The sequence below is a fragment of the Dendropsophus ebraccatus genome, chromosome 4 (genome assembly GCF_027789765.1).
Source record: "Dendropsophus ebraccatus isolate aDenEbr1 chromosome 4, aDenEbr1.pat, whole genome shotgun sequence".
NCBI lineage: Eukaryota > Metazoa > Chordata > Amphibia > Anura > Hylidae > Dendropsophus > Dendropsophus ebraccatus.
Genome location: NC_091457.1, coordinates 154407081 through 154551259, shown reverse-complemented (window position 1 = coordinate 154551259; position 144179 = coordinate 154407081). Strand labels below are relative to the sequence as shown.

General features: G+C 44.3%; 2 protein-coding genes across 4 annotated transcripts; one reads left to right on the top strand and one right to left on the bottom strand.

Annotated features, from left to right (window-relative positions):
- Positions 1–71656: 71656 nt before the first annotated feature.
- SLC25A24 (solute carrier family 25 member 24) lies at positions 71657–108366 on the bottom strand. The gene is made up of 11 exons (XM_069967522.1): positions 108340–108366; positions 108033–108239; positions 85551–85677; positions 84002–84089; positions 83624–83735; positions 81276–81434; positions 79939–80088; positions 79041–79148; positions 77013–77180; positions 75717–75867; positions 71657–71955 (listed from the first exon to the last, which is right to left on the bottom strand). The coding sequence occupies exons 2-11, from the start codon at positions 108213–108215 to the stop codon at positions 71780–71782; spliced, it is 1422 nt and encodes a 473-aa protein (XP_069823623.1). The 5' UTR covers positions 108216–108239; positions 108340–108366; the 3' UTR covers positions 71657–71779.
- A 6149-nt stretch (positions 108367–114515) lies between these two features.
- EEIG2 (EEIG family member 2) lies at positions 114516–139386 on the top strand. Of its 3 annotated transcripts, none has more exons than XM_069967519.1 (12): positions 114516–114603; positions 116320–116836; positions 122138–122258; positions 122849–122878; positions 123623–123739; positions 126920–126966; positions 128012–128115; positions 128229–128324; positions 135616–135802; positions 135967–136094; positions 137058–137127; positions 137427–139386. In XM_069967519.1, exons 2-12 carry the CDS (start codon positions 116688–116690, stop codon positions 137467–137469), a joined length of 1092 nt encoding a protein of 363 aa, XP_069823620.1. In that variant the 5' UTR covers positions 114516–114603; positions 116320–116687; the 3' UTR covers positions 137470–139386. The 3 variants fall into 3 exon arrangements, with proteins under 3 accessions (XP_069823620.1, XP_069823621.1, XP_069823622.1); XM_069967520.1 differs by having other exon boundaries at positions 114552–114615; XM_069967521.1 differs by lacking the exons at positions 114516–114603; positions 116320–116836 and adding an exon at positions 120176–120264.
- The last annotated feature ends 4793 nt before the right edge of the window (positions 139387–144179 follow it).

Here is a 144179-nt window from a genome sequence, read left to right as displayed (position 1 = left end):
TAGATCTGATTTAATTTGTTTAGTTGCAATAATTAAAAATTAATTTTTTTTATTAATTAAAAAATAAATAAATAAATAATAATAAAAAAAATTAAAATATTGCTGTAATGGCGCCCCCTGGTGTTCTTTTGCTTTCTTTCTAGAACAAACAACTAATATGACCACCTTTGTTGGTCACACATGCTCAGTAGCATGCAGACATTTTCTTGTATTGGTCTAATGAAACTACCAAAAAGAGGCTGTATTTCACACTTCTATGTCCTTTCCTGCAAACAGTAAAATACAAAGGAGGCCCTGATTCTGACACAGTGCTCTCTGCTGCCACCTCTGTCCATGTCAGGAACTGTCCAGGGCAGAAGAGGTTTTCTATAGGGATTTGCTCCTGCTCTGTACAGTTCCTCACATGGACAGAGGTGGCAGCAGAGAGCACTGTGTCAGACTAAAGAGAATACACCACTTCTTGCAGGACATACAGCAGCTGATAAGTAGTGGAAGACTTGAGATTTTTTGTAATGTAATTTACAAATCTATATAACTTTCTAACACTATTTGCTTTAAAAAAAAGTCTTAACAGCCCCCCTTTAAGACATTTATATAGTCCCAATGATTTTGAGTACGTATAAAGCACTGACAATTTTTTATATAAAACACAAGCTACCTATAAATGAAATACACGTCTGATAATAAATGCATTGTTTTTGCTCCTATATTGCACATTTAGAACCACCTTGTGCATTTCACCACCAAATTGCAGCAATTTCATCAGACAAGCTGTGTCACTTCAGGAGTAGCTGTATAAAATGTCCATCTTATTCCGAACATTTGTCAGGCCCCAATGTCCTACCCTGACACAACCTATTCAGAAATACTGGAATTTATACACAATTTATAGCCTACATGATTTAACAATGCAATTTAGCATATTGTTGGAATGGCTTCAGGCAGGATTTCTTATGCTGATCAAAAAATCCTGCTGGTAACTGGTGTATACTTGTATTTGCCCCAACTCTTTAAAGGGATTATCCAATACTGCAAAACTTCTGGGGCCGCAGGGACGTTGCAGGCCTGCCCAGCCAATCAGTGACTGATGCGGGATACAACTGCAGCCAATGATTGGCTGGGCAACATCATGGCCCCAGGACCTGAAAGCAACCAAACAGCATAACAGAGTGGCAGGATTGTGCCAGGGAGGTAAATGTGATTCTTTTTTTTTTTTTTTTTTTTTAAACCTCCATTATGTTAAAAAAAGTCCCTTAAATGTGTCAGAGGAACTCTGACTCCAAGATATATAGCTTACTAATACAGTGATATCAATAGTACCAGCTTCAGCAGCTTTTCCCCCCAGACAGGAAATTGAAAATAGAAGAACTACATAACGTATTTTGGCTCCATCTCCCCGGCTTTTCCCTCTCTCATGAAACAACACTCATTTATACAATAGTCTGTCATAAAATGAGATGTTTTGCACCGCTTTGGGAGGGGAACTGGCAGGAGTGCTAGGGGAGGGGAGTAGGCAGGGTGGGAAGACTGTGATGAAGAGCGGAGGGAAAGGAAAGCATTCTGGGAATTGTAGTACTATGCAACTGCTCAACCAATAAGTACACGTTTTTTGTGGTTTCAGGAGCAGACAAGTAAGGGTACTATTACATGGAACGATAATCGGCCAATTCGGCCCTATTTGACCGATTATCGCTCTGTATAATAAATACAACGATCAGCCGATGACAATGATCATCGGTTGATCGTTGATATAGGTTTGAACCTAAAATTGTCGGGCGCCGACCGCGCATTGCTACGTGTAGTAGAGGTGCGCGGCCGGCGACTGACGATGTACATTACCTATTCACGCTGCAGGGCTCCTCTTGCGGTCTTTTTCTCCCCGGGTCCCGCGCGCTTTAGCTTCAGAGAGGCCTGTCTCAGCTGACAGGCCGCTCAGCCAATTACTGGCCGCGGTGGTCCCAGACTGTGATTGGCTGAGCTTCCTGTCAGCTCCGACAGGCCACTCTGAAGCTAAAGCTTGCGGGACCCGGGGAGAAGAAGACCGCAAGAGGAGCCCTGCAGCTCAGGTAATGTATAAAGAGCTAACGGTGTCCCTGCAGCCCTTGTTGAACGATAATCCGGCCGTGTAATAGGCCCAGTAAATGAGCGCAGATCTAGCAGATCGGCGCCCGTTTACTGTTATTATCGGGCCTTCATCGGCCCGTGTAATTCTACCCTAAGCAATGCTATATGCCAGGGGTAGGGAACCTTGGCTCTTTAGCTGTTGCAAAACTACAAATCCCATCATGCCTGGACAGCTAAAGCTTTGGCTGTCCAGGCTTCATGGGAGCTGTAGTTTTGCAACAGCTGGAGAGCCAAGGCTTCCTACCCCTGATAAATGTTAATGCACCATGTTTTTTTTACCTGAAGTTGAAGCACCCCTTTAAGGATTGCTTTTACTGCCGATATAGAAATATTCTTTAAGTTTACAATCACTATTCATATATTTTCCTGGAGAAAGTCTCGAAGAAGTGCACATTCTGCTGATCACATGGGCGATTCCCAATTATCACGGATATGTAAGGACTGTCGATTGCACTTTGACCGTTATAAGTTTTACATTAGTACTTGTCACCTTCAAAAAGTCATCGACTGTTACTGTAAGAAAACTAAAGTGTAAGTGATAAAAAATATAAGGAAAAAAAATCATTCTTTTTTTTTCAATGTTAGGGTTACAACTTGTTACAATGTGTATCACATCTTAGAATAAATCAACCCGTGGTGTTACCTATGCAAACTAATGACAAGGTGGTTATGGACTGTGAGGCTTCATTTATTCCGTCACATTTGTACATTTTTATTATCCTGTCATTTGTCTGCATGTAAATGTGATTTCCGACATAGATAATGACCGGCTGGAGAAAACGTCTCATTAAAATTATTGACTGATATGTGATCCCTGACACCTCCAAGGATGTGTAAAAATGACGTTTTTTTTTTCAAAGGTTGTAAATCCAACCTCTAAAATCTGGAAGCTGAGTTAATTGCCTTGTCCCTTTACATAACATCTTCTCCTGTCATTCCTAATCCATTTGTCCTTGTAGATAACGCTATATACTTTACCAAAAGTTTCGCTTCAACTAATACTTCAAGTCATCTAGTAGCACGATACATGGATAATGGATGGGCTTCAGGCTGCCATGTCTCACATTACAAATCATTAATAGACAAAGGGCTCTGGGGAGATATCACTATGGCATCTCAGAAATGGATTTTTTTACTATACTAAAAAATTCCTTGTTCTTCACTTGAAGTGTCATTGCCACTTAGCAAAACTTTTAACATGTCATAGAGACATGTGAAAAGTTGGATTGGGGCGAGATGTGTGTATTCAGACCCCCACCCATCATTAAAACGAGACGTGAGAAACTTGTTGCACTTCACTCCCCGACTCCTTCCTCTCTCTAACTAGTTGTACTAGATCAATGTCAATGCAGTAAATAAATGGAGATCACAGCTATTTGTTTTTCCCAACTCTGTACCGGTCACACACAGCCAAGGCGCCAAGCAGGTTATGTATGCTGGAGGCTGGGGCTGTGGGGGAGCAACCAGGGGGTTAAAGGGGCTGCGGGTGGCCGGGAGGTTAAAGGAGCCGGGGTTGCAGGCAGCCGGCGGCGGGGGGGTTAAAGGGGCCGGGTCCCATACACGCAGTGGATTCGCTGCGTGTATGGGACCTATTTTCCTTCACACTACAGAATCCGCAGTGGATCTCGCTGCGAATTTGCAGCAAGAAATCCACTACGGATCCGGTACGTGTGAAGGTGAATGGGTCCCAGTTATCAAAACTTTTTATGTCCCCCTGACATGTCAAACATTTTCTTTTTTAAATGACAGGGACTCTTAAAGGGTAACTCCAGAGAAAATAAAATGTTTAAAAATCATCTGGTGTCAGAAAGTATGTCCTGGGAAACCCCGCCCTTGGAACGCCCAGGAGGCCCTATACCCTGCCTGTCCTCATGTTTTAACTATAAGCACTCCTAATGAGGCCTTATAGTTAAATAGTGCACTGACAGACAGAGGAACCATTGGCTCCCCTCTCTGACAGTGCCTCCTGTGTCTGCAAGCAGCATTCTACCTACCACAAGAGGGTGCTCTCTCCCCCTGGCACATGAGTGATGTCACACATGCAGAGCAGGAAGTGGAGTCACTGAAGGAGTGCTGCAGGCAGGTGAGTATGGCATTGTTTTTTTAATTACATATAGGGGGAGTAGTGGTGGGGGGGGTAACTAAAAGGGGCAATGCCTAACATGATGGGAGGGGGCTTACAGGGGAATTTCAACAGTGGAGTCCCAACTACATTACATATTAGAGGAACTAAGTACGAGGAGGATTACCTTCAGGGAATGCCTACTGGTGAGGAGGGGCTATCTACCAGTGGGGATTGGCCTAAGACTAGCTACAGTGGAAAGAGGGACCTAATATACGGTAGGCACAGAGGGGGCCTAAGTACTATATTGGGGCACAGAGGGGTGCTATATTCCATATGGTGGAACATAGGGGCTTATCTACTGTATGAAAGTACCGATGGGGGCTTATTACTGATACTGGGGTCTGTAATATGCAGGGGACTTGATACTGGGGTGTGTAACATGCTGGGGGTCTAATTCTGGTATCTGGGATATATTGGGGGCCTAATACTGGGGTCTATAATGTGCTACGGACCTGATACTGGGGTGTGTAATATGATGGGGGCCTGATACTGGGGTGTGTAATATGCTGGGGGCCATCGGTGACCACCCACCCCACAAACCACACCCACAATAGACCACAACCCCACAAACCAGAAGAAGACACACCCTTCACTGTCAAAGTCAAAGTGTCCCTGGAAAAAAATCAAATGCGGACAACTATGCAGTGCACTTGGCTGTGTTTGGAGGTCCTATACACAACAGGTAGTGGTTGGGGTAACCTCCTTAACTAAAATCAAGGTAAACACCTGTGTGGTGCACACCTGCGTGGGCGGTCGAACGGTAACTTGCCATATGGTGATGTGTGACGCCACTACTGTGGTGGTTGGTTGAAGTATAACTGGCACTGTTGTGACGCCAGTGCCAGTCAGGCACACAGGTAAGGGGGCACACCTGCTTTTGTTTAGAGTGGCGAGCTATACCTTTTCCCCTGTGGTCGGTGACCTGACGGGCTGTAAGGGGGTCCCTTGGGTGACCCACCCGGACTATTGGTACCACCACCCACAGAAAGGGGAGATGACCCAAGGATGTGGTATCTACGATATCGGTGCCTGAGCAATAATCACTGAGTCCTGTTATCATAAATCTTCTTTACTGTGAGAATACTTTATACAATAGTTGACCATAGACTGTAGACGTGACTGAAAAGAATGTGTGCTGAGAGCCGTAGAATAAAATAGCTGAGCTGACTTGGTTGTACATTGAGAAGTAGAGTGAGCTGAGAACAGTAGAGAGAAGTTTGTACAGAGGGAGTCCAGGACAGTAGAGAGGAGCTTGTGCTTCAAGTTCGGAGTAGTGAGAGAAGGTTTGTCGTGAGAGTCCCAACCCAGGATAGAAGTGTGCTCTGCCAGAACTTTAGAAGAAGAAGAAGTAGAATACTGAAAACTTGAAAGTAGAAATATACTTGTGCCCGTGTTTCGACCTTTGTTGTTGTGTAGTACCTGTTGCCCTACAGTGTCGGGTGACCCATCCTATGAGGGTGACTCAAGCCCCAGACCTTGTTACCTGAGTTGAGCAGAGTGGTCATGATTTCCTGGTGACACCCGCGCTGCGAGATAGAGTACGTAGGCTTCTAGCAACTTTGCTCTCTCCGGATCCTCTTGCTATCAGGATACTGTCCTGCACTTTTAGACGTGTTCTCTGCATGGGTTGGGGTGTTCGCTGACTTGTCCTCTCTTGAGTAGCTTAACACTGCATAGTGTGTAGGAGTGCTGCTTTCAAGAAACTGGTGTCTGCGCCTCCCTTGTGCGTCTGTTCACTACCACGACTAGACTACACACTGAATAGGTGGGGACCTGGCAAAGCCAAGGCCCAGCTGGACTACAGCAGGGACCAACTTGTTCTGCGTCCTCTCTCCACCAAGACTTTGGTAAAACTCACTAAGTGTGGGTGTCTACTTCCTCTCCCTATGTGACAACTTAGGTACTACCTCATTACCACTTTCACTTGAAGTACAGACTTTTGCAAGGGGTGTAAGACACTAGAAACACCCATGGTGGTACACCACACCTGACATATACATTAGTGGCCTCCATCATACATACACTTTCATGCTAATAAACACATACTGTGCAATATACACATTTTTTTTACCATATACAGCTCAACTGAATAGCAAAGCAGCTTGTGCCATTCCATATAGCTAGTGACAGGCTTTCTTATTTACTGGGAGATTTCCCAGTGCATACATCAAAAAGGGCAATGCTAACATATCTGTCCGTACAAGTTCACATACAATAGCCCTTTCCCTTGGTGAATAGAAAGCTTCATGTTTGCAAGGTTGATGTCGCTTCCCTTTCACCTTTCACTCACAGTAGCGACAATGATCCCAAGAGTTGTCAGTATTGCTCTGAATTGTGAATGTAGAATCGGGATTCTTTCCTTTCTGTGTCAGGTTTACATAGTGCTGTGTTACAGGATACACACAAGACTGCAAAAAGACATCACGGTAACAGTGTAGGCGTGACCTCATAATGGTAATATGATAACTGTTATGTAAACGAATGAATGGACTGGTGCCAGTGTGGGGGGGGAGGGGGACGGATGCCGCTGCCGCGGTTCTTTTTTGAATCACTGCCCGGTTTCCTCGTTTGTTACCAAGCACCATTCGGGCATGAAGCACTGAGGGGTAGATCGGCCCGGCCACCAGTGTGGTGATCTTCCCTACCCTCTGTGACGTGGCTCCATTGATTCTAATGCAGCCATGTCACAGAGAGGAGTGGAGACTGTCACATGGGGGGCTGGCCAGCCCGCCCAACCCCTAATGCTTCATTCCCGGCCGGTGCTCAGGAACAGGCCATCGCCGTGTACTAGAAACCGGTGGCTGTTCGGAAAAAAGGAAAGCGCCATCGGCATCCATACGCCAACACCAATCCATTCATGTAAGAAACTCAAAGCAATGTACCTAAAGTAAGGCTATGTTCACACAACGTATGTTTTCGTAAAAGTAGGGCCGTTGTTGCCGATTGCAACAGCGGCCGAACTTTGTACAAAAACATACGTTGACTTGCCTTCTATGGGATCCCGACCAGAGCGTATACACATAGTATACGCTCCGGCCGGGATCCCTAGCAGCGCCGCAAACAACTGACATGTCAGTTTTCTGCAGCCGCTATTCATTGAATAGCGGCCGCAGAAACCCATGTCAGTGCTCGCTATGGAGCGAGCTTCACAGTGTGCTGTGGGGAGTTCTGATGCGGGCGCACACGGATGCACCCACATCAGGACTCTGTGACGTGAAAGATCATCCGGCCTGTACTGCAGTACCGGCCGGGATAATCTTTTCAGAGACCGGCCGCATCCGTGACCCGGCCGGGTTATGGAACGGCCAGTCTCTTACGCCATGTGAACATAGCCTAAAGGGGCATTTCAAGGTGAATTAATTCATCCCTGACTGCTGATTCCAGGTATCAGCAACTCGTGGATGAATGGCTGTTGAGCTATTCTGTGGGTAGCTTATCAGTCTATTGTGCCTGGAAACCCCCTTTAAAGAAAAAGTTTGGCCGGGAAGTAAAAAATCATAACGGACAGGGGGGAAACAAAACACAAGTTGTCTCAGCATAAAGGATTGGTTCTCAACAAAACAAATTGTGTTTCATGGCGTCCCTTAGGGTTCTCCAGCATTACGACTGCAAGAATAGCCCTGCATCCATTCAGCATGAGCAGGAGAGCTCAGTAATACTGATTGTAATGGAGCGTCTATGAAACAGCCCTCACCATGCTGGCCAGAAGTCAAGCCCTAAGCTGTACAGCATATGTAGCTCCATCCAAAAAATCACTTCCACGTTAGGTTAAACCTTTATAATCCTATTTGAAGTATAATGTGCATTGAAGAAAGAAGTATAATTTTTCCATCACATTCATGCTGTGTCTAGGATGCTCTTCTGGTTTTGAAATTGAAAAAACATCTGCAAGTAACTCAGCACATGTAAAAGTGGTCTCAGTCTTGTTAAGCTTCACTAAGAGATCATTTTACAGCTGGCAATAGAAGTCTATGGACAGGGGAGGAGGAAAAAAATTCTAGCTGCTGTGATGTCTCCTAAAATCAGTATATAGAGAAGAAAACATCATGTTCCCCTTTTCTCTCACATACATACACAGAAGCAGCAGCATGGAGGACATTAAAGGAGACGTCTGGCGGGGGTGGGGGAAAAATTTATTATGGGCAGGGGGTGGGGGGAAAATAAAAAAGCCAATATGCTTGCCACTCCTGGAGCCCGTGCTGCGCCACATCACGGAGTTCCCACATCACGGAGCTCGCTGGCGTCTGTCATGTCAAGTCACAACCAGGGTTCAACGTTACCAAAGCATGGGTTTTAGCACACTCAGCCAATCAGCGACCGCAGTGTCCTGCCCCAGTCACTTACTGGCTGAGCGGGGTATCCGTTAGCTGGGCCGTGACATAGCCGGAGGGGAGCTCAGAAGACAGCCGTCGGGGTGCAGCTCAGCGCGGGCATCGGGACAAGTATCTTATTTGTTATTTTTTGTTTCTCCCCCCACCCCGTCCGTAATTAATTTTTGCCACACCTTGTTCCCCCCTTCATCCAGAGATGAGACAGTAAAATACATGTTGGCATCTCTCTGCGGTAACTTTCTCTTCCTACTTTCTCCACCCTACTCCATAGACTTGTATAAGCAGCCTCAACCTCCTCTCTCATTGATCTGATAATCCATGTCCAAGGTCCATATAAGTCTATGGATCCAGTCTCCTACAATGAAGTGAATCTAGTGGTAAGCCCAGGAGTGAAGCCTGCTTCTCCCAGCCATATCTAGCTATTGAAGGGGAGTCTTTTAGAGATGTCTGTGTGATATGCCAAAAGTTTATTCAAATGACAGTAATGCCAGACATGGGTAAAGCTGGTGACTTGAATGTGACTGTGGGCAGATTGTTGGGACCTGGTGGTGCGGAATATTGTTTTTCCCTTGGTGGATGCCACAGTGAACCAGCTAAGTAAGAAAGGTTTCTACAATAACCAAGTGGCATACCTTGCATGAACTGTGGTTTAATAGCCGAAGACTGTTGAGGGTGCCGCTATAGACCCTGCATCATTTTAAACAACACCTTTCATGGGCCAAGGAAAGACATCAATGGACATATGGAAGAAGGTCATCTTTTCCTGCTCAACCATATGAATGGTCCTCAACAGCATAAACAGCACAAAACCGTGCCCCATAAGTGCACCATTGGGATTCAACAGGCTGGTTTCATGGTCTGGGATGCAGTTTTGTGGCATGCTCTAGGCATCTGCTCTTTGGTCATGATACCACAATCCTTGAAGAATAAATGGTATAGGGACATGTTAGCTGGCGCTTTGCTATATCTTCAGGAGGTCTTTTCCTACCAAAATGCAAATATTCAACAGGACAAGGCACCATGTCATTAGGCTCGGATCAGTAGGGTGTGCTTGAAGGAACACAACTATGAGTTCAATAAACTGTAATCCCCTTATACATGTTTGGAACATGCTGGAACGGGCTGTGAAAACTGCTCCCACCCTCCCAAAATGTGCACCAACTGATGGAGCTCCTGTAGTTGGTATGGGTCAAGTTGTATTGGTTGTAATGGTTTGTAGAATCTGTTTCTAAACATTTTCTAGAAATAGTCTGGACTGACTCCTAACTGCTCCTAATGCTGTGATTATTCAGTGTATATAACCTTTCATAGTGGAATCTTCTTAGAAATTGCATTGTGCCATTCCTTTTTTATGCCTCCTGGAAATATATGATCTTGACAAGTATATAATCTTACCAGCAGGGGGTGTATTCCTACACACTCTGACATTGTCCAATCAGCACTGGCAGTGCCAGTTGGCGGTGGCACAAGATGGCATCCAAATACTCACGACCCCTGGCGCCCTGGGTCCCACTTCTGCTTGCCACCTGCCACCTGCTTGTGCCTGTTATGCAGTTTACAATTCCTGCCTGACCCCTATCTGCAATGTTCTTCCTTCCCGCTGCTGACCTCCCCTTGAAGCTGCCTTGCCTGATCATACATCTATCTAACCACAATTCCTGTCGCATCCCTGGTACTACGCTGACTCTCTTGCTGAAGACCCGGCCTTCTGACTTTATATATTTGGCCTGTTCCCTGGTACCTTGCACCACCTCTTTCTGGTCCTTGGCCTGGCTATCTGCTGCCCACACCAGGACCACACTCGTGGAAGCGACCTGGTGTCCTCTAGCCAAAAAAGTCCAGCTCGGCTTCCATATCCTGAAGCGGGATTAAGGGTGAAGACTAGAGATTAGCGACCCGGGTTTGAGTCGATCCGAACCCGAATGTTCGATATTTGATTAGCGGGGGCTGCTGAACTTGGATAAAGCTCTAAGGTTGTCTGGAAAACATGGATACAGCCAATGACTATATCCATGTTTTCCACATAGCCTTAGGGCTTTATCCAACTTCAGGCCCAAAGGCAAACCAGTTGAGTAGCCCAGCTGTTTGTTACACCTGTCCATATAGACAGAGAGAATGGTAACACCCACTTTACCCAATTTATTCCTAATTTCCTAAATAGCCAAAGAATGGAGCTCTAAGAAACCGTGTTCCAGAACTGTTGCATTTACTAAAATAGACATGTTGGGAGAGTTGACGGGTCCCGTCTAATTTCTAGAATCCAAATAATACGCTAAATTCTCCACATATATATTTTCCAATCATTCTCTGAGCCCTTTCACACCGCGCCTCTATGATACTATTATCTGGTGAGCACATCTGTCGGATGGTCAGGGATATAGGTCATTGCCTCTTTGGAATCAATATATTCATATGTTCTGTCTCGTGTTATTTCACCTAATCTAATTTACTCCTGTCGCCATCTATTTTTCATTTTCACATTTTCTCTCCTTGCCGGCGTCTCCTACTCATTTTTCTATTATTTCTTTGATAATTCCTCCTCTCCTCAGACTGATACTTTCTTTCCCTCCTCCAGTTCTCTCTCCGTTTCGTTTTCCATCATTTTATTCCAGATCACACCATCTTCAATTTGGCAGTCCCCCGTTTCTTCTCTATCTGTGAATAGACGATGCAGTCGTAAAATGGAAGGATACATGACAGAAGAGCCGTACGGGAAGCGGGGAGAGCCATGTTATTAGAGGCTTCAAGCAAAAAAGCCATTAGGTTTCATCTGGTTTTGGTCCCTCGGGGAGCATTTTCTGCGAATGTCCGAATACTCCCCTAGATGTGGTCCAATATCTGTAGCCAAGGGGACAGACTATTGAATGGGAAGCAATTACGGGAATAAACTTCTACTGGACAAACTGGGAGAAGAGAGAAGTGGTTGTAGATAGAGATGAATGAGCATGAGAAGGAAAAGAGTAATTAATGAATGAAAAAAAAAATGTGTATAGAACAAATGGATACGATATATATATACTGCTAGGAAGGGTGATGACTAAATGTGGGAAGAGTAGTTATGAGAGGTGTCTCAGTGACGCACCTTCCCGACAACATTGTACACTATTCGTCTTATGTAATTAATGGGGGTAGTTATATGTGATTGGATTAAAGAGATACATGAACCATACAGACCATGTCTAGGAAGTTACTTTCTTTATTAGAGGATATTTATATTGCGTTAATAAAGAAAGTTATATCATTTTAAGGCTATGTTCACACTGCGTACGAATCCGTACGCAGTCCTTACTCCGCCGTACATGTGTGGCTGAACTTACGGGCCAATAACACTCACAGAACCTTTTGGATTGAAAAATCAAGTTCAATTTGGCTGAAATAAGTACTCCGTACGGGACCGCATGGAAATCCACGGCCGTGAGTTCGAACATTTCCGTCCTCAAACAATGGTCTTGTTCATTTTTCCCGGCGGCGTATACAATGCGATCGTAAGTTCATACGTAGTGTGAACTGTGCGGGCGTATATCGTATACTTTCAAGCGAACGCATCAACCTCAAAACTACTGTACGTACGTATATTCGCGGTTCGCACTACAGCCAGTAATATACGTAGTGTGAACATACCATAAATATGTTTAATATTTTAGGGGCAGTAAGGGGCAACACGGCCTCTCTGCTGCCACTAATGGTTGTGTGGGGAACTTCAGGGCTGCTTAAGCACAGTTACATATCATTAGCGCTGCTGCATGCAGACACTGAGCCTCCCTGATATCTATAGCATGTAGCATTATAATAGATATTACAACGCTACTGTCTGTGTCAGTAGAGTTTCATCCACAGCACAGTGTAACAGAGTGAGCGGGCATAACTGTCAATCACTTCTTGCTTTGCTACAGGATGCTGTCTACAGCACTAGTGACACAGACAGCTTTCCCAAGTGTAATGTCTATACTAATACTAAAATGTATTATTATATAGCGTAGCCCCTTACTGCCGCCACTTAAAGGAGTTATCCGGGTAACAAAAACAATATTTTAAACAATCCCCCTTCCCAATACCATCCTATGCCAAATATACATGTATAACCTATCTTGCACCCTTTTCCTGTTTTTTTTCCCTCATATTTAACTGCTCTGGACATCTAAAATCCTTTTCTCGATGTCCACTCCGACCACGCTGAGCTCCCTCTTCCCCCCTCCCTTTGTAGTCACAGGATATGAGATCTCCTCTCTGGGGGCGGGTTATAGATAGCTGTCTATTGACTTGGTAACCTGAGATGATCTGCATCATCTCCATGCACCTGTGCTGCTTTCATAGACTTATATGTGTTCCTGAGCCTAAGTTTCTGTAATATGAAAATTTATAGTTCTATCTCTGCTTGCTGTCAGTGAATGCAGGCATATGCATCTGTCATTGTGTCTCAGCTCTGTATGTTGTAAGTGTTATGGATGTTTTTAGAGTCTGGAGTCAGGGTGGTATTACACGGGCCGAGCAGGGCCCGATAATACCTGTAAACGAGCGCCGATCTGCTAGATCGGCGCTCGTTTAGTGGGCCTATTACACAGCCCGATAATCATTTAGCAAGAGCTGCAAGGACATCGTTACCGATGTCCTTGCAGCCCTTGCTGAACTGGCATACATTACCCATCCACGTTCCAGGGCTGCTCCTGCCGTCCGCTTCTCCCTGGGTCCCGCGCGCACTCTAGCTTCACATCGGCCTGTCAGCTGATAGGCCGCTCAGCCAATCACAGGCCGGGACCGCCGCAGCCTGTGATTGGCTGAGCGGCCTATCAGCTGATAGGCCGATGTGAAGTTAGAGCGCACGCGGGACCCCGGGAGAAGCGCACAGCAGGAGCAGCCCTGGAACGTAGATGGGTAATGTATATCGTTAGTCGCCGCCCGTGCACCGCTATTACACGCAGCAGTGCGCGGTTGGCGCCCGACAAAAATTGGTTCTAACCTATATCAACAATCAGCCGATGATCGTTGTCATCGGCTGATCGTTGCATTTATAACACGGAGCGATAATCGGCCGAATCGGGCCAATTCGACCGATTATCGTTCCGTGTAATAGGGCCCTCTGTCAACAAGCAGAGATCTAAGAGATCTACACTACACCCCCACCCCACCCCTGTAAACAGATACCCATTATGCAGCACATAGCCACACCATGCGCGTCAGCTCTGCTACATCATCAGGTAGAATGGAATACATATTGCAGTGATGCAAAATCAGTAAAAAAACAGTGCTGTGTTTACTGTGCAATAGTAATGACATCAGTGGGCAGGAATGGACAGCTTTTTTTTATTATTTTTAATTCAGCGGACTACCCCTTTTACTTTCTCTGCACTACAGAATAGATCATTTTTAGATACACAACCTCATTTATGTATTACTGTTACATCTGGTTATGAATTATAGATGATACCATTGTGTGTATTTATTGTGTGGGAACAGTAGGTTTCACTATTGAATACACTCTGTTTTTTTTTTCTTCTTTTTCTTTTTTTGTTCATTTTCTTTGTTTTTGTTTTGTTTTTTTCCTGTATATATTCTAAGTCACCTAACAAAAATGACAGAATTTTCACATTGTTGAAGAGTCATTGAGTTCAGATTGCAGGTTCTGCCAAATTCATTACTTTGCCACCTACACACACATTAGGGTGACGAGCGACTCAATTAGTTGTGGAAGAAGTGTTAAAAGCTATTATTTAGTCTATGAAATTACACATAATGAATGCGCCACCAAGCTGGATGGAAAATAACGTACAATGTATCACAGTAACGCAAAGATTACAATACAGTGATGTCACTGTAATGTCACCATACATACGAAAAAGTTCTCATAACTGCCGAATGATTCTCTTTTGTTCAGGATCTGCAGCTTTAGGCCATGTTCACACTTTGTAAAACACCGGCCGTTCTGTGACCTGGCCAGATAACAGAACGGCCGCTGTTACTGAAGATCATCGCAGCCGGTACTGCAGTACCAAATATGCAAAAAAAAAACACTGCAGAGACACCATCATGTGTCTTAGCATCAGTGAGCTAGCCAGACTTTCCTCCGGGAAGGAACAACCAAGCCAAGGAATGTCTCCAGTCAAGGAAAGCACCCAAGCAAGGTATCCATCCACAGACAGCTGTTTCAGGGTGTTTGCCCCTCATCAGTGTGGAGTAGGATTCTAGCTAGTGGGAGCAACGCCTAGTAAGTGCATGCAAAAGGATGCTGGTTGACCTCAGGGAGATAAACTAAAACACCGCAGAAACACCATCACATGTCTCTAGGACAGTGATGGTGTCCCTTCAGTGTTTTTTGCATATTTTATTTCCCAGGGAGCAATGTCCTAGAGATACTCTGACGTATAGACACGTGATGGTATGTCTGCAGTGTTTTGGTTGATCTCCCTGAGGTCAACCAATATCCTTTTGCATGCACTTACTAGGCGTTGCTCCCACTAGCCAGAATCCTACTCCACACTGATGAGGGGCAAACGGCCAAAAACAGCTGTCTGTGGATGAATACAAATGTAGCCTGTGTTAACTTGATCACAATGACGCATTTAACTCGACACTCTAATTGACTTAACACAGCCCCCTGACACAATTGTTGGGTAAGGGATCATGTTAACCCTGGCTACATCTGTACCTTGCTTGGGTGAGTTCCTTGACTGGAGACATTCCTTGACTTGGTTGTTCCTTTCCGGAGGAAGGTCTGGCTAGCTCACTGACGTCGAAACACGTGATGGCGTTTCTGCAGTGTTTTTTTGCATATTTGGTTTCCCAGGGGGCAATATCCTAGATACACTGACAGTGAGACACGTGATGGTGTCTCTGCAGTGTTTTGGTTGATCTCTGCAGCCGCGATTCAATGAATAGCGGCCGCAGAAAACTAACATGTCAGTTTATCTTGGGGCCGGATGGAATCCTGGCCAGAGCGTATACTATGTGTATACGCTCCGGCCGGGATTCCATTCATTACAATAGAACGTGTATTTTGTACAAATCATGGCCATTGTTGCAAATCACAACAAAGGCCATGATTTATACAAAACAAACGTTGTGTGAACATGGCCTCAGTAGGTATAACCCGTAGAATAGCTCTCTACAGGGTCGTGTTTCCAGCTCATGCTGTCCAGGCGCGGAGACTGAATACGCTCCTGTCTAGCCGCCGGAGGTCATGTATCAAGGCAATTACGTTCCTTTACTGCCTTTTTTGCAATTAAAGAAATGTTGTTTGGCACAATCGGCATATGTATGAAGGTCTCCTGACACTTTTCCCATCACAAGCAACATTTTGTGCTGGGAAAAGGACGATGGCCTCCAGCTGCATAGCGTTTTATTAAACATTGTCTGCAACGTTTCAAGGTGGAGGTGAACAGCAAGTAAGAAGCTAGAGCTGCTCAGAGGTGCGGCTCAGGTCGGATTATAACAATATTGTGGTAACCCTATACCCTATATGAAACCTTGGGTTATATGTAACTTGGTCTGAGAGCATTTTTTAAATGCAGATTTTAAAAAAAAAAAAGTTTTAAAAAGTGTAAGTCGGTAAACGAGCAGGATTTGGTAATAGGAGTATCTGTGTCCCCATCCTGATACTATACTGGGTAGAAAGCCCTTTCATGTTAACCCATTGTTACCTAGTCAATTCTACCGGTGATTGGACGCCTTCTGGCTCTCCTCCGGTGCACGTCTGCATCAGGGACCCTGTAGAACTGCAGAGATCCTTCTGTGGAAGCGAGCAGCTCAAGCTTATCTCATCTCCCTGCTGCTGGAGGACTGAGCGTGAGTGAGGCTGCGGCACCCTCCAGGCAGCCTAGATCCTGTGTGCACGTCTGTAACCCAATCGGTGAGTACTTCAGTTCCCCAGGGCCTTACTCAGGTATCTCTCGTCGCTGCCGCGCACGTGTTGCCAATATCTTGGTTACACGTGATGCTGGATGGTGTATGACTGCTGCTTCCCTCGGATTTCAGAAGTACCAGTAGGTTTGCAGGCACCTGGGTTGTTATGTGTGGAGGGAGAGTTAACTGATTAACCCCTTCTTTACTGATACAGTGTTCTTTATTGGTACAGAACACCATCCGAGATTTCACTGTCTGTTGAAATATATGGTCTAATTTCGAAAGATATGAAAAAAAATATAAAATACATGGTTATTCTTAAAAGGATCTGTCATGGGATCTGCAGACATTGTCAGATAGCTCATAGGAAGATCGAATGTTGTACTCGGCCAGTAGTTGAGCTAACCGTGATGACAATTCTGTGGTGTACGGCTAGTGATGTTAATGTCGTGACGCTAGTCCAGCACACAGGTGTGATGTTGGTACCTGTTTTGTAGATGGCCGGGTTGTGTCTCCAAGATGGTCGGTCGTAGTGGATCCCACAGAAAGGGGAAAAATAACCCAAGGTGTGCGATTTGTGTGTATGGGTGTCTCAGTGATGTAAAAATAAAACAGCTTTACTGTCAAGTTCTTTAACTATAAAATACACTTTTGCAGAATAGATAAATCATAGACACAGACTTTAGTGCTTGAACTTGTTGTGCTTGAGGAGGTGCTTGATAAGTAAAGTAGAAGAGAGATAATTGTTGCGGTGCTTGAAGAGTAGAGTAGAGTGGAGGAGTGAAGTTTGTCAGAGGAGCCCCAACCCAATGTACCTGTGTAGACCACCGGAAATTGAATATATACTTTATAGTGAATAGTTTACTTGTAGCTGTGTTTAGACCACCTCCTGCCCTACAGTGTCGTGCTACCTGTCCTGTCAGGGTACTACAAGCCCCAGCCATGGTTATCTGAGCGTAGCTAAGTGTCCAGGGGTATCCCAGTTACCTGCTCTGAGAGATAGGATACATAGACCTTCTTTATGGTAACTTTGTCCTATCCAGGCTAGCTCCTCTTGTACTCAGCATACTGCCCTGCTCTTTGTAGACGTGTTCTCAGCATGAGTTAGGGTGTTCCTTGATGACCTCTCTCTTTGAAGTGCTTAGCACTGCATAATAGATAAAACGGTAGTAGTCAAGGAACTAGTTGTCTCTTGCTGCACTTATACACTTGGGTGTCTAGATCAACTAACTTGCTCACTTCCTCCCACATGGAGCTAACTAACTCCTCCTACAGGGGTTGAGTGTGTGTAGAGAGCAGGGATAGATTGAGAGAGAGAGGAGAGAGCACCTCCTATTGGTTAGCACAAAACACATGGTACATCACTAATTACCCCAATATTGACTTCAGCTATGCAATACGTACAAATCACACCTAGTGGTGAAACTGTAGAATGCCTCATCACCACTTTAACCTGGCGTGAGAACTTTACAACAGGTGCACAAGGCATTCAATAGTGGGGCACCACACAAACATATCATATGTCACCTTGTGCTGAAGGTTTTAATCAAAGCATGTGGATGAAATTTGATGAACTTTCACCCACTACAATGCTACTGTAGATTACAACAGGGGAATCTAGTATACCAAGATCAGTATTACCAATAATGCCAGTATACAAGGGTCAAAAATACTGCCAAACCATGATCACCATACTTATAATTGATCGCTGCCATTATCACCATACATATAGTACTAGCCCCACTCTGTGCCCCAATATTGTAGTTATGCCCCCTGTAGCCCCAATATAGTAGTTAGAGTTCCTCTGTGCCTCCTTATAGTAGATAGGCCCCTCTGGGCATTTCTATAGTAGTAATGTTCCCTCTGTACCCCATACAGTAGTTACCCCCTGTGCCCCCTTACCGTAGTTAAGTCCCTCTATGCCCTCATATTTTAGTACAACTTCTTTTCTGCATTCATATAATAGTTAGATCTCTATGTGCCGGTGCCTTCTTATAGTAGTTAGTCCTCTCTGTACATTTATATAGTAGTAGGGTTCCCTCTGTGCGCCCATAGTTACCCCTTTTTATGCATCCACATAGTAGTTAGACCTCTCTGTGCAGGTAGGCCTCCCAGTAGGCAGTATCTCCCCTATAGGTATCCCTCTAAGGTAGTCCACCCTCTGGTAATTATCCCCTTCCATTACTCACGCTTAGAATTAAATAGCTAAGTGCAGCACCAAGCACACTTGGATGTAAACATGGGACAGCCTTTCTGGAGATTGCCTATTGTCCCTGCTTCACGCACACCAACCTGAAGAACTGACTAATCTCTTGTTGACTGACATACCCTAATCCTGACAGTCTGATAATCCATGTTAGTAACTTACTCTGTAATTGGTTGTATTGTTATGGCTATTTGGTACATAGCATTGTACTTAGCACCCCGCTACCGATTCAGATGAGCGTACCTTTACTTTTTATTTTTCTACACTTTTTCTACAGTGATCTCTCTCTGAGTCTTGACGAGTAGGTTTACAAAGTCATAAAAATGTGACTATATAAAGCAGAAAAGAAAGTTTTATGCTCTTGCTTCTTCTGTTTGGTAACAATTTATTTTACACCCAGCCCCTTCGATTCCGCCTGCATACGTATAATTATTTACTAATTGATTGTGCGCCTGTCACATTAACCTTTACTCTCTTTGAACGCCACGCACAGAATATATTTTGCGCCAGCTGTATAAAGCACATCATATTTCCGCATTGTTAATAAGCCTTGAATATCTAAAACCTCTAAATTTATTCCAAACAAGGATAAAGAGGATCTGTCATTAGTGCTGCCACTAGTGCCGGTGCCGGATGTCGCTGTGGTTGTGACAGCTAATTACTGGGAGTAGATATCAGTGTGAGCCGAGGACCATAAATCTACTGCTCTTTGATGTGGGTGGTAGAAGAAGAAAACTTCTTTACTAGTTCTGTTAGGAATCTGCACAGGATGACACAAGAACAGGTGAGCCCTGAAGCTGGCACCCGCCCCGCTGTCCCTGCCTACTTGCCTCAGAAGCCCTAAACGGCAACTGACAACTGGACGGCAAACCCTGTTCTCAACTTAAGTGCAACACAGAACGAAACATGACATTAGGCAATGTTAGGGGTCCGGGTCAATAACACAGGAGCAGTGCAGTACAATACAGAATCCAGGAGGGTAGTCAAAAAGTCAAGAGCCAGAAGTCAGATAACCAGAAAAGCAATGCAGGAAATAATGTTAGGTCAAGACAAACTAGTAAACACACTAGTAAACTAGGTACTATCGCAGGCAAGGCATGAACCCAAGTGCAGGATACTTATGGGACCAGAAGTCCCAGCCCAGATCTAGCCCAGCAGCTGACTGGCGGTAACATCCGTCAGTCAGCTTAATTAAAATCACAAGCGCCTAATGCCGATTGGCCAGGGTTGGTGAGGCCTGGCTGTGGCAACATCATAGAGAAGCGCCAAGACGCCCCCAGCAAACAGGCCGGCTACTAAGGACACCATCGGCGCGCCCCCTGCTAGAGAGCCGTACTCCGACCATGCGGGAAACCAAGCGCACATCCCGGCCTAGGGCCTATGGTTGTATCCATGTTTTCCAAGACTCCCTAGAGCTGGATCTAAATTCTCCAGTCACCGGGAGTCAAATGCCGAACGAACGCGAATGTTCAAGTTTGCTCATCACTAATCAAGAGTCAAAAACAATTCGAGTCGCCCAGTCGAAAACTATTTACAGCTAATAACTACTAAAAAAGTTATCCTTCACTTTGCTGCCTGAGTCATTTATAGCTGATCCTAATTTCATGTTTGTGTTTGTTTTTGTGAGAAATATTACTGATTTTTTATTTTATTTTTTTAATTGAGCTGAATTATTTGGAACACACAAAATTAGAAAACTATTATTGATCCTTAATATTTTCTGCTATTTTGAGCCCCAGAGTTTTGATCACAAACATTTGGGGGCTCGGTTCACACGTTGTAAGAGTGTGGCTGAATGTGCGGCTGTAATTGTGCGGCGGTATTTTTGATGGTTCGTGTGTATGCTGGGAAGTATAGGATATGCGGCTGCACAGTGCACACTATGTATGAATCTACGGCCCTATCGTAAACGGACCCGTAAAAAATTAACAAGACCATTGTTTGCGGCTGGACATGCGGCCGAGGATTGACAGGCGGTCCGTACGGAGTACTTCAAAAATAGCCGGCAATGATGCCGAATGCCGATGCCTCTAATAGTTAATATATTAAATTAATCAAAGACATTTTATTTGTAATCAAGACACTTTCGTTGATCAATAATTTATTTCTAACGAATCCATCATTTTGCAATTAAATATACTGTTAAAAAAAATAGATATATAAATAAATGTATATTTATCTATATATTTATTTTTTGACAGTATATTTAATTGCACAATGATGGATTCGTTAGAAATAAATTATTGATCAACGAAACCAACTGAATTTATTTCTAAGAAAATGTGTTTTATTCATTAAATATTAATTAGTACAGGAAGCTCTATAAGCCGTTAATTCATATTCCCGGCAATAGAGCATTCTGTACTAATCATCACTTTACTTTAATGAAAACATCAAATGTTTCTTCTAATTATGTTATGACAATAGCGTTATTAGAAGAAACATTTAGAATTATATGTGCGCTCAGCTGATTGGCTGTTCGGCTGAGCGCACATATAATAAGCCGGTCCGCAGTACAGTCACTTCATTGTGCTGCGGACCAGCGAAGAGGACACATCGGGGTGAGTATAGAGCTCTCCCCACCCCCTCCCCGGCACTGCACCCCTCCCAGCAAGGAAGGGGGGTCACTTAACCCCTTCCTTGCTGGGATGGGTGCAGTCTGACATCATTTATTTATTTTAAAAAAAAAAACGCATAGGGTCCCCCCTATTTTTATAACCAGCCGGGTTAAAAACCAAACGACAGCAGCCTGGTAACACCAGGGTGGGAAGAGCCATTGGTTTAGGCCCTCCCCAGCCTAAATCTTACCAGCCTGCTGCCGCCCGGTCCAGGAGCGCCAATTTTGACGCTCCGGGACCACTGGCACCCGGCTCTTCCCAGTACCCCTGGTGGCATTGGGTACTGGGGTAATAATAGAGGGTTAGTGTTAGCCATTTTATACCGGCTAACACTAGGCCCCAACTTAGTAATGGATTCCGTCTATTAGACGGCTTCCACTACTAAGTCTATAAAGTAAAGAAATAAAGACAAGACACAAGTTTAAAAAATTTTTTATTCAAATAAAAACACCCCCACACCCCTCATTGACCATTTTATTTAAAAAATTCAAAGAACAACCGCTGGTCATCGACGTAGTCTATGGAATCCGACGTAATCCCCAGGATACCGATATCTGAAAAACAAAAAGGGAGAAACACACAAAAAAAACACAAACAGGAGCACAACACCCATCATTGTGAGTGGTGTTGTGCACCTTACAGTATGCAGCATCTTTACAGATCGCTGCTTACAGTCTGACCCCCAAGGGGTTAAGGGAGGATGTATTGCATCCCCCTTAATCCCCGGGGGGCCAGACTGATGTCAGACTGCACCCATCCCAGCAAGGAAGGGGTTAACGGACCCCCCCTTCCTTGCTGGGAGGGGTGCAGTGCCGGGGAGGGGGTGGGGAGAGCTCTATACTCACCCCGATGTGTCCTCTTCGCTGGTCCGCAGCACAATGAAGTGACTGTACTGCGGACCGGCTCATTATATGTGCGCTCAGCCGAACAGCCAATCAGCTGAGCGCACATATAATTCTAAATGTTTCTTCTAATAATGCTATTGTCATAACATAATTAGAAGAAACATTTGATGTTTTCATTAAAGTAAAGTGATGATTAGGACAGAATGCTCTATTGCCGGCATATGAATTACCGGCTTATAGAGCTTCCTGTACTAATTAATATTTAATTAAGAAAACACATTTTCGTTTAAATAAATACAGTTTCTTTGTTCAATAATTTAATTCTAACGAATCCATCATTGTGCAATTCAATATACTGTCAAAAAATAAATATATATATAAATATACATTTATTTATATATATATTTATTTTAACTGTATATTTAATTGCAAAATGATGGAATCGTTTACATTTAATTATTGAACAATAAAAGGGACTTTATTAGACAGAAAATGTGTTTTATTAATTCAATATATTAACCATGAGAGACATCGGCTATAGTGCAGAGGATCGCAAACCCCGGTAATAGCGATTCATGTAAACTGCGTTCCCTGCTTTCCCAGATGCATCCAGAGGTGTTTCCATCACTTTCTTAACATTTTATTTGTTATTTTTAGTTGAACCAGATTTCCAAGTAAATGACCGTATGTTTTGAGCCGCATGTCTATTTTTTCCCACGGCCGGAGTTTCACCCGCACATTTACAGCCGCATAAAAAATACAGCCGCACAGTTACAGCGTGTGAACCCAGCCCAAATGTAATCTTATCAATCTCATATTTAATATTCACGCTAATGATGATCTAAAATCATTTACTTTCTCACCTTCAGTATTCAACGTCAGTTGTTGTTTATAAATAAATCTGCAATTCTCCAATCCCGACATAGGCGAACTTGGAATTTCCAGACTTTCCAGTTTATGCCCCATGGACAACTGACCTAAAACAAACACTAATTTTTTTAACGAACTTTGCATCATTTAATAGTACAAGTGAATATAAGAAACTTTGTAATATATCTGTCAGGACAGAGGAGGCAGGGACAAGACATGACAGTGAGCCCTGATGCTGAACCCACCAACTGTCCCTACCTACTTGCCTCAAACGGCCCTAGGCGACCACGGACAACCACAAAGACGGTCCCTGTACTGGATACGTGCACACAGAACAAGACAGACAAACAAACACAATAGCAGATAGTAAAACAAGCAAGGTCAGGACCAATTGGGCAGCGTAGTACAGAATCAAGTAATAATCGGATAGTTAAAAAAGTCAAGCAAGAGGTCAGGTATCAAAGTCGAGCAAACAGAGGGAGTTAGGACAGGGATCGTAGGAATAGACAGGGGGAGCTGGGACCAGGGTATGACAACCTAATAGCCAGTGCTGGGAGACTTCCTCAGCTTTCTTTTATGCTGACCAAGAGCCCGGTCCGGATCCTCATTGGACCGGCGCTCAGATCTTCCAGGTCCCAGATAGGCAGAGAAATCAGTCAGTCTAAAGACCTACTCAGCTGCATTAATCAAGTCTCAAAGTGATCAGTTTAACTACCGAATTGCCAGGAAGCTGAGAAGCAAGCGGGTGTGGCACATAAAAGTAAAAACAGGCCCAGTTCCCACCAGGTTACTACACAATCTTATTAGAGTAAAATGCATATTCCTTATCGGTGCCCCTTGACCAAATTGAAGAAGTCAAAGAAGTCTGTGGAAGGTGAAGGGTGACGGGAGGGGTGAGACACTGGCAGAGAGATACTTAAAGGTGGAAACACTGGTCTAAAAGCTGTAGTTAGAGTTATATCTTACCCTAGCACTAGATTGAACGCTTTTACTGTTTAGAACTGCTCTATAATGTCTTTCATGCTGCTGCGGCTTGTGTGTGCTATATAGATATATAGAAGAGAATTCCTAGGTTTTTCCAAAATGTACAGACTGTACTGGGAAGCCAACGTAGAAAGAGATTTTCCACAGCTCCTTAGGATAGTGCAAATTCTTTATTGGTACATATACGGTGAAATTAAAAACTGGTTAAAATCACGCCGACGCGTTGCGGAGGCAGCCCTCCTTAATCATGGCAATGTAACTACTATACAAATAAGCCTTATATAATGTGTAGGATGTACCAAGTACCACTGACTCCACCCCCACAAAGGTGGGAGGGAGAGGGAAAGGGAGGGGGAAGGGGAAAGGAAGGAGAAGAGGGGGGGGGGAGGGGGGGGGGGAAGGGGGTGGAAGGGGGAGGGGGAGGAGGGGGGGGAGGGAAGGGAGAGGGGAGGGAAGGGGAAGAAAGGAGTGGAAGGGGAGGGGGGGGTGGGGGGGGGGGGGGGGGGGGGGGGGGGGGGGAGGAACGTCCCACAGATCAACAACGGAAAAGTAGCTGCATAATAATTAATCAATAGTCAGTGATATATATATGGTATACTGTGTGATAACAAAAGCAGGTATATGGTAATCCGTTGTGATACATTGTTGGAGGATAACCGACATGACAGAGAATGAAAATGGCAAAAAAAAAAAAAAAAAACATATTCATTATTATTATCAAAAAGTATTGTCAAAAAATGTAGAAGAGATCGGATAGAAAAGATAACAAACACAAAATTGAACACACTACGAATGGCATAGTCCCACTCATTTTTTCCACCCCATTCAGTCCCCAGTTTAAGGACATACAGACTATCATAACTAAATATATTCCTATCTTGTATCAAGATACCCTGTGTGAACAAGCACTTACAGGGGGGGTCAAATGTGTGGCCAAGAAGGGTCAAACTCTGGGCAACATCCTGTCACCATCCACACTTAAAACTGAACATCTAGCAAGGACCAACAAGAACTGGCTCAACATGACTGGCTTTTTTAGATGTGCTGCCCCCAGATGTCCAATGTGCACATTTTCACTTAAAACCCATTCTTTCTTGTCACACATTACGGGAAACTCTTATACCATCAAGAGCTTCATCAATTGTTCGAGCACACATGTGATATACCTTGCGGAATGTTCATCTTGCCTCGTCCAATATGTAGGGTCCACTATCAGGAAACTGAAGGTCCGTTTCTCTGAGCACATGCGTGACATCCGTTCCTCAACGGCACCATGGGGGACAAAATCTATGTCTGGTTTGTCCAGACATTTTCATCAATGCCACATGGGTGACACTAGCACGCTCAAAATAATAGCTATAGAAAAAGTGAATAAACCCCCTAGAGGTGGAGACTGGGCCAAACTCCTCAGAAAACGGGAAGCATATTGGATCCTAAACTTGGCCACACGTTTTCCCCAGGGCATGAACCTAAAAACGGATCTCTTCTACATTTTTTGACAATACTTTTTGATAATAATAATGAATATGTTTTTTTTTGTTTTTTTTTTTTGTTTTTTTTTTTTGCCATTTTCATTCTCTGTCATTTCGGTTATCCTCCAACAATGTATCACAACGGATTACCATATACCTGCTTTTGTTATCACACAGTATACCATATATATATCACTGACTATTGATTAATTATTATGCAGCTACTTTTCCGTTGTTGATCTGTGGGACGTTCCTCCCCCCCCCCCCCCCCCCCCCCCTCCCCTTCCACTCCTTTCTTCCCCTTCCCTCCCCTCTCCCTTCCCTCCCCCTTCCCTCCCCCCCTCTCCCCCTCCCCCTTCCACCCCCCTTCCCCCCCCCCCTCTTCCACCCCCTTCCCCCCCCCCTCCCCCCCCCCCCTCTTCTCCTTCCTTTCCCCTTCCCCCTCCCTTTCCCTCTCCCTCCCACCTTTGTGGGGGTGGAGTCAGTGGTACTTGGTACATCCTACACATTATATAAGGCTTATTTGTACAGTAGTTACATTGCCATGATTAAGGAGGGCTGCCTCCGCAACGCGTCGGCGTGATTTTAACCAGTTTTTAATTTCACCGTATATGTACCAATAAAGAATTTGCACTATCCTAAGGAGCTGTGGAAAATCTCTTTCTACGTTGGATTTGCCGATACGGGACACGGCCCGCATATATTTCCACGTGCTCCACTCCAAACCCGGAGACTCGTGTACCTGCATGCGCCATTAATTATTTGGGGTGAGCTGATCTACATATATATGTTTTTCTGTACTGGGAAGCGCCAGGTCTGTACCCTCAACATAGTCTCTGTTTGCAACAGCTGACGATAGAGGGTTTTAAAGCAGAAGGCCGGGGTCAGGACAGGCAAAGTTTGCTCAAGAGAGGATGATAAACTGGAAGTAGGGGTTGGTGGCCTTAAAATGGTATATGGTCAAGAGTAGAGATGAGTGAAGCACACTTTGTTTAGCTTCGTACACAGCAAAACAATTAGTCAAGAGGTCATGACAGGTGATAGACTGGCAGATATAGTCGGGACTGTAGAACATCTCTCCAGAAAAACAACAGTGACCATAGCAAGTGAGCGGGAGCATGGCAGGTAGTCTGAGACACTGTCATAATAAAGGAATTGAAGAAACCGCAGCAGAGATATAAAAAAAGAGGACACCAGGTATTTTTTACTTTCTATTCAGCTTTTATGTGCAGTTTTTATGGAGATTCGGAGCTTTGCTTTAATCATCATCTGCACATCTGAAAGCTTGTGAAATCTTAAAAGAAGCAGAGAAGGAAAACATTTCAAAACATTACATCAAACCTATATCCAGCACAAACACAGAAGACGATTACCATTTTTAATTCTGTCTGTTATCTGGCCAGAAAATATCTCCCGTTCTCGGCTGTGGAAGTACAGATGTAGCCTGTGTTAGCTTGATCACTATGACAAATTTAACTCAACTTTCTAATTGACTTAACATAGTTCCCTGACACGTATTGTTTTAATTATAAGTAAAAAGTAGGAGCCATCTCAGGTATATATCCCTTTGCTTAGCAGGACGGTCCTTCAATATATGCCCCTATGCTTAGCAGGATGCAGTGTCGGACTGACCCACCGGAGGACCAGAGAATCCTCCGGTGGGCCCCCAGCTTTAGAACCTGCACTAAGACTGACTGACATGTCGTTTCTCACTGGTTCTTCATTGGTGGGCCCCCAGAATCATTTCCTCTAGTGGGCCCCAGATACCCCAATCCAACACTGGCAGGATGATCCTTAAATATATACCCATATGCTTAGCAGGATGGTCCTGGGGATCCAATGAGCATGATTGTGCTGATATAATTTCCAACTGCACCCTCTAGATGTTTATAGCAGCGGCTTCACATACCAGCCGCATCTGCTGGGTATCTGCCGTCTGCCGTCCCTTATACCCTTATATATATACAGCCCAGCATACCATTATATTTATACATACAGCCCAGCATACCATTATATATACAGCCCAGCACACCATTATATATATATATATATATATATATATATATATATATATATATACAGCCCAGCATATCATTATATGTACAGCTCAGCATACCATTAAATATACAGCCCAGCATACCATTATATATACAACCAAGCATATCTTTATGGCATACCATTATATATATACAGCCCAGCATACCATTATATATAGAGCCCAGCATACCATTACATATATACAGCCCAGCATATAATTATATATGTACAGCCCAGCATATCTATATATACAGCCCAGCATACGTTTTGCTTTACCTACCGCCTGGCTGCACTGGTGACTCATTTTAAGGCTGTCAAAAATCACTGCCCCTAAGTCTTTCTCTTCTGAAGTCTTTGCCAATACAGACCTGCCAATACGATACTCGGATAGAGGTTTCCTCCATTGCGCCATTATTTCTTTCTATAGCCCTGACTGGATGTATATGCTGCTATAATAACTGGCAGGCCTAGGCTCCAGTATATGCCAGTTTATAACAGAATATGAGGAATATCTGCATAATTACGCTGTTTATTTTCATGACCACACCCAAAAAATATGGCACAAACCACATAACTCCGCCCCCATAGCCACACACATTGTAGTCCTGGCACTTTTTTCCAGTATGACATCCCAGCAAAAGGAGACAGCTCGAAATAGCCAAGCTGTGCACTAAATGTCAAGGCACCAGTGTTTCCATGTTTTTTGGCAATCTACCTTTTCTAATGTTCCCTTTATTTTTGTTAAGGGAAAAAAAAACCATCTTGGAGGACTTTGGTGGCTAAGTACATCGGTCTAATGGAGACTTGCGTAAATACTTCCCCTATAGAAAACTATATCAAACGTGAAAATAGAATAGAACCTTAATCCATTAGAAAGGTTTCTTGGTTTTTTTTTTGTTTGTTTTTTTTAGAGCATTAATATAAAAATAATAGAACGAGTCCATTATCTACAGCGTCACGCCGAGTGGATTTTATATAAACAGTACACAGCACAATAGGCGAGCCGTAAAACATTTGGTGGAAATATTGAATCGTAACGGAACAGTCTCATTTACCTAAAAGGGAATATACTTAGAGAATCTAAATTAAAAGTAAGAATATAGAAAAAGGAGGAAAAAGGTAAAGACGAAAGGGAGGCGCTATGTGGGTGTAGTATAATAGCAGTAAGTGGTTGACTAGATAGAGATGTTACTTATTTCTGGTATTACTCTATATAGCATGCAGGGATGTTGAGCTTCCAGATCCCTTCTGACGGCCCCTATAATGGTGTATTAGAAGGACTGGCAACATCATCTATGCTGCTCCTATGATCTCTTTAAAAACATTATTACAAAAGCTGTACAATGCGTTTTGACCCATTTTCTGTAATTTCTATATATAGATTATGAAAAAAAGTAAACTTGTTTTAGCAAGTGTCGGGGAGATGGAAGATAAAAGAAATAACATACTTTTACCTCTCCCGCTCCAACACTGGTGGCTGCATCTCGCCACTCTGGTCCCCGGGTCCTTGGCCCCTTCCTGGTCTGAGTGGGGACCCAGGTTGTGTGATGTCCGCTCAGCCAGTCAGCGTCCGAGGCGGGACCCCACTATAGCCACCAACTGGCTGAGTGGACCTAACACATCACAACCCGAGTCCCCACTCAGCATCCAGGTACCTGGGGACCCGAGCGGCGGTATGCGACCACCAGCGCTGGGGCCGGGAAGGTAAGACCACATTATTTCTTTTATCCTTCCCAGCAATTGCTAAAAAAAAAATGGGTCTGGCTGGACTTCTTCTTTAACTACATATACATAATTACAATGACTAAATTTATATATCATATAGGATATGTGACTTCTTAAAGGGAACCTATCATCACTTTCCTGCTGCCTTAAATACAAGTCAGTGGGACGGTCTCTGGGAGCTTCTTCCTGCCCCATCAGCCCCACTTGATAAATTAGCCCTATACCCAAACAGGGAAAGATCTGTCAATAAAAGCTGGTGGGGCTGAGAAAGCAGCCAAGGACCTTCCTGACTTGAGCATAATAAGAACTTGAGTATGTTTCAAGGCTTACATAAATGCAGTGTCCCAGAGCGGGTGTCCACTGCTTTATAGAAACATGTGTAGGTCGGTACTATGTGTTTCTATGCTCTGGGGCTGAAGTATGCAGTTTGCACTCCCACCAACAGATGTCACTGTATCACTGTATCGTATAACTGTATTGTATACTTTATGTAGCAAGGCTGAAGGAAGCTAAACAAAAGGAGTTAACCGTGAACTTTATTGGCTTATGTAGTCCTCCTATGTCTATGCAACTGTCTGATGTTTTATTGCACACCAATCCATGAGTTGGGTACTCCTCAGTGTTTCTCAGTCTTCCCTGCGGGAGAGTTTCTTAGTCTTCCCTGCCTAATCAGGTTACCCCTGGGCGATATAAGTACTGAGGTAACAGTAGTTTGGAGTAGGATGGGGAATAGTTTGGGAGTGGTGTGTTCAGAGTGTTGCCTGAGAGAGAGAGCCTGCTGACGAGATTCACCCACTGTCTGGCCTTAAGGCCAGGAGCCATTTGTGGGACTCTATAAGAGACTTTGCTTTATTTCTTCCACAAGTATCTATCCTAGCTGTGTCTGGCTAGTGCACCTCACGGTGACGCTGCGGTAAAATAACATGGGACAACCGTTTGCATGCTGAGCGGCAATTCTCTCAAGTCCTAAAGATCACTCCAGGATATTCGAGACAGTGGATAGGTAAGTGCAGATAGCCGAAAACTCCACTGCTCCTACCCGGTTTCCATAGGGGTCATCCAGATGCCCACAAGACAGCATAAGGCGGACGTTCATTCCAGTGGGCATAGGTAATCTATTCTAAGCCCCCACAGCCTGTACCTGAAGATCTGGATCGGGCACCTAACCTCTCATCGGAAGTCCACTGTCACCACCACAGAGTAACTCAAGCCAAGTCAGTTTATTCAGGTTAAAGTGTTATTTACCGTCATCATCATCCTGCCCCTACATCATCATACTACTAATCCCCTTCATCCTTCCGCCCCTCCATCATCACACTAATAGCCCCTTCATCCTCCTGCCCCTCCATCATCTTACTACTACCCCATTCATCCTCCTCCTGCCGCTTCATCATCATGTTACTACCCCCTTTATCCTCCTGCCCCTTCATCATCATGCCACTAACTTCTTCATCTGTAATTTAAAAAAAAACCTCTAATTTACTCATCTGTATGGTTCCTCTAGTCCCCAGCAACTCCTCTTCCTGTTCTGCATGAGTGACGTCACTCACGCGGGTTGTTGGGAGGAGAGAGCATCCCCTTGTGGCCCCTCCATCATCATACTACTACCCCATTCATCATCCTCCTGCCCCTTCATCATCATGTTACTACCCCCTTTATCCTCCTGCTCCTCCAACATCACACTACTACCCCCTTCATCTCCCTGCTCCTCCATCATCACACTAATAGCCCCTTCATCCTCCTGCCCCTCCATCATCATACGACTACCCCCTTCATCTCCCCGCTCCTCCATCATCACACTAATAGCCCCTTCATCCTCCTGCCCCTCCATCATCATACTACTACCCCATTCATCATCCTCTTGCCCCTTCATCATCATGTTACTACCCCCTTTATCCTTCTGCCCCTTCATCATCATACCACTAGCCCCTTCATCTGTAATTAAAACAAAAAAAACCTCTTATTTACTCACCTGTATGGTTCCTCTAGTCCCCCAGCAACTCCTCTTCCTGTTCGTCACTCACGTAGGTTGTTGGGAGGAGAGAGTATCCCCTTCAGCCCTCAAAATTGGGACAGTCCTGGCAAAACCAGGACTGTTGACAACTATGCTATCTATGGGATTAATCAAGTAGATAATGGCCGATTTGTTACGCCTCCTGGCTACGGGGAATAAGGAGAAGGAGGCTATAAATAGGGAGTCTCCTGGATGTATGGCGCTATTTTTGCAAGCACTAAAGCATGTAATATGTCCCATATTTCATACATGAGATGATCACATAGACTGCAGAAGCTGTAATACCCCGTCTAATATTCATTCCTATGGGCATCTCACTCACCATAAATAAGGCATTCCCCCCCACCCCCCCTCCCGCGGGCAGGTAAGAATTAACATCACCTAATTGCTATGGAGCCCTGAGCATTAATAATGCGATAATAAGGCGGCGCAGCCTCGATAATGTGCAGGGGAGGAGGTAGCGGCCAGCGAGGAGTTAATGAAAACCAGTTTTATTTTCAAGGCTGCGAGGATTGGCATAAAAATGACATTTTACAGATAAGAGGGAGGAAAAAAAAACACAAGTGTAATTTGCATATGTATGACTGCGAATAGCGCCTCTCACTGCGAGGACTATGAGTCATGTGATATAGAGACAGGATTTACCCAGGGAAAATGAAAAAAAGGTTTTATTGAGAGCACAGAGGCGTCACCTTTTAAATCTGACTTGAAATTACAAGTTATTGGGCCGTGAAGTAATGGTTTTCATATGCTCAGATGCTTTCCTACAGCCGCCACATCTGTGTCATTTACTTCCAAAATCAGACGCGCTCATTCACTTTAGTTCTAGCGATTGAGATTATTACTAATACCAGCCGGCTAATTTGTCTGTTGTCTACTCTGTCACTGCCCCCTGCTGGTCGGCCAGGGATCACAGGGAGAATCAATTTTTTTTCTTTGCCAGGTAAAATTTCCCATTTCCTCAAGTATTATAGATTTATGATTTAATGGGCACAATATTGCCCCCACATTATGCCGGTGTAAAAGCCACCATAGAATAACATGGTCTTGGATAGTATATGGTGTAACCCCCAATTCTTCATCAGCAGATAATGTTGATGGATAGAGAAGGGACCAGCATGATGGATTTTTACTGCTCGACCCTTTTGTTCTTGGAGGGATAAGCTGACGCCAAAGCTGTCTGGATCTGGCTTATTCAAGTGTATGGGAAAGATAACAGGTGGCTGAACTGTTATTCGGATCATAGTTATTGAAGATGTAGTATAGGCAACTTTATACTGGAGGAGTCAAAAGTCTCAGGACCCCCTTTAAGTTCTGAAAATTACATATATGAATACCTGAGCAAATAATGGTCGAGGAGGCCTGGCTGTAGGCAAACATGGCGGTCATCTCGAAAGCTTCCATATTGGTTTCCAATAGTGGTCATGTAGCGAAGAATTGACCAGAAGTGTCTCCAAAATAGACTGGCACAGTCAGATTTTGCAAAATATCTCTTGTGGTTTAAAGGTTATCAACATAGAAAGATTCTCAAGCAGGTTTATAATGGTTGGACCTAGTGACTTCAGCTCTGTGTTCAGCACCATGGACAGCACGTCAAATAACAGGGAACGTTTCTGGCTGTTGTTGCAACTTTCTGATAACATATGAACCACAAGAGATATTCCGACTCTGATTGAGGGACAATTAAATATTCTAGTCTTGTCTAGTCTAGTCTGATTTTCTACGTGACCACCTTTACATCGGTCCAATATCCCTTGGATGGATGTTTCAAATGAAGGGGAAGTCATTGCCACCACTTATGGTGTCTTATATTGCAGTGGGTACAAGTGATAACCAGAGTCAAACATTTGTTTGCAGATCTTGATGCTGGACTGTGATCCTATTTGACTGCCCTTCTGCTAAGGCTAGGCCTACATGGCGACTGTCACTGCCACACAGGTTATGCAGCCATAGAGTGTCATGTCATGCTAACTGAGCCATACTGCATCGCAACTCATGAAGGTGGGTTGCATTGCCAACTGCAAGTGACTGCAATATGACAGCCATTAAAAAGCCATTCAAGATGGCTTTCATTACTGCAACCCTATGATGTTTGACCACACAACCTGTGCTGTACCCTATCTTAAGGAGTAGCCTATCTTAAAGGAGATGTTCAGCCTTCAGTTTTTTTAACTTACCTCACCCCGTGCCAACTCATTACCCCTCCGGGGGCCCCTGCCGGGCTCCAGGATCTCCAGCGCTGCAGATGTCACAAGCCAGCTGATAGACTGGCCTCTCAGCCAGTCGGTGACTGGGGCAGGAATCTGCTCTAGTCACAGATTGGCTGAGCAGGCTGTCCATCAGCCTGGACAGGCATTTTCCTTGTGACATCATCACAAGTCTGGGGAAAAATGCCTTCCGGCAGGGGTCCTGTGGCCGTTCAGATGCATCATGGGCACAGGGAGAGGTAAGCAATACGTCATTGTCACTCTCCCTCCTGCCCCTGCCGACTGTGAGAAGTTAGCTGAGGCTGGACTTCTCCTTTAAACTCAGAGCAGTTAGAAAGTCATCCAGTATGCACTTCTAGTAGTAGGCATGGTTAGTGCTGACCAGACTTGCCAAACTGTAGCACTCTCCAAACCTGAACGCTCAGCACTTGACTCCCAGGCAATGGAAAAGTTGGATGCTGCTCTAGGGAGTTCTGGAAAACATTGACACAGCCATAAGCTATAGGCTGTATCCATGTTTTCCTGGCAACTTTTGGGTGGCTGTAAGGGACCCCGGGACCTGAATAGAAGACAGGGGCAGAAACACAGTGTCAGTCCTAGTACTAAGCCCAACCCCCCCCCCCCCCCCAGTACTGTCCCTGCCTACTTGCTTGCTTACCATGACAAGCAAAGTCCCAGAGCACACATGGATTTCTTATGAGATGTCAGGGTCTCGGTCCAGATAGTGATTGGACCAGTCCTCTGGCATCCAGACCACACACAACACACACTGGCAGGTAGGGGAGGTGAATGTTGAAGGCAACTGTCCATTATTACTCTGTCTAAACCACAATTGTCAAACTCAGGCCCTCCAGGTGTTACAAAACTCACCACACAGAAGGTGCTGCAGTAGACAGAGTTCAGACTGGTGCAAATGGAACATACAAATAAGGCACAGAATCATGGCCAAAAGCACAGTCTCAGCTATATTTTACATGCGGATGACCATGCTGAGATCTAAACAGGCAAGGACATGACATCGGCATCCAACTTCTCCAGCCGTTGATAGTCAAATGTCAAGCATTCGGGTTTGGAGAACGTTGCTGAACCCGAACAGTTTGGTAAATCCACTCATCACTAATCATAGCTAATTTCAGGTAGCAACCAAACCCTGTGTTGAGGTCAAAGTCGCTAATGTAACCTAGCTTAAAGAGTCAAGACTTTCCCTGTTCACATGGGACACAGCTTGTAGGGAGGATTGTTCCTCACCCCTTATATTAGGCAAGTGGTGGCATCCAATGGATGGTTAGTAAATACTTAACATCTGCGGCATTCTTTACCTCAATATCTTTCAGGATTCTCCTCTCCCCTTTCCTTAGTAGCAACGTTTTTTTTTTTTTCAGAGAGTGGTTAACACCAGTGCATGGAAAAATCAGGGCTCTTGGATGAGGTTATGTTCTCATGCGTTGTAGATTCCAGTCCACCTCCATTGGGGTTTCTGAAATCCCAATTAATTTTCCATTAGGATTTCAACCTGCAACAACTATTTGTTTGACATGTCAATTATTAGTCCCATATTCGACACAAAAAGTTAGACACATTGATGTCATAGCAGAAATACCATGGTCAGCCATTGATTTTTTTGCCACAGAAATACCCAATGGATAGTGTTGAGTGATCTTGCCGGACTGTTCAGGTTCGGCAACGTTCTCCGAAACCAAACACTGGGCATTTGACTCTCGGCAGCTGAAGAAGTTGCATACCACCCTAGAGTTGCCAGGAAAACATGGATCCTGCCTATGGCTGTATGCATGTTCTCCAGGACTCCCTAGAGCTGCATCCGACTTCTCCAGCCGCCAGGAGTCAAATGCTGAGCGTTTGGTTTCGTAGAACGTTGCCAAACCTGAACAAGATTACTCAACACTAACAAAGGTTTTTTATCTAATGTGTTATCACACCCTGAAGAATCTGAGAAGCTTCACCACCCCTCGCAGCGAACGGACACCTGCCCCATTTATGACCCGCTCAATGTTTCAAATCACAGATAAGATTTTTATTACGGGCCGCGGTTATAATACACAAATTACATTTCATCTCCAGATTTCACTGTCTTTTAGAGCGCTCGGTATTTGTCTAAATTAAAGATATGGATCTGGTTCATCCCTTATTAACATACCACGTCTTACTGTGCAGCACTTATTTAATAAAAGTCCCAGAATACCCTTCCAGCCATTGGGAAGATTAAAAAGTAACTAGGGCCTACAGACACATTCATTCCTATTAACCCGTTCGGACAACGATGTGTTGGAGCTCCCGTGGTCTGGTCCCTGGCACCGTTATATTTGCTTGGAGTTGGCTTCCTGAAATTCAGACTCTCCTGCCAGTATTATCTGAACGAGTCACAATTTAATTGAATCAGTACATTTACACAAATTAACTCAATTGGTGATGCCACCCCGGGCTCGCTGCAGATCCAGAGGCTGCAATTTAATCAATGAATACATCTAACGAGACAAGTTCTAAACACGTTTGCATTCCCTGCACAAGATGCAGCCGAAGCATAAAAGCGTCTCACAACGGAGAACGGTTAGAAGCAGAAAAGTAAGAGTTTATATTTTAGGCAGGCCTTCACGAACAGCCGAGGAGAATCCGGTCACTATATACACAATTTCTGAATGGTGGGCTCTGCCATTTACCGCTAATGGGTCCATAACTAGAGTTGACCGAACCTCGGGAAATCCTAGGTTCGATCGAACTCGAACATTCACGAACTTTCCGTATTTGATTGCTGATGCCTTCCCGGTCTGTGGGGAAGGAGGAGAGTGCCCGAGTACCGCGTGGAATTCTGGGATTCAGCCTAGGTAATAGGCTGAATCCCGGAATTCCAGGCGGTACCCTGGCAGTCTCCTCCTTCCCTATGGACCGGGAAGGCATCAGCAATTAAATGCAGAAAGTTCGTGAATGTTCGAGTTCGATCGAACCTAGGATTTCCCGAGGTTCGATCAACTCTATCCATAACATCCATCATGCAGCCATCCAATATCGATAACCAAAAATCACCAATAAAACGAGTCTCACTAAAAGAGTCAAAGTTTTTACAACTTGTCACGCTCATAGGTTGCCATCTTTGACAGGTTACGGTGTTGCTAGAGCAGTTTGTTCAACTATAAGTGCTTATACGTTAAAATGTCTAAATATCAACCAAAGAGTAGGCCATATGAGATCACAGAGCATTACCGGCACCAGTTCTGGGCAATGGCTAGCAAGTAAATTTAGACAAGTCTAAAAGGTCCCCATACAGTTTCACTAACTGACGGGCGAGCAATTGTTTAGTCGTCAGTTATATCTCCAACCTGTGGCCCATTCTCTCTTTTCACAGGAACACATGGCCCGAACCGAGCATTTCTGTGTTCTCTATGGGAAGGGGAGGGATAAGCCTTCCCTCACTCCAGCTTGTCACTCATAGAACAACAGAACAAAAGGGTTGGACAATGATTTTTCATCAACACCGACCCGGACCCCCTTTACTACTGACGCCATCTGTTAGTGGTAACAAGAGCCCTATTCATTTTAGATTGACAGCCACACCTGCCATGAGCAGTGGCTTTGGCCAACAAAAGTATAAGGTGTATGGGGAGCTTCTGTATGATACATGACCAGCATTTCCCTCTGTACACTCCAGTATCTACTTAGTGGTCACCAAAGCAGAGAAAAACTGTCATCCAGGTCACAGATAGGAACTGGTGAGTATTTTCACTGCTCCCTAACCCTAGAGAACAGGGACACCTGTCATTTTGACAGAGATCATTGTTCCTGAGCACTAAGCATATTGTATATTCGGATAGGGTACATCAGTTATCAAGAAGAGGATTTATTTGTATTTGTAAGAATGTAAACCTAAAAAGACGTTGTGGGAGCCTAAGGGTTATGTTCACACTAAGTAAATCAGGCGGAATTGTGCGGCGTAACTCTCCACGGCGGAATCCCGCCTGCCTCAGTGTGTCAAAGCCTGTCTATGGGAGAGCTCTCACGCCTCCCTGAGTGTAGAGCGGCGGCTGCCGCGGAATTCTGCCTGATTTACTCAGTGTGAACATACCCTAAAAAGTGAACATAGACTTTATGGGGGACAGTTATCAAACTTTCAGCGGGGGCATATAAAGGAATCAAGGTTCAGATTCTCCCTGGCGTATGCCTGCCGTATTCCCCACTCGTCCAAAGGGTGGGGGGGGGTGCAGCAAGTCGGGGAGGAGGCGTGACCTCGTCCTGCGCCTCATTTATCATTATTTACACCATAATTATATACGCTGGGTGTGTGCCTCTTAGTAAATTCAGCCAAGGAAAAGGGTGCGGGGCCTAATTTTAGACTGGTGTACTTGTACGCCGGTCTTGATAAATCCCCCCTACATGTCTGATCATCCTAAATCCTCCAAACACATGTATACTTAAAGGGGTACTCCAGCGGGGGGGCACTTTTTTGCTGGGACCAGGGAGGAGGTGGCCGAGGGAAAAGACGTCCACTCACCTCCCCGGTTCCAGCGGCAGCGCTCCGGTGCCCGGTTCCCGGCCGCTTCCGGGTGTTTGACGCGGGCCCGAGACGTGACGTCTCAGGTCCGCTCAGCCACTCAGTGACGGAGGCGGGATCCGTTTCAAGTCCAATCAGATCCCGCCTCTGTCACTGAGTGGCTGAACGGACCTGAGACGTATCGTCTCCGGCCCGCGGCAGACACCCGGAAGCGTCCGGGAAGCGGGCACCGGACCGCCGCGATGCGGGACCCGCTGCTGGAACCGGGGAGGTGAGGGGACTTCTTTTCCCTCGGCCACCTCCTCTCGGTCCCAGCAAAAAAGTGCCCCCGCTGGAGTATCCCTTTAAGTTGGTTGGTGCTATAAAGGGGAAAATTCAACTTTCATAAATGCAATCAGGGAAGATTCCGGACTGCTCCATAAACATTACATGATTGGCCTCTTCTGCAGATATCTGCAGATTTAGCCAATATATATATATATATATATATATATATATATGTATATATATATATATATATATATACATATATATATATATATATATATATATCTGTACACCTTTAAGTTTGAAGTAAATGTACCATTGTGTTTTGTAATTATTCCATAAGCTGCTTTCCTGTTTTATCTTCCTTATGTAACACGCCTGGTGCTGTAGGGAGAAGATGTAGGAGAAGACTCTGACGATGAAAATTAACAACTCAATCAGACGATGTCGTCAAACAAGACAATTAACCTGGAGGAAAACAACACAGACTGCAAAACATATTAAAGTTATGTAATGAAAATGAATAAAACTTCTGAGCAAGGAATTAGATCTATAAAGAGGAGGATGGTTCCCTCAGGGATATAGAATCAGAAGGGACAAATAGAAAGAACAAACAGGAACAACATTGTAGCAAACATTAATTGGAACACGACAAATAATATGGAGGTATCTGATATCCCCATAATTGTAACAATCCATTTATAATGCTGTTCAAGGTCATAAAGGATGTAACGCCGCCAGACAATACTCATCTCAGGTCCCGCACCTGATCACTGCCGCTGCCCTGTACTCCATGCACGTCCTGGGGATGCTCGTGTCTTCCTGCATCTTCTTCCTCATTCTATTCTCTGCTGCAATGACACCTCCAGCCACTAGGGTGCGTATGCAGCCACCTTCCCTGGATTTATAGGAGCAGCTTGTCCCCTGCTACTGCCATCTGCCAATTCAGAGCCACCAGCCACTAATAAACTAGCTCCACCTACTCCATCATGCCTGAGCATTGTTGCATTGCTGCATTCTAAGCAAAGGTGTGTTTCTGTGATTGTGCTGACTCTCCATGTATTCTGACCCATACCTGTTCTTTGAAATAAACTGTGTTACCCCTGTCTGTAGCATTTGCCTCTCCTGTTGCCAACTCGGATTGTCTAACCGCCTGTCTCACTGACACCCAATGAGACCCAGGTGACTCCCCCACTGACAACCCAGAGGGCGATTACTGAAGACCTAGAGGGCACTTAGACTACGCTCCGTAGTGTGGCCCAAAGCCAAACCAGTTGAGCAGCACAACAGGTCCACATTTGCTGTCCATTACAAAGGGTCAAGATCATAGATAGTTTAACATTCTATAATGGTATGGGTACTTTCTTGTACAATAGGCTCAGTATAACAATGCAAAACCAGGCATCATTTTTAGCAGTTCCCTTTTCCTTTGTCCTAACTCCTAACAATGACTCACAGTGCTCAGATACCCCCAGGACTTATGGTAGGGCAGAATAGCAGGAACAATCAGACAAGGTCATACAACCTTGCATCAAATGTCAACAAATGACAACTCACCATGAGATGCCAGTGGTCAATGGGACTGATTGCACTGAACCAGACAACATAGACTAAAATATATATCATATCTGAGGAAAACGGAACAAGAAATATTGGTAGGCAGAATTCTGCAATACATCAGTAAAAACAATTTAGTAATAAAGCTCATATAGACAGACTGGATGGTCAGGACATAGTAGTAGAGCAATAAAACATCACTGTACTCAGCTCCTATAGCTCGTACCTTTAAAGAGGATGTACAATCAGGTACATCCTCTTTAATCGGACCCACAGATCGAACGGCGCCGTCACGGGGAAGCCGGTGTAGCGGTCTGTTATTGGAACCGCGGCCGAGTTCCCGTGTACGGCGCCATTCTATCCACGAGTCTCGGGCCAGTGCTGAAGCACAAAAGGCCCGCCTCCACTGGTAGGGAATTCCCTCCCCTATATGACGCGGCTTCTTTAGAATCAATGGAGCTGCGTCATAGAGGGGAGAGAATTCCCTCCCACTGGGGGCGGGCCGGCCCACTTCCTGTGCTTCAGCTCCGGCCCGGGACCCATGGATAGAACAGCGCCGTACACGGGAACCGGGCCGCGGTTCAGATTAACTGGGCCGCGGTTCAGATTAAAGAGGATTTACCTGATGGTACATCCTCTTTAAGGATCACTCAAAGGATTACCTGAAACCAGGCACAAAAAAAAAAACGGCATGGACCATCCTCCATTGAAAATCATCCATTCTGCCAGCAACTATCTAAACAGTTAAAGACAGCAGAAGATTCTGGGGCATGCTTTCAATTTCTGGAGCAGGATCGACCCTGTGAAGAATGAGGCCCTAAAAAAGTGTTGCTATTTTACAGAGTCTAAAAGTGTTGAGAGTTTGTCCTTGTGTACAAACTTTTTTCTTTGTTGGATTTCTGGGGACACTTTTCCTGTTTACAAGCATGTAATGATGACTGTGTAAAAAGAACACTTTAAGAGTTGCTGACAGCCTTTGTTAAATTCCCAGACTGCACATCTTGTAAAATGAAAGTCCTTCTGTTTCCCTGTAGACTCCAGGCATTAAAACTCATACTGCAGCTCAATTACATAAGGATACCTCATCCAAATCAATCTATGTAGTCTAAATAGTAATAATATAATAATAACAATAAGAACATAATAATGACTATTATTATTATTATTATTATTATTATTATTATTATTATTATTCAGGTCAATCAAGGTCAGCAAAATTAATCAGGGAATATTATAAACAGTAGCTATAGTATTATAATATTTATTCAATATAGTATAATCATAGTATTTGACGTATGGCACTCAACCAAAAGTAGTGGGGTCTTCTATTTATTTATGGACACGAAGTGCAGGCAAGGAAGGGGGAAGATGGCAAGCGGGCACGTCTAGAGAGGCAACAGTTTCGCGCTACAGGTGTGCGAGTGTAGGTATAGTGTAGCTTGCTGGGATATGCCATTTGCGCAACTTCTATTAAAGTCAATGGGAAAAATGCAAATTGTGTAACTCCTACACTTTGGCCTTTTCCACCTTTCTATTCACCTCTGGTGACCACAAACAGGTTTGAATGATGAGATGTTGGAATTATGAAATTGGACTACCCTTTAACATAGAAGTTTGCCTTAGAGAGGACACCATATGCTTCTGCAGCACCAATACCTGCACTATTACCTAAAAATATTTTGTGTACCCGTTATGTTTTTGTGGCTGACTGGTAACCCCTGAGGATTTTCCCAACGGGAAGGAAATGCGTTGGAAGTAAAACATAATCTTTTGGTGGCCACAATATTCTAGGCTCCAGAGGGTAACATTGGCGGAGTTGCCCTTCTTAAGGTGAGAGCTCTGTCTGGAGGGACAGTGGGGCAAAGGGTTAAAGTGTCACTGTTGTCTAATTTATTTTTTTATTTTTTCAGAAATTAATAGTACAGGAGATTTTAGGAAATGTTGTAATTGGGTTTGTTGGCCAAAAAATGCATTTTTATCATGAAAAAGCAGTTTGAAGCTCTCCCCCCTGTCTTCATGGTTCTCTTATGGAGAGGGGGAGGGTAAAGGGAGATGAGGCACCAAAACAGGACAATAAAGAGTTAATTTACAGCCACATCACCGCTATCTCCTCTGACAGTCAGCACTGACCTCTGAATACCGGCTTTCATAAAGGTCCCGCTGTGTAATCCCTTGTTCTCTGCTCTCTGCTGCCAACTAATCTCCCTCCTACCTCCTCCCCCCTCCCCTCTTCATAGAACAGACAGGGGCATGTCTACTGCAACAAGACACAATTTCCTGATAATTTGCAGTGAACTGAAAAGAGGAGGAAGGGGGGGGGGCTGGGAAAAGTCTTTTTGAATGCAAGTAACGCCATATTTGCCTAATAAACCCAATGACAAAGTTTCTTAAAATCGCTCGTACTATTGATTTCTTCCAAAAAAAAAAAAAAAAAAAAAATTATATATATATATATAAATATATATATGTGACAGTGCCTCTTTAACTAGGGAATGGAAGCCTTATCCCTCCGCTATACAGTGTATCCTTTTTGCAGCCGTATTGATGGGATTTCCATACGGAATATCGGCACTGTTCAGAATATTGTGAAGTATGGATAGATGGTGATGTACGCCTTAGTGTCGCCACTACAGCACTAGTGGTCCCTTAGTACCATTGTTCAGTATTGGTGCCCCTCTAAGGGCCTACTACTCACCTTGGGTACCCACAATTTTGCCCCCCCCCCTCCAATGTTCCCTAAGTCTTGTGACCTCTTTGTGTCGTCAGGCCTGCAGCCTATAAGTATAACAAGAAAAATCTGTAAATCTAAGAAAAAAGGTAGCATAACATAAAAATAAAGAGATTGTTGGAATCAGGTCACCCCAGGCTACAAAATGATAGGAAACGATAAACGACTACTATAGGGTATTTCAGCTAGTATAGTTATACTTGTAGGGCTCCTTAATATGTATTAGAGGGCTAAAAAAAAAACAGTAAAAGAAAAAGAGCAGCAAATACAATAACAAATTATAAAAATATATAACAAAAACAATGGTACTCTATTTATAGACAGTCGCTGACAGCATTTCTGCACTCTAAAGGGCGAGATGGGGCACGGTCACCTCCGCTAGGCAGCCAGAAAAAGTTGTTTGCAACAACCTATCAAACTCAGCGCCTGCAAGAATTATTCATAATAGGAACTGTAGAATCCATAATGAATAATTCTAATGGGAAAAATCTGCTTTCCTCCCCCCCAGCTCTTTCTTTTAAAACCTCTATGGCTGCAAACAGTGACTATGCAAAACAGAAACGCATTAAAATTTCATCCAAACATCATAACATTCACTCGAACATAAAACGTGGTTACGTTTAAAATATTAATAGTCATCTATCAGAATCTCCGAGTTTTCAAACTTCTCTATATTTTTAGTTCTGGGGGCTGAGGTCAATGTTTTTTGTTTTTTTTGCCCCTGGTACATATGTACATATCGTCTGAGATGAAGCCGGAGGCGTAATCCGTCTGGAGAACATCACAACATTTTGCTAAAGAACAACCTTTGACTTAATTATATGGAAATTTCACGTCTCTAAAACGTACGTGGGAGAGAAGAAATAACCGCTATGAAGACCGGAGGAAATCAATGCAATTCCTACATAATTTGCAGCAATTGAAGGGGCCGGCGAGGAAAAAGAAAGAGACCTGAGAGCACTTAAAGGAAGAACGAGGGAGAAGTAGATGGCCGGTGGAGTTTCAACGTCTTCTTCTGGTGGTGGATTTAGTTTAATGGAAACCCTGTATTTTGGGGGGGAACGGCATGTAATGTTATCAGTTCCTTTAAGGAAATTATTATCATCCTTAATGGGTCTCTAGGCTCCACCGAGAACGTTTTCTAGACCCGATGTCTCCGAGTCGCCATTAGACTCAACATGTAATTTCAGGAAAGTCAAGACTTCACATATTGTTATCCTTAGAGACATAGAAACATAGAAGATTGTCGGCATATACCTGGCAGGTTTACATTCAGTTACTGTACATTTACCTACCACATCTGCTGGAAGTTTGTTCCAAGCATCTACTACTCTTTCAGTAAAATAATATTTTCTCACGTTGCTTCTGATCTTTCCCCCAGTAACCTCCCACTGTGTCCTCTTGTTCTTGAGTTCAGTTACTTTTTTTTTTTTTTTTTTACTAAAAACACTTCCCTCCTGAACCTTATTTTATCCTGTAACATACAGTACTTAAAGTGACACTGTCACCCCCTTTGTGCATTCTGACATCTCTACACAGGTGTGAAGGGTAAATTTAGCGGTTTTCATACCTTATTTCATATCATACGTCATGGTGCTTGTTCAAGTAAAAAGTGTCCTTTTATCAACTGCAGATTGTATTAAGTGGGCGTGGGCTCGCGGCATTAGCACCACTTAGCCCCGCCCACAACTGCACCGTTGGCCCTGCCCCCTTGGCGGCCATTGGTGGGCCGACCTAGAGGGGGTGGGGCCTAGACCTTTAGGCCAGCCTGTTCCAATGGCCGGTGAGGGGGCGGGGCCAATGGTGGTGTTGTGGGCGAGGCTAAGTGGCGCTAATGACGCAAGGCCCCGCCCACTTAACATAATCTGCAGTTGATAAAAGATGACTTTTTACTTGAACAAGCACCATGACGTATGATATAAAATAATGTATGAAAACCGCTAAATTTACCCTTTACACCTGTGTAGAGATGTCAGAATGCACAAAAGGGGGTGACGGTGTCACTTTAAGTCTTTCATGATATATTTTATGCCTTATACCCTGTAGTGTCCAGAAGTTGTGTTTTCCCTAAGGTCGGGCAGAGAATGGACCCTATATTACATTGATTTATTAATATATTGGTTTTTCATTATTGTATTATAGAGAGGAGCCATGCTGGAGATGGGTCACCTTTATTATTCACACACACACCACATCCAGGAGTTGCCATAGCAACGACTACTGCCTCCTTAGGCCCCGTTCCCACTGAGGAAAGGTAGCGGAATTCCGCGACGGAATTGTCCGCCGCGGAATGCCGTTAGCCTCCCGCTCATAATGGGAGTCTATGGGAGGCACGCGCTCCTGCCCTGTCCGCGCTGAACCCATTCCGTAACAGTCATGAAGTAATAAGACAACAGGCTGCACCAGACCGTGATATCCATTTTGGTGATGTCCTGAAATTATAAAAATTGGGTCACTATCCAGACACTTCTGGACTTAAAGAGGGTGTCCAGGCTTAGAAAAACATGGCTGCTTTGTTCCAGAAACAGCACCACTCTTGTCTCCAGTTTGGGTGCAGGTTTTGCAACTCAGTTCCATTTGCAGTGGCGCCATGTAGTTTCACTGCCGGGTCAGCTGGTATGGTGATATAGTAACTGAGTGGGTCTAGGGTCATGTGGGCACTTGTCACCGTAGCCTGGTGTGGTATAGTACCCACCCTGGACAGTTTGGTGCCCCACCTGCACGAGCCAACCCACCCTTAGTGGGAAGAAGCTCCATCCCCTCCATGATGTGACTCCATTAGAATCAATGGAACCCTATCATAGAGGGGCTGGGGTTTCCTCCCACTAAGGGTGGGTTGGCCCACCTCCAGTGCTTCAGCCTGGGCCTGGTGGTACAGTCACTTTAACCCAGGTGTAGATGTTTATGGGTGCGGGTGCGCAAGTATAGGCCAGAGTCCAACACTTTAAAAAATGGAGCAAATTACTGGCAAAAACTTGTCCAATTAGTACAGTTTGACTGAAGAGGATATAGAGAGAATACTCGTACTCACTTTCAGACTGTGTTTGACTGTCTTCTGCCCAACTTCCAAGCCTTTCCGGTTGTCTTGCACTGCACAGTGGAATACCTAGATTTTCCGTAACTTTGTTTCACTGGGGACAGTTTCTGTGAGTGCTAAGGTAACTGCCCTGCACTTTTACAGAGGTTCCTGGCATGGACAAGGTGATCCTTCTGTTGCTGCTCTCCCCTTGGTACTTTCTAACACTGGTGGTGACTATCATAGAAAGAACTTGTAGTGCGCTTGCTTCCTCACACACTCCAGACAGACTGAATAACTCCTCCCACCAGGAACTAACTCCTTCCTACGGGGGTCTAACTGAACCTTCATGTGATTGGTGGGGGCTGTGTGTGCACAGAGAGAGAACAGATAGGACAGAAACTAGAGGGAAAGCACCTGCAGCTAGGAGTGGACAAAACAACACATGTGACTAAAAACAGTTAACCCTTTGTCTCCTTTAGCCATGCATAAGAAACAGCAAGTGCTTTAGTGATACCTAGTGGGAAAAACACTTACTGTAGTGGATACTTCATCAAAAAACGCCCAAACTGGAGCCAACAGTGGTGTTGTCTCTGCACAAAAGCGGCCATGTTTTTCTAAACCTGGACAACCCCTTTAACAATAACTGAAAAAAAAAACAGTTTAGTTTTTTTTAACAACTCACCAACCTCTAGTTGGTTGCCCTTCTTCTAGGGGGAGAGGCTCTTTTATGACTTTCTCTTAACCTCGATTTACTGTGATGTGAAACATCTCTATCGCAGTACCACAAAACACAATGACTTCATACTTACACGTTAGGCCGAGGGCAGCTACTCAATCTGACGTTCATTAAGATGGTCCTGTCAACAACGAAGACGAAAGGTCCAATTCTTCGGCCTCCCTATTACTTCACCTTCTCAATTTATCAAAATCATTGTGATTTGTTGGTGATATAGCCGACAATAAGCCGGCACCGTCATTATAACAGTGCCTTTGGCTTATAATAAAATCCCATAGGTCCTGTCCCCCCTACCCGTTCTCCACTGGGCGTCATTGACACTCCTTGTCTTCTTGTCTTGGAGGTGATGCTATGAGAACCTCCTGACATTTTACACTGTTTTTCCCTTGGATTTCTGGATAAAAGATCCTCTCGTGATGAGTGCTGGCAGGTTTTATTGTCTCTAGTGAATCATTCATAAAGTGCATGGTCTTTGGAACAAATCCTTTATTTTCCAGCTGCCAAACTGATCATTGCAAAAGAAACACGTCGATCTTAAGGGGCTTTAAATAATTCACAGCTTCGAGTGTCAAACCTCTTCACGCGGCGTCTCTGTGACTGTGTATACGCGGGGTGTTTTTGTTGTGTTTGTGTCAGGCTATAATTTTAGACGCCTTTGTTTGGATACATAGTAAAATAAAAGGAGTGATCTTTCATGATTAAAACAATTTAACCTTGTGTAATATCCCACTGCAAAAGGCAACAAAAAAAAAACACGGCGCTGTAAATGGCTATGTTTGTAAATTGCAGTCTTTGGCAATATTATAGGGGTTGGTAACTGAAATGTTATTTCTTTCAAATCAACTGGTGTCAGAAAAATATATAAATTTGTAATTTACTTCTATTAAAAAATCTCAAGTCTTCCAGTACTTATTAGCTGCTGTATGCCCTGCAGGAAGGGGTGTATTCTTTACTGTCTGACAGTGCTCTCTGCTGCCACCTCTGTCCGTGTCAGGAACTGTCCAAAGCAGTAGCAAATCCCCAAAGAAAACCTCTCCTGCTCTCCAGACTGTAAAGAATACACCACACTTCCTGCAGGACATACAGCAGCTGATATGTACTGGGAGATAAGAATTTTTTAATAGAAGTAAATTACAAATCTCTGGTACTTTTTGACACCTGTTAATTTTTTCTAAGGTTCCAGCAACAGTCTCAGTAATGATAAATGCAACAATATGAAGTCACAGTCTCTCTCAAATGAGGAAATGTATGGCAAACTTAGAAGAAGTCCCACAAAATTCAAAAAAAGAAGGAAAGCAGGGGGTGCAGGAAAATAATTAACAAAGTAAACTTACCCATCCTTCTGCCCGGTAGCATTGTTTCTCAGTCCAACTCTTCTAGCTGCAACATCTCATACCAGGCGGAGCAACTGCCTGCTCAGCCAATCAGTGGTTGGGGCGTACCCGGTTTCCTGCAACCTGGGAGCGGCACTACAGAGGCACGGGGATCGGGTAATTTTACTTAGTTTATTATTTTCTGCCCCCCTCCCCCCTTTGCCTTCCTCCTTTTTTAAAATTTTAAGGAACCCATGGTGGTGAAAGAGTTAATCAATGACATTCATTATAGGATAGCATTGATCAGCATAAGCAATATAATGATTGCTTATAAAAGTTAGGGGGGAAAATTATATAAAAAAAAAAACTGCTCCCCAATTTATTTTTCTTTTTTTTAAAATTTTTGGGTTGTCAAATAAAACAGCTAAGGAGGAAAAAATGAAAATGCAAAAAGGGAAAATTAATTCATTCATTTAAAAAGTTATATTTTGCTGGGTGATTTTTATTTTTTAATTTTTAATTTTACTTTCTACGTTATAAAATAATCTGAAAGTCAAGTCACTATAGTCACCCTGACAGAGTTCTGTACTCCCTAAACAGGTCCATTGGTAACCCCCCAGCCTCAAAACTACTTAAGAAACTTTGCCACTACAGTATCTTATCTAAAGTCTACGCTACCTACTTAAAGCGATCACCAGTACTTAAGGAAAAGCTGGCAATCCATCTTAAGTGTGAACTTGTACCTAAAACTGTACTGACGCTGTTCCATCTGTTTAAAAACCTGAACTGTGCTTACTCCAACGCCCCACACCACATGGGACACCAAGGACTACCCCTACACTTTTAATGGGTGTGTACCAGGTCGGTCATATACCATTGCGAAACCCATAACAAGCTCTTCAGCCATACCGCAACACCTGCCCTTGAAAGTTCAACCTATCACCCCTGGGTTACCACACCAGTATATAGATAACACACCATTCATACTAGCTAAAGCTCATAGATCAGACTCTCCCTCCCTGTTGAATCATCTTTGCACTGGTCACAAAGCATGCCTAGAAAACTGCCCCAAGTCAATAGGTTCTGCAGCATCATGGTCAGGCTGACCATTCAAGTGATCGGGAATGATACCTTAAAAGGGGTCCATTTCTGCACTATATGGACAATACTATTAGATCCCACCTCTAAATCAATCCAGGAAGTAGCCGAATGGGAGTTGCGGAGGACCAGCCGTGGATCGGAAGTAGGTTATTATAAAATATTTTTATACAGTTTATCAGAATACCCCTTTATGTGGCCTACACAAAGCCCTGACCTACACAGAAGCCAGGCCCTTGTATCCAACATCAGTGGGTGTAATGAGTGCCAATCCTTGTATCCATATAAAGTATCTGAAAGCCTTAGAATGTCACCACTGATAAACATGCAGAGATCCGGACAAAGAAAAGAGCAGGAAAACAATAAACTCCATCCACTCTTCTTGTCCACTTGATGTTTAATCATACTGACAGGCGAACATCCCCTATGCGGCTCTCGCAGGGAGCGCCGTGGTTTGCTGTATCCTCCAACAGAACGCTGCTTTGTACAAGAAATAAAAAGTTCCTTAAAATACTTTCTCGGCCTCACAGGAGCAAGTCTTTAATACAACAAAAACCAAGCTGTCTAGTGACTAAACAAGCTTAAAAAGCTCCAAAACAATCAGCATGAAGTAAAAAGGAAATCTAAAGAATTTGCAACGGAGACCGAGAAGGCTGCCAAGGTGCCGCATGCTGTGAAATCGAAGCACCTGGTTGTTAAAATCAATCATTGTGCAGGGATTTCACCCCTCGTACAGACGCGTATGTAAAGAGGAAGGCTTGTCTGCAGGAAATCTGCAGAATATAATAGTAACAGCAAAGTGTACTGTATACCTCTATATAATAGTCCCAGTCCTGACTGCCTTCTATTCTACATATGTGTCCAGACGTCATTTATAAGTCATGAGGACAATGGAGCTAACAGTAGAGAATGAGAGTGTGTAGCAGAAGATGCCACTTCAATCCTTCAGCAATCTGCCACCTGAGGCGAGATACTCATCTCTCCTCATAGCAGATATATAACCTTGCAGGCAGGACAGCTTGGCTACACTACAACCTTATCTGCCTCCTCTGTGCTAATATATAGGGCCATAGTTAATAGCAGCATGTAATATGTTTGACAGGGAGAGCACATCGGAACCCCATATCAATCACAGGGCACCAACAAGTTACTATGGCAACCTAGGCCCTTTAAGGGGTTGTTCACCAAATTATTTATTCTTTTAAATCAGCTGGTGCCAGAAAGTGCCAGAGATTTGTAATTTAATTTTATTAAAACATCTCAAGTATTCCAGTACTTATCAGCTTCTGTATGTCTTGCAAGAAGAGGTGTATTCTCTCCAGTCTGACACAGTGCTCTCTGCTGCCACCTCTGTCCATGACAGGAACTGTCCAGAGTAGTAGCAAATCCCCATAGAAAACCTCTCCTGCTCTGGACAGTTCCTGACATGGACAGAGGTGGCAGCAGAGAGCACTGTGTCAGACTGGAAAGATTACACCACTTTCTGCAGGACATACAGAAGCTGATAAGTGCTGGGAGATTTAAAATTTTATAATAGAAGTAAATTACGAATCTGCAAAACTTAATATAAGCCAGAGTTCCACTTTAATATGTGCAGATTTTACTTTTAAAGTTGTATGAAGGCGGGATAGTTGGAAGAAAGCAAAAGCTGTCCTAGTTCCTTATTCCCGAGATACAGACAGGACATATTTTCTAAGCTCCGGCACAATTTACTAGCGCCTTTCTCTTAAATCTTGGCGCAGTCCACAACATCTCTGCCGCCATGAGATATGCATTCAGCGTAAAATCTATTAGCTCCTATCACCGGTAGAAATACGGCGCTGGAATTCATTCTGTATCTGAAGTCTGGGAGATTTGGTGTTTTTCACCGGGTATCATTTTCCATCAGCCGTACGCACGCTACCGAATCAATTAATAAATGAGATGTTTCGCCGCGCTCCTTGTAAATACACTTCTTGCCTCAGTAAATTAACACAACATCGTTCTCCAAAATGAGATAATCACTCGTCTCCTGGGTGAGAGTTAACTCTTTCCGAGACTGAGCCGAAATTATATCCAGGGCTCATCCTATACGGCAACCAACATAAGATAGTCGCTGACTAAGGGGCTCGGTTTAACCCTAATAGGATGCCATATAATGAGGATAGGATTAGACAGCATGAAGAATTTCTTAAAACAAAGTTATATAACTATGTTATGTAACTTTTTTAAAGAAATTTTTATTTTTTTACATGTGACATGGCCTCTCTGCTGTCACCAATGGCTGTGTCGGTAACCGCAGGGCTGCTGAAGCTCTGGTTCCAGTACAGTTACCTATTACTAGTGCTGCTGGTGAATTTCCCCTTATAGCCACTGGTGGCAGCAGAGGGGCCATTTTAGCAGGACAGGAAACCTTCCCTGGTTAGCATCCAGTGGGTAGAATCATGTAGTAATGTAGTACTAAGGTTGAGCTGCAGTTTCCTATCATAAGATGCAGGTCTGTATGGAGATGTGACAGCCACAAAATACTGGCTGATTATCGCTCCGTGTAATAAACACACCGATCAGCCGATGACAACGATCATCGTCTGATCGTTGATATAGCTTTGGACCTATAATTGTCGGGCGCCGACCTCGCACCGCTACGCTGACGATTTCAGAACTGTATACATTACCTATCCAGGCTGCAGGGCTCTTCTTGAGCTCTGCTTCTCCCTGGGTCCCACGCACTCCAGCTTCAGAGCGGCCTGTCTGAGCTGACAGGCCGCTCAGCCGCGGCCAGTGAATGGCTGAGCGGCCTGTCAGCTAAGACAGGCCACTCTGAAGCTGCAGCGAGCCGGACTCGGGGAGAAGCGGACCGCAAGAGGAGCCCTGGACCATGGATAGGTTATGTACAGAGTTTAAGCAAGGGATGCAAGGACATCAGTAACGATGTCCATGCAGCCCTTGTTAAACAATTATCGGGCCATGGAATAGACCCAGTAAACGAGCGCCGATCTAGCAGATCGGCGCTCGTTTACAGTTATTCTCGGGCCCCCATCGGTCCGTGTAATAGGACCCTTAGAATAACAGGTTATCCCCTTGGTTAGGGCCTCTTTTCTTTGTGATCAATGAAACGATAGGTGTGATTTATCAGGTGCGATTTTTTTTTTTTCTTGGAAATTTTTGCACACCATTCCCCCGTTATGTAGAAATGATGCACATAATGCACAGGCACCTAATAATACATTTTGCACAAAGAAAACAAGATTGTGCACAGTGCATAACAAATAACAACTGTGCAAAAAAAGAAAAAAATGGAAAGATGATAAAATCCCACCTTGTATCGGCAAAGTAGGGAATTTTTAAAGTTTGTCGGATAATTGGTATACATTAAACAGACTATCACAGTGACAAAAGTGTAACCATACAACAACCAGTAACTTCTGGAGGCAGGATCTGCACTGGGACACTGCAGCAATGGGGGATGGGTCATCCAACAAGTCAGAAAGAGACTGCACTGAAAGGGGTTGTCCAGTGAAAATAAATTCTTTAAAATCAACTGGTGTCAGAAAGTTATATAGATTTGTAATTTACTTCAATTAAAAAATCTCCAGTCTTCCCATACTTATAAGCTGCTGGATGTCCTGCAGGAAGTGCTGTTTTATTTGCATTCAGAAACAGTGCTCTCTGCTGGCCGAGACAGGAACTCTCCTGAGCGGTAGCAAATCCCCATAGAAACATGTTAACTATACTGTTGGCACTAAAGTCAGTGCTTATAGACTTTCTCTTTTGTAATTTGTTCTTAAAAACCTAATAAAAACATTGAACCAGAAAACCTCTCCTGCTCAGGAGAGTTCCTGTCTCGGCCAGAGATGTCACTGTGTCTAATGGTAAATAAAACAACACTTCCTGCAGGACATACAGCTGCTTATAAGTATGGGAAGACTTGAGATTTTTAAATAGAAGTAAATTACAAATCTGTATAACTTTCTGACACCAGTTGATTTGAAAGGAAAAAATAAATAAATCGCTGGACAACCCCTTTAAGTCTCAGTCTCTGTCAGTTCTAACCTTCTTGAAAGATGGTGGCACTGGCCCAGCTGGCTCTCCTTCCTGCTCCTTGGTTCTCTAACAGCTTGTTCCCTGCTAGGTTAAACAGCCGCTTCTGTCTTGTTTGGCTCCCGGCCTCCTCTCAATAGGAGCCGCAATTTCTCTGATCACCTGACCCCTACCGCCCCAACCCCCCCACTCCCCGTTCTTGCTTGCGACTCCTGGAGATAGTCAACATACAAGAAACAAGATTCAGAGTATTTAGAAATGCGATCTATGAAATTAAAGTACAAACTTTACTTCTCCCGGCAGTTTTTATAGTAGTTCTCTAAAAACAAGCGGATACTGACCCCCGCGTCAGCCATAATAATGGTTTATGTATTTTACCTAATTGGATCTTACGCCGTTTTGCCGTATTTGCATAACCAGAAAGCGTCTTGATTTCATAGTAATAATCTGCGCTATTCATTGCTGACCTAAGAACGTTCTCATCCAGGCTCTTCTGCTTCGCGTTACACTTGACACGTGACCCGCTGCCTCTATTGACGTCATTCATCCATAGCTGGAACTTTTGATTAAGAACGCCTTATTGACAAGACTCTCAAAAAATTCACTGCGTATATATTATTAGTTTAACTGAGGCTTCATAGTTCTGTTCTTAAAGGTAAAATCTTAAATTTTTCATATCAGAAAGATATAGATTTGTTATTTGTTTCTATTTAAAAAATTTCAAGACTTCTAGTACTTATCAGCTGCTGCATGCCCTGCAGGAAGTGGTGTATTCTTTCCAGTCTGACACAGTGCTCTCTGCTGCCACCTCTGTCTGTGTCAGGAACTGTCCAGAGCAGTAGCAAATCGCCATAGAAAACCTCTCCTGCTCTGGACAGTTCCTGACATGGACACAGGTGGCAGCAGAGAGCACTGTGTCAGACTGGAAAGAATACACCACTTCCTGCAGAACATACAGTAGCTGATAAGTGCTGGAAGATTTGAGTTTGTTCAAATAGAAGTCATTTACATATCTGTATAACTTTCTGACACCAATTTATTTAAAAACATTTTCTTCTTCTCCAGGGTACCCCTTTAATGTCACATTCTGTATGTTAAAGGGGGACTCCAGCAAAAAAAAATCTTTCAAATCACCTGGTGCCAGAGATCTGTAATTTACTTCTATTAAAAATTATCAAGTCTTCCAGTACTTGTCAACTGCTGTATGTCCTGCAGGAAGTGATATATTTTTTTCCAGTCTGGAGAGCAGGAGAGGTTTTCTATGGGGATTTGTTCCTGACATGGACAGAGGTGGCAGCAGAGAGCACTGTGTCAGACTGGAAAGAATACACCACTTCCTGCAGGACATACAGCAGCTCATAAGTATGGGAAGACTTGAGATTTTTCAATAAAAACTATTCACAAATCTCCAACACCTGTTGATTTGAAAGTTTTTTTGTCACTAGAGTACCCCTTTAAATCCTTATCTTATGTGCAGAGCTCTGGAATCAGGAGTGTTATGATAATACTATTATTTTTTGTAGTATATAGTCCCGATTCCGCTTAGACCTGCACCGATATCATCCATGTGTACAGGCGGCTCTAGCATCCAGGGGCCTAAATTATCTTTCCGCGTGACAAGTTGTAAAGGCTGAGTGAGCGTGGCATATGGGGTGGCCTTCATCACCTTCCCAAACATTTTATTATCCCCCTCAGTAGAAGTGTACTTACAAATCTAATTTAAATGTTAATGAAGTTGACTGTAATATAAAAGGTCAAAAGCATACAAGAGGATACAGAGCCGTCCACTATGGCCGTAATGGGAGATTTTTTGGTTATTTGTTTAGCTTCTGCAGAGGAGCTCTGCTTCAGATGGAAGAGAACGGTCTCTCCCCTAGGTTAGGGCCACATGGCCACTTTGACTTCGACAGGCGACAGCATGACTGCCATGTGACAGTCACAGGTTACCAGTCATGTAGTCGTAGCCCAAAGTCTCCGTCCCATAGACTCTATACTATGGTCAGGCGGATTCCGCTGTCCGCCAAAAGGATTGATGACGGAATCCGTCCGAGTATAGAATGGTGCCTATGTGATGGAGGGGGTGGTGGCGCTGGCGTTGATCATAAACTGTAGACATACCAGAACAGAGATTTGTAAGTAGAAGAGCTGTAAACAGTAGATTGGAGTTTGTTCTGCAGGTTCAGAGTAATAGAGAGGAGTTTGTACTGAGAGTCCCAACCCAGGGTGGAAGTGTGTTCTGCCAGAACTTTAGAAGAAGAAGTAGAATACTGAAAACTTGAAAATAGAAGACTACTTGTGCCCCTGTTTCGACCTTTGTTGTCGTTGTACCACCTGTTGCCCTACAGTGTTGGGTGACCCGTCCTATCAGGGTGACACAAGCCCCAGGCCTTGTTACCTGAGTGAGCAGAGTGGCCAAGTTAACATGGTTACACCCGCGCTCCGAGATAGAGTACGTAGGCTTGTAGCAACTTTGCTCTATCCGGATCAGTTCCTCTTGCTATCAGGATACTGTCCTGCTCTTTTAGAAATGTTCACGGCGTGGGTTGGGGTGATCTCTCACTAGTACCCTCCTTTAGTGGTTTAACACTGCATAGTGAGTAGAAGTGCTGCTTTTAAGAAACTGGTGTCTGCGTCTCCCATGTGTATCCGTCCACTAAAACACTCCAGACTAGACTACACTGGATACTGACTAGGTGGGGACTGGGCAAAGCTAGGGCCCAGCTGGACTACAGCAGGGACAGTCTTATCTTGTGTTCTCTCTCCACCATGACGCTGTGACTGTAGTCTAAAATCTGCAGATGACCGACAAGTGTAGTGTCTTACAGGGGACACTGGCTACAGGAAGGGGGGAGGCAGCCTGCTATAAGAGTGTCTATGCACAGAGGTAGATGCTTTACTACACAAGCTGCTATGCATTTTTTATCAGGAGCCATGTAAAGGGCCTTTAAAGGGGCACCACTCTTGTCTCCAGTTTGGGTGCAGGTTTTCCATCTCAGATCTATTGAAGGGAATGGAGCTTTACAGGGATTAACCAGCAACATTTTTTTCTTTCAAATCAACTGGTTTCCAAAAGCTATACAGATTTGTAAATTACTTCTATTTAAAAATCTCCAGTCTTCCAGTACTTATCAGCTGCTGTATATCCTGCAGGAAGTGGTGTATTCTTTCCAGTCTGACACAGTGCTCTCTGCTGCCACCTCTGTCCATTTCAGGAACTGTCCAGAGCAGGAGAGGTTTTCTATGGGGATTTGCTACATTTAGGACACTTATCAGTGTGTGATGACTTGTGAAAACTTTTTTGAAAACTTTTTTATTGAGTAAAAAGAAAAACTTGTTCCTTGCTGATGTGGCTGTGTATTCTCCTGTGTAATGAGAAGCTGCTATCTGGGAGACTTTTTCAGTATTTAGTTAAGCAGTCCTATGCTGCAGTGTACAGTGTCCCCGTGTTCTGTATACCCCCCTGGCATCTGTAGTGATGGGCTGCCGGGCAGTCACCATTGCTGCCGCCAGCCACAGCTCCGCTCCCTCACTACTTTGTGTTCTTAATATATGGAATAAAGATTGAAGATTTTCCGCCTTGTGCCAGAAAGGGTTTTGTGTTTATTAATATTTATTGTGTCATTTTGAGACTTGCTGAAACCGATCTTTACATATTTTATAGGATCTCAGGACAATATTTGAAATTCTATACGACTGGTTTTTGCATTTTGATTTATTCTTACTTTTTATTTTAGAAACTTTAAGCGTACATTCACTCTTACCGGATCCGCAGCAGATTTGATTTAAATAACTGAACACAGCATCAAATCTGCACCATCAAATCTGCTGCGGATCCTGTAGGTGTGAACGCACGCTAAGGCAGCATTTGAAAATGTCATTTAATGGAATCAGCCTACACGGGTAAGGCATTGACTCCACTAGACTTCTAAAAGAACCCCCTTGTATCTGGCACTACGATGTTTTCAACATGCCTTAAAGGGGTATTCCGCTCAAACATAACTTTTGATATGTTGCTGCCCATTGGGAGACTAAGAATTCCTTCCATACTTGTTATTATCTATTCAGTCTCCTTCCCCCAGTTCCCAGCTGCTGCTTTCTGCTGAAGACACAAAATCTGAGATATAATGTGTGAGCCTTTCTCTCTGTCTCCCCCTCCTCCTTCCCCTTTCCTTCTGAGACGGTTGATATAAACAAGTCTCTAGCAGACTGTATCTGCAACATTGTAGCTTCTTTGTAATGGTGGAAGGAATAATCTGAGGTCAAATTACTAATGAAATCGCTGTGATTAACCCTCCCAGCATTACAAGTAAGTTACAATGTTGCAGATACAGCCTGCCAGGGACTTGTTTACATCAGCTGTCTCACAAGGGATGGGGGAGGAGGGGAAGACAGAGAGAACAGATCACACACAGATTTTTGTGTCTTCAGCAGAAAGCAGCAGCTCAGAACTGGGGGAAGAAGAATGAATAAATAATAACAGGTATGGAAGGAATTGTTAGTCTCGCCATGGGCAGCAACATATCAAAAGTTATGTTTGAGTGGAATACGCCTTTAACCCTCCCAGCATTACAAAAATAGCTATAAAGTTGCAGATACAGCTTGCCAGAGACTTGTTTACATCAGCTGTCTCAGAAGGGAAAGGGGAGGATGGAAAAAGTGCCAGATATTTGTGATTTACCTCTATTAAAAATCTCAAGTCTTCCAGTACTTATCAGCTGCTGTATGTCCTGCAGGAAGTCATACATTCTTTCCAGTCTGACACAGTGCTCTCTGCTGCCACCTCTGTCCATGTCAGGAACTGTCCAAAGCAGCAGCAAATCCCCATAGAAAACCTCTCTTGCTCTCCAGCCTGGAAAGAACACACCACTTCCCGCAGGATATACAGCAGCTGATAAGTACTGGAAGACAAGATTTTTTAATAGAAGTAAAATACAAATCTCTGGCATTTTCTGGTACCAGTTGATTTGAAAGATAAAAAAATTTTGGTGAACAACCCCTCTAAGTTATTTGGCTTTGGCTGTCTAAGCATGATGGGAGTTGTAGTTTTGCAACAGCTGCAGGGCCGAAGGGTTCCGCTCCACTGATTTAATTTTTAGTATATGCCCATTCATCCATGTAATATTAATCCATGGACGACAGCAAATAATATTCCATTCTGTCATTCCTCTATATGTCCTGACAAATAGATGACCTGTCCGCCAATATTCACTCATGTATAGACATGGAGAACACATTATTGGGGTGTACCAAACCCAGTCTTGTTACGTAAGGCGTTGGTTGTTCTTACGATAGTAATAAATCAGTGTGCTTCAAGGGATTGGAAACTCACTGCCCTTCTGTCTCATGCTGCATACTAAAGAACACAATGTAAAACCTTGTGCACCAGCACCCTCTAGTGACAGCAAGTGGTATTACAAGTCCAGATGTTACTGCAGCCCAGTCCGCGGCCTCAGGTTACCAATAGTGATGTCAGTACAAGTAAAACATTCTTGATTTGATTGTCACAATTTATTACCAGATGTGATTTCTTTTATAGCTTTGTTACAACATGCATGGCTGTTATTAACCTTCATATCAAAGGCAGATCCTGTGCGGTGTGAGGTGCGGCCGCCATGCATGGGACTTGTTCCTCCAGCACATCCCACAGATGATGGATGGGATTGAGATCTGGGAAATCTGGAGGACGAGTCGCCATCTTGGTCTCTTTGTCCTGTACAATGTCTGCAGTGCGGCCCCCGGGGCATTATCCATTACATACATTAGGGGGTCCCACTGCCATGAAGGGGGGGACTTGGTGTATACAATGGTTAGGTAGGTAGGCTGGATATTAAAAAAAACTGCAAAAGTGGCAGAAAGTTATATAGATTTTTACCTGTATTTAAAAAAATCTTAAGTCTTTCAGTAATTATCAGCTGCTGTATGTCCTGCTGGAAGTGGTGTATTCTTTCCAGTCTGACACAGTGCTCTCTGCTGCTACCTCTGTCCATGTCAGGAACTGTCTAGAGCAGGAGAGGTTTTCTATAGGGATTTGCTGCTGCTCTGGACAGAGGTGGCAACAGAGAGCACTGTGTCAGACTGGAAAGAATGCACCACATCCCGCAGGACATACAGCAGCTGATAAGTACTGGAAGACTAGAGATTTTTAAATAGAAATCATTTACAAATCTATATAACACTATTACAACAGTTGATTTAGAAAAGAATATGTTTTTTTATCAGAACACTCCTTTAAAAAAAAAAAAGAAGAAAAAACATCAAAGATTCTTCTGCTTCGGTCATCATCTGCAATCATTAGACTGTCTATATTTAGGAGACCACTAATCAATGAGAACAGCAGGAGACAGACTGGACAAGACATAGACAATGCATGTCAGTGAACATGGTTATATTTAGGGCCAGTTCACACAGAGTAAAACTGGCGGGGTTCACGCGCCTCCTCTCTACACGTGAAAAAATTGATATGTCAGTTCTTCTGAGCGGAGAGGCGCAGAGAGCAGAGGCGCACAAGCCCTACCATAGACTGCCTGTATGACACGGAGGCTGGCGGGATTCTGCCAGTTTTACTCAGTGTGAACTGGCCCGTACTCTAAAAGCAGTGGTTTAACTTGTGTGTGTGTGTGTGTGTATATATATATACATATATATATATATATATATATAATGCAGATGTATAAAGACATAGTATAAACTGTATATAAATATTTTGAGGGTAGAAAAAAAAAATCTCTCACCTCCGTATTATGCTGGGCACAGGACAGTCCACTCATTTCCAACATGCCTGATGGGTTTCAGCTCTGAAGGCTATACAAGATATATATATATATATATATATATATATATATATATATATCATTGTAAGGAATGCACCATCCTCTACCACATGGTACCGGTCCATAAAGTTGATTTTCCGTGAACCTGACTCTTTCCTTGCCGATCGCTCGTCCTCTGCTCCGGTACATGTAATTCAATGATCAGCGGCTGTGAAGAGTCAGATAATTGTCTATCTCCTCCCGTCTCTCTTCTTCTGATAGTTCTGCATTTAGAGAGGCAGCCATGCAGTCAGCCAAAAACGCTTTGTATGGAATGTAACAATTTAGACGTCTTATTACCTTGTATGTGACTATTCAGGCCGGTAGGGATGGAGAGAAGGCGTCCATGAGGCTACGGCACCGACATAGACCAGCAAGGTACAGCATACATCAGGGCTGGGGTGGACAGCCTTTTAGGCCACATTATCACATTGTACTGCTTGAAATGGGTATAATAAAATATAAAACGGCCAACAATGAAGAGCCTTAGTGCCCACATAGAAGAAAAATCCACATTGTATCCTATAGCTCTAAAAGTCATAGAGCGGTCCCCAATAATACAACACAAAACTAATCCTCCCATAGGTCCTTACCATAGCATCACCTCTCAAGACTTAATAAAAAATGCTGCTCTTCTTCACATACATGCATGCAATAGGTGGCGCTAGAGAGATGTTTTTTGTCCTTCTGGGGGTAGAGCTTATTTGCATAATCTTTACCCATAGAGTCTTGCATGTAAGTCTGGATGCATATAATGTTTGGCCTTACATTGCAGATAAAAATGTATGCTGACATAACACAGTGTACCTGTCACAGACCCATTCACATCTTGTAGAGGAAAGCTGGGGAATAATGTAACCAGTGTAAAATCTTGAACTGGACTAGTCGATGTTCCTCATTAATTGTACTAGTTTTAACATTTCCCATTATATTAACCCATTCATGGTCTGTAAGTGGACCCAAACTCCTTTCCCATCTGTGTTTAAAATTTTGGTGAATATTATAAGTGCCTATTTTCAAAATAACCCGATACATCATTCCCACCTCCCCACGTTTATCACCCTTCATTCCTTCCATATAATCAAAAAGAGCATGCTCCTGTATATCAAAAATTTCTTGATTCGGAATGGACCGAACCGCGTGAGTTAATTTCATATAGTGAAAAAACTGTCGCTCCTGTAAAAATAAAAGAGCTACAAATTGTGGAATTTACCTAGTATGAATATTTGTGTAATTTCCCTAATGTTATATCTAACCCAAAACTCCTAATCATCTAATTTGTGTAGTTCTCCCAGATTCCTATTAGCCCACAGTGGAGTGTATCTTGTGCTATTAACTATATTACAAAGTTTGTTTAATCTTCCAGACCCCATGGGCTATAAAAGGAAATGTTACCAGCTATTACCCTATCCGCCTCTAAAGTATTGATAAGGTTTCCATAAAAATTTCCCTCCTTGTCACCTCTAATTCTATCCCCAAGTCCAGTTTGTTGGTTCCTCTGTATATTCTGTAATTGCATAGGAAAAAAAAAAAAAACTTCTGGGAGAGAAAAGCCACCATGTCGATCCTGGACCGTAAGATGCTTGTATTTGATCCGGACACGGCCCCTGCCCCAAATCAATCTGTTTAGTTCAGACTGAATTGCTCTAAACCATTTCTCCGAGATCCAGACCGGGGTAACTCTGAGTATGTACAATACCTGCGGCTATATTATCATACGAATTAATGCCATCCTATCGGTTTGTGAGAGTGGCAGTCTCTGCCAAATATCTATCTTTTGTCAGATCTTATTTATAAGAGGTCTTAAGGCCCTATTACACCAACAGATCTGACGACAGATTATCTGCCAAAGATTTGAAGCCAAACCCAGGAACAGACTATAATCAGAGATCAGGTCATAAAGGGAAGGATGGATTTCTCCTCTTTTCAAATCCATTCCTGGCTTTGGCTTTAAATCTTTGGCAGATAATCTGTCGTCAGATCTGTTGGTGTAATAGGGCCTTAAGATTCAATTCTCCAAACCTATGTACATCTGCTGCTATATTCACTCCCAGATAAAAAAAAAACTCGGGTTTTTACAAACCATCTGTAATCCTAATTCCTGGATTTTGGTTCCCTGTCCAAGAGGAATACAGAACGATTTCTGGCAATTGATGCTGAGGCCGGATATATCTCCAAACTCACCAATCCTCCCCATCACTCGGGGAATCGTCATATCTGGATCCCGGATGAACAATAACATATCATCGGCATACAATGTAATTTTATCATTATCTCCTTTAATTCCGAATCCCTTAATCTCATTATCCTGAGCAATATACAAAGATAAAGGTTCTATGTATATGGCGTATAATAATGGCGACAGCGGGCACCCCTGCCTGGTCCCCCGAGTCAGAGGGAATCAGTCAGTGGCGCCCCCATTTATCGCCAGTTTTGCCACAGGAGAAGAATACAACAACCTAATCCGGTCAATCATAGCCTGACCAATCCCAAAAACTGCCAGGGTCTTCCAGAGATATCCCCACTCCACCCTATCAAAAGCCTTAACATAGTCTACAAATCTTAGAGGAGAGCTGCTTATTATTTTCAATGGAATCTTGCTGTAAACATACACAGCTGGATCTCCTCAATGAGAACCAGTACTGCCAGGATCTGATACATACATACATAGTCAGGGATCACCGTCCTGTGCTGCAATCCCTGCAACTGGGTTTAGGATGGCACCTGTTCCTGTGTAAACTGTTATATGTATTTCTCTGTACCAGTGTAACTGGCAGGCAGAGAATGGGTTACATGCCTTACAAAGCACACACTACACAAACTGTTAGGCAACAGTGACACCTACTGTCCTTAGTGGGAACTGCTCTAGCTAGTGAAAGAAGCCCCTAGAACTTGCTAGAAAGTTCCTCACAAAACCTAGCTGTAACAGGAAGTAGGGGTCAGTGTTGAACTCAGTGCTCAGTGTACACAGTCACTGTATAGTGCAGCTGGTGGCTGTTCTGTAAGCAGGCCAGGAAAGCCTGTCTGTTACTAAAGAAGGGAAAGGAGATAAAGGAGAAGGAGGAAAAACTGAACAAAAGGAGAAGTAAAGTTCTTCAGGAGTATAAAGGTACTTCTCTACTGTTTGTAGGAACCCTAAGCAAAAGGACTTGAGTATACTGGGTAGCAGAGTTAACATAGGCCTCTGCACCCCTCTTTCTGAGTTCGGGGGGTAAGATTTATTAGGACCCCCGGATACCTCTAGGACCTGAAAGTTGTGGCCTAGTAACTAAAGTAGAAAGCTCCCTAGCTGACAGGGAGGGAAACAGACTCAAGCACCATTGGGGAAGAGGTCCACAGGATCACAGTGCTCAGCAGCGTCCCACACGTAGTGACAGAGGCAGAACATCTCTCCACACACCACCAGCGTCCCACACGTAGTGACAGAGGCAGATCATCTCTCCACACACCACCAGCGTCCCACACGTAGTGACAGAGACAGATCATCTCTCCACACACCACCAGCGTCCCACACGTAGTGACAGAGGCAGATCATCTCTCCACACACCACCAGCGTCCCACACGTAGTGACAGAGGCAGATCATCTCTCCACACACCACCAGCGTCCCACACGTAGTGACAGAGGCAGAACATCTCTCCACACACCACCAGCGTCCCACACGTAGTGACAGAGGCAGATCATCTCTCCACACACCACCAGCGTCCCACACGTAGTGACAGAGGCAGATCATCTCTCCACACACCACCAGCGTCCCACACGTAGTGACAGAGGCAGATCATCTCTCCACACACCACCAGCGTCCCACACGTAGTGACAGAGGCAGATCATCTCTCCACACACCACCAGCGTCCCACACGTAGTGACAGAGGCAGAACATCTCTCCACACACCACCAGCGTCCCACACGTAGTGACAGAGGCAGAACATCTCTCCACACACCACCAGCGTCCCACACGTAGTGACAGAGGCAGATCATCTCTCCACACACCACCAGCGTCCCACACGTAGTGACAGAGGCAGAACATCTCTCCACACACCACCAGCGTCCCACACGTAGTGACAGAGGCAGATCATCTCTCCACACACCACCAGCGTCCCACACGTAGTGACAGAGGCAGATCATCTCTCCACACACCACCAGCGTCCCACACCAGGGGCGTAACTAGAAATGGCTGGGCCCCACAGCAAACTTTTGATTGGGGCCCCCCCCTCCTCGACCAACCACTATGCCATCAACACACCCAGCTCTACACAGGTTCTATACACCATATAAATTACACTGCAGTTATATTAAGTGACTCACAGGGGACGCCTTCTCTCATTAGAGTTGTTTCCTTTTCATTTTCTTCTCCATCTGTCCTGGGCCATTATAAGAACTCCGAGCCACGAATCCACAGAATCTGCCAGACAGACAAATTAGGCTCTGTGTAGACAGCTTATAGATTGCCCCTTGTTCAGTCCTCCATATAGATGGCCCCATGTGCATCTACTATAGTAGAGATCCCGCTCTGTGTAATCCATTTATAGTAGATGACACCCTCTGTGCATTCCCTATATCAGAGGTAGGGAATCTCTGCTCTCCAGCTTCTGCAAAACTACAACTCCCATCATGAATGGACAGTCAAAAATAAAGCTATAGTTTTGCAATAGCTGGAGAGCCAAGGTTCCCTATCCCTGCCCTACAGTATATGGTCCCCTCTGTGTAGTCCTCTTAGATGACCCCTCTGTGTCAACCCCCCCAGTGTAGTTCCCCTTATAGATGCCCCCTAGTCCCCTTCATAAATGGCCCCTCTGTGTAGTTCCCCTTTTAGATGGCCCACATTCCCCATAAAAGTAGCCCCCAGTGTTGTCCATCCCCGTCCCGCATATAGGTAGCCCCCAGTGTTGTCCATCCCCGTCCCGCATATAGGTAGCCCCCAGTGTTGTCCATCCCCCATATAGGTAGCCCCCAGTGTTGTGCATTCCCATCCCCCATATAGCCCCCAGTATTGTGCATCCCCCCCATATAGCCCCCAGTATTGTGCATCCCCCATATAGCCCCCAGTATTGTGCATCCCCCCATATAGCCCCCAGTATTGTGCATCCCCCATATAGCCCCCAGTATTGTGCATCCCCCATGTAGCCCCCAGTGTTGTCCATCCTTAGCCCCCAGTGTTGTCTATCCTTAGCCCCCAGTATTGTGCATCCCCTTCCCCACATAGCCCCCAGTATTGTGCATCCCCTTCCCCACATAGCCCTTAGTATTGTGCATCCCCTTCCCCACATAGCCCCCAGTATTGTGCATCCCCTTCCCCATATAGCCCCCAGTATTGTGCATCCCCTTCCCCATATAGCCCCCAGTATTGTGCATTCCCCCACATAGCCCCCAGTATTGTGCATCCCCCATATAGCCCCCAGTATTGTGCATCCCCCCACATAGCCCCCAGTATTGTGCATCCCCTTCCCCACATAGCCCCTAGTATTGTGCATCCCCCACATAGCCCCCAGTATTGTGCATCCCCTTCCCCACATAGCCCCCAGTATTGTGCATCCCCTTCCCCACATAGCCCCCAGTATTGTGCATCCCCTTTCCCACATAGCCCCCAGTATTGTGCATCCCCTTCCCCACATAGCCCCCAGCATTGTGCATCCCCTCCCCCACATAGCCCCCAGTGTTGTGCATCCCCTTCCCCACATAGCCCCCAGTATTGTGCATCCCCTTCCCCACATAGCCCCCAGTATTGTGCATCCCCTTCCCCACATAGCCCCCAGTATTGTGCATCCCCTTCCCCACATAGCCCCCAGTATTGTGCATCCCCCACATAGCCCCCAGTATTGTGCATCCCCTCCCCCACATAGCCCCCAGTATTGTGCATCCCCTTCCCCACATAGCCCCCAGTGTTGTGCATCCCCTTCCCCACATAGCCCCCAGTATTGTGCATCCCCTTCCCCACATAGCCCGCAGTGTTGCCCCTCTGATTAAAAAAACAAACACATAACTCACCTAACCCCACGCTCCCCCGTCGGTCGCCGGTCTCCTCTTCTCTCTGCCTCCGCCCGATGAGCAGCCCTCTGGTGAAGTCCCGGCAGCGTCATCGCTGAGCGCTCAGTGTGCGCCGCGGCGGCTGGGACTTCCGGTTTGTGTTCTTAGTACCGGAAGTCCCAGCCGCGGTGGCGCACACTGAGTGCTCAGAGATGACGCTGCCAGGACTTCACCAAAGAGCTGCTCATTGGGTGGGACACTCTTGTGATCGCAAGCAGAATGCTTGCTTGCGGTCACAAGAATGATTGACAGGGCGGGAAGCCTATGGCTTCTCGCGCTGTCAGTCAGAACACTGAACACCCGGGAGGCCCGCTCGGCCGCCGGGTGTTGCAAGCGGTCATCTTCGGGGGGCCAAGGCCACGGGCCCCCTGATGTTAGGGGCCCCGTAGCAGCCGCTACGGCTGCTACGGCGGTAGTTCCGCCCCTGTCCCACACGTAGTGTCAGAGGCAGATCATCTCTCCACACACCACCAGCGTCCCACACGTAGTGACAGAGGCAGATCATCTCTCCACACACCACCAGCGTCCCACACGTAGTGACAGAGGCAGATCATCTCTCCACACACCACCAGCGTCCCACACGTAGTGACAGAGGCAGATCATCTCTCCACACACCACTAGTCTCTCCTCAGGCACAGTAACCCATTCAAGGCCGTCAGTATTCACCACTGTATGCCACAGGACTGTAACAACACCTGCAAGTTCATCAGTAAAAAAGGTATTGTTACCCTGCCTCCCTCCTTGTCTCCCTGTTGTCTGGTCCACCTGCACCACAACATCGTACCGGACAGCAGTATTTGGGGTTGGCCCCGGGCGAACTACAGGTCCACACCACCAACCACCTTACACACAGGTGCAGCCCCCCTATAAAAACCTCTGCAGCAGCCCACAGAAGAGAGGGAGAATACAGGGAAGCGCCAGAGAGTCCCCTGTACCTGTGGAAGCCCTTGTGCCCACCTGAGACCGTGACAAGTTGGTCAGTAAGGCTGCTGTGCACCATAAGACCCAGCCATCCTGCAGGTACAGCACCCTCACTCTGCAGCCCTCAGTGTATCCCGTCACTCAGGAGGTCAGCGCTGCACACAGGAGAGGCATAAGCACCTACAAGCCAACAACTACTACCACCATCATCCTCCTCCTCATGCCCTCACTCTCTTACACACACTGGCACACTGCATCTTCAAACTGAACTGGCCCCTCCAATGTTAGAGGAATCACAGGCAACCACGTCACTTCTTAAAGGGATAAGTAGTCTGGTTCTCCGGGTCTTAATTGACAGGTGACTGTCCATGGGGTAAATCTGTGCACCCCGCCATTCTATTTCCAGAATTCACACCACTATTGAACCATGGCACCATTTCTATGAAATATTGGCATTCAAGATCTGGCAATGTGGCACTATGACCATTACATTGTGTGGTTCTTCTAAAAGGGACCAAAAGGAACTTTACCATTAATCCCATATAAATGAATAAACCAGGGGTAGGGGACCTTGGCCCTCCAGCTGTTCAAAAACTACAACTCCCATCATGCCTGGACAGCCAAAGCTAATCTTTCCAGGCATGATGGGAGTTGCAGTTTTGCAACAGCTGGAGGGCCAAGGTTCCCTACCTCTGGAATAGAACATCCAATACCAATGACATACAGTATATTGCCTTTTCTCTTTTAAAAATAATTTTAAGTGTTTCTGTAACATTTATACATGGATGGTTATACATATATCTCTATGCGGTATGGCATGCGACCTATTATTAAAGCTAGTTCTGAAATTGAACAAAAAATGTAGACGGGCTAACACAGTGGATCTATGGAGCACAATTACTTTACTTAAATAGACGCCTGACTGCTCACATGTGCGTAAGGCGTGAAATGAGGTTTGGAGTTAGTGACCAAAGTATATATGTATATCACTGACTGTGCCAGACAATCCCGAAACCATCCTTATAATGTACAGCCTATCAGGATTGTTTTATTATAGAGGTTGTAGTAGGGTTAGTGTAGTGTCCCACTATGGGTGTTTCTTCTTGTCCTAACTAAGGATGGTCCGAACCTGCCAAGGTATCAGATTCCCGCTGTCTGGCCGCTCCGTGCAGCAGGTGGATACAGCGGGAGGACCACCTGGAAAACCTATGGCTATGGCTGTATCCCAGTTTTCTAGGCGGGAAACATTGCCGAGAGTTCGGGTTCGTACAAGCCCGAACCTCGGCAGGTTCGTACCATCCCTAGTCTTTACACATCCAGGTAAAACTAGTTTGTTTAGGTGTCACACCAGGTGATTTTAGCTGCATTCTCTGCTGCAGCCAGTCCACTCCTCCTATGCACAGCTGCAGTATAGGAAAAAGGTTAAAGGGGTTGTCCAGGATTTTTCAATAAACTTCATCTGAGGACTCGCAGAGAGAAGGCAGTCATGTGATTGATGGACACATTGGGCAGTGAGTCTCCGTACTGGCTGGAATTCCTGTGTTTAGTCTGTTTTTTTCAACGAGCACAAATCAGAAAATCTGCCTTCTGGAGGTTGGACCTGGATACAGTAAGTATAGCTGTTATATAGCTGCCTTCAGGAGAATGGACCTGGATACAGTAAGTATAGCTGTTATATAGCTGCCTTCAGGAGACTGGACCTGGATACAGTAAGTATAGCTGTTATATAGCAGCCTTCAGAATGGACCTTGATACAGTAAGTATAACTGTGATATAGCAGCCTTCAGGAGAATGGACCTGGGTACAGTAAGTATAGCTGTTATATAGCAGCCTTCATGAGACTGGACCTGGATACAGTAAGTATAGCTGTTATATAGCAGCCTTTAGCAGACTGGACCTGGATACAGTAAGTATAGCTGTTATATAACTGCCTTCTAGAGACTGGACCTGGATACAGTAAGTATAGCTGTTATATAGCTGCCTTCAGGAGACTAGACCTGGATACAGTAAGTATAGCTATTATATAGCAGCCTTCAGGAGACTGGACCTGGAGACAGTAAGTATAGCTGTTATATAGCAGCCTTCAGGAGACTGGACCTGAAAACAGTAAGTATAGCTGTTATGTAACAGCCTTTAGGAGACTGGACCTGAATACAGTAACTATAGCTGCCTTCAGGAGACTGGACCTGGACATAGTAAGTATAGCTGTTTTATAGCAACCTTCAGGAGACTGGACCTGAATACAGTAAGTATAGCTGCTTTTAGAAGACTGGACCTGGATATAGTAAGTATAGCTATTATAAAGCAGCCTTCAGGAGACTGGACCTGGATACAGTAAGTATAGCTGTTATATAGCAGCCTTTAGCAGACTGGACCTGGATACAGTAAGTATAGCTGTTATATAGCTGCCTTCAGGAGACTGGACCTGGATACAGTAAGTATAGCTGGTATATAGCTGCCTTCAGGAGACTGGACCTGGATACAGTAAGTATAGCTGGTATATAGCTGCCTTCAGGAGACTGGACCTGGATACAGTGAGTATAGCTGTTATTTAGCTGCCTTCAGGAGACTGGACCTGGAAATGTGGTAAGTTAGTCTTTGTTTTACAGCATGTTTTATGTGCCCTAGGAGTTGAGGCAAGAAAAAGAATGGGGGGGGTCTTTCTCTTTTTATTTGTTAATACCCTAGATCAGTGGTAGGAAACCTTGGCTCTCCAGCTGTTGCAAAACTACAACTCCCATTATGCCAGGGCAACCATGTGTTGGGTGCATGGGGTACCCCACTATGCCCCTATGTATTGGTTTGTGTAGAGAACTGTATATTTCTCAAACATGTTTTCACTGGGGATCAAGCATATTGAAATAAAATACAACCTTACATTCTCCCCATCAACCGCTGCCACAGCACGAGATTAGGGGGGCTACCATATATTTTAGATGGTCTTCAGCTCCTTCTAAAACCAGCGGTTTAACGGTATATAGTCAGTGTAAAGGGGTACTCCGGAAAAAAACATTCAAATTAACTGGTTTCAGAAATTTTTAGACATTTGTAATTCAGTTCTATTTAAAAATCTCAAGTCTTCCAGTACTTATCAGCTGCTGTATGTCCTGCAGGAAGTGGCATATTCTTTCCAGTTTTACACAGTGCTCTCTGCTGCCACCTCTGTCCGTGTCAGGAACTGTCCAGAGCAGTAGCAAATCCTCATAGAAAACCTCTCCTGCTTTCAGACTGGAGAGAATACACCACTTCCTGTAGGACATACAGCAGCTGATAAGCACTGGAAGACTGGAGATTTTTTATTAAAAGCTTTTATAAAAAATCTGGCACTAGCACCAGTTTATTTGAAATGATTTTTTTTAAAACTATCCCTTTTATCATAAGTACAAACCATAAAATATGTAAAAAAAAATTTACACTGGAAACTTATCAATAAGAATATTTTATTCATAAATTCAGAATATTTTTCCTATGGCTATTTAGGAAAGTAATGCATTGTGTGTGTGTGTTTTTTTTACTGTAAACAAGAACTAGTAAGTCAGGCACATAACAATCTTCTTCCTGTTCCAACCAAAAATGAGGCCCCTCACCTTACCCACTGCCAATGTAAAAAAATGTATAAAAAAAACTTTGTATAGTAATGCTGCACAAGCCCCATAGCAGCTGCGTGGTCTGCTTCCATGGTAGCTAGGCCACTGCTCGAAAGAATAATACATAGCTTTGGGGAAAAAATGTAATTATAGGGTAATCTGTGTGTTTATCCAGTCTGGAGGGCGGACAGTGATTGATGGCTGTCTTTGACGTCTTAGGATCCTTTTACATGTGACAATTATCCAGTGGGAGGAACGTACACTGCCAACAATGGTCCCATGTAAAAAGGCCAGCGATAAGCAAGGAATCTCTCACTTGTCAGTTGATGGCATGTTTTGTGCGGTTATTTAATGTATCGGCAGTCGGCCGCACATCATGCTGTGTAAATGGGAATGTGTGGCCGACTATGATGAAGTGCAGTGATGGTTCGTGTGGTCAGGCCACATGATTAAGCCTTGTAAAAGTTCTGCAAGTGAGCATCCATTGTGTAAAAGGGTCCTTATTTTGTAAAAGTGCATAAATCCCTGAATAGTCGCACCCACTGGACTCCAACACGCATTAAATAAAGTAAAATTTTACAACTTGCACCAAATGTTTTCCTACAAAACTATACACCAACCCGATCACTTCTTCTTGCTGTATAAAATGCCGCCACCAGACAGGACTACACGTGCAACTTGACAAGTTTAATACGACATGTAGAAGAAATTGTGACAATTGTAAGAAGTGAAGAAAGCAGGGCTGGAGCCTTAACTCTTTGATTCCAATGTGGGATGTCGGCCATTCTCAAGGCTGTGAAAGCCAAACCCTCCCATATTGGGTTGAAGGAATCCCAGCGTTCGATCTACTTTCTTGTCCTGTTTCCAGTTCCTCTTGATGCATTATGTATTTTATTGCGACTATTAAAGGTGCAGAACTATTGAACAGTGTCATTAATGGGGGTTGTGCACTGATACAGATATTGTTTTTAAAGGGAGGTCAGACTGTCTTTAAAAAAAAGAAAGTGAAAAAGAGGGGGTTGCTCACCTTTCTGATTCCATGCCACTACTGGTAGCACTGGAGACCCCGATCATCACATCCTGATCTTGTCCTGTGTGCTCAGCCAATCACTGGCCACAATGATGACTCCTTTCAGGCAGTGATTGGTTGAGCGGGCACTTCCTGTATGTCAAGCCAGGACCAGGAAGTGAAGATCAGCAAGGCCACACATGAAGCAGGGAGCTACTTTCTGGCATGAAGTATTTACATTCTATATCCGGCTCCTGCTCATTAGAAATAAAATTTCATTAGGAACTGTAAACCTCACAGACACATAATGCACAGTCGTGATATTTACATGTGTGTACATAGAGCAGCATATATAGAAGGAAATATTCTATTTTGACAATCTCTTGGACGGTAATATTTCGACATTATACATTTTGAAAACTATGTCCCTCGGATAGTACCAAGTGTCTTTGGCAATATAAAAAAAAATGCATATATTCTTTACAACATAAAAATACCATAAACTAGAAAACAAAAAACTATAGAAAACCCATAAAACCAATTTAAAAAAAAGAAAAAAAAAACTTTGGTTTCAAAAATTTGCATAATCTTTAGAAAAAATTGTCTGGCACAAAAATAGCAAATGGCAGACTATAATAGAAGCTGCCATGAACATGATGACATTGACTGGCAATGGCTCAGAGGTTCTTCTTGCGGCAGCAGCCAAATTCATATTCTGTTGTTCACCAAGGAGATCACAGACACTCGTATTCACACACACTGGAGTTCCTGAGTGGCAATCTTGACAGTCTGATATTTCTAGATCCCGAGCTGCTCCTTCATCTTCTCATATACCACATAGCTGATACTGACAGCTGGAAGCACCTTCAAGAAGTTTGGAGCTATTCCTCTGTATAGACCTAGAAAGCCTTCTTTAGCTATAATCTTGCGGAAGAGGCCGCCCATGCTTAGCTGAGGAGCACCCTCTATAGAAGCTGTAAGACATAAGGAAGATATAACCAATCACTAGGTATTGGAATTGGGGACCTCCAATGACATCACTGTCCATGTATGCATATTATAACTGGAGCTTCCTTCCCTGAGCTCCCTGCACAGCAGTGATACCCAGATAACAGATCAATCACAGATATTTTGTGTTATAGTGTATGTGAGGTGGCTGTCATCAGTACTACCACTCTAGAGGGAGCTCAGGAGCAGGACAGAAAGACTGACTGGTTTCCGCAGGGATGCGTCAATGATGGCACTGCCTATATATGGACAGTTAACGGATTAAGACTTTCTATATATGGTAATTAACCATATATGGACATTTAGCTCATCAGAGCTTCCCCAGGGCCTCCTTTTGAGGTATATATCCAAACCAACATCTCACCCTATGCATCTAAACCAGGTTTTTATAGCTTGCATTATCTGAATACTCAATGGTATTTAAATGAACAGCATCTGAGGAGGATGTTCTTGTTTACCAGAATAGAAAAAAAAAAATGCATGAAAGCATAACAGTGATGAGCGAGGATCTGGGTGCTAAATTGAGTTTGGTGCTTGGGTGAAGGTGGCCATAGATCTACAATAACTACAGGCATACCGCCAGGATTCTAATGTGTCTGGCAGAAACCTATTACAATGTAATAGGTTAACCAGGCACCCTTCGCTCTGCTAAGGAGGGAGCACCTGGGTAAATGCTCGAGTCTCCTATTGATTTCATGACTTATTGATACAGGGATTATTCTGATTGCCATTGGAGTCGGGAAGGAATTTTCTCCCTGTGATGAGGCAATTAGCATCTGCCTTATAGGGGTTTTTGCCTTCTCGTGGATCAACACAGTAGGATTTCTCTAGGTTGAACTTGATGGACTCTTGTATTCTTTCAACCTTATTAACTATGTTACTCGAGTGGAGCACTTAAGCATTTAAGTGCTCGCTCAACGTCGATAATAATATATTGAAATTAAAGTCTGAAAGACTGGGACCTGGAAGATTATTCCATGTGTATAACTGGGGCAAAAAAGATAAAAATAAATTAGAAAAAAAAAAATTGGCAAATAAGGAAAGAAAAAGGGGCCCCCCCGCTCCAACATGACGGTAGACATAGTGACTGTAGACTGTCTGTGAGAAGTGGTCATTTATTCTTCTTTTGAGTGAACAGACAGGTTTTTCGTCACCATCGCAACCTTTAAGGCTTTGCCAGTCCCTTGAGGACGACACGCATGACAAGTAAAAATGGATTTTCTAGTTAAAGTTTCTCTGAACAGAATTTTATTATCACATTGCAGAATGAAGGGATCTATAAAAGTCCTATTAATTTGGGCAATAATCATTTTAAGACCTCTAATCCATCACGATATCCCCAGTAGTCACGATCATCAGCGCTCAAAGAATATCAGCGACTACTTGGAAAAGAACGATGAATGATAGAATGAGGTCGCTCATGGGTTTACCTCCAGATATAAAGAACTAATTAGCAGATAGGCAGTGAAATGTTTGAAGCCATGTTTTAAGGCTCTTTTATGGATCGAACATTGACTTACAAGGAAGCTACGTCCACTAGGTGGCATCTGGGTTTATGTCATTTATTGCCTATCCACAGTATAGGCCATGCATGTATGATCGGCAGGGTACCAATATGCGATGCCCTGGCCCCTGGGGGCCACTTCCACAGTGCTGGTGTTATGAGCGGGCAATGACCGGGGCAGCTGCAGGGGTTATACTTGTCACGGTATAGGCCTGAGGGCGGCACAGCAGTAGGGCCGGTCAGTGGAATCTGTGGGTGATGATGGGCATGCGATTCTTTGCTGCACTTAGTCAGGGCACCAGTTAGTGGACACCAATGCCAGGGTTCAGTAACAGCGGTTTTATTATAGGTGAGGTAACTAGTAGCAACAGTTCTGTCCGGATGCAACCGGGTATATAGCAGGCTTTGACAAATAAAGCAGGAGTGGTGCTGCATAGGCTGTGAGAATACGTGCCGGATGATGGGAGTAGGACTATGAGAGAAATCGTGTTGCTGGGTGGATTAGCTTGAGAATAATACTTGCTGTGAATCCTTGTAGCGATGATGAGAGATAACGGAATGACACCCAGATGAGAGAGAAGACTCCGGACACTTGAGCAGGCAGATACAGCCAAAGACTGGAACACAGCAGAGCACTCGATCCACACTTCTCGTGGTGAAGTGGGAGCTGCAAAGAAGAAGTCCAACTCCTCTGAGGCAGGAGAGGGACGACACACACCCTCCTTGCTTGAAAGCAGGGGGAAGACTCACTTGTTAGGAGGAAGTGGGAGGTCACATGGTTGCTCCTGGCCAGAGCTAGTCTGCCATTGGAGGAACCATGGTTACAGGTCACGTGATCAACAGCCTTGCATACCACTGTACAATGCAATAATACACAGGAATACATGAGAATACACATGAGAATGCACATTACCAGAGAATACTAGGGGGAAACCAGCAGCAGTTGCAGTGCAAACACTTACCAGAACAGGCATGGACACAGCAATAGAAATGGCCATAATAAGAGTAGTAGTCCTTGCGTGTTCTGGGACACTGCAAATACTCGCACCCCTACACAACAAAGGGTGCTGGGATCATTGCTGTGTAGTGGTTACTGCAGCTCAGCTCCCATTCACTTCCATAGAAGCTGAGCTGCAATACCATGCGCCGCCACTACACAGCAGACGCTCACTATGTATATGTCTAACTGCAGCGGCTTTACCAAACAGCTGATCACTGTGTGTTCTTATCGGCACTCCACCGATCAGACCATCATTAGGATAGGACATCAATAGGGCATATTTTTTTTCCCATGGGGCATTGCCTCATCTTCCAGAAACTGGTGGTCGCCACAAGGAGAAATAGGTGGAAAAACCTTCTAAATCGAGTGTCTTCCAGAATAAGACAGTAGCAAGAATGTGTTTTTTGTAGTTTTTTTTAGATGTAGGGATAAATAAAAGTTATCTTTAAGTTAAAGTGATACTCTCATGCCCTTAATGAAAGAATCTATGGCAAGTATAGATCACAGGTGTCAAACTCAGGCCCTCCAGCTATTGCAAAACTACAACTCCCATCATGCCTGGACAGCCAAAGCTAAAGCTTTGGCTGTCCAGGCATGATGGGAATTGTAGTTTTGCAACAGCTGGAGGGCCGAAGGTTCCCCATCCCTGGTGTAGATTCTTTATTATGTTTCCCCTTGCCTGCACTGGATTTCTCTATACTGATTGTAAGCTATGGGCTTTTTTAGATTTTACGTTTAGGTTTAGTTATAATTTGCTGTATATTTATTACTATCCCCTTACTTTAGCGTTATATGGTACAGCATATTATATATATATATATATATATATATATATATTTTTTTTTTTTTTTTTTTTTTTCTGCATTCTCCCTGTGTAATGTGGTTGTTCCACAGTGCTGTAAAATATTCATGTATGTACTGAGGAAGCAAGGTTATGTTTAAGAAGAACACAGAGTCCTAAATACAGAAGTGTGCGTCGCCTGGGACCAGTGTATAGCGGAATATACGGATATTGCACCAATAAATGGAAAGGTTTTATTTCAGCCTCTAACTTCATGTACTATTTGCTTACATAGTTTTAGAAACCAACCTGTGTTTGGTAACAAAGCTCAGGGATCCGGCACTGGCAGCAACTCCAATAAGAGAGGTAATTTAGGGAATGGCCATGGACTGTAGATGAAGGGGCGAGCAGATCATAGATAGATGCATGTGGGGTTGCTTACCTTGAGCCTGCATCCTAGTCCTGATAAGGGCTAATGGATAACTAGCCAGCTGGCCACAGGTACTGGAGACGGTGCCGCAGCCTAGAAGGACAAGCACCCCGGGATTGGCAGAGTCTGTCGCATATTTTTGAAGCCAGGCGTTCTTCAGGGTCTGTCAGAGAAGAGGGAGGTATATAAGCAGGATAGTAGGACTAACAAGTCTCCTGGCATCATGTGGATGTTTGGGTCCTATTACATGGCCCGATATTAAGGAGCAAGTGAGCGCTTACCTAACAGGTCGCTTGTTCCTCGCTCCCCTCTGGGCTATTATACGGGCCAACAGCGAGTGGGGAGGAACAGAGGGGGCACGTGGAGCTGTGGGAGGGGCTGCCCAAATGATCTTTAGAATGTCGGGTGGCCCATAAAAGATAGCAGCGGTCTGCTGCCACTGCTCCTGTCATACAGAGTAACAGCCAGCAGACCATCGCTATCGTTGTTTTAACTCAATAAGCTGAAAGACAACGATTATCCGACATTGTGCATGTTGGCTGATCGTTGTCTTTCACCATGAGGTATTACACCAAACAATCACAGCTGATAATCGTTCCGTGTAATAGGGCCTTTGCTGTGACACCAACCACCTACTCAAACCATTGTACACACCAAGCCCCCCCCCTTTCATGGCAGCAGAACCCCCTAATATATGTAATGGATAATGCCTGGGGGCTGCACTGCAGACATTGTACAGGACAAAGAGATCAAGGTGGTGACCCTGCCGCCAGATTCCCCAGATGCTGGAGGAACAAGTCCCATCCATGAAGGCCGCACCTCACACCGCACATGGGGGACATCACAGGGATATGGGGTCCGCACCCCGTACAACAATAAAAGGTTTAATGCAGGGGCGGATTAACTTTACCATAGGCCCCAGGCTGTTCACCAGGCCTGGGCCCCCCTCAACCCCATTGTAACTATGGTAGCACTAGTGTAGTGTCCATAGTACAGGATCGATAATGTCATGATGCCCTGAATTTTGCAAAATTGCTGTAAAAAAGCTGAGATTTTTTGCAAATCATGACAGAACTGTATCCAGGAGACAGAACAAAACTAAAATTATAAGGCTTTTTGGGTGGCCATGGGCCCCGGGCTACCGCCCAAAACGGACCTATTATAATCTGCTACTGGTTTAATGCTCATTTTATTCTCTACATTGGAGAAGAGCTGTGGAACTAGTTGCTGCTTGGCTAAAAGACAAATTACATAAACTTCTCCACAATTGGTAACAATGTGGTAGCATATACAAAGGATAAAGATTACCTCATAGATGGCAAGGTCTATGCCAGCGTAAGGAATAATTCCCAGTATGTTGGGTACATATCCTTTATAAAAGGCCTTCAAGCCTTCTTTTTTCAGAATCTGTTTAGCACAATCAAACATTCCATTGTATTGTCCGGTCTTTGCTACAGCCAACCGCGTCTTCATAACCTGGAAGACATGACAAGATAGAAAAAGGTTAAAAGACAACATAAAAAACATCTATAGAAAAATAGGGGTAAAAAATACTACATGAAGTCAATGCTGTAAAAGGGCTTATCCACCCTTCCAAAAAAATGTCAAGAGGCCTAAATGTCACAACAAAACATTACTGTCATTCAATGCAAAAACTTTGGTGGGTGCCCTGGTCTCTGATTATCTGCAGCCGACACATGACCGCAGAAGCCAATCGGTGGCCTCGGTAGTCACAGGTAGTATTACTGACATCATTACCTGCAGATGGGAGCCCTGAAGTGTCATGTTCTGTGGATCAGTCTTGGCGTGAATCCACATTAGATGGGAAATTCCAGATATCTCAGCAACTTGGAGTTGGAGGCCTACCTAACCATCAGTGCTAGACTAGCCAGGGCCAGGATTAGATAGACTTCCTACTGTTTGGGGTTTTTTTTGAGCAGCAGTGTGTGGAGTATATAGAGCATGGTGGAGTGACATCCAGGAAGGAGATTCTGTGAACGGTAACAACTCCGACAAGACGGAGCACAGTCAGCCGAATAGAACACTGGTGTCCAACTATCATATCTGAACTCACGTTTGAGAGCCGATGATCGGCAACGAGTGTTCCAAGAAACAACTGTTTGATCAATAATTGGCCCGTGTAATGGTGCGTTGACACGGAACGATTATCGTTCGAATTTTCGCAATAACGATCGCATTTGAGCAATAATCGACTCGTGTAAATACAGCGAACGATCAAGCGACGAGCGAGAAATCGTTCATTGTGATCTTTCAACATGTCCTCAAATCGTCGTTGGTCGTTCGCTAAAAATTCGCAGATTGCTGCATGTAAACAGTCTTTCAAGGATTTACCCTGTGTGTGAGATGGTCTTAAGTGATCTTAAAAACGATTGCAATAGCGATTTTTCTATTGATTTTTCTAATGATTTATTCATCTAATGCTACGTTTACACGGAGCAAAAATTCGCCCAATTGATCGTTTTTACGATTTTGAAGCAACAATTTGGTTTTTATAACGATCAGCGTTTAGGCAACTAAATTGTTCGAAAAATTGTTAGAATAATCGCTAGAAAAACCGTTATTGCAATGGTTTTTTACGATCGCTTAAGCCCAACTAACACATAGGGTGAATCTGTGAAAGACTGTTTATACGAAGCGATCTGCAAATTTTTAGCGAACGACCAATGACGATTTGAGAACATGTTGAAAGATCAAATTGAACGATTTCTCACTTGATTGTTTGCTGTGTTTACAGCAGCCGATTATCGCTCAAATGTGATAGTTATCGTGAAAATACGAACGATAATCGTTCTGTGTAACCGCACCATAAATGTTGATGGTTTGGCACTACAAAAAGAGGGAACTACAAAAGAGCACTATCTCACTAATCGGCCCTCATTTGCATCTGTACATGGCCCCATATCCCGCCATGTAAAAGGACCCTAAGTGGTTTCTTTACACAGATAGGCTATAACAACAACCAGCTTGTAAAGAAACATGGCTGGTCAGATGGATCCAGATCTCTTGGCACCATGCTGATGGGAGGGGCAGAGTTTGGCACATGGGAATGTTTTCTTGGTGCACCCTGGCTCCTCTGATACTCATAGTTATGTGGACGGCTTTATCCCCCTATGGCAGGAGAGCGGGATAATGCACTACACCACAAGGGTCATATAGTCATGGATTGGTTTCCTTTGCATTCAGTGTATATTATCTTAGCACATTCAGATGTTTTTAGTCATCTCTTTCACTCTCTTCTAGACCAATGCGAAGACATTGACACAGTCTCTGAATTATAATCAATAAATCCCCCGATATTATAAGAGACCCAGCTACCTCCATAGGATATATAGAAGTCTGCGCCGTCGCTCCAGCCATAGAGCCAGCAATAAATCGCTCTGCGGTGCCCAACTTGCCGCTCTCCGAGGTGAACATCTTCTTGTACTGAAAGAAAAATAGAACATGACATTGTGGTTTTCTCCACAGGTATCCGGCAGCCTTGGAATTACAAGTCATATATTGTAGAAAATTCATTGTAAACAGAAAGGGCACAGCCCGGAGAGAGGGAGCATATGGATGGGCAGCTGTTCAGGCAGCCGACAGCGCCAGCAGAAGCTGCGAGGGCAGAAAAATCGAGATCAGCTAAAATTCCCCAAATCCAGCATCCTGGGGACCGAACAGGTGCAGAGCCATCAAACATCTCCGACGGCTGGACAAACATGGAGGAGGAGGGGAAACAACTATAGGCTGGAAATGGGAAGTGTGATTCATAACTAGTCATCATTTCTCCTCTGCAGAACCACAGTCGCTCATTGTAAAGGTGATCGCCGTCTCTATCAGTCTCCAAAATGAGAAAAAGAACAGCTACTTTACATAACTACTTCACAAAAACATGCCATGTAAGGAGTAGCAGAAGTACTATAAATGGATAGGTAACCATTGGAGTTGAGAAAACTTCAAGCACGCTCAGGTTCATCCAAATCAGAGTTTGTAGCATTTAATTAGCGATACCTGCGGAAAATGTACTGGGAGTCCTCGAAAACATGAATACAGCCATAGGCCATAGGCTGAATCCATGTTTTCCAGGACTCATTAGGGCTGAAAGGCCAGGCTTAGGTTCGAATGATCCCGAGCCTGCTTGAAGTTTGCATGATATAGAATTGGCACTGTTTAATAGAAGTGGCCATCAATAACCTGACATTCACTGACACTTTATGATGAGATCATCCATTACCTGCTCGTATGCCCAGAATTTCATGGCGGTCTCAGGGGCGATTTTGATGACATTGACTCCGTTTCCTCTCCACAGGGACCGGATGCCTCCTTCCCTCACCATTTGCTTCAGACCACCCAACATATTTGAGCCTCCTTTGGATCCATGTACCTGGCAGATTAAGAAACGTGATCATCAGGACACAATACAGAACAATGGTCATAATATTCTCTAAGCTATACGTTGTGCCGATGTCAGGTAACATGGATGCTCTAGTTTTAGTCTCATCTGTCATTTTCTAACATTCATATCCATACAATATATCGTCATGCAAACTACTAATACCTGCAGGACATGTGTAGTGACCTGGGACGGGCCTCTGGGTTCTGTTGCACCCGAGTAAGGCAATTCTCTCGGGCTCACACAAGTGGGATGAGGTGTCTGATGTATTTAGTGTTTTTCCCACTAGGTGTCACTACTGTGTTTCTCTGTAACCTGTCTTTTGCAGAACTGAAGTCTTCTAGGGGTTAACTGCTATGTGTCATGTGTTGCCTTTCGGACCACTCACAGGAGCGGGTGCTCTCCCTCCTTTCTCTAATCTCTTTTACTCTCTTCTCTGCGCACACACCAATCACAGCCAGAGTTAGATAGATCCCTGAGGTTAGGACCTAGTTATTGGTGGGTGGAGTTAGTTCAGTCTAGTTGGAGTTTCAGTGTGAGAAAGAGCTAGACAGACAAGTCTGTTTTACTTGCTTTATTAGTATATAGAGCTTGGGAGATGGGTAAAAGGTAGCTCTAGCATTGCTTTCAGCTTTTAAATGGACTTTTACCACAGATAATGAGGCCCAGGCATCCTCTTTGTCAGTCTGGTGAGGCCCAGGCATTGCCTTGGTCTGTTGGGTGAGGCTCCAGTAAAAAAAGTTTGAGAAGCACTGCTCCACTCTATCTACTGCAGAGCACCTTCTCACTACAAGCACATTGTCTCTACTTCAACTACAAGCACCTGAGTTATCAACGGATTGTAACTACTGTATTGCACTGGACTGTATTGTTGCTGCCAGTATTTGTTTATATTGCACTACAGTTATCCCCAATAAACTGTTCTATTTTATTGAAGCACTGGACTCTGGGTTATCTCTTCTGCACCCGCATACACATCTCTACACTTGGGCTAAACTGTCTGGGTGGGTCCTATACCACTCCAGGCTACTGTAACAAGTGCCCAAGTGACCCTAGACCCACTCAGCTACCACACCACCGTACCAGCTGAACCGGTGGGAGATCACCCAAACAAACAACCTCCCTTGCACACCACACATGTGGACTCTTGGGCTGGACCCATTGCATTGTAATGGTACCTGCATCATGACTTTCAGACGATCGAGGGGAGCAGTTCCTGTACGGGACACAGCTCCGGCTGTCCCTCCAGCCAAAAGCTGTTTCCACCACTGGCCGGTCTTCTTCTCTTCCTCGGTGAACTCATCAGGGATAGTGAGGCTGTCACCGATATCCAGAACCTGAGGGTAGAGGTATACGGCAGATGTTATATAGAATTATCTTATCTCACCATGGTCCAATTCTGAACTCGGAAACATTCAGACCCTTAGAGAATGAATGGATGGAAGGGCTCGATGGCCACTGTAAGCGCTCCATTCATTGTGGACCATTGCTTCCCTGTTCTTGGAACTGCTGGAAGTCCTGGTGGTCAGAACCCCAGCAATCGGCTTGTTATCCCCTATCCTGATAAGGGATAAAAAGCTAAGATACCCCTTTAAGCAAATTCACCATCCAAGAAAATTTGATTCAATGGGTTTAATATCGGAAGTTGCAAATTTAGTTGCAGATCGAAATCCACAACAATCGGAAGTCATTTAGAATCCATTCACACACACAGGATCTGCAGCAGATTTGATGCTGGAGATATCAGTGAAGCTAAATAACTAAATGATTGAACACAGCAGAAAAATCTACCACAGATCTTGTACATGTGAACGTACACTTAAAGGAGAAGTCCGGAGAAAATATTTATTCAAGTATTGTGTTGCCCCCCAAAAGTTATACAACTACAGGAAATGCTTATAAAGTGCTTTATTCCCTGCACTTACTACTGCATCAAGGCTTCACTTCCTGGAAAACATGGTGATGTCACTTCCTGGATAACATGGTGATGTCACGACCCGACTCCCAGAGCTGTGCGGGCTGTGGCTGCTGGAGAGGATGATGGCAGAGGGATGCTCAGTGTCCCTCCAGTGCCCTGTGTCCCTCAGTGTTCCCCTGCCATCATCCTCCCCAGCAGCCACAGCCCGCACAGCTCTGGGAGTCGGGTCGTGACATCACCATTTTATCCAGGAAGTGACATCACCATGTTATCCAGGAAAAGAAGCCTTGATGTAGTAGTAAGTGCATTTAAAAGCATTTCCCGTAATAAGTGTATATTGGTGATTTGTATAACTTTTGGGGGGTAATACAATGCTTTAATAAAAATTTTCACTGGACTTCTCCTTTAATTATTTATTTATACCTTTATTGTATGTGTTATTACAAATCTAAAGTGCCATAAAGGCATGGCCAAGGCACTTCAGTATCCTGGCCCCACCTCTATGACACTTTAGAGCTGCAATAAAAAAAAACATTTTGTTAGGTCATTGCAGCCTCAGATAAGTAAAAGGTAAACCTTGCTTGCATGTGAGTGGATGGGACATCTTTTGTAGCTGACAGTGTCCCTTTAGAAAAGGGCTATTCTAGTTAAAAAAAAAAAAAAAAAAAAAAAAAGGAGGCGAATCTCAAGTCTTCCAGTACTTATTAGCTGCTGTATGTCCTGCAGGAAGTAGTGTGTTATTTCCAGTCTGACATAGTGCTCTCTGCTGCCACCTTTGTCCATGTCAGGAACTGTCCAGAGCAGGAGAGGTTTTCCATGGGGATTTGCTACTGATTTGGACAGTTCCTGACACAGACTGGTGGCAGCAGAAAGCACTGTGTCAGACTGGAAATAACACATCACTTCCTGCAAGACATACAGCAGCTAATAAGTACTGGAAGACTGGAGATTTTTAAACTGAAGTAATTTACAAATCTATATAGCTTTCTGACACCAGTTGATTTGAGTTCCCCTTCAACTACTATTCAGTAAAATTTAACATTACAGTCCAGTAAACTTATAGAAAAATGTTTTACAAAAATGCAGTTTATCTATATTTTGAGTTATAAATCAGGCTTTTTGGACTTAAAAACAAACCAAAATACTGTGTGCTAACATAACCTCCGGGCATGTTCATATGAGGCTAACAGAAAGTCTTTAAAGGGGTTGTCCAGTACTACAAAAACATGGCCACTTTCTTCCAGAGACAGCACTGCTCTTGTCTCCAGATTGGGTGCAGGTTTATTAACTCAGTTCTATTGAAGTGAATGGAACATAAAGGGGTTATCCAGCGCTACAAAAACATGGCCACTTTTCCCCCTCTCTTGTCTCCAGATTGGGTGGGGTTTCAAACTCAGTTCCATTGAAGTAAATGGAGCTTAATTGCAAACCACACCTGACCTGGAAACAAAAGAGGGGGAAAAGTGGCCATGTTTTTCTAGCGCTGGACAACCCGTTCAATTGCAAACCACACCTGACCTGGAGAAAAGAGCGGTGCTGTCTTTGGAAGAAATTGGGCATGATTTTGTAGCGCTGGATAATCCTTTTAACCCCTACTTTTCACCTTACCGTGGAATGTTTCCAGTATCGGATAATTTCTTGAATGTTATCAGCCGGGTTAAAAAGAAAATGGTCCCTCCACTCGTTCCAGTCCACAGTAAGGGTTCCGTCAGCGTCCATACTGCCACAACAGGAAAAAATTACTGCTACGTATGTTGTAATAAAATAATTAAAAAAAAAATTATAATAATAAAATAACACAATGCAGCCATAAGACAAAACAAGATAAACTAGACCAAACAGAAAGAAAGTGGACACACTTAGCAGAGTAGTGAACACACACGGCTAGATTTAACTCCTTAGTAATGTATGACGCTCATCTTCTTACATGGCTGCCGTGCAATGCTCCAATATTTTCCACCAAATTTTATTTGCCCCTTTTCTCACCTTTTAAGGATTCTCTCAGCATGGTCCATTGAAATTTTAATGCCCAAAGTCTTAAGTGAATTCAAGATCTCAGACGGTTCAATTTTTCCTAAAATTGAAGACAAAGATTGTAAATGAATAGAGGAAAGATAGTTTATTGTTATTGCACTTTGTAAATGACAAGCCTTATCTGGTAAGATATTCCAGCGATATAAAGCTGATCACAAACTCTCCCCCTGCTGAGCCTCTCGGTGATCAGCTGTAATCTGTGGGTGTTCAATTCCCCTGCAGCGCCCCTACAGGATAACTGAAGCATTACACTGTGCCCATTCAAATCTATAGGACAGTTGTGTAATGCTGGTCAGGACAGGTCCTCCGAGGCTAGAGACGCTCTTTGTAGCTTCTCTTTGCTTTGGCCAACAGAGTAAAATCCTGAACCCCCTCTACCAACTCAATTATCGAAGAGGTTTTATAAAAATGGTTTTTCTTAAGCCAAAAGTTGAGTGAAAATGACCTGGCTGTTACAATAGGATTGTAACTAGCAGGGACCCAGCATTAGTAATTAGTGGGGTAACTAGAAGGGACCCGGCATTACTGATCAGTGGGGTAACTAGAAGGGACCCAGCATTACTGATCAGTGGGGTAACTAGAAGGGACCCAGCATTAGCGATCAGTGGGGTAACTAGAAGGGACCCGGCATTACTGATCAGTGGGATAACTAGAAGGGACCCGGCATTACTGATCAGTGGGGTAACTAGAAGAGACCCAGCATTAGCGATCAGTGGGGTAACTAGAAGAGACCCAGCATTAGCGATCAGTGGGGTAACTAGAAGGGACCCGGCATTACTGATCAGTGGGGTAACTAGAAAAGACCCGGAATTACTGATCAGTGGAGTAACTAGAAGGGACCCGGCATTACTAATCAGTGGGGTAACTAGAAGGGACCCGGCATTACTAATCAGTGGGGTAACTAGAAAAGACCCGGCATTACTGATCAGTGGGGTACCTAGAAGGGACACGGAATTACTGATCAGGGGGTAACTAGCAGAGACCTGGCATTACTGATCAGTGGGGTAACTAGCAGAGACCTGGCATTACTGGTTAGTGAGGTAACTAGCAGAGACCTGGCATTACTGGTCAGTGGGGTAACTAGTAGAGAACAGGCATTACTGATCGGGGGGGGGGGGGGGGAACTAGCAAAGACCTGGCATTACTGATCAGGGGGGGTAACTAGCAAAGACCCCTGCTAGGTGACCTGATCTTAATAAATGCCCCCATTGTCGGGAGCATGCGGGACCCGGGGAGAAGCAGGAGAAGAGGAGCTCTGCACCCTGCATAGGTAATGTATATCACTAGGCGCCGGGCGCGCACCGCTATTCCACGTAGAGGTGAGCGGTCGGCGTCCGACAATTATAGGTCCTAACCTATATCAAAGATCAGCCGATGACAATTATCATTGGCTGATCGTTGTCTCTATTCCACAGAGCGATAATCGGCCGAATCGGGCCAATTTGGCCGATTATCGCTCTGTGGAATAGGGCCCTATCAGAAGATATTACCAGGGTCTCACCATCTTTATTCTTGTCCAGGCTGGTAAATGCAATTTTCATTTTTTTCTCATGTTCTTCCAAATATTTCATGAATTCACCAAAATCCAGCGTCCCGTCCTTGTTTGTATCACCCGCCGCAACAATTTTCTATGGGGAAAAAATGTAAAATAAGATGAAATAGTGCACAAAGGTAGTCGGGTACATTCATACTATACATGTATAACCCCTGGCGAGGATTTACAGAGAACAGCAGGAACACTTTCTGAGAGAGGCATCAAAACTACATCTCCCATCTCTCCCTGGGACAGTGAGCGGGAAGTGATGCTGCACTCTGGAGAAGAAGGAAGGGGGCACTGGGAGGAGGAGGAGGACAGTGTGAACCAGTGGGAGACAGTGCAAGGTGGTCAGCATTATCTAAGGGGAGGAGACCCCACCTGTGCTGGCCAAGGCTGTATTTGTATCAGAGGTTAAAGGAGGGACCTGACAGCTGAGAAAGGAAGGACTGAGTCCAAACATGACTACCCATCTCCTGTGTGTCCAGGGACAGAGTTCTGTATTGCCGCACTTATATTTATGCCATATAGAGTTTGCCATTACCTGCTTCTTCATAACACAACATAACACTTTTCACCCATACTGACCCATTGATTCTCCCCAAGTGTTAATTTGGTTCATGGTTCCATGTTACTTCTCTCTGTGAGTATATTACTTATTGTGTATTGAGTGTGTGCCAAGCTGGGACGGGGTTTCCTGAGTCAGCCCCTGGCAGAAGAGTGAAAACCTCCTGCATACCTCACAAGCTCTTGTCAAGACTCAGGTAGAGGCACTGTGCTGGGTGAGAAGGTGAAACAAACCAAAACCCCCTACCTTACACTGGAAGCTCCATTAGGGGGTGTTACACATGTTCTCAGTGATGAGTAAAATCTAGCGAGGAAGAAACTGGAAGAATTGTCCATAGCAACTGATGGCTGCTCTCATGATTAGATGATATAACATGCCTATATTTCACGGTCAGACAATATTTTGTGAAAAAGTAAAAGAAGAACTCAGGTCTCTATGGATAACACCTTCAGTTCTTGTTTGAGTCTGGGACATAGTTTACCTAGGACCAATGTTATATTCTTACTGCATAGAGTACAAATAATAATATCACTACTTCCATTATAGCAATATCACCTTCAGAAACCATATATTAAAAGGGAAAAGTATTGTGTCTGTCAGTCTCTATACGGCAGCATCCCGCCTGTCAGTCTCTATACGGCAGCACCCGCCTGTCAGTCTCTATACGGCAGCATCCTGTATATTGCTTGGTCTTAATATGCAATTTTTCCGCTTTAAAATATGGTGTAGTACAGCACCCCCTGTCTAGTGAGAGTGGTCTGTAACCTACAAAGGGTTGGGGCCCTCTGCTATAGAGAAAATAGTCTTATCCTTAGGGTGGTATTACACGGGCCGAGCAGGGCCGATAATACCTGTAAACGAGCGCCGATCTGCTAGATCGTTGCTCGTTTACTGGGCGTATTACACGGCCCGATAATCGTTTAACAAGAGCTGCAAGGACATTGTTACCGATGTCCTTGAAGCCCTTGCTAAACTGGCATACATTACCCATCCACGTTCCAGGGCTGCTCCTGCCGTCCGCTTCTCCCTGGGTCCTGCGCGCACTCCACAGCCTGTGATTGGCTGAGTGGCCTATCAGCTGACAGGCCACTGTGAAGCTAGACCCCAAGAGAAGCGGACGGCAGGAGCAGCCCTGAAACGTGGATGGGTAATGTATATCGTTAATCGACGCTCGTGCACGGCTATCACACGCAGAGGTGCGCGGTCGGCGTCCTACAAAAATAGGTTCTAACCTATATCAGCGATCAGCCGATGATCGTTGTCATCGGCTGATCGTTGCATTTATTACACGGAGCGATAATCGGCCGAATCGGGCCAATTCGGCCCATTATCGTTCCGTGCAATAGTACCCTTATTCTTTTCCCATGATCCGTCCTCTGACACGTGATATACAGTAATGTACCCTCGTGCGGGGCTCTTACTACAGCTTTGGTTCCAGCTCTCTGCAGTTTGTACAATTCATTGGCCGCCACTTGAATAAAAACATTATCCCACAGCGGGACGTCTGCCAGGATGGAAAGCCTTCAACTATTCTGGAGAGGAATGTTAGCAAGAACTACGGCAAGAGGTTACACCGGCACGTCTCCTGTCATGTGCCCCATACGGATGTTACACGTGTATCTGTGAGCTATGTATTCCTATACAGGGGTCAAATGTTGTTGCTAAAAAAACAAACTGCACATGACTGTGGTGCCAGGAATAAGCATTATAGTGTATGGGGCTTTGGTTTCTTTTTGTCTATTTCAAGCAATAGCCGATGCATTTCCAGACCACGGTAATTGCCGCTCGGCCGGAGTGAGATGTGAGATTTCTCGGCTCTTTTCTGGCACTGTGACAATGATAGGTTCACACTTCAGACATAAAGTATCCGTTCGTACACGTAAAATTGATGAATGGCTGTCATGTGTATTAACTAAGCTGCTGTGCGGAGTATAAGGTATCATTATGTGGAGCGCCTCATGAAGTAAACTGGAGATGGTGAGTGCCAAGAAAGTTTCTGCATCTCATCTGTCATGTGTGCGCAGTGTCCTGGTAACTGTATCACTGCCTTAGGTGGTCAGGTGCCTGAGGAATACCTTACTTAAAGGGGTTGTCTGGATTTTTCAATAAACTAGCATTGCATTGACCTCTGTGGGTGCTGTATATTCTACATACACTTTTATTTTTTATTTAAAGCCCTTATTGTGTTCTCAGACTCCGTCACATGACCACTCTGCCTGTGTTTTTGTTACTTCCTGTGATGTCACGTTCCCTTTCTGTTTCCTGTTCCTGCCAGTGAGGGAACAGTGAGTCATCAGGTGGGTGGGGTTATATATCCACAATTCTTTAGCCACACCCCTTTAGCTGATGTTGTGGGTGGCACAGTGGTTAGCCATGTTGTGGGGGGCACAGAGGTTAGCTATGTTGTGGGGGGCACAGAGGTTAGCCATGTTGTGGGTGGCACAGGGGTTAGTCATGTTGTGGGGGGCACAGAGGTTAGCTATGTTGTGGGTGGCACAGTGGTTAGCCATGTTGTGGGTGGCACAGTGGTTAGCCATGTTGTGGGTGGCACAGTGGTTAGCCATGTTGTGGGTGACACAGAGGTTAGCCATGTTGTGGGGGGCACAGAGGTTAGCCATGTTGTGGGGGGCACAGAGGTTAGCCATGTTGTGGGGGGCACAGAGGTTAGCTATGTTGTGGGGGGCACAGTGGTTAGCCATGTTGTGGGTGACACAGAGGTTAGCCATGTTGTGGGGGGCACAGAGGTTAGCTATGTTGTGGGTGGCACAGGGGTTAGTCATGTTGTGGGGGCACAGAGGTTAGCCATGTTGTGGGTGACACAGAGGTTAGCCATGTTGTGGGGGGCACAGAGGTTAGCCATGTTGTGGGGGGCACAGAGGTTAGCCATGTTGTGGGGGGCACAGAGGTTAGCCATGTTGTGGGTGGCACAGTGGTTAGCCACGTTGTGGGGGGCACAGAGGTTAGCCATGTTGTGGGGGGCACAGAGGTTAGCCATGTTGTGGGGGGCACAGAGGTTAGCCATGTTGTGGGGGGCACAGAGGTTAGCCATGTTGTGGGGGGCACAGAGGTTAGCCATGTTGTGGGGGGCACAGAGGTTAGCCATGTTGGGGGGGTAACAAAGGTAAGCTATTTAGTGGGGGGCACAGAGGTTAGCCATGTTGGGGGGGGTTAACAAAGGTTAGCTATGTTGTGGGGGGCACAGAGGTTAGCCATGTTGTGGGGGGCACAGAGGTTAGCCATGTTGGGGGGGGGGTAACAAAGGTTAGCTATGTTGTGGGGGGCACAGAGGTTAGCCATGTTACTTTGTAGTATTGGGGTCCTGGGATAACAGCTACATATATATATGCCCTCCATTCTCTGCATGAATTTTTATAACACTCTCCAAAACATTGTGAGCTCCATTGGCGACAAGGGACCAAGATGAGTAAGTACAATCTCTGTACAGAGCTGCAGAATAGGTTGATAAATAAAGAGACTATGGGGGGTAATTTATCAAAAATTGTGCAGAGGAACAGGGAAACAGTCGTCAATAGCAACCAGTCAGATTCTAGGTTTCAATTTTAGAGGCCTTTTTAAAAATGAAAGAAGCAATCTGATTGGTTGCTATAGGCAACTGCCCCCCTGCACAGGCTGTGATACATCTACCCCTATAGTGTTAGGCTGGGTTTACACTGTGTTTTTGCAATTCGGCGCTATATAAATAAAAATTATTATTAAATTATTAATTCGTTTTTTTCATCTGTTTTTTGAAAAAAACGGATGAAAAATGCATTGCAAAAACGGATGCAGTTGTGTGCATCCGTTTTGATCTGTTTTTCTATTGACTTCCATTATAAAAAAAACGGATCCGTTTTTTTTGACGGACACAAAAACGTTGCTGACACTTTTTTTTGTCCGTTAAAAAAAACAGATCCGTTAAACGAATTGCAAAAACGCAGTGTGAACCCAGCCTTATTATTGTACAGTGTTGGGGCAGCGCTGCTGCTGTGTGTAATACGGAGAGGAGACTAGATACTTCACCTCATGGCAGTCACCATTCTATTTCTCGCTGAAGTAACAGAATTCTGGCTCATTGAAACCCCCACACACCTGTAGTATGGCTACTGTAGTGTATATGAAATCCAGGACTACACATGTACATGTGTGCTGGGGTTTGTAGTCCTACAACAGACAAGAAGATTCAGAAAACGAGCGCTGTCAGCGCTCGCTTGGTCCTCGTTCCCTGCTCGCTGCCGCCGCTACTACTGCCGGCACTGAGTAGGTAAGAGCCGGGGGAGCTGCGGGTGATCGCTAGATCATCTAGGCAGCCCACAGAAGATAGCAGCGGTCTCCTGCCGCCACTCCTGTCCCATGGAGCAACGACAGCAGATCGCTACTAATCTAGTAGTTTGTCTTTCAACAGACAATGATCGTTGTCTTCTATTACACGAGACAATTGTCGGCCATAACAGCATATATCGGCCGATAATTGTTTTGTGTAATAGGGCCTTCATGAAAAGGGACAGATTACATATTACAATCCGAAAAAATGTTGGACAACCTCTTTAAGCTGTGTAGAGGTATCCGGTATTTGTATGCTGTTTTACTTATCACACTGCCAAACACTGGTATAACCCCAGTATTAGTGAAGTGCCTGCACTGGTTGGCTGTCTAGTAGTGATTCTCTGAGTATAGTGTGATACTACATGTCCTGTGCTGCTCTTTACCTGGGACAGCTTTCCATAGAATTTTAGTCTCACATACAATATTTTAAACATACAATGGTCGTCCTGGAAGCAGTTATCATATGTTAGCGATGTCCGTGCAGCCCTTTCCTTTAGAGTAAAATAATAAAGTATATACATACCTCTCCACGCTCCCCGGTGTCTTCCTTGCTTCTGTCTGCTGCCCAAAGCTGCCTCGAGAACTGTAGAGCCGGTCATCGAAGTGACAGTCCTTTCAGCCAATCACTGGCCTGGCGCAGTCCAGTCTCAGACAATGATTGGCTGAGCGGCCTGTTACTGAAGAGACCGGCTCAGAAGTTCCACTGGCGGCTGCAGGCAGAAGCAAGGAAGACACCAGGGAGCGGGCAGAAGCCGCGGGGAGCATGGAGAGGTATGTATAAATGTTATTATTCTTTACATAGTCGTCAGCCAGCAATGTACAGTCAGTGGGCGATGATTTAATGCCAGGACCAAAAGATATGATCAGCTGATGATCGCTGTCATCGGCTGATCGTTGTCTTTATTACATGGATCGATAATCGGCCTGATTCAGCAGATTATGGCTCTTTGTAAGAGGGCCCTTATTCACCATTCTCCATTCAGAGCACATGCAGCCTAGTCAGGAGAGATAGCAGTCTGTATAGGTCTACAATCCACAGCCAAAATAGCTACTTATACATAGTAGGAAGCATTCAGCCTATATATATATCTATATCATAAAAATCAAAGTCTGTCTGTCCTTCTGTCTGTCTGTCTGTCCTCTATAGACTTCCAAACGCCTGAACAGTTTGACCCCAAATTTGGCACACAGATACATTGGGTGCCCGGGAAGGTTATTGCGAAGGTCCCGTCCCCGCCAGATGTACAGGAGGGGAGGGGGAGGGGAAAGAGAGGCGCCCCATAGAGATGAATGGGAAAATCTCCTTACTGCAAACACAGGTGATATAATTAGCTGCAGCAGACACGGCAGTTGGAGCCTTAGCAACCAATAGGATTACTGCTTTCATTTTCACAGGGAGCAATGGTTGCTAGGGAAGCTGCCTCACAACATCCACAGTAATAACTGGTAGACCCCCTACTCCATCTATACAGTACATGTATATACAGGACCCCCTACTCCATCTATACATGTGTACAGGACCCCCTACTCCATCTATACAGTACATATATATACAGGACCCCCTACTCCATCTATACAGTACATGTATATACAGGACCCCCTACTCCATCTATACAGTACATGTATATACAGGACCCCCTACTCCATCCATACAGTACATGTATATACAGGACCCCCTACTCCATCTATACAGTACATGTATATACAGGACCCCCTACTCCATCTATACAGTACATGTATATACAGGACCCCCTACTCCATCTATACAGTACATGTATATACAGGGCCCCCTACTCCATCTATACAGTACATGTATATACAGGACCCCCTACTCCATCTATACAGTACATGTATATACAGGACCCCCTACTCCATCTATACAGTACATGTATATACAGGACCCCCTACTCCATCTATACAGTACATGTATATACAGGACCCCCTACTCCATCTATACAGTACATGTATATACAGGACCCCCTACTCCATCTATACAGTACATGTATATACAGGGCCCCCTACTCCATCTATACAGGACATGTATATACAGGACCCCTTACTCCATCTATACAGTACATGTATATACAGGGCCCCCTACTCCATCTATACAGTACATGTATATACAGGGCCCCCTACTCCATCTATACAGTACATGTATATACAGGACCCCCTACTCCATCTATACAGTACATGTATATACAGGACCCCCTACTCCATTTATACAGGATATGTATATACAGGGCCCCCTACTCCATCTATACAGTACATGTATATACAGGACCCCCTACTCCATCCATACAGTACATGTATATACAGGACCCCCTACTCCATCTATACAGTACATGTATATACAGGGCCCCCTACTCCATCTATACAGGACATGTATACAGGACCCCCTACTCCATTTATACAGTACATGTATATACAGGACCCCCTACTCCATCTATACAGTACATGTATATACAGGACCCCCTACTCCATCTATACAGTACATATATACACAGGACCCCCTACTCCATCTATACAGTACATGTATATACAGGACCCCCTACTCCATCTATACAGTACAGGTATACAGAACCCCCTACTCCATCTATACAGTACATGTATATACAGGGCCCCCTACTCCATCTATACAGTACATGTATATACAGGGCCCCCTACTCCATCTATACAGTACATGTATATACAGAACCCCCTACTCCATCCATACAGTACATGTATATACAGGGCACAACAGGTATACCAAACTGAGACTGGGTAACACTGCTACACCAGACCTGACCAATACCGCCATACTGTGCTGGATAACACTGTCATACCAGACCTGACCAATACCGCCATACTGTGACTGGATAACACTGTCATACCAGACCAATACTGCCATACAGTGACTGGATAACAACTCCATACCAGACCTGACCAATACCACCATACTGTGACTGGATAACACCTCCATACCAGACCTGACCAATACCGACATACTGTGACTGGGTAACACCGCCACTCCAGACCTGACCAATACCGCCACACTGTGACTGGATAACACTGTCATACCAGACCTGACCAATACCGCCATACTGTGACTGGAAAACAGTGCCACACCAGACCTGACCAATACCCCCATACTGTGACTGGATAACACTGCCACACCAGACCTGACCAATACCGCCATACTGTGACTGGATAACACTGTCATACCAGACCTGACCAATACCGCCATACTGTGACTGGATAACACTGTCATATAAGACCTGACCAATACCGCCATACTGTAAATGGATAACACCGCCACACCAGACCTGACCAATACCGCCATACTGTGACTGGATAACACCGCTATACCAGACCTGACCAATACCACCATACCGTGACTGGATAACACCGCCACACCAGACCTGACCAATACCGCCATACTGTGACTGGATAACACCCCCATACCAGACATGACCAATACCGACACACTGTGACTGAATAACACTGCCATACGGGTAAATACAACCCTGCAGATATACAGGACACTACAGGTATACAGAACCCCAAAACTATACACTACAAGTGCACGGGACCTCCACAAAACTATATACTACAGGTATACAGGACCCCAAACTTTACACTACAGGTATACAGGACCCCAAAACTATATACTACAGGTATACAGGACCTCCACCAACTATATACTTCAGGTATACAGGACCTCCACCAACTATATACTACAGGTATACAGGACCCCAAACTATACACTACAGGTATACAGGACCCCAAAACTATACACTACAGGTATACAGGTACTCCACCAACTATATACTACAGGTATATAGGACCCCAAACTATACACTACAGGTATACAGGACCTCAAAACCATATACTACAGGTATACAGGACCTACACCAACTCTATAATACAGGTATACAGCACCTTCACCAACTCTATACTACAAGTATACAGGACCCCAAATATACTACAGGTATACAGGAACTCCACCAGCTATATACTACAGGTATATAGGACCCCAAACTATACACTACAGGTATACAGAACCTCCACCAACTCTATACTATAGTTATACAGGACCCTCAAACTATTTACTACAGGTATACAGGACCCCCGAACTATATACTACAGGTATACAAGACCTCCACCAATTATACACTACAGGTATCCAGGACCCTCAAACTATAAACTACAGGTATACAAGACCTCCACCAACTATACATTACAGGTATACAGCACCAACTATATACTACAGGTATACAGGACCCCCGAATATCTATACAGTACAGGTATACAGGACCTTCACCAACTGTACACTGCAGGTATACAGGACCTCCCTCAACTATACACTATAGGCATACAGCCCCCCCAACTATGCACTATATGCGAGACCCCTAAAAACTATACATTGTGGGTATAAAGAACCCCTCCAATTATGCACTACAGGTATACACTATTTCCACTGATTAACTCAGATAAAACAAAACCTTTAGCTTGGCCTCCTGGGCACCTTAGAACAAATCTAATTAACACACTGACAATTTATACCCGGGCAGCGCCGGGTACATTTTCTAGTATGTATATATATATGTATAAGATATAGCACATCTGCTTGACCTGTCAACTTATATAACCTAAAGAGACACTAATCTACAATATAATGGCACAAGTAGCAGGAGGTGAACTTGTACACAATCATTTGTAAGTAGTGATGAGTGAACTTCAGAAAAGTGACTGGGTTCAGCCACGTGGCCAAAACTGAACACTTAGCATTCAGCTCCCGGCATCTGAAGAAGTTGGACGCCGCCCTAGGGTGTCCTGTAAAACATGGATACAGACATAGGCAATAGGCTGTATCTAGGTTTTCCTGGCAACACTAGGGCGGCATCTAGCTTCTCCAGATGCCGAGAGCTAAATGCTGAACGTTCAGGTTTGGTCACATGGTCAACTCTGGACACTTTTTTGAAGTTTACAATGGTTGCAAGTGACCAGAACAGCTATGCAGGATGCATTAAAGGGGTAATCCAGTGCAAGAAAAACATGGCCATCTTCGTCCAGAGACAGCGCAACTCTTGTCTCAAGTTTGGGTGCAGGTTTTGTAACTCAGTTCCATTGAAGTGAATGGAGCTTAATTGAAAACCACACCTGACCTGGAGAGAAGAGTGGTGCTTTCTCTGAAAGAAGGTGGCCATGTTTGTGTAGCACTGCATGTACTCAGTACAAACAATTTTAAAGAGCTTTTAGATCCTAGTACAGTCAAGGCAGAGGGAGAGGCTCCTGCTGCAGCCACATGCAGAATAGTAAGAAGGAAGGAACCCAGCAGATTCCCAGTGTCCCTTTAAGCCGTCTCATTGTGCACTGCATTGCTGTAGGGAAGGCTGGGTCAGCAGTCATTGATTTTATAGCGTTATATAAAGTCAGTTAGGATAAGAGTAGATGAGCCGGCAGTGTACTCGGTGATGTGTTTATTTAAAGGTGTGTGCGGCAGGTCGCTACATGCAGAAACAACGGCCTATCTCCTGAGGCGGGAGGCTGAACATGGAATACATGAAAATAAGGACAGTCTATTACTAACTGTTCACAGCGCCTATAGAGTAACCTCTGTACAGCATATGGCCTTTTATCCCCCAAGGTCAGAGGTCACAGGTTTTTTTTTTGTTTTTTTTTTTTGGTAGAATGTTTTATTGCTGGTATTATTGATGAGAGTCAATCTGCCGCAGTATTATGTGTATGAGGGCACTCCAGGGAGTCACTGTGACGTTGTTATTTATGGGCACAATGGCTGTTGTTATGGGGCCAACATTTATGGGTAAGATGTACACAAATTTTCTCAGGCTTCTATAATACATCTCATTCCTAAAGCAAATTTTTCCAAAGTAGCCATGTATACTGCCTCTTCCACACCAGTATATACTGTGGATGTTTCTGAAGTGGATAGATATATATATATATATATATATATATATATATATATATATATATATATATATATGTGTGATATAAACCGATCATGAGGACAATTGTTTCCAGACACTAATCTCATTGAAGAACACTATAGCCTGCGTATGTATGTAGGTGAGAACAGGAGACATAGCTGTGGGCTACGAGTGTTTGTCCAACAACTAAACTATGTGTATGACCTGCTTCAGGGCTCACGGACGCGGTAGAGCTCATGACCTGTACGACTGGCATACGTCCTCCATACATAGGTGCAAAATTCTGGGGGTACTGTAGATTAGAGGGCCTATTCACCTCTATGGCAACCCTATTATGACTCTATAGAAATAATAAGTAATGTGGCCGTGTGCATGAGCCCTTAAAGGAGTATTCCCATCTGGGGTAGTTATGCCCTATCCTATGTATAACAAATCACAGGAGGCCCTAGTGGTTAGGGTCCTTTAGGAATATAATCGTTAGCCTGAAATCAATCACTATATTACACAGAACGATAGTCGTTACTACGATCATTAATGGTGCTTTTACACGGAACGATTATCGTTCGAATTTTCCCAATAACAATCGCATTTGAGTGATAATCGGCTCGTGTAAACACAGCAGACGATGAAGCGACGAGCGAGAAATCATTTATTTTGATCTTTCAACGTGTTCTCAAATAATCTTTGGTCATTCGCTAAAAATTCGCAGATCACTTTGTGTAAACAGTCACTCCCCGATTCACCCTGTGTGTGGGATAGGCTTAAGCGATCTTAAAAACGATCGCAATAACGATTTTTCTCACGATTTATCTCTTCGTCTAAACGCTGATCGTTATAAAAACCAAATCGTTGCTTCAAACTGGTTAAACGATCGATTGGGCGAATTATCGCTCCGTGTAAAAGGACCATTACACTGAACAATTAGCGATGATTTTAGGGTCAGCGCTAAATCAACGACACACAAACAATTTGGCGATCGTTGCCTGCAATTCTACAGGACAATTATCGTTTAAATTCGAACAATTTAACGATTTTCCGCATGATTATGATCCCTAATGGTCCTTTTATAAGGAGCGATTATCGCTCAAATCTGCTCAATAACAATCGCATTTGATTGATTATCTGCTCGTGTAAATACAGCTAACCATCAAGCGACAGACGAGAAATCATTCGTCGTAATCTTTCAACATGTTATCAAATCATCACTCGCTGATAAAAGTGACCGTAAAAACGATTTATCTCTTCAACTAAACGCTGATCAGGATTAGAACCACATCGTTGCTGCAAATTTGTTAAGCGATCGATTGAGCAATTTATCACTCCATGTAAAAGAACCAATAATTGTACTTTGCAATGACAGACTGAATTTTTTCATAAAGTACACTGTGAAACCCTGCTAGCCCTGGGGTAAAACTGACTTGTTATATATGTTCCTCAAGTCGTTACGATTACAACGATATGTAACATGTATAACTTTTCTTGTATCTGATGGCCTGTAAAAAATTCAAACCATTGTTAACAAATATATGTTCCTTAAAATCGCTCCATTCCCAGGCTTATAGCGCTTTTATCCTTTGGTCTATGGGGCTGTGTGATTGTCATTTTTTGCGCCATGATGTGTTCTTTCTATCGGTACCTTGATTGCGCATATACGACTTTTTGATCGCTTTTTATTACAATTTTTCTGGATTTGATGCGACCAAAAATGCACAATTTTGCACTTTTAGATTTTTTTGCGCTTGCGCCGTTTACCGTGTGAGATCAGGAATGTGATTAATTAGGAGTTCGGGCAATTACACGCGCAGCGATGCAAAACATGTTTATTTATTTATTTTTATTTATAACATGGGAAAAGGGGGATGATTCAAACTTTTATTAGGGGAGGGGGCTTTTTATTAACAACAACACTTTTTTCTTTTTTTTACACTTATACTAAAAGCCCCTCTGGGGTAAGGGTTATTCCCCCCTGGGGTTAGGGTTATTTCCCCCTGGGGTTAGGGTTTTTCCCTCCGGGGGACTTCTAGTATATGCACACTGATCTCTCATTGAGATCTATGCTGTATAGTTATACAGCATAGATCAATGAAATAGGCACTCGATTGCTTGCGGCTGGTGCAGACCCCGGCCCGAGCCGGACGTGTGGATCGCTCCTCCGGGACAACGACCTTATTTTTGTGTCCGTTAAAAAAAAAGCGGATGCGTTTTGATCCATTTTTTTATAATGGAAGTCAATGGAAAAACGGATCAAAACGGATGCACACAATTTATTTATTTTTTTTAAACGGTTGAAGAAAAAAGATAAGAATGAAAAAAAAACGGATTGCAAAAACGACTCACGCAATCTCTTAGTTATGCCCTATCCTGTGCATACTCTGCATAAGGCATAACTATTCCAGATGCTAATACCCCTTTAACCCCTTAACGACCGCGGGCGTATATTTACGCCCTGCGGCCGGTAAGGACGTTCAGAGCAGGGCCGCGCGGCGGCCGCGCTCTGGACCGCGGCGGTCCCGGGTGCCGATTGTAGCCTGGGACTGCAGGTATTAGCGGGCACGGTCCGATCGCCGTGCCCGCTAATACAGTAATCGGATGCAGCTGTCAAAATACCGTTTGCAGCGTCATCCCTGGTGTCTAGTGGGGAGATCGCTCCTCCGGGACGTTGTCCCGGAGGAGCGATCTCCGTTTCTGAAGCCGGACGGGGACCGCTCCAAGATGGCGCCGTCCCCGACTCGCCACTCGTTTACTTCCGGCTGCAGCAGCCGAAAGCAAACGAGTGCTGATCTCATGGATCTCTGCAGCATATCTATGCTGCAGAGATCTCTATGAGAGATCAAAGCACTTATACTAGAAGTCCCCCAGGGGGGTAATAACCCTAACCCCAGGGGGAATAACCCTAACCCCAGGGGGGCTTCTAGTATAAGTGTAAAAGTTAAAAAAAAAGTGTTGCTATTAATAAAAAGCCCCCTCCCCTAATAAAAGTCTGAATCACCCCCCTTTTCCCAGGTTATTAATAAAAGTAAATCAATAAATAAATAAACAAACAAACATGTTTGGTATCGCCGCGTGCATAATCGCCCGAACTATTAATTAATCACATTCCTGATCTCGCACGGTAAACTGCGTAAGCGCAAAAAAATCCCAAAGTGCAAAATTGCGCATTTTTGGTCGCATCAAATCCAGAAAAATGTTAATAAAAAGCGATCAAAAAGTCATATATGCGCAATCAAGGTACCGATAGAAAGAACATGTCATGGCGCAAAAAATTACCCCTGACTCAGCCCCATAGAACGAAGGATAAAAGCGCTATAAGCCTGGGAATGGAGCGATTTTAAGGAACGTATATTTGTAAACAATGGTTTTAATTTTTTACAGGCCATCAGATACAAGAAAAGTTATACATGTTACATATCGTTTTAATCGTAACGACTTATGGAATATATATAACAAGTCAGTTTTACCCCAGGGCCAACGGCGTAAAAACACATATCCACTAAAAACACAAAATGTGGTTTTTTTTTTCAATTTCACTACACATTGAATTTTTTCCTGCTTTTGCAGTGTACTTCATGCAAAAATTCTGCCTGTCATTGCAAAGTACAATTAGTGGCACAAAAAATAAGGGCTCATGTGGGTTTCTAGGTGAAATAATGCAACTGCTATGGCCTTTTATGCACAAGGAGGAAAAAACGAAAACGCAAAAATCAAAATTGCCCCGGTCCTTAAGGGGTTAAGGAATTCTACTAGATCTGGTTGTCTCTCTGACTGAGTAGAATCACATAGTCCAGCCTAACTTTTTTTACATAGAGGACCAAACCCCTTACTGTATATAAAAGACTTATCCAGGGTAGAAACTTTGCTCCTGCAAATCTGCATGAGACAATGCAAAGCATGTTAGTCTGGTCTGTTATGTTAGTCATGTTAGTCTGGTTCCAATTACAAAGTGAGTCAGCTCTGCACAGTACAAAGAAGACGGAATCTGAATATACAGGCCGAGAAGTGAAGCATGTCTGTGCCGTGTCATTCATACATATGGAAGGGACTTTCAGCTGCAGAAATAGATGCAACAATTGGGATGTGTAACCAAAATGTGTGATGTGTGTGAATGCAATCCTACCGCCCCCACCCCCCTCACCACATCCACCACCATGACCGCCCCCACCCCCCTCACCACATCCACCACCATGACCGCCCCCACCCCCCTCACCACCACCATGACCGCCCCCACCCCCCTCACCACATCCACCACCATGACCGCCCCCACCCCCCTCACCACCACCATGACCGCCCCCACCCCCCTCACCACATCCACCACCATGACCGCCCCCACCCCCCTCACCACATCCACCACCATGACCGCCCCCACCCCCCTCACCACATCCACCACCATGACCGCCCCCACCCCCCTCACCACATCCACCACCATGACCGCCCCCACCCCCCTCGATACATCCACCACCATCACCGCCCCCACCCCCCTCATCACATCCACCACCCCGACCACCCTCTTCACCACCACCATGACTGCCCCCACCCCCCTCACCACCACCATGACTGCCCCCACCCCCCTCACCACCACCATGACTGCCCCCACCCCCCTCACCACCACCATGACTGCCCCCACCCCCCTCACCACCACCATGACCGCCCCCCACCCCCCTCACCACATCCACCACCATGACCGCCCCCACCCCCCTCACCACATCCACCACCATGACCGCCCCCACCCCCCTCACCACATCCACCACCATGACCGCCCCCACCCCCCTCACCACATCCACCACCATGACCGCCCCCACCCCCCTCGATACATCCACCACCATCACCGCCCCCACCCCCCTCATCACATCCACCACCCCGACCACCCTCTTCACCACCACCATGACTGCCCCCACCCCCCTCACCACCACCATGACTGCCCCCACCCCCCTCACCACCACCATGACTGCCCCCACCCCCCTCACCACCACCATGACTGCCCCCACCCCCCTCACCACCACCATGACTTTGCTTCTGTGACTGCTCTATTAGAGTAAAAAGGTCTGTTTCAGTCATTGCTAGACATGGGACCTGATGACTACCCCCTGTCCACGCTTCGGCACCACTGCCCATACGTTGTGGTTTTGAGTCATATCTTTTTGACAGCTCGCCAGCATACAGCACCAATAGACGGGCTGCACATTCTGTCTTATTAGTAAAAAAAAAAAAACGACTTCCTGTAAAAAGTGACAAAATAAGAAAACTTCCTATAGAATGTTTTAAAAAAACTTATACCAAGATGAGCTATTGGGGTGTATGGAGGCGGTCTGCTGTCTGTGCTCATGGTAGATGGATGCCCTGCTGCAGCGAGACCAAACATCTTTAGTGTATGTCTGTGACCACTAACAACAGTGACCGTGTTAAAGGGGTTCTCCAGGATATAAAGTAAAATGTAGCTGCCCCACCCCATCCTGCAGTATTACAGTTAAAGGCGAACATTTATCCATTTCAAATTAACTGGTGTCAGAAAGTTATACAGATTTGTAAATTACTTCTTAAAAATCTCTTAGTACTTATCAGCTGCTGTTTGACCTGCAGGAAGTGGTGTATTCTTTCCAGTCTGACACAGTGCTCTCTGATGCCACCTCTGTCCATGTCAGGAACTGTCCAGAGCAGGATAGGGTTTTCTATAGGGATTGGCTACTGATCTGGACAGTTCCTGACATGGACAGAGGTGGCAGCAGAGTGCAAAGAAAACACCACTTCCTGCAGGTCATACAACAGCTGATAAATACAGAGAGATTTTTAAAAAGTAATTTGCAAATCTGTATAACTTTCTGACACCAGTCCAATTTGCCAGTTTTATCCAGGCCACTTTCTTCCAGAATCAGCGCCTCTCCTGTCTTTAGTTTGGTTGCGATTATGAAGCTCAATTCCATGGAAGTAAATGGAGCTGAAGTGTAATACTACACACAACCTGAGAACAGGAGTGGCGCTGTTTTTGCAAGAAAGTTTATAATCCTGGATAACCCCTTTAACCCATTTCTTATGCCCCTATTCCACTGGTCGTTTAAAGGAGCAATATCGTTCGTATTCGGCCGCTACGAGCGATATTCGTCCCGTGGAATAGAGTGCAACGATCAGCCGACATCGTTCATGTCGGCTGATCGTTGCAGTCGCTTGTTTTTCAACATGTTGAAAAACAAGCGACTGATATAGCAGCGATCTGCTGCCGTCGCTCCGTTGAATAGGAGCGTCGGCAGCAGATGCTGCTATATCCTATGGGCTGCCCGGACGATCAGCGATCCTCCGAGCAGCCCCTCCCGCACTCACCCGCTCGCTGCAGCTGCGTTGAATAGCGGCGGCAGCGAGCGGGGAACGAGGAGCAAACGAGCGCTAATAGCGCTCGTTTGCTCCTCCAAACGACTCATGGAATAGGGGCATTAGGGCCCTATTCCACCGGACGATTATCGTTTGCATAATCGTTAACGATTAACAATCTCAAACGACCGCTATTGCGAAAGACCTGAAAACATTCGGTCATTTCTATGGAACGATAATCATTACTTATGATAGTAATTGCGATCGTTTTTCTTCGCTATTTATTCGCTATTGCGTTCGTATCTATTGCGAACGACCGAACGATGTCTTATTCAATGCGAACGATTTGCGAACGAGCAACGATAAAAATAGGTCCAGGTCTTATAAAGTGATCAACGATTTCTCGTTCGGTTGTTAATCGTTAACTGCATTTCAACTGAACGATTATCGTTTATATTCGAACGATTTAACGATAATCTGAACGATAATCGTCCGGTGGAATAGGGCCCTTAGTGTACGTCCCCGTAGTATACCGGCACCAGCCATGTAACTGATAATACACATTTATCAGTGTGACGTCTGGTCATTGGTTTATTCCAGACATGGTTTATTGTCTGGAAGGTTGAATACAGAGAGCAAAGTAACAGAAGCGTCATCCTCATGACCGGCCTCACCACTCCCTGCAGATATTGATCCAACAACCCGGCATAAATATGTCCCCGGGGACGCGGCACAAAGCGCACAGCCAATAAAAAATGCTGCATAGTACATAGTATATAGTATACATGGCAAACACAGGATCTAAGAACAATGATGAACCATGTCTGGAAAGTCTCAATATAGTCTATGGATAGTTTCTATACCAGAACCAGATGTTACTTTGTACTCTTGCTGCAAATATAGCCTAGGCCTTGTTCACACTAGCGTCATGGCTTCTATTCATATCAATGGGATTCAAGCTGTGGTGAAGGATCTGTTTTTGCAGCCAATCACCCCATTGTCCTAGCCACCCACACTGGTGTCAGGCTCTTCCTTGGCCCATGATGAAGTTGGCATCTTAGCTGAGAAACCCGCCATTCTATGGCCAATTACCCTGACATAGAGATAGGGAACCTGGGGCCCTCCAGCTGTTGCAAAACTACAATTCCCATCATGCCTTTGGCTGTCAAGGCATGATGGGAATTGTAGTTTTGCAACAGCTGGAGGGTCCAGGTTCACCATCCCTGACAGGACATAGCAAGTACCAGTAACCACCAGTGCCAGCACTACAAGTGACACACACAATGGGGGAGATTTATCAAACATGGTGTAAAGTGAAACCATGTTATCCAGGAAGTGACCTCCCCATGTTATCCAGGAAGTGACATCACCATGTTATCCAGGAAGTGACCTCCCCATGTTATCCAGGAAGTGACATCACCATGTTATCCAGGAAGTGAAGCCTTGATGCAGTAGTAAGTGCAGGGAAAAAAGCACTTTATTACGGGAAATGCTTATAAGTGTATATTGGTGATTTGTATAACTTTGGGGGGGCAATACAATACTTTAATAAAAATTTTCGCTGGACTTCTCCTTCAAGATGCCCATACAAATTCAAGAGCTGACTGCTCTCTTACCCGATTCCCACAGAAAGAAGGAATTTAAAAGGATTGTTCATTTTTAGAAAAAAACATGGCCACTTTCCTCCAGAAAGAGCATCTTTCCCATCCTCAGTTTGGGTGTGGGGGTTTTGCAGCTCAATTATACTGAAATATATAGAGCTGAATCGTAATACCACACACAGCCTGAGGCACAGGTATGGCGCTGTGCTTTTTCTAATCCTGGATAACGCCTTTAAGGCATATCTCCCTGAGAACAAAAGGGTCAGGCAACTGAAGTCCAGACCCTTTTCTCATCTAACATCATCTGTCGGGGAGAGTCAGGAGGCCTCCATTCACATTAGACAGCCGGCAACTCCTGTCATTCACTCTAAATAATCCTTGTCATCTGATTGAAGTAAATGGCATGATACTTATTTCTGTAGAAGAAAATCTGAGCGTAAATTTTCCATTGAGTGTGAATGTGGTTTAGTAAAACTGTGTTCACACGCATGGGATGAGGATATCTGCGCCCAAATATATTGGGGGTGATTTATCAAACATGGCGTAAAGTGAAACTGGCTCAGTTGCCCCTAGCAACCAATCAGATTCCACCTTTCATTTCTCACAGACTCTTTAGAAAATGAAAGTTGGAATCTGATTGGTGGCAGGGTGATGTCACTTCATGGATAACATGGTGATGTCACTTCATGGATAACATGGTGATGTCACTTCATGGATAACATGGTGATGTCACGACCCGACTCCCAGAGCTGTGTGGGCTGTGGCTGCTGGAGAGGATGATGGCAGGGGGATGCTCAGTGTCCCTCCAGTGCCCTGTGTCCCTCAGTGTCCCTCTGCCATCATCCTCTCCAGCAGCCACAGCCCGCACAGCTCTGGGAGTCGGGTCGTGACATCACCATGTTATCCAGGAAGTGACATCACCATGTTATCCAGAAAATGACATCACCATGTTATCCAGGAAGTGAAGCCTTGATGCAGTGGTAAGTGCAGGGAAAAAGCACTTTATAAGCATTTCCCGTAATAAGTGTATATTTGTGATTTGTATAACTTTTGGGGGGCAATACAATACTTTAATAACATTTTTCGCTGGACTTCTCCTTTAAGGTTAGGGCTACACAGCAGTTCTTGGTTGCACAACCAGGAACTGCAGATGAGCGCAACTTGAACATGCTCAGGTCCGTCCGAACCCAAGTGCACAGCATTTCATTACCGGTGGCTGAAGAAGTTGGATGCAGCCCTAAAGAGTCCTAGAAAACATGGGTAGAGCCATAGGCTGTATCCATATTTTTCAGGACCTAGGGCAGCATCCAACTTCTTCAGCCTACTTCTACTTCAGCCTTCCTCTACTAGGAACCACAACTCCATCGCTCATGGAGTCACCTCAGACCAGGGTGGATTTTTTGCTTCACTTGAGCGATGGATTCATGAGACACAATGACTCCTGGTAACAACAGGGAATCGCCATGTAGCCCCAGCTAAAAGAAGTTATCGAGCGCTCTTGTCTCCAGTTTGGGTGCAGGTTTTGTAAAATTGTGTTTACACAAAGATTTATCTGACAGATTTCTGCAGCCAAAGCCAGGAATGGATTTGAAAAGAGGAGAAATCTCAGTCTTTCCTTTTTGACTTGTTCTCTGTGTAAAGTCTGTTCCTGGCTTTGGCTCCAAAAATCTGTCAGATAAATCTCTGTGTAAACGCACCCTAAGGGTATGTGCACACTGAGGAGTCCGGGCGGATCACCCGCTGCTTGCCCCCCACGTGCTTCTCCACCCATGCCTTAGACTCCATTCTATGGCACGGGGGAAGATGCGCACGGGGCAAGCAGCAGAAACAGTGGCAAGTGATCCGGCCAGATTCCTCAGTGTGTACATAACCTGAGGGTATGTGCACACTACGGAATCCTAACGGAATACCCGCCATAGATTCCGCAGCTCGCATGTGCTCGTGGACGCTGGCGGAAGCGCGCATCTCCCCTGCTCCCATAGACTTCATTCTATGGTTTGACAGATTTCGCCGTCCGCACAAAGAAAAAGCGGGTTCATTCTTCAGGCGGACCGCAGACTCTGTCAAACCATAGAATGAAGCGGACGCGCACGGCTGCCGGCTGCGGAATCTGTGGCGGGTGTCAGGATTCCATAGTGTGCACATATCTTAATGCTGCGTTTACACGGAACGATTATCGTTCAAATTTTCGCATGGCACGATGGCATTTGAGCAATAATTGTTCCGTCCAAACACAGCAAACGATCAAGCGATGAGCGAAAAATCGTTCATTTTGATCTTCTAACACGTTCTCAAATTTTCGTTCATCGTTCGCTAAAAATTCGCAGATCGTTTCGTGTAAACAGTCTTTCAAAGATTCACCCTATGTGAAAGATGGGCTTAAGAGATCTTATAAACGATCGCGTTAATGATTTTTCTTACGAATTTTCTTACGATGTTTCTAACGATTTATGCGTCTAAACGCTGATCGTTATAAAAACCAAATCATTGCTTCAAAATCGTTAAACGATCGATTGGGCGAACTATTGCTCCGTGTAAACGTAGCATAAGGGTGCGTTTACACAGAGAGATTTATCTGACAGATTTTGGAAGCCAAAGCCAGGAATGGATTTGAAAAGAGGATAGATTCCAGTCTTTCCTTTATGACCTGATCCCTGTTCATAGTCTGTTCCTGGCTTTGGCTTCAAAGATCTGTCAGATAAATCTCTCTGTGTAAACGCACCAGAACTCTGTTCCATTGAAGTGAATGGAGCTTAATTGCAAACCACACCTGAACTGGAGACAAGAGTGGGGCTGTCTCTGAAAGAAAGTGGCCATGTTTCTGTAGTGCTGGATAACCCCTTTAATCCTCATGCGGATCTGCAGAAATCTATGCTGGATATGTGAACACAGCCTGAAGGTATACCAAGCCCCCCCACCCCATATACCTTCAATAAGTGTTCAGCCATCGGTTATCTCTCCCACCTGCCGCCCATCCTCCTCATCCATCCATCCTCCTGGAATATTTGCCACTGTCAAGCAATCCTGTGTTCATTTCGGGGAGGGGTAATTCGCAGTGAGAGAGCTTTTTCTGCGGCTTATCTCTCCCTAAACAAAGTGGTCGGGAACTTCCATCAAGACTGACCCCTATCCCCATCGACATAATCTGTCTATGGTTGTTCAGGAGAGCCCCATACACCTTAGAATTAGGCTTCGTTCCCACTGAGCAAAACATGTTCATTCTTCAGCACGGACAGAGCAGGAGCGCGCGCCTCCCATAGACTCCCATTATGAGCGGGAGGCTAACGGCATTCCACAGCGGACAATTCCGCTGCGGAATTCCGCTAGTTTTCCTCAGTGGGAACGAAGCCTAATGCTACGAGTGGCGGGCATGGCCGATTAAAGTCGCATGCTGCATTAAAACTGACAATAGCGAACGGATTGCCGCACGACCAAATTCACTACAATTAGTCGTGATTTCAACATTGCGATCTAAAGTCATACATTGGTGTTCCAATTCCAAGGCATATGATGTGTAGCCGCACTGGTCGGGCAACATTACACCGAGGTCTACGAGGAGAGTGGCCGCATAGTCCAGGTCTATTCACATAGCAGTATGAGTGCGGTGCAGACGTACGAGCCGTCCGTGACATTTACATGATCCGTACTAAAGACACGAAAAGCCTAGCGTCCAACATAAAACTCAAAGCCTAGCTTCCCCCCCAAATCTTGGACTCTACGATGCTCTTACCTCTTCGGCGCCGGCCGCCACGGCCATCCCCATAGCCTTGAGGCCCTGCTGCAGCTCCAAGATGTCCACCTTCCCATCCTTATTGACATCCAGTTTATTGAAGAGCTCGGCGTACTTCACCCTGGTGTCGGATCCCTCGCAGGCAGCCCTGCTCAGCACCAGCTTCTTGATGTGTTCGTACATGGCGGAGGCTGCAGACGTGACCGACTTGGAAAAAGAGAGAGAAGAAAAAATGTTAAGGGAAGAGCGATAGACCGGGATGTGGATACTGGAGGCCAAAATAAAAAAAATGTAGAAAAGCAAGTACTAGAGCTATGACAGGACACCGCCCAGGCTGAGGGAGGATGTAGCCGCCCCGGGGGAGGGCCAGGGAATTCCTTACACTGAGGGGAGGGGGGAATACACCACTCTTTGCTTGCCTCCTCCCTTAGCTCACTCTTCCTCCTCCACCCCTTGGCCTGTACTGTCTCTTAGCTTACTCATTAACCCCTCTATGCCTGGAGCCTATTGTTCAGTTCAGTTCGGCATAAAGGATGACGCACAAGTCATAGAAACATAGAAGATTGTCGGCATATAAAGCCCCCCTGCTCCATCTAGTCTGCCCTGTTAGTTTTTCCCTTCTTATTAACTTAGGATAGATATATGTATACACCAGGCAAGTTTACATTCAGTTATTGTAGATTTACCTACCACATCTGCTGGACGTTTGTTCCAAGCATCTACTACTCTATCAGTATAGTAATATTTTCTCACGTTGCTTCTGATCTTTCCCCCAGTAACCTCTCACTGTTTCCTCTTGTTCTTGTGTTCAGTTTTATTAAAAACCCTTCCCTCCTGAACCTTATTTAGTCCTGTAACATATATAAAGGTTTCCATCATGTCCCCCTTTCCCTTCTTCCTCCTGTAACATATATAAAGGTTTCCATCATGTCCTCCCTTTCCCTTCTTCCTCCTGTAACATATATAAAGGTTTCCATCATGTCCTCCTTTCCCTTCTTCCTCCTGTAACATATATAAAGGTTTTCATCATGTCCTCCCTTTCCCTTCTTCCCCCTGTAACATATTTAAAGGTTTCCATCATGTCCCCCCCTTTCCCTTCTTCCTCCTGTAACATATATAAAGGTTTCCATCATGTCCCTCTTTCCCTTCTTCCCCCTGTAACATATATAAAGGTTTCCATCATGTCCTCCTTTCCCTTCTTCCCCCTGTAACATATATAAAGGTTTCCATCATGTCCCCCCTTTCCCTTCTTCCTCCTGTAACATATATAAAGGTTTCCATCATGTCCCTCTTTCCCTTCTTCCTCCAGTAACATATATAAAGGTTTCCATCATGTCCCCCTTTCCCTTCTTCCTCCTGTAACATATATAAAGGTTTCCATCATGTCCCTCTTTCCCTTCTTCCTCCTGTAACATAAATAAAGGTTTCCATTATGTCCCCCTTTCCCTTCTTCCCCCTGTAACATATATAAAGGTTTCCATCATGTCCCCCTTTCCCTTCTTCCTCCTGTAACATATATAAAGGTTTCCATCATGTCCTCCCTTTCCCTTCTTCCTCCTGTAACATATATAAAGATTTCCATCATGTCCTCCTTTCCCTTCTTCCTCCTGTAACATATATAAAGGTTTCCATCGTTTCCCCCCTTTCCCTTCTTCCTCCTGTAACATATATAAAGGTTTCCATCGTTTCCCCCCTTTCCCTTCTTCCCCCTGTAACATATATAAAGGTTTCCATTGTTTCCCCCCTTTCCCTTCTTCCTCCTGTAACATATATAAAGGTTTCCATCGTTTCCCCCCTTTCCCTTCTTCCCCCTGTAACATATATAAAGGTTTCCATCATGTCCCCCTTTCCCTTCTTCCCCCTGTAACATATATAAAGGTTTCCATCAAGTCCTCCCTTTCCCTTCTTCCTCCTGTAACATATACAGTGGTGCCTTGGATTACGGGCATAATTCGTTCCGGGACCGTGCTTGTAATCCAAATCCACTCTTAAACCAAAGCAAATTTTCCCATAAGAAATTATTTAAATGCAGACAATTGGTTCCACACCCAAAAATAATGATTTATTATTCTGAATAACATGTGAAACAAATGAAACATTCAGAAACAGCAGAATCTGTGATATTATAAGTTACTGTACAGTAATGTAGAGGATGGGAAACACAAGGGCGGACAGAGACTGCAGGGAGCATGAAGGAATGAGCAGGGCAGATGTGGGCACATACATGCAGGACTCTCTGTCTGGGGAGAGAGGGGTTACAGCTATGGAGAGATTACCTCCACAGTCCTGTCCCCTAATGCAAGCCCCAGCCTGAAGTTGATCTGCTATGATTTGGAAGGTGAGGGAGACTTCCTAGGACAGAGTACAGGGCTGTAGACCCCGCTATACAGACCATGTCCCTCCCCCACTTGCGCTCCCACCCAGTACAGGGAGCTCTTAAACCAAAGCAATGCTCTTAAACCAAGTCACAATTTTGAAAAACTGTGAGCTCTTAAACCAAGTTACTCTTAAACCAAGGTACCACTGTATAAAGGTTTCCATTATGTCCCTCTTTTCCCTTCTTCCCCCTGTAACATATATAAAGGTTTCCATCGTGTCCCCCCTTTCCCTTCTTCCCCCTGTAACACATATAAAGGTTTTCATCGTATTCCCCCTTTCCCTTCTTCCCCCTGTAACATATATAAAGGTTTCCATCATGTCCCCCCTTTCCCTTCTTCCTCCTGTAACATATATAAATGTTTTCATCATGCCCCCCCCTCCCCCACACACACACACACACACCCTTTCCCTTCTTTTCTCCAGACTATACACATTCACATTCTTAAAGGGGTGCTTCAGCGGGAAAAAAAATATTTCATATCAACTGGTGTTAGAAAGTTATACAGATTTGTAATTTACTTCTGTTTAAAAATCTCAAGTCTTTCCATACTTATCAGCTGCTGTATGTCCTGCAGGAAGTGTTGTTTTATTTACATTCAGACACAGTGCTCTCTGCTGACATCTCTGGCCCAGACAGGAACTGTCCAGAGCAGCAGCAACTCCCCATAGAAATCCTCTCCCGCTCTGGACAGTTCCTGACTCGGCCAGAGAAGTCAGCAGAGAGCACTGTGTCTGAATGTAAATAAAACAACACTTCCTGTAGGACATACAGCAGCTCATAAGTATGGGAAGACTGGAGATTTTTAAATAGAAGTAAATTACAAATCTATATAACTTTCTGACACCAGTTGATCTGAAAGAAAAATGTTTTTAACTGGACAACCCCTTTAAGTCTTTACTGATGTGTTTTATGCCTCTCACCCTCCACCATTTTTGCAGCCGTCTTCGGACCTGTTCTATTTTAGGATGTGGATAAGATGTGAACAGTCCCTTAATTCCAGTGTAAACCAGTGCAAAACTACGACTCCTAACATGTCCAGACTGTCTGGCATGTCTAACATGCCTAACATGTCGGCTGTCTGGGCATGTTGGGAGTCGATGTTTTACAGTGGAGTTTGCAATAGAAAGCCAATGACCATCTCCATACACAATGACCGGGATCGCATGACAATGACTATAGTTAATAGAGAAAAAAAAGTTATTAATGTAACATCTACATGAAAAACAACTGGAAATCCCACCCTACTTATGTACCTGTTATTAAAAACAAAACTTTTTCTCATTGCCAAGACCCTCACAGATACATGAAAACTTAAAGGGATTGTTCACCCAAAAAAAAAAATTCAAATCAACTGGTGCCAGAAAGAGATTTGTAATTTATTTCTATTAGAAAATCTCAAGTCTTCCAGTACTTATCAGCTACCGTATGTCCTGCAGGAAGTGGTGTATTCTTTCCAGTCTGACACAGTGTTCTCTGCTGCCACCTCTGTCCATGTCAGGAACTATCCAGAGCAGTAGCAAATCCCCATAGAAAACCTCTCCTGCTCTAGACAGTTCCTGACATGGACAGAGGTGGCAACAGAGAGCACTGTGTCAGACTGAAAAGAATACACCACTCCCTGCAGGACATACAGCAGCTGATAAGTACTGGAAGACTTGAGATTTTTTTTTTTTTATATAGAAGTAGATTAGAAATCTTTGGCACTTTTTGGCATCAGTTGATTTGAAAGAAAAAAAAATGGTGAACAACCCCTTTAACATGAGTGAATTACAGTATTAATGAAGCAAAGCGCTTTGTTAGCTCGGCAGTCGGCTGATCAGCCTGCTGCCTTCTCCAGTTGCCGGGAAAAGTTGGATCCAGTCCTAGGCAACTGGGAGAAGTTTCCCAGGACTGGATCCAGTTTTCCAGGCACCGAAGAAGAGCGGCACTGAGTTATAAGGCAGCAGGCTGATCAGCGGACTGCCGAGCTAACAAACTCACTACTACTGTAAATTCACTCATCTCTACAGAGGAGGAGCAGGGAGATGTGCAGGGTAGCACTTCTCATCTTCCCGCTCGCTGTCAATCATCTCTGTCCAGCAGCCCCATAGATTTATAATGAAGCTGCTGGATGGAGATGGCTGTAAATGGTGCTGCCATGCGCTTTTCTGGCTCCTTCTTTTGGTCGGTGGGGGTCTCAGTTGTAAGGCCCCAACTAATGGAGTTATTCAGGCTTAGAAAAAGCACAGCTACTGTCTTGCAAACACAGCTCCACCCCTGTCTTCAGGTTGTGTGTGGTATTACACTTTAGCTCCATTCACTTCAAGGGAACTGAGCCGCAATACCACACACAACCTGAGGACAGGGGTGGTGCTGTTTCTTAAAGAAAGTGGCCATGTTTTTCTTTAACGCATCAGTATAGCATTGCTCTCATGCATTCTGCAAAGTTTGGCATGGAAACATACGGCACACGCTGGGCAGTCAGGTTGCCGAGCCAACAGTACCATGCCCATCGACTTCTGTGTACAAACCTTTTTCTCAAAACTCATGGAACTCGCTGGGTGCCATACGCAGGCCTCGTCAACACGACTGCCCGGTGTATGCAGCATTTGTCCGCATCAAATTTTACAGAACAGGTGGGAGAGCAACAAAATGGATTTATGCTTTCAAGCTGGGTTCACACTGTGCATTTTTCTTTAGTTTTTAGCTTTAGGCAAGTGATAAAGGGGTTCTCCAGCAAAATTCTTTTTCTTTCAAATTAACTGGATTCAGAAAGTTATATAGATTTGTAATTTATTTCTTTTTAAAAATATCCAATCTTCCCATACTTATCAGCTGCTGTATGTCCTGCCGGAAGTGGCATATTCTCTCCAGTCTGACACAGTGCTCTCTGCTGCCATCTCTGTCCATGACAGGAACTGTCCAGAGCAGCAGCAAATCCCCATAGAAAACTTCTCCTGCTCTGGACAGTTTATGCCAGGTTCACATTTTCTTACATTTTTTTTCTCCTTTTATGGTAGATTTTTATGCATTTTTGTGAGGTTTTTGGAGCTTTTTTTTTTTTTTACCGTATTTTATAGGTGTTTAATGCACATCTAATGTTTGGTTTGCATTTTTTCCATTTCTCTTTTACAGGTATCAGTGAGCATCTGGGAACTGAAACTGATATGTGCTGTGGTGGAGAGCAGCCGCCGCCATTCCTTTAAGTGACCTGTTGGGAATCTCTTAGTGGCTCAGCTCAGGCCGTATGCGCTATTTTACAAGGACTAAATAACACAGTAGACCACGCTGGTAAAATAACATATACGGCCTGAACTGAGTCACTAGGAGATTCCCATCAGGCCCTTGAAATGAATGGCAGCTGCTCCTCTTTGCCATATATCAGCATCCAGTTCTCAAGTGCCCATTGATACCTGTGACAGACACGTACCAGCATGAACTAATCCGTATTCGGGCCGTGCCACAAAAAACTCGCCACAATCAGCTCCACAAAAAACGGACAAGCTATTGTGCAGTCCATAATTGGGGCACAGGTTAACCCATAGGAATCAATGGAGAACCGTCTTACGGAAATTCCTTCGCATAACGCAGATCAGTCTTTTAGTGACTTAATTTTAGCTAATTGTGCGGATCCACAATACGGACACAATGCGGGTGTTTTTTGCGGGACATAAACAAAAAAAAGACACTTGACCAGTGATTATGCGGTCAGCAAAAAAATCAATGATGTGCGAATGGTGCCTGAACTATAGCGTTTTATGCAGTGTTTTATTAGATTTTTTGAGTCAAAGTTAGGAGTCAATTTAGAGGGAATTAGAAATACAAAGCAAGGACTTATACTTCGTCTTTATGCTGGAACTATTTCTGGATATGACTCAAAAAATGCATCAAAAAGTGAAAGAACGCTGTGTGTGAAAAAGTACTGGCGCGCGTCCACTTCTCTCCACTGGATGTCGCTGTGACCACACTGTCCGCTCTGTCTATGACTCCTCTTGCTCGGTTACCGCTTGCATTACACAACTGAGTCGCTAGATGTCACTGTATGCTAAAAGAAAATCGAAGCGTGCAATACCACGTCTATCCATCTGATGTCACTAGTGAGACAACGCCTTCTACATGACACACAGACAGGTACGGAAGCCGAGAAGGAGCAGAAAGAGAAAAGGGCGATCCGGGCGGGACACGGAGGAAACGACTTGTGCAACGACCGGGGTAAGGCACCGGGTAATAAATCAGGGCGAGATGTTGTATTATACGGGTGGAGGACCGGCTTCATGTATTGCAGAGATCGGGCAATGGCCACAGGGCTGTTCTGCATATGAATACAGCTGCAGATGGCTAAAAATACATGTTCCATGGCCCAGGCATAGAGCAATGCAAGAAGCAGGCAGGTCAGCATTGTGTATGCTTGCATTGGGATATACTGGAGCATGCATATGTCTGTCATGCCTAGTCTATGGGATTTGCAATTGGGTTTGTTTGTTGTTTTTTGCACAGTCACCTATAGAGGCTGCAGATGTGAGGAGCCCAGGCCATAGGGGAGGAGGATAGTGGCCCCCAACCTGTGCCTCTCCAGCAGAACTACAACTCCCAGCATGCACCAACAGGTTAGGGGATGATGATGGGAGTGGTAGTTTTACATAAGATGGACATCCACAGACTGGGAACACTCCCATGCTAGGAATTACAGGATCATTTCTGTCAGGAGGACAATGGGAGTTGTAGTTTTCTGACCGCTGGGCAGCCACAGGTTAGGAAACACTGCTGGGGCATGATGGGAGTTGTAGTCTTACAACCGCTGTTGAGCAATCCCATGGGAAGGTGCTAGGAAGGATAAAGGTGAGGCACAATGGGAGTTGTAGTCTTGCGACTGTTGGGAGAGCTAGAGACTAGGAGGATACAGGAGGAATCGGCATGATGGGAGTTGTAGTTTTCTGACCGCTGGGGAGCCACAGGTTAGGAAACACTGCTGGGATATGATGAGAGTTGTAGTTTTACAACCACTGGGGAGCAATTCCATGGAAAGATCCTAGGAAGTATCAATGTGAGGCACAATGGGAGTTGTATTTTGCAACCGCTGGTGAGCAATCCCATGGGAAGTTGCTAGGAAGGATAAAGGTGAGGCACAATGGGAGTTGTAGTCTTGTAGCTGTTGGGAGAGCTAGAGACTAGGAGGATACAGGAGGAATCTGCATGATGGGAGTTGTAGTTTTCTGACCGCTGGGGAGCAATTCCATGGGAAGATTCTAGGAAGAATAAAGGCGAGGCACAATGAGAGTTGTAATCTTGCGACTGTTGGGAGAGCTACCGACTAGGAGGATGCCATTAGGGCATGATGGGAGTTGTAGTTTTGCAACTGCTGATGAGCAATCCCATGGGAAGATGCTAGGAAGGATAAAGACGAGGCACAATGGGAGTTGTAGTCTTGCAACTGTTGGGAGAGCTACCGACTAGGAGGATTCCCTTAGGAGGATGCCAGGAGGCGTCAGGGCATGATGGGAGTTTTAGGTTGGTGACCTCTGGAGAACCACAGGTTAGGAAACACTGCCGGATCATATTGGGAGTTGTAGTTTTTTAACGGCTGAGGAGCCACAGGCTAGAAACACTCCCATGGGAGGATGCCAGGAAGCATCAAGGCTGTCAGGGAATGATGGGAGTTGTAGTTTGGCAAACAACTGGAGAGCCTTGTGTTATAAAACACTGCCGGGGCATGATGGGAGTTTTAGTTTTGTAACTGCCGAGGAGCCACAGACTAGGAGCACTCCCATAGGAGGATTTCAGGAAGCGTCAGGGAATGATGGGAGTTGTAGTTTGGTAACCTCTGGACAGCCACAGGTTGGAGAACCTTCTTAGTGGTCACTCTGTGATTCATTGTTGTTACATTGTTATTGCAGTTGTTACATTGTTGCATTGTTTCCTCCTGCACAGGACTGGACACCATCAGGAGACATAGGAGGGATTATGCCTTTAAATGCATCTGGAAAACCATAGAGACGATCACAATGACATCAGCTCCTGGCTGCTCGGGCGAGACAAGGGCGGATAAAGGAAAGTGGACAGAGGCAGCGGCTGTCATTGCCTCCCACTGCAGGATGGAGGCAGGAGGGCAGCACTGAGCTGGGGGAGGACGCTCACCGTTCCTGGGGAAGAAGTGGAATTTTCATGACTTTTTTGCACTGATCAATCCTGGGAATTTACTGCTCAGAGCCGGACTGAGCCCATCAGAAAGGGAGAAATCCTGAAAATCTTGTATCCCCCACCCATATCATCACCCTGTGGCCTCCCGAGTCTGGTTTATGGCTTTCATGATGATGAAAAAGAAGAAATTTAAGTTCCGGGTGGACTTTGAGTTGGATGAACTCTCCTCGGTTCCGTTTGTGAATGGGATATTGTTCTGTAAGATCCGTCTGCTGGACGGCGGCAGCTTCAGCGTGGAGTCCACCAGGTAAGAGATGCCATAGACTTCTATAGGGCAGGGGTCCACAACTAAGGGCTTGCTGGGAGTTGTAGTTTTGCGCCGGTTGGGAGATCACTACTGTAGTGGATTAGTGAGTAAAACAGTGTAGAAACTCTGGTGTCATTGATCGGGTCCATGATCCTGTCTATGGAGTGTATGTCCTATAATGGGTTATAGGATTATCCAATCTATCATTATGTCTGCATGAGTTATTAGGCATCGGAGTCTCGAGGTACAACTCCCATCAGAGCCTTGAACACACTAGGTCAGGGGTAGGGAACCTTGGCTCTGCAGCTGTTGCAAAACTACAACTCCCATCATGCCTGGACTGCCAAAGCTAAAGCTTTGGCTGTCCAGGCATGATGGGAGTTGTAGTTTTGCAACAGCTGGAGAGCCAAGGTTCCCTACACCTGCACTAGGTGCAGTTATTGGAGATAGACACCCCGCTGCAGGCTCACCCCAATACAACTCTATATAAAGATTGGGGTCTTCAAACAGAGAGACGGCCATGTGCTGCATACAAAGGTTCATTCTTTACATGGTGGAATCTAAAGATTCCAGCCTCCATATAGCAGATTGACAATCCCATACACCACCATTCTTTCTGTTGCAAAACTACAACTCCCATCATGCCCAGACAGAAAAGGCTGTCCATGTGCATGATGGGTGTTGAAGTTTTGCAACAGCTAGAGAGCTGCAGGTTGAGGAACACTGTAATAGACTATAGTACCTGTCACTGTGGGTATTAATTCAAGGGTCTCCTACGGCCAGGAGTGCCTCTTTGGGGTACAATCACACATCACATTTTCTGATAAATCAGCACTGACTTGTGCAGTTTTTAGGGCCCTAATCCACCGGACGATTATCGTCCAGATTATCGTTAAATCGTTCGAATCGAAACGATAATTGTTCGGTTGAAATGCAGTTAACGATTAACGACTGAACGAGAAATCATTGATCGTTTTATAAGACCGGGACCTATTTTTATCGTTGCTTGTTCGCAAATAGTTCGCATTGAATAAGACGTCGTTCGGACGTTTGCAGTAGATACGAACGCAATAGCGAAGAAAAAACAATCGCAAATACGATCATAAGTAACGATTATCGTTCCATGGAAATGAGAGAACGTTTTCAGGTCTTTCGCAATAGTGGTCGTTTGAGATCGTTAACCGTTAACGATTATGCGAATGATAATCGTTCGGTGGAATAGGGCCCTTAGTGAGGATGCAGATTCAGATGGTAGAGTATACAAGAGGGAATCCCGGCTGCTCCTGTGCTGACGCTTTTCTGGTCCCCTGCCGGTCTTTGCCCACCTGGCTACTGAAATAACATGTGGACACGTGTGACTGCAGCAGACAGTGGCTTTCTGAAACAATCACATGGGTCAACACGTTGTCACTGCATCTGCTTGTACAGAGACCGTCAGGAGACCAGGAAAGCGTCAGAGCGGGAGTGGTAGGGGGAAGGTGAGTATAGCTTTTCAGTTTTTTTTAATTCCCCATTAAAGTCAAATGATCTTGTATTCAGGCTGTGTTCACATGATGTGGTAATGTTGCTCTTTTTATTACAGAGAGGCAAAGGTTAGGAAACCATGTTAGGATATGATGGGAGTTGTAGTTTTGCGACTGCCAGAGATTGACAGTCTGGGGAGCACTACTATAAGAAGATGCTAGGAAGTATCAAGGCTGGGAGTTGTAGTTTCACAACTGCTGGAGAGCCATGGGTTATGAAACACTGTCAGGGCATGATGGGAGTTGTGATTTTGCTACTGTTGGAGAGCCATAGGCTGGGGAAGCTTTATGGCTGTCAGTGCATGATAGGAGTTGTAGTTTGAAAGCCGTTTTAGTTGTGGCAAAAAGTTTTGTTGCATTTTTGGACATTACACTAAAAAGTAAAATACAACGTGTGTGAACAGGCGTTGAATATTTGAACAATGCTGATATTATTGGGCACTCCCGAGTCCCACGCATCAGGGCTCTATGGCGTCTCCTACAACTTTTACTAGTAAATAATTCCAATTTGTAGCCGATGAAGAAGGAATGGTGCGGGTCGGGATTACACCGTGTTTATAAACGTCTGCTTCCTCGTTTTTATGACTCCCTCTGTCCCGTTAATGACGGCTGATTCTCTGCGCCGCTGTACGCAGCTAATGATGGAGTCATCCTGGAGGAGGAAGCTGACAGGGAAACACAGTCAAGAACCTACAGTAGACGGTTATGGGTGTGGGAGAATACACTGGGAAATTTACTTTAATGAAGGGGGTCACTTAAATTTAGGTTTAGTTATAAAGTCGGCGAGGAGTACAGAAACATGTTTCTTTTTGTTCTTTATTCCAAAATAAACTGAAGTATAGTGGTTGCTAGGGAGGCTGTGCCTAGCAACCGATTTAAAAACTGCAGTCGTTAACAACTAGTATGTGCCTTGTCACCCGCCTCATTTATCAAGACAGGAATAAGCAGTTTTTGTTGCCCATAGCAACCAGTCAGAGCTCAACTTTCATTTCTTAAAGTGTTATGATTGGTTGCCATGAGCAACACCTGTATCTTTTTGTCAGTCAGAGAACCTAACCTAACCTTTTAAAAGGGTTATCCAGCATTAGAAAAACATGGCCACTTTCTTCCAGAGACAGCACCACTCTTGTCTCAAGTTTGGGTGGGGTTTTGCAACTCTGTTCCATTGAAGTGAACCGAGCTTAAAGGGGTATTCCAGGAAAAATCAACTTTTCCCCTATCTACAGTATTGGGCCCGGCTTCTATATTATGAATAGAGCGGGTATGGCATGTGACCCGCGGCTCTATTCATTCCTATGGAGTGACGGAAAGAGACGCGTATGCCGGAAGAGCGCTGTACTCTGTTCTTTCTGTCGGCTCCACAGAAACAAATAGAGCCACGGGTCGCTTGCCGCACCTGCGGCTCTATTCATAATACAGAACCCGGGGGCCTGATATGGAGATCAGTGAGGGGTACAGAGGTTGGACCCCCGCAATCTCCTACTTTTCCCCTATCCTTTGGATAAGGGCAAAGTAAATTTTTCCTGGAATACCCCTTTAATTGCAAACCACACCTGAACTGGAAACAAGAGTAGTGCTGTCTCTTTAAGAAATTGACCATATTTTTCTAATGCTGGATAACCCCTTCAAAATTTTCTCTGACTGACAAAAAGATACAGGTGCCCATTAACCGGAAAAGACCCCCTTAATTTTGCAAGCTGACATGGCAAATGGCTAGGCTTGACCGGTGCCACACACACTGTTTCCCCCACTCTTGGCTTCGCTCCTGTCAAACTATGGGGCAAATTTATCTAACCTGTCCGAAAAACAGGCCTTTGTTGCCCATGGCAACAACCACAGCACAAATCTAAGCCGAATCTAACCTGCTTATATGTGCCTATTGCACACGGGGCGCTGAGGATGAAGGTATGTCTCTTAGAGTGGTATTACACGGGCCGATGGGGGCCCAATAATACCTGTAAACGAGCAGCGATCTGCTAGATCGTCGCTTGTTTACTGGGCCTATTACACGGCCCGATAATCGTTTAACAAGGGCTGCAGGGACATCGTTACCGATCTCCTTGCAGCCCTTGTTTAAACTACATACGTGTAATATCGGTGCGCGGCCATCGACTGACGATATACATTACCTATCCACGTTCCAGGGCTGCTCCTGCGGTCTTCTCCCCGGGTCCTGCGCACTCTAGTTTCAAAGTGGCTTGTAAGCTGACAGGCCGCTCAGCCAATCACAGGCCGGGACTGCCGCGGGCAGTGATTGGCTGAGCAGCCTGTCAGCTGACAAGCCACTCTGAAGCTAGAGTGCGCGGGACCCGGGGAGAAGACCGCAGGGGCAGCCCTGGAACGTGGATAGGTAATGTATATCGTCAGTTGCCAGCCACACACTGATATTACACGTAGCGGTGTGCGGTCGGCGCCCGACGAAAATAGGTCAGAACCTATATCAACGATCAGCCGATGATCATTTGTCATCGGCTGATCGTTGTATTTATTACATGGAGCGATAATCGGCCGAATCGGGCTGATTATCGTTCCGTGTAATAGTACCCTTATGGTGCGTTTACACAGACAGATTCTTGAAGCCAAAGCCAGGAATGTATCTGAAAAGAGGAGAAATCAGTCTTTCCTTTATGACCTGTTCTCTGTTTATAATCTGTTCCTGGTTTTGGCTTCAGAAATCTGTCAGATAAATCTGTCTGTGTAAACGCACTATTGCGCTGTTTCATCTCTAGATTAGTAAGGTGGTGGCAGGTGGGGTTGTCAATGGTTGGACCCCCACCAGTCAGCTGTTTATCCCCTATTGGGTAACAAACAACTCGGAATACAACAATAATTTTAATTTTTGTCTAAAGAAATTGATGACAGATGCATCTGGTGTTACTGGGCAGCAGCAGTAATATTGTGGGTATGGGGACAGGATCTAGTGTGTTTTTAGGGTGGTTAGTAAGCTACAATGGCTCATGACCAGCAATTTCAATTGATTTGATCCCTGGAAAAAGGAACAAAATCTGCTCTCATATTTGACTCGCTTGAGGAAGCGATGAGTCAGAACCTCAGGAAGCAATGTCCTACATCAGCCGCGCTGTGAGCAATTTTGTTTAGTTGCCACGAGCGACCAAACGTGCCGAAACCACATCTGCAAGAGGGGACTGGCGTACACCATTCATTCTCATCTGGGCCATACAATATATTTACCACTGAATGTGCCAGCGGGAAGTTTAAAAAAAAAACAACTTGTAATTTCCCAATTTTTGCCATTGGGAAAAAAACAAAAAAAAACAAAACTGTCTGTTACGAGGACTATGAAATAAGATTAAAGAAGCACTCCCAGATTTTTATTTTTTTTTAAGCCGCCAATAAATATAATTCAGCTGGTATTACCTCATGAGTTCTTTCTATCTATCTATCTTTTCAAAAACTTCCTGGAATGGTTTCCTTCAGTTGTGTCACGTGATCTTATGCTGACCCACTGGAAATGACGTGTGTTTCTGTGCTCTCAATTGGGTTACTATCTCAGCCAGCAGAACCTCCTGTATAATAAAGCTGCATGGACTGTTCTATACAAGGGGAGACAGATTTTCTGTAGCATGTGAACAGAATTGTGGAAATAATGTGTACATACAGATTTGATGTTGTTTTGGTGCAAAATCTGCTGAAACTATTTTTTTTTTTTTTACGCCACCACTCATGGGTATAGTCTAGCATTGCAGCTTATTCATCCTATATGTCAATTTTTTTTCTTCTTCTTGCTCTTCTGTAATATAATTTATTTTTCTTGCAGAGAGGTTGTCCAAGCAAACTGTGTCCACTGGAAGAAATGTTTTTCGTTCATGTGTAAGATGAGTGCAAGTGCGGCGTCCGGTATCCTGGACCCCTGTATCTGCAGAGTATCCGTCCGCAAGGTAGGACTGCTAAAGCAGGAGAGGAAGCATAGGCTCTATTCATACTGGCATCATGGTTTCTGTGGTCACATGACCAGCTGACCTTACACACCCAATAGCGGATTATAACAGGTCCGTTTCGGGCGGTAGCCCGGGGCCCATGGTCATGATTTGCAAAAAAATTGCTGCTTTTTAGTGCAATTTTGCACAAATCTGGGCCAGGAGACAATGCAGTAACATTAGAGAATATATTGAAGGACCTTATCATGTGACAATGATGTCACCACAGGTCCTTTACAGGTTGCATTATGGACTGACGTTAGTGCCGCTATAGTTACAGTGGGTTGAGGGGGCCCAGGCTTGGTGAACAGCCCTGGGCCCATAGTAAATCTGCCCCTGTACACACCTATATTGGGGCCCGTGTTCCACTATGATTTCTATCATTCTAATGACAGTGTGCTATTCTGCTCATCAAAAGTGACGTATACCCCGACCGACACAATGTCCTGGTGCCTGTGTGAGCAAAGCCTTGGTGTATCCAGTGTATTCTGATATTTCTGACTACATGTAAAAAGTTGAAATCCCTGATCTCATTCTCTTATTTATTTTAGGAGCTGAAAGGCGGGAAAGCGTATGCCAAGGTAAAAGCACCAGTATTCACAAATCCTTTATAATATAAACTGCAATGGCAAATGTTTTATTAGAAGTGTTTAAAGCATCATAAAAATCTGTCAGAGTCTGGGTGGTCAGGTCCCCACCAATAGCTAGAAGGAGTTGGGAGAAGCGCAAGGCTAAGCGCTTCTTTCTGTGAGATGGATTCTATAGTAAGTCTATGGAGCTGGAGAGAGAAGGCTCAGCCCTGGCTCATTTTAGGCCCTGACCTATGAAAAGTTTTAAGTGCAAAAACTTTGTGCGGACAGTACAGTACATGTCATAGTTGGGGAACCCTGAGCAATATGTGCGTTTTAGGTTTCATCTCCGTATAGAAAGGTCGCTGGTGCACCTAGCATTTTAGGGCTTAGGGTACCAATCGATTTTTTTTTTTTGACAATTAACGATAAACTATCTCAAACGACCCAAAATTGTTTGCCCAATTAAACGGAACGATGATCGTTACTTATGATCGTTCTTGCGGTCGTTTTGTCGTCGCTATTGTGTATGTTTCAGCTATGGCTTCTTATTACACCGAACGATGTGTGAACGATCAAACGAATACTCATTGGTCGTTTAATTGTTGTCTGCTATTACACGAAACAATTATCGATTAAATCCGAACAATCTAACAATTTTTCGAACGATAATCGTCCCGTGTAATACGGCCCTTACTCTGTTGCTGATGTGATGTTTAACATTGTGTCGCTGTTTTTGCTTGTTTGCTATTCCAGCTCGGCTTCGCAGACTTGAACCTTGCAGAGTTTGCCGGATCTGGCAACACCGTTCGGAGATGCCTCCTAGAAGGGTATGACACCAAAAACACAAGACAAGATAACTCTATCTTAAAGGTTAGTAAAGTCACCGGTACAGCATCAGTACATGTTCTGTGTTATAATAAAGGACCGGACAAGCTACAGGAGACAGGAGGCCACCTTGAGATTTGCTGCTGCTATCCAAGTTTTTGGTTGATCGCTTGCAGAAATTTTTTTTTGAGATATATTGACTGTTTTAGCTGATCTCATGAACCATCACTTTTTAAAGATACCGTGTTTTTTTTTTTTTCTTTTATAATTTATATTAGTGCGATGTGATGTTCATTCTGTTTCCATAAGTAATGGGTTAAAGGTGTATTCCTATACTTATCACGGAGCCACCAGGACAAAGATCAGTGTGAACTGAGGTGTGACATGTGCTACCGCTTGCTTTTTCTTATCGGTGAGCCCCCAACTGATCAAAACCCTTGTCATGTCAAAAAATGACATTAAAGGGGTACTCCAGAGAAAAAAAATTCTGCATCAACTGGAAGTCTTCAAGTACTTATCAGCTGCTGTATGTCCTGCAGGAAGTGGTGTATTCTTTCCAGTCTGACACAGTGCTCTCTGCTCACACCTCTGTCCACATCAGGAAACTGTCCAGAGCAGCAGCAAATCCTCATAGATAACTTCTCCTGCTCTGGACAGTTCCTGACATGGACAGAGATGGCAGCAGAGAGCACTGTGTCAGACTGGAAAGAATACACCACTTCCTGCAGGACATACAGCAGCTGATAAGTACTTGAAGACTTGTTTTTTTTCTTTCAATACTTGTAGAAGTAAATTGCATTTCTGTATAACTTCCTGACACCGGTTGATTTTTAATTTTTTTTTAATCCTGCCGGAGTATCCCTTTAAGGATATTTCAACAATCAATAGACCAGGCCGAGTGTTATGATGATTGATGCCTTAGAAGCATTACGATCCACCTTCTCATCAGCTAATGAATACAAGTGTTGGAATAGACTTGATTGCAGTAAAAGCCGTAAATCTAAAAGCCGTGTAGTGTGTACTGCAGAGAGGACTCATCTGGAAGATCTCCCGTCATTCCTGGAATAGTAATCACAGTCGGAGGACATCATTGTGAATTATTAAATCTGAGTCTTCCTGGCTAATGCACTCACAGCTCTGGGATATAAACACGTTCTCTCATCCTCTTCCTCATCACCATTATAGATTTCCAGCACGGCCAGGAGGGATTGGATGGAAACGTATTATTCCAGGCAGATCCTACACGGAGAGACAGAATACAGCCGCTTTCCATTGTTTCTTCAGCTTGCTTTCATACATCTAGGAGGGAAATAACAGGATGTGAGCCCGGGTTTTTCAGGCGATAACTGCAGCAAGTTTATTTAGCCCCTTTTTTATTGTAGGAAATTTCAACACTGCAGATAGTACGGTATTTTATAGAGAACATTGACCCTTAAATGGTCACTCACCTTTCAGCAACCTCTTCAGGATAAGCTGCTGTGTGTACATGGGTATCAGCACTATTTCTGCCCATTATATAACTATAAATCACCAATGCCCCCCTCTGCAGGCTCCAGCTTTTTATTGGTGTAGACTATATCTCTATAGATCACCCTTAGAAGCTGCAGCAGCATGGAGGACATTATAGAGCAGTACAAAGCAGTTTAAGCTGGAAACCCAACACTGGGGTGAGATATTACATGTAATAGAGCTCTCAGCACCTCTCTGCTGGTATCTTACTGTAAAGGTCTCCCCTCTATAGACTTCTATGGGCAGCTGTAACCTAATCCCTCAGTGGGTGGGATTTTTAGCAGTTTTTCAAAGTGAACGATGAGTTTAGGAAAGAGGAGAACATTTTTATTTCTAATAAGATACATTACAAAGTTTGGTAATTCCTAAAAAATTTTCAAGTTTCTTTATTGTTTTGTACTATTGAGTTATGCAAAGCTGGTTGAAAGTTTACTGACTGTTTAAGTGCCAGTTTGCTTTTAATGAACCTGAGACACTATGCAGTCCTTCTTTGCAAATACCTTTTCCTAATAGTTCAAGCAAATGGAAAAGAAAGCATAACAGAACATAGTTTTGTTTAAAAAAAAAAAAAAAAAAGTAGTGTATGCAGCTCCTGTGCAAACCTGTTTTCAATGTAATAAACCACGGACTGTACAGTACTCAGTACTTGTATTGAGTATTTGACTGGAGCATCAGACTACATAGAGTTTGTTTGTAGTCTGTTACCATGGAGACAGCACACTCTATATAGGAGCTGTAGGATTAAAGATTTTTACAAAAACATATTTTTTATTTTTAGATGTGTTAAAACCCATATAAGAAGTTGGGTTATATAAGGTGAACCCTCCCTTTAAAGTGACACTGTAAAGGGTAAATTTTGCAGTCTTCATACCTTTTATATCATACGTCATGGTGCTTGTTCCAGCAAAAAGTGATCTTTTATCATCTGGGGAATGTGCTACCTTGGCAGGGCTTCACGGCCGCCTCGCCCACATTGCCAACGTAGGCCCCGCCCTCTGTGACGTCACTGCCTCATAGGGTCCGCCCCCTCAACAACCATTGGAATGGGCTGGCCTAAAGGTCTATGCGCCACCCCCTCTAGGTCGGCTTGAACAATGGCCATGGAGGGGGTGGGGCCTATGCTGCAATTGTGTCATGGAGGGTGGGGCGATGAGGGATGGGCTAAGTGGCGCTGGGGCCGTGAAGCCCCGCCCAGGTAGCACAATCCCCAGATGATAAAAGATCACTTTTTACTTGAACAAGCACCATGGTGTATGATATAAAATAAGGTATGAAAACTGCAAAATTTACCCTTTACACCTGTGGAGAGAAGTCAGACTGCAAAAAGGGGGTGACAGTATCACTTTAAACTAATCCTTTTAAAAAGACTGCTGGGGTAATTTGAGTTAACTGGGGTAAGGGTGGGGGGGGGGGGGGCGGTCTCTTGCATGTATCCCCCTGCATTAGGGTACAGAGCTGTATGTTATTCCTTTATACATATTGTGAAGACGCTCGTCACATATCTCTATGGTTAAATCACACAGACAAACGCCCATGTGGAGCTTATTTGGGGTAATAAGAAAGCACACAAGTATAATTGGAAACACAATGGACCATCTGGACCTGCGTCTTGTAAAATGTTTGATCCTTTCCCAGCTCTGATGATACATGATTGTAGGCTGAGAGCGGTTTTGTTATTTCTGATAGTAACCTCTGCTTTCTTACATGTATTTCTAGGTCGGGATCAGCATGCAGCTCATGTCCGGAGACCCCTGCTTTAAAACGTGAGTAATTCCTGTACAACAAAAGTACATTGCATTGTATTGTGATGGTGATTGTACTGATAGAAATGCCCATCACATACATGGATGTAAATACAAATCATAGATTGTACATATAAAAGGTTATCAAAGCCATGCACTCCCCCAGGCTGTAGTTAGCAATCCTTAAAGGGGTACTCCAGCATAAACCCTTTTCTTTCAATTCAACGTGTCAGACAGTTATATAGATTTGTAATTTGTTTCTGTTTAAAAATCTCCCGTCTTCCTGTACTTATCAGCTGCTGTATGTCCTGCAGGAAGTGCTGTATTCTTTACAGTCTGAGACAGTGCTCTCTGCTGCCACTTCTGTCTATGTCAGGAACTGTCCAGTGCAGTAGCAAATCCCCATAGAAAATCTTTACTTCTCTGGACAGTTCCTGACATGGACGGAGGTAGCAGCAGAGAGCACTGTCAGAATAAAAAGAATACACCACTTCCTGCAGGACATACTGCAGCTGATAAGTACTCCGGTGCTGATAAAAAAAAAAAAAAAAATCAATCAAACATAGTTTTTACACTTATCATCCCTCCGCAGTCTGTCTCCGTTTAAATTTCCCGCTGTTTGCAGGTCCCTGAAGCTCCAGTTGGTGTCTTCATTTTTTCTTCACTTCCTGGTTTGGGGTTTCCCATAATGCACTTTGTCACCTGTGATGTCTAACTGACTCTATAAACTGTTAGATGGCTTACATCTTGTTCAGCCAATCAGAGCTGAGCAACCTGTGTCATCTGACAAAGGGAGGCTGGCTTAACAGGGCTTAGATCCGCCTCCCTCTTGATGATGTCATTGTCACAAAATGGCTGCCACAGAGCAGCCTGGGGTCAACAGTCATTAGGTAAGAATGACTTTACTTCACTTCCTGGTGAGGGATTTAGGGGGAAAAGATAGGGAAGGGGCACAGATAGGTGATTGAAGCATATTACAAAGTTATATAACTTTTATAATGTGTTTCAATTACTGGGAAAAAGCTTTTCTGGAGTACCCCTTTAACACGTCCTCTTTGTCTTCCAGGGCTCCTTCCACCGCCACCTCAATCGCAATCTCTGGAGATTCTGACTCTTTGCACGAAGACCGGAAAGGCCGCGAGACTGTGAAGCTGCACTTGGGAGTGGCCGGTATGTGCAGAATCTCTCTCCCTAATATAATCTAATATTCTGGCAGATCACATGACACTTGTCTGCGTGTTCTTTTCTCCCTTTAATGTAACCCATATCTATATTATTTTGAGACCTTTCATCGAAGAGCGCCTCCGTCCCTGACGAACTCGGAGCGTGCGGACATTCCAGGACGTCGAGTTACGCCAGTCAGCAATCTAAAGCATCAGGTACAATGGAGGCTTTGTCTTTTTGCTGAAGGATAAGATAATCTTGCTCAACCTGCCGGTTCTGTGGCTTTTGTTATTTTAAGCAGTTTCCTAATCTGGAATAGCAGGATAGATATGAAGTGAGTACTAGTACAATAGGCGGTTTGTCTTAAAGGGGTCGTCCAGTTTACAAAACTCATTCCCATGTATCCTGAGTTATAGAGGTTGTCCAAACATGGTTTCTTTCTTCCAGAACCAGCGCCTCTCCTGTCCTCCGTTTGAGTGTGGTATTGCAGCTCAGTTCCATTTACGTGAATGGAGCTGAGTTGTAATACTACACAGAACCTGGGGACAGGGGTGGCGCTGTTTTTGCAAATAAATCAGCTGGGTTTTTTCTAATCCTGGATAAGACCTTTAATATAAAGGAGTCAGCAGTTCAGGTTTTAACTGTTGGCCACTGTAGAGAGTGATTATAAAGAGGGTCTCTCACTCTGGAGGACCTGACTTGTCCAGTATTGCATAGAAAACACATTGTGCATTATTTTCCCTGTGGAGGCGCTGCAGCAAATTTAAATAGTTACTGTTAGGTTTCCTTAACAGCCGTCGGCTGGTAGTTATCCATAGTCACATAAAACTTTTAAAGTCCCCCTTGCTTGGGTACTAGGGATCGTGAGAATATTACACAATAAATCATCTTCTTCAGGGTAAAGCAAGTGACACTAGGGTAGGCAAATGTGGCAGAAATAAACGTAAGTTATATATGTCCTAAACTAAGATAAGTTATATATAAGCTATAAGGGATGATACATTATATATAAGTTTTATAAACTAAGATATGTTATATATGTTTTATAAACTAAGATACATTATATATACACAATAAATCCTCTTCTTCAATGTTAAGCAAGTGACACCAGGGGAGGGTGATACGGCAGAAACATAAATTGTAAACGAAGATAAGTTTTATATAAGTTTTCAGGGATGGTAAATTTATAAATAAGTTTTACAAATATAATTTATCTTAGTTTACAACATATGTTTCTGCCGTATCACCTTCTCCTGGTGTCACTTGCTTAACCGTGAAGAGGATGATTTATTGTGTATATATAATGTATTGCGTATATAAAATGTATCTTAGTTTACAAAACATACATAACGTATCTTACATTATATATTAGTTTTATAAACTAAGATACGTTATGTATGTTTTGTAAACTAAGATACATTTTATATGCACAATACATTATATATACACAATAAATCATCCTCTTCACGGTTAAGCAAGTGACACCAGGAAAGGGTGATACGGCAGAAACATATATTGTAAACTAAGATAAATTATATATATGTTTCTGCCGTATCATCCTCCCCTGGTGTCACTTGCTTAACCTTGAAGAGGATGGTTTATTGTGTGTATATATAATGTATCTTAGTTTATAAAACATATATAACATATCTTAGTTTATAAAACTTATATATAATGTATCATCCCTTATAACTTATGTTGTAAACTAAGATAAGTTATATATAAGGGATGATACATTATATATAAGTTTTATAAACTATCATCCCTTATATATAAATTATCTTAGTTTACAACATAAGTTATAAGGGATGATACATTATACGTAAGTTTTATAAACTAAGATATGTTATATATGTTTTATAAACTAAGATACATTATATATGTTATAAGGGAAGATACATTATATGCCCTTTGAATATGTAGGAGGCTCGAGAAGACACCATGGAGCAAACAGATGGAATTGAACAAAAAGTAAAAAAAAATTAGAGAATAAAGTAAAATAAAGAAATAAGAGGCAGAGATGACAATATCCTGGAGATCTCCCTCCTCGTACAGATTGTGCTGATTTTTGTTTATTTCCAGCTCTTATGTAGAAGTGACGGAGAACACTGCATCATACGTTCTTACTACACCTCTGCAGCATTCCAGTGACTCACCGCCCATCACCGCTGTTACTCAGCTAAATATTGTGTCAGGTTGCTATTGCTCAGTAATCCCCGATAGACAGAGGCGACTCTCATATAGAAGCTTTCTCTTTCTTGTTTACTATATAACACAATTGCCTCAAGCTTTATACTTAATGTAAATTCTATGTAACATATGTGGACATGCCGAGGCTGAGGGCGACTGGTAACCACCGCTGTGCTGCCTTATTGCCTCTAGCATTGTTAAGCATCATATTCCTTGCACAGATTATTTAAAAAAATTGCAATATTACCCATTTACATGCTGGTAAAACATAATCTAGTGAAGGGGTATGCCATTTACTTACATAGTATGCTGCCACCTGGTGTTCAGAGTGTATAGCAATGTGCACGTCCACCTATTGCATTGATTTCAGGAGGACACACATGCTCAGTCACTCTCCCCATAACCAGGTTTCTGCATAGTGATTTTCTTTTCCGCTTTTTGCCGTGTGGAGCAGTGGTGGGGAAAGCTTTAGCTGTCCAGGCATGATGGGAGTTGTAGTTGACTGTGATCTAGTGTATGGCCAGCCTTATACCGCAAGCTCAAGACAATCTGTCATCTGTACCCCAAGGCAAACCCGAGTAGCACAGTTTATGCCTGAACTATATAAATCATATTTCAGATACTTTTGTTGACAGAACTGATACGCCGGTTGACGCCCTGTCAGATGTTTTGTTAAGGGGTGCGACATATTACAGTATTACTGCCAAGACGTAAAGTGGTAACGTAAAGCAGGTTTATGCTATTCTATCTAAGGGTAGCATAAACTAGTGACAGAGAAGCTGAACAGGATGATGTATCACTTACATTGTTCTGTGCAGCTGATCCGGAGATATTCTCCTGAGTAACATGGGCAATAAGTAGTCATCTCCATTATGTGCATGAGCTCAGTAGTCCTGGATATTCATGAGAAGGAGGAAACTCTGCCCACTGGATGCTGATTGGCAGTTATCTATCCATTCTGTGTATAGGCAGTCAACTGTCAATCAGCAGCTTGAGGCGGTGGGGAGGGGTGTGGCAAGAATCCTGTTCTCCTGCACATTAGAAGAACAGTATGTAATACACCGATCTACTCAGCATTTCTGCTGCTTTCAATTAGGGCAACATAAACCTAGTGACAGATTCCCTTTAAGATGGGAGTCATCATGTTCACACTGGCGTCATGAGTTCTGTTTTAAAGGATCTGTTTTGTAATGGATTCTTCTATATCCCATTGATTTATAACATGACCATTAGGTTAAGGTTTTGTGTTTTTCCTGGACAATTGATACCAGTGACTTCTCTAACAATGTGAATTGAACCTTGTTCTTACTTTTTGCAAGGTTCTTTGCATATTTGAGAAACCTTGTCTTTCTCCTTTGTCCTCATAGATAGTATTCCCCCCCCTCCCGTCAGGTCCTGTCCATAGACGTCTATGCCCACAGCTATGGCCCCCCTCCCCCCCATGATACTTGTTGGGTGAGAAGGTTGAGGAATGAGCGCGGTCCGGTCCTCCTCGGCCATGGGCGGGTCTCAGTAATTTCTGGAATGTCTCTTGGTTTACACTTTATTGGTTCTTTCTCCTTTTCCCATCGTCTCGTACCTTGTTACAGCTCTTCTTTTTCATTGTACTATTTGTATATGGCGGAAAGCAAATATTTGCCTTGTACTTTTGTGGCGGCCAGGAAGATGGCTGATTCCTGTGTAAATGTTTTCCGAATCGCAGACAATAAGTCAGGTATTAATACTGATACCGGCTAAACAATAACTCCCAGGCTGATGTGTATGTGTCCCTGAGGCTCACACTGTCCGGTTATGGCAGCGCGTCGGGTTCTTGGCTTTTATATTGCTGATATTACATTTATATATTTTGCAGCCCATACAATCTATATCTCCCAGTACAGATAAACACATGACTTGGCCTTTGTGAATTAAGAATAGAATTCAGGGAGGTAAAGTGCTGCCAGACACCTCAGATGGCGGCTTATCTCCACTGAGAACAAAAGGATCAGGAGTAATGAAATCTAAAATGACAAAATGAGTTATTGTGTTGCTAAAATCACCAGCTTCAGCTGAAACGTATCTATTCTGTGTGTGGGGCTTCAAGGCTACCCGTATAGCTTATATACTTGTCTCCCAACCCCCTCTATACTCATGCTTATATCTATTGCATCCGACTCATGTTCTTAATAGAAAGAGGGAAATAAGGCGCTATTTTCTTTTTTTTTTTTTTTACTTAACATCCATCCATCTTAAAGGGGTACTCTGGTGGGAAAAAAATATTTTCAAACCTACTGGTGTCAGTTGCAGATTGCTTGTCTTAAAAATAAAATCTCCAGTCTTCCAGTACTTATCAGCTGCTGTATGTCCCGCTGGAAGTGGTGTGTCCTTTCCAGTATGACACAATGCTCTCTGCTGCCACCTCTGTCCATGTCAGGAACTGTCCAGAGCAGTAGCAAATCCCCATAGAAAACCTCTCCTGACATGGACAGTTCCTGACATGGACAGAGGTGGCAGCAGAGAGCACTGTGTCCGACTGGAGAAAATACACCACCTTCTGCAGGACATACAGCAGCTGATAAGTACTGAAAGACTAGTAATTTAGAAATTTGTATAACTTTCTGAACACAGCTGATTTGAAAATCATAGAATATTACAGTGGAAGCCATATAGATGAGGATGTTATAGCGTGGCTGGCATTTAAAAAAAAAAAAAGTGACATCAAACGTTTTGATCGGATTGGGTCTTACTGCTAGAAGCCTCCATTTTCCAATTATAAAGTCTATGGACAGTGATGAGTAACAGTATGGAAGAGCTTTGTTTTTCTATAACCGCCAGGCCTCCTGCTTCTCCTAATGTACAGCCTTGTCCTGTGTAATAGCAGCGTCACCAATCTGCAGTAATGTGATGAAGCTCATCTCCACATAACAGTAAATCTCTCTGACTACTCGGGGATATCGGTCAGCTCTGATGCAGTTACGTCCCCTGACGTCGCTCATCACTTTCTCTCTTACACGGAGCACTCACCATCATCATTACATCCGCTCATTACTGATCACATCAGGATTAATCCATGGAAATGGGTCGGTCATCTGTTCTAATTGGTCAGAATATTTAAGGATTTAATGACTTTGGGCCTAAAACCACAGCTGGGCCGGATGCCGCTATTATATACCAGTAATAATTACTATTGAATGTACCACATTACCAGCCGTGATACAATGGCCGATTAGGATGTAGCCCCCAGAGAGGGAGAGACTGATCAGTCAGGACCGGATAGGCAGGGAGAAGCCACCCTGCTCTAATAATGCCAGTGGAGGACGATTACCCTAATTATGCCACTGGAGCGGGGGGGGGGGGGGGGTTACCCTAATGACAGCAGTGAGGTTGGGGGGTATCACTCTAATGACGCTGGTGGGGGGTAACCCTGGTGACACTGTTGGGGTCACCCTAATTACGCCGGGGAAATATTATAATATATTATTTATTATTTTAGTTGTTTTTTTTTACTTTATGGTGCGTTCACACATGCAGGATCTGCCGCAGATCCTATACGTGTGAACGCACCCTTAAAGGGCTATTCTTGTCTCATGTTGTTTTGTTTTTTTTGTTGTTTTTTATTCGTTTTGTTAAGAGAACAATAAACATCTTGGGGGAGATTTATCAAACATGGTGTAAAGTGAAACTGGCTCAGTTGCCCCTAGCAACCACCTTCAAACATGGTGTAAAGTGAAACTGGCTCAGTTGCCCCTAGCAACCAATCAGATTCCACCTTTCATTTCTCCGATTTTTTGGAAAATGAAAGGTGGAATCTGATTGGTTGCTAGGGGCAACTGAGCCAGTTTCACTTTACACCATGCTTGATAACTCTTCCCCCCCCCCCGCCCCTTGTCTTATTATTTTATATCAAACTGATCACTGAGGGTTTGACCACAAATGGAAAGAATGATTGATTAGAGAAATGAGAACAGAGAATACGTTAACAATACAGTGTGGAAGGCTCCATTCATTCCTTATATTGACTCGTGCCGTAACCATTGCACTTTTTTGGACCTTACTTTTCTGTGGATGTACGAAGCATAGCACCTTAGTCATTGCTCGCCTCATACTTTACATGGGGTCCATGAGATTCCTATGCGGCCTGTGCTATCACATCCATTATTCATGACTGTTGACGGCCGCCGAGAACACGGAGCTGAATACCAGTGATTGTGTGAAGGACATGGCAGATAGACGCTTGTCACACTCTTCTAGTAAGAGCGGAGGCCACTTCTGCCATACTTGTCATCGGGTGGAGATGTTTCCGATGTGCAGTCGTGTAGGGAGATGAATGTAAATCGTCCAGACTGGTTCACCTCCCCGTTCATCCTGCTTTACATATCACTTTGACTAGAACCAGATCGGCAAAACAAACAGGTCACTTGGGATTTCTCTATAGATAGAGCAGAATTAAAAGGACAGAACACCATAATATTTTTTTTCTTTTAGAAAAACATTATTGGTACAACAGTCCTTTCAGGGAATACTAAAGCAACTGCATTGTCAGCATTATAGTAATCTCCATCCATTACCAAAACCTCTATACCAGAAGCACTCTCCAAAATGGAGAGTCAGAATCCAAGAGGAATATGTGAATCCAAGAGGAATATGTGCAGCTTTACGGGCAATGTATTTTGTGGAAAGAGGCTGCAGCTGATGGTGGTTTAGTTTCCTAAACGTAACTCTGTCATATCCCATACACAGGACAATCCGACAGTATCCAGTCTACTAAGTGGGGATGTAATATAAGATAAGGTGATGATAAAATCATAGATGGTCATATTAATCCTTAGACCCTGGTTAGTCTTGTTAACATTTTTCAAAACTCATCCAGACCCAACCCGAAACTCATTCAGACTCCAGACTAGACCCCTAAACTCCCCGAGACTCCAGACCAGACCCCTAAACGCATTCAGTCTCCAAACCAGACCCCTAAACTCATTCAGACTTTAGACCAGACCCCTAAACTCTCCAAGACTCCAGGCCAGACCCCTAAACCCATTCAGACTCTAGACCAGACCCCTAAACTCATTAAGACACCAGACTAGACCCCTAAACTCCCCGAGACTCTAGGCCAGTCCCCAAAACTCATTCAAACTGTAGACCAGACCCTTAAACTCATTCAGACTCCAAAACTCATTCAGACTCCAGACCAGTTACATAAACTCGCCAAGACTCTAGACCACACTTCTAAACTCACTAAAAACTCACTAAAAATTGTGTGAAGCCAAATAAATGAATATGGTGCAAACTGATAGCAATACAAACAGTAATTTTTTATTCCATGTTTTCTTGGTTCAGGATACAGTACGGGCCACTCGCGGTCTTCCAGTTTGTCCGAGTTGAGCCATCGGAGAAACACATCGGAGGGCAGCGCCTCCACCGGTATCGGGAGTATTCCAGAACCGAGTGAAGACGACGGCAACAAAGCTCTGACGTTCAACCAGGAGATCAAAGAAGAGGGGTCGTCCTCTGAAAAACTTAGCAGGTACAGTATGAGATGTCAGGATCGTGTTTGAGTCTGGAAATCTTGGCTTGTATAAGTGGCGTAGATGGTGGAGGAGTTTGCCAGTGCCATTGTGGAGGATGAGGAGATGGTTACTGCATGGCAGATAGCAGTGCTAAATATTACTCTGTCCTCTTCACCTATAGGCTTCCAGTGAAACAGGACTCTGTGGAGTCTCAGTTGAAAAGAGTGGACGCTACCAGAGTGGATGCAGATGACGTAATAGAAACCATTCTCCAAAGCCAGGATTTTACCCTCGACTCAAGTGCAGAAGGTGAGTAAGACATTTTCTGGCTATCCTCTAACTCCTGTCACTTTGACATGACGTGAGTGTTCAGACCCCAACCCGTTGCTGGGACAAGCAGGGAGAGAAGCGCACAGCTGAGCGCTCTTTGGGGGCCCAATTGAGACAACTCCATAGACTAATGGTGTGTTTACACAGGCAGATTTATCTGACAGATTTTGGAAGCCAAAACCAGCAATAGATTTGAAAAGAGGAGAAATCCCAGTCTTTCCTTTATGACCCGTTCCCTGTTTATGGTCTGTTCCGGGCTTTGGCTTCAAAAATCTGTCAGATAAATCTGCCTGTGTAAACGCACCATTAGGGCCCAATGCTGTCTGTAAGCGAGGGCTGATTTCGGTAATTGGCGCACGTTTACAGACCCTTCACAAGGTATGATCAGTCATACTGCCTTTTCCAGCAATCAGCCGTCTGTCACACATCCCCCCCCCCCTGTTCCATGGCTGACAGTCCATAATTTATGATCAGAATGGCGCAATCAGCCAATGACTAAGGATTTAACTCTTTCATCAGCTGATCGGAAGGGAGAGGTAGGCCGCAGCCAGACAGCTCTGACTGCAGCTTCTCTCTCTGAGAACAGACTGTTCAGGCAGTTATATTCCATCACACCCGACCCCTATCTCCATTGAAATCACCTGTTGTGACTGTCTGGAGGCCCCTATACACTCTTTACTAAAGGGCGAATGGTATAGCTGACAAAAGTATAACGTGTATGGGTTCTTTTGTTGCGCCGGTTACAGTATTAATGGGAAACTGCGTGCCGTACCCAAGACTCTATTCATAACACAGAATTTGGGCGCCCAATATGGAGATCGGGAGGGAACAGAGGTTGGAATACCCCTTTAATCTTCTCCAATGAAATGAGTGAGAGAGCTGTTTCTTCATATGTAGTGAAATGTGTAAGTATTGGTCACTCTTTTTCTTTGCTTCTTGTAGAGGAAGGCCTAAGGTTATTCGTAGGTCCTGGCGGGAGCACAGCTCTTGGGGGTCATCACTTACCAAACAGGTAAATGCTGCACAAAAGGCATTAAAATGAACATCACTGGGGAGATTTATCAAACATGGTGTAAAGTAAAACTGGCTCAGTTGCCCCTAGCAACCAATCAGATTCCTCCTTTCATTCCTTACAGACTCTTTGGAAAATGAAAGGTGGAATCTGATTGGTTGCTAGGGGCAACTGAGCCAGTTCTACTTTACACCATGTTTGATAAATCTCCCCCCATGTTGTAATGATTGGGATCACCCAGTCCTGGACACCGTGTAAGTTCTTCTCTCTCACTTCCTCCTCTTCTCCGTTCTTCTCAGGGTTGGAGCCGGAGCCTATGAACAGGTTGTCATCAAGCGCTGAGACGCCCGCCGGCTACGTGGGGAGTATTATTATTATACAGCCTATGTGGTTTAATACTTTGCAGACTTTTTATGGGGGACAAAAAAAAAAAAATAAACAGGTTTTTAGTTTTCCAAATGACGATGCATGCTGTGCTGCGGCCATAGGTCATGGATGGTTGTCTTATTGTCCCTCGTGAATATGAACAGTCATTGTTTTCTTGGTAGAGGTCAACTCTGCGCGACGTCCGGAGATCAGATCGACCACAAACAAACCTCCCCTGAGTCCTGGATTGTAAGTGCCCTTGAGTCAGTGTGAATCTGACATCCTCTTACGGACCAGACTGTCGCTGGCGCACGAGTCGCCTATCCAGTGCATTGTGTATACACGCTGATGAGAGATGACGTGCTGTAGGCAGAAGGAATCACATACTAATAACACTGTAACAGGTAGAGACCATATTCCAGCACAATTTAGAGACTAAATCCACAGCCGTGAGATATAATAAACCTAATAGAACCAACCAGATGCTGAGATGCAATGATACGCACATATAAGCTCCGTATTATGAGCTAGAGTGATATTGAAATTCCCCTCAAGCCTGAATTCTTTACCGATGTGTCCTTCCTTAGATTTTCTCTTGGCTTATCATATTCCAAAATAATTGGCATAAAGCAAAAAAAAAAAAAACCCTGATTTGATGAGTTAATTATGCTATTGTTAATTATATGCCACCACCTAGTGGTTGTGACGTGCATTACAGCCTGTATGACTATATACCACCACCCAGTGGTTGTGATGTGCATTGCACCCTGTATAACTATATGCTGCCATCCAGTGGTTGTGATGTGCGTTACAGCCTGTAGAGGGTTTCGAGAGAATGCATTGAACTTCTAATGGAAGAAATGTAAGGGTGGACACATCTATACATGGCTTCCTCAAAAGACTTATATGTAGTCGTAGTCAGCCATATGCACACATCACCTTGGAAGTCTGCAGATTGCACAGACTTCGCTGGCCATACTCTAACGTTAAGGCACTTCTTGCCAAATTTTGTCAGCAAATGGATCTTACCAAAGAGTTAGGTGCTTTATTTTACAGGGCTCATGCACATGGAATAAAGCCCCTAGGGCAGTGTATGGAAGCAGTATACCCCTGGTGTGGAGCTATATACAGAGGTGCATTAGTGACCCTGTGCACCTCTATATAAATCATGTGCATGAGGCCTAAGTTATTGCGTGTGCAAGTGAGTGGAAAACCTTCCCATATCCGGTCCTCCTCTTTTACTAGGGTTTTGTACTAGTCCAAGAAGAAATAATCTATGTGCCAATGACTGATAGAAGGGTTGATGCCCTGTACAGAATAATAATGCTGTTATTGAAGCCTTTGCAGCACTGCGACTTATGGCAGAAACGAGAAATCCCAGTAGTAACAGCATGGAGTCATGAGAAAATCCATATATCCTATACTATATTGAGCTTGTATAGTAAGAATCTGGATCACAACTATGCACTTTGTCTCAGCCGGACGATAGCAGCAGAGCTATATGATGTATTGGACAAACCTCAACTTAAACTATATATTAAAGGGATTTTCTGGGCTCAAAAAATATTTTAAAAAACATGACACTATACAAAAGATGTAAATGTTACATTTATTCAGAATTCTACTTTTATAGCCTTATCCCAGCTTCAAGTTACTTTGTATATTTAGTCATAGCTTAAAACTACATATCCCATGGTGCCCTACATTGCATCACAGCTTCAGCTGCATAAGCCAAGCTAGATGTATGATATCCATGTAAAGGATGTACATGACGTTACCATAGAACCGCGCATAGGATGATAGGGCATTACTCCGAAAGTAACGGTTAGAAGAGCAATGGTAAAAAATGGAAAATCCCTTTAAGTCAAGGGTAGGAAACCTTGGCTCTCTAGCTGTTGCAAAACTACAACTCCCATCATGCCTGGACTGCCAAAGCTTTAGCAGTCCAGGCATGATAGGAGTTGTAGTTTTGCAATAGCTAGAGAGCCAAGGTCCCCTACCCTTGACTTAAAGTGGATGTTAAAATAAAATGCGGCATTCACGTAACCATTCCACTTCAGCATCCATTGAATGCATAGTCCACTCATCGGATATCCGGGGGTTTGGTCCGGAACACAGCAGGGTTTCGGGTTTACCTAATGGAATTTGACAAGGACTTATGGAATATTGCATACCCTTATATATACCTGTATACAAGTGCAATAGCCTTCTCCCAGACAATCATAGGACCAGATCCAGCCAGAGATCTCCCTGCTATCATTGAAGCCAGTAGCCTATCTATTGATTTATAGCCTATATGTGACACTATGTATACAGGACTGTGTCAGCATATCGTATACCCCCTTGTATCCATGTGTATTAATGGAGCTCACCGGTGTCTTCTCTATACATCCTATATCCATTCGTTTCCAACCCATTATAACCACCGTGGCATGCCGATCTATTATCCAACCCCAATTTATTTAGCGTGAAAAAAAAATCCTTGCAACCAAAGGACCAATAAGAGGTCTTGGGGGGGATCTCCGCCATATGTTGTACATTACACTACAAATGACACCGCCATCGCTAGGCGTCCATATTGTATTGCTGACCACTCGGCTCATGTTTACACAGTGATATTTGGGGGGGGGTCTGCGTTGTGAGACTATCACTAAGTTTCTTACATGTCGTGTTTTGTTCCGTGTATAGTGACTCTATAGACTTCTTCTTATGGGAAGGATCGAGAAGCATTAACTAGAATATACAGGGAAATGACCTATTTTGATGAAAAAAAATGCAAAGTTTCATTTATGGTGCAATTTTGAATAGTATTTTTATATATATATATTATAGCATTTACTGGTGTTATTATACCTCTTTATTTTATGGACTGAGGTGCGGGTACGCGTGACTGGTGCCGGTGATATAGCAGTAAATGTATTTAATCTTAATATTTGTGCTTTATGCTAGGTATAGGGAACCTGAGGCCCTCCAGCTGTTGAAAAACTACAGTTCCCATCATGCCTAGACAGCCTTTGGCTGTCCAGGCATGATGGGAATTGTAGTTTTGCAACAGCTGGAGGGCCGCAGGTTCCCCCATCCCTGGTCTGTACTGTAGCTGGACGTACTAGGGTCTCTTCATTAAGCAGTCAATACACAGTTTAAAGGAATTATCCAGAAGTAGGAGAAAAGAAAAAAAACACAGGAACAGCTACTTTTTTTTTTTTTTTGTAAACGGCGGCACACCTGTACTCATGTTGTATTTGGTATTAAAATTGCAATCCGCTCATCAGCCGGCTGCCTTTTGATTCCTCTCCAGTTTCTGGAAAAAGCTGAGATCCAGCTTTTCCCAGCATCCGGAAAGGAGCGGCAGTCAGTTAGAAGGCAGCCGGCTGATGAGCGGATTGCAATTTGCTTTATGATTACTGTAAATTCGCTCATCTCTATAAAAAAAAAAAAAAAATATACGGATTTACAAAACCACATCCAAACTCAGCGCCGTTTACACTACGGAATCGGTGGCGAAATCCTGCTTTCTATCCTTTTGAATGGGAGGGCTTGTGTGCCTCCGCGCCTCTCAGCTCAAAGAATTGACATGTCAATTCTTTGCCCGGGGGAGTGAGAGCCCTTCCATTCAAAAGCATAGCAGGCCGGATTCAGTGCCGAGTCCGCACTGTGAACAGGCCCTAAGGGTAAGAGTGGGGCTGTTTCTGGTAGAAAGTAGTCATGTTTTTCTAAATCTGGAAAATCCCTTTAATGACCCAGTATCCTATGCTGGCTCTATGATGTAAGAGCTTTGCAACATGACTAGGGACTAGACTAAGAGGCTCTTTATCACTATCTATAGACAGACTTTATTACAGGGATGGGGAATCCTCAGCCCTCCAGCTGTTGCAAAACTACAATTCCCATCATGCCTGGACAGCCAAAGCGAAGCTTTGGCTGTCCAGGCATGATGGGAATTGTAGTTTTGCAACAGCTGGAGGGCCAAAGGTTCCCCATCCCTGTTTTATTATATACAACCAGACTTGTGGAAATAACGTGAACTTCAATCTTTATGAAAACTAGTGCAATGGAGAATGGGAGGACAGAGACGACTTCTCCTGCTTTATTTCCCCAACCGGCCATTGACCTACATCACCTGCGATCCGACTTGTTGCCGTATACAATACAGTCACACTTTGCACTAGTTTTTATAAATCTAAGCCACACGTAGCCGGATTCACAGATGCCTTAAACAATCATTAGATCTGACCGGCAGGAATAGAATTTTAGAGAAAACCCCAATAATTTGGGGGGGGGGGGGGAATGTGGGTTGTGACTGTGCCCAGTGGTACCCAGGAGGGATCAGCCGCTTCTTCTGTCTTTATCTTTGGCTGTACCAGTCTTAAGTTTCAGAGGTCACTTTTATACAAAGTTTTTGTATTCTTCTTATTGTAAAGTATTTGTAACTGTGAGGTCTTCCTTCTGAATGCAAATAAACTCTTATCCTCCGTGCCCTTTGCGTTTGCTCTTTCTTTTTTCCGGTGTATATTCTGCTTTTAGCTTCTGATGTCTCAAAGAGGCAAAGCGAGCAGTGCTTAAAGGGGTTATCCAGCGCTACAAAAACATGGCCACTTTTCCCCCCTCAGGTGTGGTTTGCAATTAAGCTCCATTTACTTTAATGGAACAGAGTTTGAAACCCCACCCAATCTGGAGACGAGAGGGGGGAAAGTGGCCATGTTTTTGTAGCGCTGGATAACCCCTTTAAAGCAAACGTACCATCAGCACCAACCCGGGAGGAAACCCCTGCCCCTCTATGATGTGGCTCCATTGATTCTAATGGAGCCACATCATAGAGGGGCAGGGGTTTCCTCCCACTGGGGCGGGCCAGCTCGCCTCCAGTGCCCGGGAATAGAACGGTGCTGTACACGGGAATCTGGCCACAATTCAAAATAAGGACTGCGGCATCAGCACCAATTTATCCGTGCGCAAAACAAAGTGAATGTACTGATAGTACATTCACTTTAATCCGCTTTAATGCCGCTTCCTGCATTGGTTTTTATCTCGTGGTACATTCACTTTAACCCCATCCACAACTGTAGTAGACAAAGTTATGTTGGCAAAGCTGGAATTCACTGGGGAGGTGGCAGCATGTTTCTTTGTTGGATCTCCTATATTTAATAGTGGTATGGACCAGAAATGCAGCTAGGTGAACAAACCACAATTTAAAGGGGTACTCCAGTAAAAAAAAAAAAAAAAAAAAAAAAAAAAAAAAAGTAAATTATTTACATTTAAAAAAAAAATCTACAGTCATGAAGTACTTATCAGCTGGTGTATGTCTTGCAGGAAGTGGTGTATTCTCTCCAGTCTGACAGTGCTCTCTGCTGCCACCTCTGTCCATGTCAGGAACTGTCCAGAGCAGGAGAGATTTTCTATGGGAATTTGCTACTGATCTGAACAGTTTCTGACATGGATAGATGTGGCAGCAGAGAGTGTGTCATACAGGAAAGAGTACACCACTTCCTGCAGGACATACAGCAGCTAATAAGAACTGGAAGACTGGAGACTTTTAAATTAAGTTTATAGATCTATAACTTTGCCTCTTTGATCCAACAATGATGCTACCTACAGCACCTGAAGGCTGCAGTCAGTCACAGGCTGGACCAGGGACATGCTGACACCACCAGGGGCATTGCTGGAGCCTGGTAAGCAGCGACCAGTAAGTGTTAGTATTGTAGTTGCAGAAGATTCTTTAATACCGGTCAATGACTATGCTGGGGCATCTTCTTTTAGAGCTTTGCTGTTCCGGTTATTCCTCCTGGAAATCCAACCAATTCCAGGAAGCATAAAACAGGAACAGTGGCCGGCAGAGTTCTAAGAAAAGATGCAAGTGGTTCATGGGCGAAAGACAGCCATGTCAGGAGAACTTATACTTCCTCTTTGAATCACACGAGTTAAATCCCTGCCATCCCCGGGTAAAGAACTTTAGTAAACTATAACCCATAGCCCACATCTGTATCTTGTGACTGATCTATCTGAGACAAACAAAAAAAAAAAAAAAAAAAAAAGTGTATAGGATACAAGCTGGGGGGGGGGGGTCCAACAACTTCCCCTATTTCTATATTAAATTTAAAAAACTTCATTGGGTCAGGTGTTACAGAATAGAGATTGGTGAACCCAAGCATGCTGGAGAGGATGGATGCAGCCCTGGAGAACAAGGACATGGACTATGGTTGTAGCCATGCTTTCCAGGCAGCCTTAGGGCCGCATCGATCTACTCCTGCCAGCCTCCAGGTAACCAAAAGCCACATATGCTGGGTTTGCTCATCTCTACTACAGAACTATTCTCTAGAAGTGTTGCTTCTGTGTACAAATCCCAGTACTACAGCACCACCCAGAGGCTTCCTATGGCACTGCAGTAAGTGGTGCATAGCTACAACCTACACATTTCTTGTTATTTAAAGGGGTTATCCAGTGCTACAAAAAGATGGCCTCTTTCTTTCAGAGACAACACAACTCTTGTCTCCAGTTCAGGTGCGGTTTGCAATTAAAGGGGTTATCCAGCACTACAAAAACATGGCCACTTTTCCCCCCTACTGTTGTCTCCAGTTCAGGTGCGGTTTGCAATTAATCTTCATTTACTTCAATGGAACAGAGTTTCAAAACCCCACCCAATCTGGAGACAACAGTAGGGGGAAAGTGGCCATGTTTTTGTACCGCTGGAT

Excerpts from the sequence above, each read along its gene's own strand:
- SLC25A24 (XM_069967522.1), bottom strand. The coding sequence starts at position 108,215 with ATGTACGAACACATCAAGAAGCTGGTGCTGAGCAGGGCTGCCTGCGAG. Across the intron at positions 85,678-108,032 it reads TGGCGGCCGGCGCCGAAGAG|AAAATTGTTGCGGCGGGTGA; the intron begins GTAAGAGCATCG and ends TTTTCCCCATAG. Across the intron at positions 84,090-85,550 it reads CCTGGACAAGAATAAAGATG|GAAAAATTGAACCGTCTGAG; the intron begins GTGAGACCCTGG and ends CTTCAATTTTAG.
- EEIG2 (XM_069967519.1), top strand. The coding sequence starts at position 116,688 with ATGGCTTTCATGATGATGAAAAAGAAGAAATTTAAGTTCCGGGTGGAC. Across the intron at positions 122,259-122,848 it reads GCAGAGTATCCGTCCGCAAG|GAGCTGAAAGGCGGGAAAGC; the intron begins GTAGGACTGCTA and ends TATTTATTTTAG. Across the intron at positions 135,803-135,966 it reads TCCTCTGAAAAACTTAGCAG|GCTTCCAGTGAAACAGGACT; the intron begins GTACAGTATGAG and ends CTTCACCTATAG.